Source organism: Talpa europaea (assembly GCF_964194135.1).
Source record: "Talpa europaea genome assembly, chromosome: 2".
NCBI classification, from domain to species: Eukaryota; Metazoa; Chordata; class Mammalia; order Eulipotyphla; family Talpidae; genus Talpa; species Talpa europaea.
This window is the reverse complement of record NC_140068.1, coordinates 36,067,719-36,211,897: the sequence shown is the minus strand read 5'-3', so window position 1 is coordinate 36,211,897 and position 144,179 is coordinate 36,067,719. Positions and strand designations below refer to the sequence as shown.

General features: G+C 38.2%; 3 protein-coding genes across 6 annotated transcripts in view; 2 read left to right on the top strand and 1 right to left on the bottom strand.

Moving 5' to 3' along the window:
- The window catches only part of DCBLD1 (discoidin, CUB and LCCL domain containing 1), a gene marked incomplete at both ends in the record, with an annotated part of 61,283 nt that extends 3,701 nt beyond the window's left edge, over nucleotides 1-57,582 (top strand). Inside the window, 14 exons of one of the 3 annotated variants that reach the window (XM_084256317.1) lie at nucleotides 17,828-18,043; nucleotides 33,060-33,194; nucleotides 34,583-34,634; nucleotides 37,639-37,711; nucleotides 43,308-43,441; nucleotides 48,605-48,645; nucleotides 49,677-49,889; nucleotides 50,214-50,335; nucleotides 50,849-50,996; nucleotides 51,095-51,199; nucleotides 52,910-52,994; nucleotides 53,215-53,264; nucleotides 54,654-54,773; nucleotides 57,056-57,582. In XM_084256317.1, the coding sequence (XP_084112443.1) occupies nucleotides 17,828-18,043; nucleotides 33,060-33,194; nucleotides 34,583-34,634; nucleotides 37,639-37,711; nucleotides 43,308-43,441; nucleotides 48,605-48,645; nucleotides 49,677-49,889; nucleotides 50,214-50,335; nucleotides 50,849-50,996; nucleotides 51,095-51,199; nucleotides 52,910-52,994; nucleotides 53,215-53,264; nucleotides 54,654-54,773; nucleotides 57,056-57,582 (2,021 nt within the window). Of the gene's footprint in view, nucleotides 1-17,827; nucleotides 18,044-33,059; nucleotides 33,195-34,582; nucleotides 34,635-37,638; nucleotides 37,712-43,307; nucleotides 43,442-48,604; nucleotides 48,646-49,676; nucleotides 49,890-50,213; nucleotides 50,336-50,848; nucleotides 51,009-51,094; nucleotides 51,200-52,909; nucleotides 52,995-53,214; nucleotides 53,265-54,653; nucleotides 54,774-57,055 lie in introns of all 3 variants that reach the window. The other 2 variants (XM_084256316.1, XM_084256318.1) reach the window with 2 other exon arrangements.
- A 17,036-nt stretch (nucleotides 57,583-74,618) lies between these two features.
- On the bottom strand, nucleotides 74,619-113,079 carry GOPC (golgi associated PDZ and coiled-coil motif containing; the record flags this gene model as incomplete). 2 transcript variants are annotated; one of them, XM_084227892.1, is made up of 9 exons in its annotated part: nucleotides 74,619-74,749; nucleotides 77,321-77,501; nucleotides 80,621-80,785; nucleotides 82,015-82,110; nucleotides 86,741-86,904; nucleotides 87,904-88,081; nucleotides 90,892-90,915; nucleotides 92,693-92,857; nucleotides 112,792-113,079. In XM_084227892.1, 9 exons carry the CDS (start codon nucleotides 113,077-113,079, stop codon nucleotides 74,619-74,621), a joined length of 1,392 nt encoding a protein of 463 aa, XP_084084018.1. The 2 variants fall into 2 exon arrangements, with proteins under 2 accessions (XP_084084018.1, XP_084084019.1); XM_084227893.1 differs by lacking the exon at nucleotides 90,892-90,915.
- Nucleotides 113,080-123,176: 10,097 nt separating this feature from the next.
- LOC311167519 (nephrocan-like) lies at nucleotides 123,177-136,004 on the top strand (the record flags this gene model as incomplete). Its single annotated transcript, XM_084228574.1, has 3 exons — nucleotides 123,177-123,365; nucleotides 129,337-130,238; nucleotides 135,357-136,004. The coding sequence occupies 3 exons, from the start codon at nucleotides 123,177-123,179 to the stop codon at nucleotides 135,802-135,804; spliced, it is 1,539 nt and encodes a 512-aa protein (XP_084084700.1). The 3' UTR covers nucleotides 135,805-136,004.
- Nucleotides 136,005-144,179: the final 8,175 nt, after the last annotated feature.

Here is a 144,179-nt window from a genome sequence, read left to right as displayed (position 1 = left end):
TCAGAAAGGAAAGCAGTAATGTTAAAGGATTTATTACACAAATCAAAGGATGTTATTAAGGCAGGATTTGAACTCTGAATAGTGTCCCAAACTATATTAACTTTAATTTCATAAGTTGAAACCCTTCAACCTTGTGGTACTGAAACAGAGTTGAAACTCTTATTAAAAACCGCAATATGGAAATAAGTGAGTCATGACATTTGTAAGGAATTTTTGATTAATTTTAAGATGCATGGGGAAGCTTAATTAATTGCAGCTTTTAGTAAATGTTTTAGTCAAGTTAAGATGGGGGAAAGAAACAGCTTGTTATTTCCTATAGTGTTTTGGACTTACTGCTGCGTGTAACCTAAAGTCAATACTATACATAAGAACATGACCATTTTCCATTTCTATTTTTAAAGATTAATTTATTTATGCATATAAGAACTGGGGTACAGGCCAGAAGTATGGGGGTGAGAGGGTTCACCAGAGATGGAGTGGGGAACAGAACAGGTGGATTGACTGAAATACACTGCTGAGGGCAGGAACAGGGCTAGTCAGGAGAGGTCTGCTACACCAGAGAGGCCTGGCAGGGGATCAAACTTGTGCTACAGTGGCTGTGGATAGCTTCATAGTGTTGCTGCTTAACCCTTTGTGCCACCTGGAGGCCCACTTTTTTTCCATTTTTAAAGAGATAACACGCAGGACCTATTTGGAATTGCATTTGGCACATTTGTAAGAGCTCACTAAATGCTGGCTCTCTTACTCTTCATTACTTCATTGCTATTAATTTGACAAATATTGAAGCCTTTTCATTCTGCTCCCCTCACTGCCTCTCAGGCCTCATTCCCTACCATACTCCCAACTATACTGGGTTTATTTATAAAGCAATAGTTGGGCTAAACATGTCACTTTGTTATTTTATTGCTCACGTTTTGATTCCCAACTAGTATCAAACTGTATTTATTAACTTTTCATTTCATAAGTTGAAACTCTTCAACCTTGTGGTACTGAAACAATTGAAAATCAAAAACCACAACTTGGAAATAAAGTGAGTCATGACTTTTCCAAGTTATTAGGCAACTTGCTACTTCAGAGCCTTTGCATGTGCTGTTCTTGATGCCTAGAACAGTTTTACCCAGTATCCCCATGACTCCCTCCTCTTTAGTCTTCAGATGTTACCTTTTCTGAGATAACTCCTCTACCCACCTTTAGCCCTCTTGCTTTGTCCAGAACTCCATATTCTCTATTTTTGCTTTTAGTTTATACCAGAGCACTTTACCATCTTCCAACAGAATGTGTCATTTATACATGTATTTAATTTGTCTGCCTCCCTCTTATTGGAATATAAGCTCCTTAAGGAGTGCCTTCCTGGTGGCACAAGGGATTGAGAGGCAGCACTATGAGGCTACCTGCAGCCACTGCAGCATGAGTTCGATCCCTGCTGGCCAGGGAGCTGACCCACATGGCACAGCAGACCTTTCCTGTCTCTCCTGCTGCTCCCCTTAGCGGTGTGTTTCAGTCAATCTGCCTGTTCTGTTCCCTGCTCTGTCTCTGGTGAATCCTCTCACCCCCTGCACATCTGGCCTGTACCCCAGTTCTTGTATGCATAAAATAAAGAAATCTTTAAAAAAAATCCTTAAGGAATTTCATGCCTTCAATAATACCAGCACGTGATCAGTGCTCAATGGGGGATTGGGTCCTTGGTGGGGAATAGGTGCTCAGGGAGGACAGGCTGAGGGCTCAGTGAAAACTGTTGACAGAACTGATGCTAGTTGGGAATCAAAACCTAAGCAATAAAATAATGAAGTGGCATGTCTAGCCCAACTGTTGCTTTATAAATAAAAAGTCTGCAAATATCCATTTATAATAGAGGAACTCTCTGTGGTATATGAGGAGTCTGGCATTTAGGATGAAAGGGAAAAAACATTGCCAGAGTTTCAGATTGGTTTTCATTAGACTGTGGAGCAATTTTGCCTTTTTGCAACTGAAGAGTCATGTTGATGTCATCTTCCAGATGTTCATTTTCTGCTTTGTGTATAAAAAATTAGTTGTTTGACTTGGGGGTGGGGAGTGGTAGAGACTTAATTGATGGGGGAAAAAAAAAAAAACATGTGGCTATTTCTAACTTGATGTGGAAATACGTTCTGAGGCCTTGTATGCGGAATCCGGAACCAAGTGCCAAACTTGCTGTTCAGTGGTTGTTGAAGAGGATGGTTATTTGGCGGTAGGTGGGAAGGAAAATGGGGATTTCCAATATCCTTAGGAGCAGTAATGAAATGGAGCCTTTTGATTCACCACCAGCCCCTGGTACAGTGCCTCAGATAACCCATTTTCAGAGTCAGTGCTTGAATGCTGTGGTTGAGAGGGTAATAGTCACTAAGTTGTTTTAAATAGAAATTGCATTATTTGACTATTGTGATATCTTAGGAAACACTGTATATATTCAAGAAAACCAAATTCAACTCTAAAAAAGGGTTAGAGATCTCTGAGACCCCGTTACAGGCAACACCAGGAAAGCTGCCGTGAGCGGGGTGCTGGGTGCTTGAAAATAGAAGCACAGGTGGGATGGATACCAGTTTAGACAAGTGGGTCAGTGAGCCCCCCTAAGATCACTGAGGGCACACAGGGGTCTACTTCATCTTGATTATTTACTGCTATTTCTGCTTAATGTATTAATATAGCTTTTATGAGCTATCTCCTTCAGAGCTGTATGTTGTGTGCAAGTACCCAATATTTGTATAAATATCTTGTCTTAAATGTTTGTATAAAGTCACTTTAGATGGAGGTTTTTTTGTTGTTGAAAAAGCTACAAAGAATAACATTGAAACATGGTAATAGCTAAGATTCATTGTTACCTCCTCCCTCCCTTTTTATAAAGCTATACTGGAGTTTTCAGGTACTTTTTAAAAATGATTTTTTTCTTAGGATGAGGCTTTTTTTCCTGACTACATTCCCAAAGATTTTCTCTGATGCTTACATGACAGAACAAAGCAGGGTGTTGATACATAGCCTTATATCCATGTATCATAACTGTGCAAGGAAGATGTGATACAGGGAACTACTAAAGACACTTTTTGGCATACACACGCACACACCCACGCACACACATATATATCCTTGCAACAAATACACATGTGCATTCACATACTTTTATACTGCTTACTATTTGTTCTTATTAATTGGGTAGGCAAAATTATACATACACATACTGTGTGTGTGTGTGTTTGTGTGTGTGTTAGTTATAAAGTACAAGAATAAAATTAATACCTGGATGCTCATTATATTCCCTTGTCTCTACATGCTTTTTATATTCTACTTTTTTTCAACTTAACATTTTATTAAAAGCTTTCACCATAATAATTTAAGTGGGGGATTCTGAGATTATTTTTAGAACTAGTCTTCAGGTGAACTAAGAACTCATTTTCAAGTTGAAAGCTACTGGGGACTATTCAGTGGGAAGGTGGATTTTTCTTAGCTGATATGTATTGGCTGTGAGTCTTGTCAAGAATCTCTCGCTCTTAGTGTGATTCAAATAATTCTTACATGCGAAGCCAGAAGTAATTTGCTTATCCATACTTTGAGAAACGTAAGTTTAACTTTAAAGGTACTAAGTTTCAGAAAGGCAAGCTATATATTTTTGGCCCCTCTTGGATGAAATTCTTAATGTATACATAAATTTTGACAATGAAGAGACTATTTGGAGTTTGTCTTTATTGAAAATCACTTTTGTTTTTATAGTCAGCAGTTTTCAATTTAAATCACAGCTATACATTAAATTGCAACCTCTCTTTTGGCCTTTGTTTTCAATATTCAACATTTTTACATTTTATTAGAAGGAAAAAGAACACAATCTTTCTTTATTCTCATCACAAAATTAAAACCCCTAGAAATTAATACAATATGACTGTATTTCCTGATTGGCTATGTTTAGTGGCTTATGCCTAAGCGTTCATATGTAATGATTTTTATGGGGTATAATAAGTCCTCACTTAGTGTTGCCAATACATTCTTGAAAATTTTAACTTTAAGAAAAATGACATATAACAAAATCAAATTTACCATGCACTGATGTAAACATGAGTTAAATTCTACAACATATTTCTGCTCACAAAATATCTCTTAACTTCTAAATAAACACCCAAAGCATTTTCAATGTTAAACAGTAATTCATTCCTTCAGTCACTTACAACCATGTACTCTAGTTTAGGGTTGTGGCCCAAACCTATCCCAGCTACTCACAGAATAAGCAGGACCCAACTCTAGACAGATCTCTCTCTCTCTCTCTCTCTCTCTCTCTCTCTCTCTCTCTCTCTCTCTCTCTCTCTCTCTCTCTCTCTCTCTCTCAATTTAGACATGGCAATTAACCTACCTTGCACATCTTAGGGATCTAGGAAGAAGCCAGATTGCCCAAAGAAAATTGACATGAAGCATGCAAACTCCACACACTGACCCACATGGAATTGGGCTTTTCCTCATGATATTATCCTGAAACAATATTGAACACAAGTGTTATTTAAGAACCTGCTGTACTCTATTCTTTGGAAAAAGAGGGAAAAAACCCAAAACTAATTTCACTATTATTTTTGACAAAGTATAGCCACGTGGGTATTAAACATTATAAAGCTCAGTTAAATTTGAATTACTAGTGCATAAAATTTCCTAGAGGGAAAATAGCTAAACACCTCTGAGTGTCTCAATTTTTAAATGGATGAGTGAATTTAATTCAGCCTTTTAATTGCTTTTCACAAAAGCAAGTTCACCTCAGATTGAATGTAGTTGACTTCAGCCCAAAGGAGGAAACTTTTGAGACTTAATAGCCCATGCTACCACTGGAACATGAGATCTGTTTATTGAATTGCTTGCACTGCCAGGAGTTTAGATTGGAGGCTGCTTATTTTGAAAATTGTTTGGACCCAGATTTACTCCTCCCTGCCTTCCCCTCTCCCCCCTCCCCTTTCTGTTTCCATTACCCCTTCCCTCTCCCCTCATTTCCTCCCCATCTGCTTTGTGAAGAAACTAGCCCAAAAAGGGTCTAAAATTCTTTGAGATTTTCTTGCCATTCTTTTTTCTTTTCTTTTTATTCTCTTTACCATCACTGTCTTATATTATTATAATCCTAACAGACACTGTTTTTCCCTGAGGTATTTAAAATATGTTGAAGACATGAAGTCTTTTCCTCCTAAGTATTTCATTTACATCTGCAAACATTTTTTTTTGTATCACCATAATGCAAGAGCATACTTAAAACTATTTATAGCAATTTCTTTTTTTTTGTGCTTTGATATACTGCATATTTATTTATTTTTTAAAATAAATTTTATTTTTATATTCCCCATACAATTGCAACCCCCTTATTTTGACCTCAGTCCCTCCCCTCCTCGCCCCCCACCCCCCATAGAGTGTCTCTGGTTCATAGTTGTTTGTTGATTTTGATTTTCACTTTCTTATAGTTATTCATTTTCCTGGTCCCTTATTTAAGTTTTCTAGATTCCTGCTATGAGTGAGACCATCCGGTATTTTTCTTTTTCTTTTTGGCTTATTTCGCTGAGCATGATCCCTTCCAGCGCCATCCATGTTGCTGCAAATTGCATGTGTTTATCTTTTTTGAATGCTGAGTAATATTCCATGGTGTATATGTACCACATCTTCTTGATCCAGTCATCTATTTTTGGGCATTTGGGTTGTTTCCAAAGCTTAGCTATTATAAACAGTGCTGCTATAAACATAGGGGTGCAGGTGTTCTTTGGAATTGATGTTTCTGTGTCCTTTGGGTAAATACCTAGGAGTGGAATTGCTGGATCATATGGAAGCTCTATGTTTAGTAGGTCCAGAAATCTCCACACAGCTCTCCATAGTGGTTGGACCAGTTTATAGCAATTTCTTAATACCAACTAATACTCATTTTGTGTTTAAATTTCCCAGTTAACCAAAGCATGCCTATTTACTTTTAGTGTGTACAAACAAGTACCTAAATAAGTTTTACACATTAAAGTTAGTTATTATGTCTCTTAAGTCATTTTTAACCCACTACTGGTACCCACCCACATATGTTTTAATATTTTCCCCACAAGAAAATCAAGTTCAGCCATACAACTCACATCCTAAAGTAGACTAACTGCTCCCGAGTTGGGTTTCTGTTACTGGAGCACTATTGCTGTATTTCTCTATAAACCTGAAGTTAGACCTACATAACTGAGTTAGATTCAGGCTATGTGTTTTTGTAAAAGCACTTTAAAGGTATTATGCACTGCTCATTGTATTACAAGATGCATATATTATTGGTTATAAATACTGCCCTACTTATAATGGTGCTAAGAACAATCAGTGACTTCAGGAAGTGCCAGCTTCAGCCCTCCAGTATAGACATTCCTTCTCCCCTTATGACCTGCGAGTATCCCCAGCGACCTGTACGATAAGTCCCTATCTCAATAAAACTACTCTTCCTCATCACTATTTCTGTCAGTGGGTCTATTGACCATTGTTGCTTCCCCAATTTTTATGTAAGTAAAATTTTAAAACCCTATCCTCATAAATGTTTTGATTTAGCAAGGTTTTTTTTGTTTTGTTTTTATGCATACAGGAACTGGGGTATAGGCCAGAGGTGCAGGGGGTTGAGAGGATTCACCAGAGACAGAGTGGTGGATTTACTGAACAGAACAGGTGGATTTACTGAAATACACTGCCTAGGAGGACAGCAGGTGAGACAGCAGAGGTCTGCTGTGCCATGTGTGGGTCAGCTCCCTGGCCGGGAAAGAACTCAGGCACCAGTGGCTGGTGATTGGCAATAGCTTGATAGCAGTGGACTTTAACCCCTATGCCACCAGGGAGCCCCAAGCAAGGCTTGTTGTTTGTTTGGTTTTTGCATTTGGGTTTTTTGTTTTGTTTACAGCCAGTTAGTCCCAACAATTCTGAGAACTATTGGGGGAATTGAGAGTCAAAGAGATTGTAGCAGGCATGTGCACTTTGTCCAAAGTGGAATACAGCCACTTGTCTTAAAATTCAAAGGCTGTAGGATAGTTTCTTGCCCTTTATCTGCAAAGGAAATTTGTGTTCAGGGGAGAGCAAGTTAAAGAAAAGATGTGTGAGAGGAACACAATTTCCGGTGGCAATTTATGCAATTTTAAATTAATTGTTTTTGGTTCCTCTAAAAGGTGAGACATTTGCCACAGAAAATCAAGATTTTCCCAAATCCCTTTAGTAACCATATGCTTTTATTGTATTGTGTTAAATTCAGCAGTGCTGAATGCAGAAAGTGATACACAATTGTGAAGACTGCAATGTGGTATGAATTTTATAAGATTTATTTTTTCCTCTCAACTTATATTTCATACCTTGTTACATGTATGATAAGGTGACACCTCTCTCCCAACTGAGATTTGCTATTTTCTGGTCAGTAAACACTGATTGTTTTTCCTTTGTATGTGGTGCACTCACATATGTTCCCACAAACCTTCTTATTTCTTTTTCTATTTTCTACAGTATGCTCAAATGATTCCCAAATTGACACTCTTTTCTAGGTGTCAGAAATGTCATATTGGCTTAAATAGAGGTCCTGAAATGTATTGCTTGTCCTAGACTTAAAAATGAAATCCAGAATGGAAAATTAAGTTTCAGAGAATAGGAACTATAGTTGTGTTCCAATTTTAGGGAAAGATATTGATATATAACTGAACTCAATTTTTTTTTTATTTTAAAAAATCACTACAACATCTCTTTGCTATTCAGAGTGTATCTTCCAGAGACCTGCATAACAGTCATTACCAGGAGTCAAGACCTGCAGGATTTCCAGGCCCTGCATTTTAATAAGATCCCCAGGTGACTGGTATGCACACTGAAGTTTGGAAGCATCTCTTTAGTCTACTGAAACCTTCATATGTAGAGCATCAGTGAGGAGCTAACTTTGTTAAGCAAAGTTGAATGACAGTCATCTCTTTTCCTACTCTTATAATAGACTAGTAAAGAGTGCTTCCTTAAATAGCTAAATAGTTCTTACAAATTTCACAAGAAAGTGAATTAAATATGACTATTTTCCTCAAATTAATTTTGAGACAAAAGGAATATGACTATGAATAACTATAATGTGGACTTTAATAGCAGTCGTGCAAATAATGTGATCTTGGGGAAAGTCTTCAATTGCTCTGCTTCACTTTTCTCATCTCTAAGATGGGTGACTTTGGCAATGCCAGCCTTGCACTTTAGGAGTTAAAATTGTGAATCTTTCTCTCACACATACATTTTTACTCTCACAGATATATTTTTCAAAAAATGAACAAGAATCAAAATGTATTAGAACTGGAAAAAATCATAAAATTAATTATAAACAGGTTCTTACTAATACTTAGCATTTATTATTAATCATTGTACTCTACAATGATTGGAGTCACAGGAAATTTCAGATCCCATTTCAGCCCTCTGGGCTGATTTACTCCACTTCTCAGACCCTCAACTTCTTCACATCTATAACAGTGATACTAGAACGAACAGGTGATGAAGGATGTTACATACTGAAAAAAAATTAATGGAGTGGACATCAGTTGTGCTGCATTGGAAATGTCCTGTCTAAAGGTAGGATGTATGTATTTGGGTGACTGAGATATTAGTCTATATATGTATCACTGTATGCAAGTTTGCATAATATATATAAAAGCTTCCATAATTTTAAAAGTGAACCAACAATGTCTTCCATCAAACATGATCATAACAAAGATCAACTAAGATAATAAAAAGTCCTTAGAAGATACTATATCTATCACTGTTTAATAATAAATGCTATTAGTAAGAACCCTTTTATAATTAATTTTATGTTCCAATAACATTTTGATTCTTGTTGATTTTTTGAAAAATATATATGTGAGAGTAAAAATGTGTGTGTGAAAAAGAAACATTTAAATCTTTAGCCTCCAAAGTACAAATGAACTTTGCCTGTACTAAGTAATATCGGATATTTATTTATTTATTTATATGGGCTCCAGAGGGAAAAGTCAATATCTGGTTATACTTTATCTGCATATTGGCAATATGTATATTTAATGTGAAACTAAAGTAAGAAAATAGAGCATGTTGTAGAGACAGGAAAGCTTTCTTGCATTTTATGTTCATTTCAGCAGTTGCACTTGGACATTCCATCAACATCCTGATGTTATTTGCAAAGATCAGCAGCCAATATTCTTAACTTCCTTGTTCTGAATATATAGTCAATAAAGTTTTCTTAGACTTGGTGTCAGAAATGTCACCCTGGCTTAACACTTACATTTTCTCCTTAAATTTTCATCTGTGAAATTAAGATACTTCTTTCAAGCAATGTGTCCAATTGGTTGCATACCCTCAAAACACTTGTAACTTAATGATAACAGTAGGGAAAGTCTTGTTTTCCACTATCAGAGTCACATTGTTTATTTTCAGTATCATTTTTAGAAGTGTCAAGGCCAAACTCTACTTCCCGGCATCTGGTCTTTAATCCCAGAAACCTGTTACAATGTCTGCATGCCCCATTTCTGAGAAGCTAGCCCAGGAGATTGCCCCTGGATCCCACAGAACATGCTCCCAGGCTGCCCAGTGAGAAACGCGTTCCCCAGGAATATTGCAAACTGTGACCTGTGGTGGAGAAAAAAGTGGGACTCTGCAAGCTCATTTACCTTGTGGGTCTCTTGGAAATGAGGACTTGACCTCGTTGTAAATCACCAAAGGACTCAAGAGTCCACAATGCCCACTTTGGATGATGCTGACCTAGCGGTTAGTGGGCCCTAGATAAATATTGGGGGAAGCATTCTAATTAGACTTTCTGGCTCTCTAGAATTCTTAGCACACATACCCTTACTTATCGTACCACACCCATTGATGGTGTCATTTTAAACAAGAGGAATAATACACACAAAATAGATAAATTTTTGGGCCTCCCTGGTGGCACAAGGGGATATTAAGCACAGCACTGTGAAGCTATCCACAGCCTCTGTAGCATGAGTATGATCCCCAGTCAGTCAGGGAGCTACCCACAGGTGCAGCAGACCTCTCCTGTCTCGCCCACTGCTCCCCTCAACAGTGTATTTCAGTCCGTCTGCCTGTTCTGTTCCCCACTCTGTCTCTGGTGAATCCTCTCACCCCTGCACCTCTGGCCTGTACCCCAGTTGTTGCATTCATGAATAAATAAATCTTTTAAAAAATAGATAACTTTTCAAGATTATAGAGCCATGAATGCTGGAATCTGGAAATCTGCTTATTTAAAGCAATACTCTTGATACTTTAATATCTGTAATATTTTTAAATAAAAATAACAATGAAAGTATATTGACTTTTTACTTTATGCGTGTCCCTGTGTTCAGTACTGGTAAGCATTATCTTACTTTTGCTAGTGATACCTTTGTGTACTGGACACTATCATAATCTCTGTAATAGAGATGGTAAAGTGAAGAGGTAAAAAGGATTGCCCCAAGGCCACACAACTAGCACTGGACAAGGTTATGTGGGAACCCAGAATTATTATAACCATTGTGCTGTGTTACCTCCCAAATATATGGGAATAATTTATAACATTAGAAAAGTGATAGGTATATAAACCCTCTTTCCCCACATCCATAATCTTTAACTTCAGCAGGAATCACAAGACTGGAGTGTGGTGAAGAACTATAGTTCTCACCAATCTATTTATAGTATATTAAAAAATAACATTAAGCTAGATTTTGAGGGTTTTTTTTCTATTGGATATAAATGATGATTTACAGTATTAATGGTTAAATTATTTGTTGTTTGCTTAATGAATTGCTTATAATCAAAAGGTTGAAATAAATAACAAAAACAGTAACACATAGGAACTTTTATCATATTACTTCTTTTGATCTTTATCCAGAATATGATTACTTTTAGATTTTCCCCTATTTTTGTTATGATTCATATATGCAGAGATTTGAGATCTGGCAATTATAACTTTTAAAATGTGTTAATGTTTCAATTATTGATGTCTTTGCACAGTGATAGAAATAGTATCACAAAATATGTGAAGTCATGGATAGGACCTCCTAAATTGATTTGTTACATTTTCATTCATTCAAATAAGTTTCAGTGATTGTTTCAGCTGATAAGAAGCATTGCATTGAGAGTTTACATGGAGAGACTTGGCAATAAGTTCATTGTGTTTCCTTTTATTTTACTTTCAAATGTCTTTCATCCGCCAAGACAAAAGTATTACCATCTTCATGAGATCACTAGTCATCGTTGACATCTATTTTTACGTGTGGTGAGAATAAAGTTTAAGGAGATTCTAAGCCATTTTGCAGAACCAGCTCGTATGCTCCTTCTTAGTCTATAGCTGTGACTTCTTTCAGCAGAGTATTTGTTTTCCTTTCAGGACAACTAAAGATTATGAATAATTATTTTCTTGTATCATCATAATTTCTGTTACATTCTTTTTACTCTCATACAACCACTTAGGTCCTCCTGCCTTTTCCTCTCCTAACAACACAGAGTAAACAGCTAGGCACAGATGGAAAAGAGCAAAGATTCTAAGTATGGCCAACATTGAAATCAGTAATACTTTGGGAAATCTGTTCACCTTACCACCAGACAAAGAACTCTAATAATTGTAAGCTTCCCTTTGTGGTTGAAAGATTACAGTCATCAAGATCTCACTTGATCTTAGACATGGGAAGAAATTTTCTCACACCCACATGGGGATGATTTTCATATGTTCAGACCTGTTGTAACTTGAGTACTAGTACAGCAAGGATACAACTGTAATGAAATCAGATTTCTAGAAATGGTTTCACTTGTGATATTTTAGAGCATTATTTCCCAAATTGCAGATTGTGGCCCATTAATAGACAATAAAGTCAGTTTGGTTGGTATAACCCACATGCTTTTCATTTAAAAGTGAACTTAGAATAGAATGGGAAATATCCGAGTACATTACAAATAATAAAATTACATTAGACTTTTGTTTATTATTTATACATGCACATGCATGTGTGCCTAAGTTGTGATGAAAAAAGTATGTTCTAACCCTAGATCATAATAAAAATTAGAATACTGTTGTCTTATTCTGGATACTAGTTAATAGTCTTAAGAGTGTTTTTGAACTCTTCATTTCACTTGAAACAATTTCCAACAAGTACATTTTGATTTTTTTTAAAGCCTAAATCATGACTTCCAGTATTGCAAAACTTAGACCATACCAGGTATACCTTAATTTCATCCTCTGTAAGTGGAACATGATTACTTATCAAAGGGAAATAGTCTTTTAAGGAAGTTATTGTTTTCCTTTCTTGGTGGGTGGAATTAGAGTAGACTAAATAAACCTTTGTCTCGTGTAGACAAGCATCTAGGGTTTGTTTTAAGCTAATTTAAAAAATACCTTGTCTATCCATATTCCAGAATAGCTGATGTTAAAGGCAGAAAGATAGAGATATATTCATTCATTTCAGGCATTTGAGAACAGATTTTGACCCCATGTCTCTGTTTTTAGAACCTGAACTTTATTTTCAGGGATTACTTGTTCACATGCCTCTCTTTCTCCTTCACTGTGAGTTCCTTGAAGTGGAAACTACGTTTGACTAAATTCCTAGCTATTTGTTGAGTAATTTTTTTTAAAGATTTATTTATTCACGCATACAAGAACTGGGGTACAGGCCAGAGGTTGGGGGGAGGGAGGGGTGAGAGGATTCACCAGAGACAGAGTAGGGAACAGAACAGGCAGATTGACTGAAATACACTGATGAGGGGAGCAGTGGGTGAGACAGGAGAGGTCTGTTGCGCCATGTGGGTTGCTCCCTGGGCAGGAATTGAACTTATGCAGCAGTGGCTGTGGATAGCTTCACAGTGCTGTGTCTTAACCCCTTGTGCCACCGGGGAGACCCCTGTTAAATAAATTTTTTAATGATGTTTTGTGCATGTTGGTTTATAGAGACCTCTTTTATTCTGCCAGTTAAAGTTAATGTTGAAAATAGCCATGAATATTTCAAAGACCATTAGGTGAATTTGACATTTTAAATTATTTTATTTTTCTGATTTTGTATATATTAATGTAGTCATATAAATTCTTTAATTTATATAAATGTATAAATAAAGTGAAAGTCACTTGTAATTCCACACCATAGAAATACTTGAAGACATTTTCCCTCTCATTTCTATGTTTATAGTCTATATTTTGTTTTAAAATTAGTCTTCTAAAATTTGAGTTTAACTTTTACTTAGTATCACACTGCTTAGAGATATCTTGGTTCTACTGTTGTTTCCTAATTTAGATTGCTTCCAAGTGTTCAGAACTTGAACATTTAAATTTTGTGTAGCTGTCACTTAGGAAGTTATAAAACATTAATTGCAGCTTTTTCCAAAATCTAAACTTCATCCATTGTTTTGAGGAAGTTGTACGTCAATCTCACAAACCAGTTATGGCTCCTGGCAAGTCCCAGGATTCAGACACATCCTGGAGGGAGCTGCTTCAGCTATTCTACAGTGGAGGGGAACTTCCAGGCCTAGGAGAGAAAGAAATGATACATAGTTTAGTCATCATGTGTCTTGGTAAATAAATTACAGTTCAAAAGAAGAAAAAGATAAAAACGGTGAGGTAGCCACTTTTAAAGAGTAGACAAATTCCCTGTGGGGATGCTTCCCTCCTCCCTGCTCTTTCTACCTCCCCTCTTTGATGGTGGGTTGGTAGCAGTTTAATCCAACTGTCACTATGTACTTATGCAACACTTAGTTGCACTACCCACCTCCCAATACCATGTGGAGCTTAATCATAAACCAGGGTTGATTTCCCCCCCCTAAAGATTGACCTTTTTTATTTTAACTTTTCAAAATCCTGTAAACCCTCATTACCCAGCTCCAGCAACCATTAACATATTTTCATCTGTTTTTACTTACCCTGATCCCTCTTTTGAACCTAGACAGACTCAATACCCAGTATTTGTAGACAAACATGAGAAACCTGGATAACAAATTTGATACAAAAACATCTAGAATGAAAGTCATGATAAAAATAATTTAAATAGCAGAAACATACAGGATAACAAAATCCAGATAGTTTTGAAAAGTATAAAATAGAAAATAAAGTGAAGGCATTTTCATCCCCAGCCAACCAAACTTATCCAGACTGACAACTTTTCAATTAAACTTTTTATTCTGTAATCATTGTAGATCATATTTAGTTGTTAGAAATAATGCAGAGAGATATAAACCCTTTGCTTAGTTTCCCCCGGTGATAATATCTTGTGAAACTGTATTATAATATCACAAGCAGGATATTAATGTTGATACACAAAATAGGGAGCTTGAACTGACAGTTTTTAAATAACTTGTCTTTTTTCAGTGACTGATAAAGTCTGGCTGTGAGACTGATAAAGTCATGGAGTCCAAGCTTCTGTATTGGCTCCCCTGGGCTTGCATATGCCTTATTCAGTTATGATCCTGGAGGCACTTTCTCTCCTGAGGAATTTTTTGTTTTCCTCTTAGGCATATTTGAAGTCCTTTTTGTCCCCTCCCAGGTTTATGGAGATATAACTGACATATGACAACGTGCAAGCTTAAGGTGTACAATGTGTTGAGTTGATGTCCTGAATATATTGTGAAATTATTACTACTTAGTGTTAGCCAACACCTCCATCACCTCAGATAATTACCATTTCTTTCTTGTGGTGAGAACGTTTAGGATCTACTCTCTCAGCAACTTTCAAGTATATAATAGAGTAGTGTGACTATATCTAGTCCTTTGAAATCATCAAAACTGTGGAAGAATAACAGGGTAAAAATTCCTGATCTAGCTAATACCTGTGGGATTATTTTTTATACTCATGCTTGCCATAGAAAACTAGACTCTCCTACCATAGGCAAGAGTGAAATTATAATTTCTGATGACAAATTGTTTCTCAATAAATTAAGACAGTAATTCCTTTCAATTCTTTGGGCAGAACAAAAAGACTTTCATTCTGATTGTTAATGGAAAAGTAAATATTTTTTCCGAGACATCTCAGATCCTGCGTACAAATGAATGATAGGAGTGTTGAAGACTTAAAGTTGCTTATGTTCTTCCAGTATCACTGGGTCAAATGAGTTTTCTCTTTGGCTTTAGAGTAAGATTAGAAAGAAGTATAATTATAGAGTTGAATAAAAATGACCTCTAGAATTGTCTGATATGGCACTTAAAGACATTTTAGAATGCAATAACCATGTATAGGTTGGCTCACATAATTAATTGCACCTCATTTTATATTTAGCTGTGTTACTGGAACAGGTTTCTTTTATTAAAGCAGAATCTCACAATACTAAGTGAAGTCATTTAAGTGTTTGGTAATATCTTTGTGGCTCAGAGAAAGTTAATTGTATATTGTTTGTACACTACTTACCTTGGGCTGTCCTATCAGTGCTCAAAATGACAAAGACCTGGCAGGGAAGAAGGGCATTTTTTTCCTTTAGAGGGGCAGCCGCCATTCACTCACCCTTTGAGAATGCCTGTTCAGATAGTTGCTATGACTTCCAGTTTTCAAAATAAAATATTGTAAATTGGATTTTTTTTTATTAATGCCGTTAGGGGCAGGCAGATAATTGAGATTCTAATCAAAACTGTGCACTGTGCACAATATGATTCTATGTAGTCTATTTTCATTTAATTCTCAACAGTTTTTGTTCTTGCTGCCTGAAAGCCAAGGAGTATAGCTATCACGTCAGATTTAACAATCACTGTAAAACCTTTGCCTTCAAACCTGATTGTTTTCTGGGTTTCTATTTCTTTTTTTCCTTTTAAGATTTATTTACTTTTGTATACAAGATCTGGAGTGTAGGCCAGAGGTGTGGAGTGGTGAGAGGATTCACCAGAGACAGAGTGGGGAGCAGAACAGGTGGATTCACTGAAACACGCTGAGGGGAGCAGCGGGTGAGACAGGCGAGGTCTGCTGAGCCATGTGAGTGGGGATCAAACTCCATGCTGCAGTGGCTGCAGATAGCTTCATAGTGCTGAGACTTAACCCCTTGCGCCACCAGGGAGGCCCCTGGGTTTCCATTTCTATCTAGATTAGTGTCAGTTTTCCAGTCAGTTGTAGACTCAAAAACTCAGGGTGTTTTTTTTCCCCCTCCTCTTGTCTAGCTAAAACCTGAGTATTAGCTAGCCAAAACCTGAGTCTGGGTTTTTCCTTATGAATTTCCCACATTATTTTCTTTCCCTTACTTCCTATTCCAGCTACTCTATTCCTAGGCCTTACACTGTCCTGATTCAAATTCTTCGCATTCAAGTTTCAAATATCTCTTTCATTATCTCCTTTTCAAAAAACAAGCTCCTCCCCTCACCCTGCACCCCCAGCCCTGGGCCTGTATTGCCCAGCATATAAATTCCACAACTTCAGCGAAAATCTCTAGGTTTCCTAGTAGTTTTATTTTCAGCCGTCTAGCTATATTTCTCCCTAGTATTCTCTAATCCATTACATCTTACAGTCAACTCTCACCCCTACTCCAGCCTCTTCACCAAGGCCGCTGGGAATCTGGTGGGCATTTCTGGATAATAGGTGATTACTTTCTTTAGCCCTTGTTTGCTGAGATGTGTAGATTCTGTGGTTCTCTGCTGCCACTCTTTTTATTTTATTTTTTTTAACCTTTTGGCCTAGACCTTCATAATCATTTAGACAGCAAGTCTCAGGGCAAGAAGGAGGCAGAATAAAGGCAGATCCCAGGTGAATCCTACTCTAGGAAGCAAAGAAGCTGAAGGAGGGGGAAAGCTGCCTTGGCTTCAGGTTCTGATGACTCCCAAGTTGGAGCTTCTCTGTGGGGGATGTAGGGGACAAAAGACTTTCTTTCTCTACCTCAGAGATTTCCTTCTCAAGCAGATTTCTACTTTCCCTCTCTCCAACCAATGCTGGAAGTTCTGCCTAGTTTATGTAAAGCCGTGCTGACCACAGGCATTTTGTAAGCTAAATGGCCTGCATGTTCGTATACCATGCAGCTCACCCCGTGGGCTTGCCATTAGATATTTGTGTGGTTAACTTGGTCACTTTATTCTACAAGAGCCCCTTGTTGGTCATTTGGTAATTTTCCCTATTCAGAAAAGCCTAAAGGATATTTCTTGTTTTAATGAAGTACTGATAATTCACTGAAATAGATTCTTACTTTCCTCTGCACTTGAAGCTTCTGATCCAGCACATAGTGCCTCGCATCATGCGTGATTTGCTGCCACTTTTCCCTGAGTTCTAGGAAGCAATTGTGGCTGCTTTTATGTATCTCCAATGGTTTACTGTCTGCTATGTAGCAAGCAGTCAATACAATAGATTCTTGTTCGCTAATGGTATATTCTGAGTCTGTCAGGAAACTTTAATCTGTGACTATGATTTCTGAGAAATGGATGTCAGTACCCAGCTAAATGACATGCTCTTAGACAAAGTTCTTTCAGCTAAAGCCTCAGATTCTATCAGGACCATTTTGCATACACTGTTTCACTTAATCAGTATAATAATCCTCTGAAGTGAGTAATTTTTTGTAATTGCTATAAGGCATTGGCATTTAGGGGATTGTTTGCCAATGGTAAAACCACAAAAGGCAAATCTATAAATACCAAGAGCCTACTGTGCTATAATGTGGATTGGTAGCTGGATAGGTGATTAGAAAAAGTCATATGATTAAATGATGTGCTTACAACGGGCTTTCCATTCTAATGTATGCAAGATTTTGATGAACAATGTTTAGATGATTAACCTGGGAGTCAAGTTGAAATAACCTGAAACAATGGATGCTCTTTAATAATTTAATCGTTTTTTAAAGTTTTTCCCCATCTCTCCAAAGAATGGATAAAATACATGATTTGCAGATTGTGGTAGACTCTCCAGTCCTTAGTGAGAACTAATTTCACTTATTTACTTTTTACCTTCTTTAACAGGTGATGGCTGTGGGCACATAGTGGCTTATCAGGACAGTGGCACAATGACTTCCAAGAATTATCCAGGGACTTATCCCAATCACACAGTTTGTGAAAAGACTATCACAGTACCAAAGGGGAAGAGATTGATTCTGAAGTTGGGAGATTTGGATATTGAATCCCCGCAGACCTGTGCTTCTGACTATCTTCTCTTCACCAGCTCTTCTAAACAGTATGGTAAGAAAAGAGATCTGGGTTTCTATGAGCATGAGAAACTTGTAATTTGGGGAGGAGGGCAACTCGTGTGTTAATTAGTACTAGAGCCTGGGAAGATTAGAAGAGAAACTTGGTGTTTGTAAACTCTCAGGGTAGCTCACATGGATACATTTACTTCTTAATGACAAAGACATCTAAGTAGATGTTAGTGTTAGCCCTGTGTGAGTCTCAGGAGCTTTGTTTGGGTTTGTGTCTTGCTGGGAATAGAACTGGAGATATATGGCATCTGGCTAAAACATCAAGAGTTCATTCATTTGTGTGACATTTATTTATTGAATAGAGATTCAAGTACTCTGCAAAGAGCTGGATGGGATATAACCACAAAAAAGGCAAAGTTCCTTCTTTCATGGAGCTTACATTGGTGGGGAAGGGAAGTAAAGAAGGAGGGGGGAGAAAAGTAAGCAAATGCATCTATACTATGAGAAGTAATGAGAAAGAAAAATGAGGCACCCGAAAGTATATAGAGGCTGTTTTTTTTTTTTTTTTAACGTGTTTGTACAGCTTCAGCTGCAATGATCAGGAAGACGTTTCCAGTAAGGGGACATTGAGCAGAGCACCAGAATGAGGTGATGGAATGAGCCATGCTCTTATATCTAGGCTCAGAGTTTTCTAGGTAAGGGAACAATTGCAAAGACAGTTTCCAGAATAACCTTGAAATTAAGTTTTTGTGCTTGGGGGGTATATCGTTAGCATATTGGATCCTGAAATTGCCAGCCCTATAATTATAGTCACTCTCCAGGCCTAAATCCAAGGAAAGAACTTGGGTTTAGACAAATTGAAAACAAACACAAAATCTTATACACACATTCTTTTGAGTGTAAAACTCCAAAAAGGATAAAGTTTTTAGATACAATCTGGTCTACCTTCAAGTTCTACAGGCAATTTCTCAAATACATGTGGCATCCAGGCCATCTTTACCTTTGTACCTAAAGTTTAGTCACTGAAGCAGGTGCTTCCTGCCAGTGCTGCTTCCTCCCACCTCAGAAGTTTCCAAAGTAGCCCTGAGGCTGATATGTCCTCCATATTTCTAAAGTTTTGAATTTTTGTTCAGGACCTAGACTCTTCACTTGGAAATGATTTATGAATTACAATTCACTTTTAACAATAAAGCCTTGAAATCTAATTTTTCTCTTTAATTTTTTAAATATCGTCATGTTATTCTTTTAAAAATAGAATATAAACTTATTATAGACATAAACATATTCATTGTCCATTATATCCAGGTATATACTTGGCCCTTTTATAGATTTTCTGGAACCCTTGCTTCATCTTGCAAGGTAAATGTTATATTATCTCCTTTCTACAAATGGGAAAGCAGAGGCACAGTGAGTTTTGAGTAGCATGCCAAAGATCACACAGCTAATTAAGGACTGAAAGGAAGATTTATATCTATGTTTTTTGTGACTCTAAGTCTGTCTGCTTTTCACTCCTGGTCCCACCACCTAAAGAAAACCATAGTGAATTATTACCCTTTGCAGATGAACCAACCCAATATTACATAATACAGCAATTTTCTCTAAAGTGCAGGTGTGGTTAATATTTTTGTTTGGAAATGTTCTTAAGATAAAACATTTAATGATGCTCAGAATTCTTTTGTGGCTGCTTTAGTGATTTTCTTATCAGTCATACTAAGGTAAATCCAGTAGACAAAGATAAATGAAATTATTAAAAAAAAGGTACAAAGAAAGGAAATTGAAATATTTCAATTCTATAAACTTATTTAAAAACAATTAAATGGCTTAGGGTCACATAGAAAATATACACTTACATTTATGATTTATCAGTTTTGTGTCTTTTGTAGTTATAAAATTGTTCTAGGAGGAGCTGCTTGTGTACTTACAATGCTTAATTCAGTGGCTTGAATGTAGTAGAAACTCAGTAAATTTTTTTTTAAAGATTTATTTATGCATACAAGAGCTAGGGTACAGGCCAGAGATGCGGGGGCAGGGGGGGGGGATGAGAGGATTTACCAGAGACAGAGTGGGGAACAGAACAGGCAGATTGACTGATGTACACTGCTGAGGGGAGCAGCGGGCAAGTCAAGAGAGGTGTGCTGCGCGATGTGGGTTGTTCCCTGGCTGGCCAGGGATTGAACTCGTGCTACAGAGGCTGAGAATTGCTTCATAGTGTTGTGCTTAACCCCTTGCACCACCAGGGAGCCCTGAAACTCAGTAAATTAATGTTTGTTTTTTTGTTTTATTTTATATATTTTTTACATCATTTTTCATTTTTGCACAATGTATGCATTTTCATCTTGGTTATATTCCCCATACAATTCCCACCCCCCCTTATTTTGACCCTAATCCTTCCTCCCTTCCCCACTCCCCCGTAGTGTGTCTCTGGTTTACAGTTGCTTGTTGATTTTGGTCTTTATTATAATTAGTCTTTCCTGGTCCCTTATTTAGGTTTTCTAAATTCCTGCTATGATTGAGACCATTTGGTATTTTTCTTTTTCTTTCTGGCTTATTTCACTAAGCATGATCCCTTCTAGCTCCATCCATGTTGCTGCAAATTGCATGAGTTTATCTTTTTTTTTTTAAGGATTTTTTTTATTTATTCATTTACACAAGAACCAGGGTACAGGCCAGATGCACAGGCAGGTGAGAGGATTCACCAGAGACAGAGCGGGGAACAGAACAGGCAGACTGATGAAATACACTGTGAGGGGAGCAGTGGGTATGACAGGAGAGGTCTGCTGTGCCATATGGGACCCTTGTCTGCCGGCTGGGATCAAACCTGCACTGCAGAGGCAGCGGACAGCTTCACAGCGCGGTGCTCAACCGCCTGCACCACCAGGGGAGACCCAAGTTTATCTTTTGTGATTGCTGAATAATATTCCATTGTGTATATATACCACATCTTCTTGATCCAGTCATATATTTTTGGGCATTTGGGTTGTTTCCATAGCTTACCTTTGTATTGTTGTTTTTTTTTTTTTTAAGTGATGGCGATGAGTTCATTGTCAAGGAAACTGTCAAGTAGAATATATTATAGTTGCTTACTTGGAATATTAAACAGCTATTTGTTTAAATGACTATAAACACAGAAAGCTGTTTATGATATTGAGTTAGGTAAGATATAAATATAATGTTATATCAATAGAAAACAAGCCTTTGAACAAAATAAAATGGAACATAAATATAGCAAAATGTTAAAATGGGACTTTAGGTTTGACTATGGGTTTGTTGTGTGTTCTCTCTATGTTCTACTTTTTAAATTTTTTATTTTAAAGATTTATTTATTTATACATGCAAGAACTGGGGTACAGGCCAGAGGTGTGGGGATTGGTGAGAGAATCTACCAGAGACAGAGTGGGGAACAGAACAAGGGATTGACTGAAATACACCGCTGAGCGGAGCAAGCAGGAGAGTCAGGAGAGGTCTGCTGCACCATGTGGGTTAGCTCTTTGGCTGGGGTTCGAACTTGTGCTTCAGTGGCTACAGTTAGCTTCATAGGTTACATCTTAACCCCTTGCGCCACCAGGGAGGCCCTATTCTATTTTTTTAAATAAAAGTATATTTTAATAAAAAACAAATAACTATCTTTTAGACCTGTATTTTAATTTAGTTAAAGTAGTTCCCTGGTCAGTTTGACCTTTCCCCAGGAGTGCAGGCATCTGCAGGAAGGGGTTGGAGACAGAAGTGTTTTGCCTTCCTGTGGCCTATGCTGGGAATGGACAAGTCTGGGGGGCTGTTGCCTGGTCCTGCAGGGTGGGAGCCCCATATGCTGCCAGTGTGGCCATAGGAGCATGACAAGGGCTGGCTCAAGCTCAGGGACCCAGGGGTCTACAGCATGATTGTGTGGGTAGGTGGTAGAGGGGAACACCTGCTGAAGTATAGCAGAGAGGAGTGTATGTTCTGGAATACTCCTGAAAGTCCATCTCTGATGGTGCTAACGATCACATATGTGACATCAACACCTGAGTTATCATCATATATCCAGCTCAATTTTTTTTCATCAACTAATTAATGGATAAAACCCATTGCCAAGAGATTTTAAAGACCAAACACCATCCAACTTTTGAACATGGAGTTAATGTTCTGAGAAAGAATAATGTTTTCTGGCATCAGTGTTGGTCAGCTCTGCCAAGTGTGGATGTACCTAGAGTGTGACTGCATTAACCATCATGAAGATGTTAGGGTTGTATAGTTTGAATCATTATGTGGCTCACTTGGATGGTTGCCCCCCATGCCAATTTTTTTTTTAAATGTTTGGTTCATATTCGGTGTTTAATCATCCACATTTGTGGTAGCAAAATGCACTGTAAACAAGTAGCCAGGCAACATATGCATTTGAGTTCATTGTTGTCAAAAAGCCTGATACAGGTAAGATGGGATCATTCTTCTGTTTGTTTTGCTCTATAATTATCGCCAATATTTTATTTTTTTTTTATAGAGGCATGTTTTTATTTTGTTTTGTTCGTTTGTTTGTTTTGTTTATACATGCACTGGGCACAGTCAGAAGTGCGGGAGGGCGAGAGAATTCACCAGAGCCAGAGCGGGGAGCAGAGCAGGCAGACCGATGAAATACACTGTTGACGGGAGCAGCAGGCGGCAGGAGAGGTCTGCGCGCCATGTGGGACCCTCCTCCCGTGGCTGGGGAGCAGCCGGGGATCGAACCGGCACCGCAGAGGCCGCGGGCAGCTTCGCAACCCAGCGCTCAACCGCTGCGCCACCGGGGAGGCCCCATCGCCAATATTTTAAATTTAAGCATCAGTTAGAAGGATAAACAATAATCTGTGTCTGAAATGAGACCACTTTTCTTTGAAATACCCTGAAATAGCCAGGAAGAAACAAAGTTGATAAAGTACTTACTTTAGAAAATACAGGTTTTTTTTAAGAATAAAATATATAAGATATTTAAACACAAATTTTACTTTTAAACTTATAAACATCTTTGGATATAGGATAGATAAGAGCTTTCAAGGTCATGTGTGCCAATATCCTGACCCTCAAAATGTTTAAGAAGTATCATATTTTGCTTAGTAGAGATTGTTTTCCATCTAAGGGATTGCTGAGTTTTTGTTTTGAGAGACCAAAGTAACTGAGGCTCCTTTCAAAAGAAACACATCTCTTTTTCAGTCTCAGATCTAGTCCAGTATCACAAAACATTTAGTTGGTTTCCCTTCACTGGGGTAGTTCATTATTAGACTCTCATTATTTCTTACACAGTTTTGAAGAGTACTAGCTAATACTTTGGATAATGGCTGTTGATTTGGGTTGATTTGCTATTCCCTCATGATTAAATTTAGATTATGCATTTTTGGCAAGCATAACATTATCCCTTTTTATAGTTAAAGACTTGTTTACAGCGATTTCCAATATTAGAAATTGCAAGTTCACATTTCCCCCCAGGAATAAGAACTAAATCTGCTTTAGGTTGTTTGCCTCCCTTTCACTGCTTTTGTCAGACAGTCTTTTTTTTTTTTTTCTGCAAGACTGCATACCTCTGAATTATTTCAAGGGTCTTCTCCAATTAGTTGTTTGTTGTACAAAGAGGTCAGTATAATAAGAGACTTTAAAATATTAGGTGATACCTCCTTTTCAGAAGACAAGTTGAGAAAAGAAACTCATTTTTTATTTGGGTACCTTAAAACAATGGAAACTTGACTAAGGTAGCCAAAGCTAAACCTTAAGGTTAAACAAATTTACTTTTTTTTTTAAATTCACTTTCAAACTTGGAATTTGAAGAGTCCAACATGGAGTCTTTAAATAATGCATTTAAAATTTTTTAATAGTTGTTTAGTACAGTTCAGTTTGCTGCATTAGTTCTGATTCTCAATCTCCCTTTTATATTCATGATGTAAGATAAATAATATGAGGTTAGTTATATATATAGAACATTAAAATATCTTGAAATTTGGGGGAAAGCTGATGCTGATTCAAACATTGTGTCTTTCAATATGCCTACATTTAAAATATGAAATATTGGGGGGGAGTGGAGGGGAGAAGAAGGACTAAGGGTCAAAATAAGGGGGGGGTGCAATTGTATGGGGAGTATAACCAAGATGAAAATGCATACATTGTGCAAAAATGAAAAATGATGTAAGAATTATATAAAATAAAATATTAAAAAAATAAAATATGAAATATCTAATACTGTTTTATTTATGAAACTGAACTTTTATTTGTGAACTGAAGAGGGAATGCTATGAATTCATAATGAAGATCATTTTTCTCAACTAATTAGTGACCCTGTAACCTTCATTTGCCCTATGGCTAAAATCCACTGATAGTCTTGCTGAACATAAAGGGCCTACAGTTTGAAATATCTGAGAGGCTTGTTTCTGCCATCACACCACTCTTAGGGACCCTGGAGAACTGTCATTTCTGTTTTCCTGATATTTCAAGAAGATTTCCTAGGTCCCAGATTTCCCCTGAAAGTTTATATTCTCCCAATGAGTGGAGTTTAGGGTTTTTGCTGGTGCCCCTGAAGACCACCTGAATAGGTCTTGGTGGGAATCAACTTCTGGTCTCAAAGGACCTTGTTGGGATGGAGTCTTTTGGACTTCTTCAGCTAGGTCACTGTGGATCTATAAAACTAGGCTGGCCTTCAGTGTGGGTTGAGGTTAGCATTTTTTTCTGCCTATACTTAAGACTAGGAACACTGGAGTTGGACTGCCTGGCTCCAGATTCCTGCCTGGCTGCTTATTTTTTAATTTACTGACCTTGAATAAATTACTTACTCTTTCTGTACTACATTTCCTTAACTTGAAAATGGTCAAAATAATAGTATCTGCCACTAATGGGTAATGGATAATAAAGGTACATGCACTTACACAAACACACACACACACACACACACACACACTTTTTTTTTTACAATAAATTTTATTTTTATATTCCCCATACAATTTCAACCCCCCCATTTTGACCCCAATCCCTCCCCTCCCTCCACCCACCCCCCCAAAAGTGTCTCTGGTTCATAGATTTTTGTTGATTTTGATTTTCACTTTCTTATAGTTATTCATTTTCCTGGTCCCTTATTTAAGTTTTCTAGATTCCTGCTATGAGTGAGACCATCCAGTATTTTTCTTTTTCTTTCTGGCTATTTCGCTGAGCATGATCCCTTCCAGCGCCATCCATGTTGCTGCAAATTGCATGTGTTTATCTTTTTTGAATGCTGAGTAATATTCCATGGTATATATGTACCACATCTTCTTGATCCACTCATCTATTTTTGGGCATTTGGGCTGTTTCCAAAGCTTAGCTATTGTAAACAGTGCTGCTATAAACATAGGGGTGCAGGTGTTCTTTGGAATTGATGTTTCTGTGTCCTTTGGGTAAATACCTAGGAGTGGAATTGCTGGATCATATGGAAGCTCTATGTTTAGTAGGTCCAGAAATCTCTACACAGCTCTCCATAGACACACACACTTTTTAAGATGCACACTTATATATCTTGAAAGCATAATGCCTGGCACATGTAAGCACTCAGTAAAAATTAACCATCATCATCACTGCTCTTCCTTATTCCCCTCCCCTTCTCTTTTTCCCCCTTAGTTGTTTCTGAGAGCAGAGAACACACTGATCCCCTCTCAAGATGCTGAGCACAAGGCTGGGCTGCATCAGCACATCCTACCTATTCCTCTGTTGTGTTCTTGGTACATAACATTGCCTAAACTTCAAGTCTGTTGCAGGGGCTTACTTAGCCAAAACTAGCTTCAAGCACAGATTTTTCTCCATCTAGCATTGTCAGATGAGCAGAGAACACAGAGTCTCTAAACCCATAGACTGTTTGGTTTGATTGTTTAGTTTATTTTCCCTGCCACTGTCAATCCATGTCTTTGTGTCTATTTTTTCTTAAAGAATTATTTATTTGTGCATACAAGAACCAGGGTATAGGCCAAAGGTGCTGGGGCAGATGAGAGGATTCACCAGAGGCAGAGTGGGGAGCAGAACAGGCAGACTGACTGAAATACACTGCTGAGGGAAGCAGTAGGGAGACAGGCAAGGTCTGCAGCGCCATGTGGGTAACTCCCTGGCTGGGGTTCAAACTCCTGCTGCAGAGGCTGTGATAGCTTCACAGTGCTGTGATTAACCCCTTGTGCCACCAGGGAGGCCCTTTGTGTCTATTTTTTATGGCGTCTCCTGATTTTCCCCTCTCCTTCTACTAGTCTCCTTCCCCTGTAGCCATCAAAGGTTATCTTGTTAAATGTTGTCTAATAGATTTTCCAGAATTGTTAATTTGCCTCACTCTTTACAGAATCTTGTTAATATGGCATTCAAGGCTCACTCACTCTCTCCCCGACCCATATTTCCAGCCTCATCTCTGAATCTCCCCATCTCCATGCCTTTTCCTAAGCACACCATACATTTTCATGCCCTGGGATATTTGTTATTGTTCCTTCCATCTATAGCCTTTCTCTCTGCTCTTCCTATACTTTTCTTGATCCTTCTAAAACATACACACACACACACACACACAGTAAACACAAACCAAGCCCATTGCTATTTACCCTGAAACGTCCCTGATGTCCAGCAGCTCCAGTCTTTTCCTCTTTTGGGTTCATATTGTTAGAGTTTTTATCTCAGATTGAAATAATTATTTTAGCCTTTGTACTAGATATTGGGTTCCCTGTTCAAGGACTTACATTTTAGTCATCCTTTTAGTATTTCTGGTTGCTTAATAGAGTCTTAAAATTACAAATATTCAGCATACTATTTAATACATCTACTAGCATGTAAGCTTGATTTTTGGCAAAAGTTATATATTTCGAAATCTAGATTTTTAAAAATGATAAACTAGAGTATTCATACTGTAGGAAGATTCACTGTAAGATGTCTTGATCTATAAGTATCCCTTTTATATTTAATAAATTTAAAGGTGTACTTTATATAAATTTTAAAAAATGTTTATTATATAGAAATTTTATTGTACTATAAAATAGTATTCAGGTTACCTGCAATAGAGTTCACCTATGTGCTGTACACTGGGTTTAGTGCTTTAGTTACTAAGTCTTTTAACCCTCATAGTTGCCGGGTGAGAGGGACATTATTAATATACGTACAGAAACTGATGCTCAACGGTGTCAAGTAACTTGCTTACAATCACTTAGCTGGATCTAGGGCTGGTGTCTGGGCATTTGCCTACAAAAAAATCCTGCTCTTAAACTGTGCCATACTGTTCAGTATGCAAAACGCCATCTGATCCTGTAGCTTGTGTGTAAGGAGATCAGTGTTGTGATTCTTGTTTGTCATTGGCTGAAAAAAAAAAATAGAAACATCTCTCTAGATCTCCCATGGGCTATCCTGAGAATAGAATAGAGTGCTAAGAAATCACTCACATACATATACTAGTATAAATTGAAGGTTTATAAAAGGTTTCTTGGTCAAAATGTTTAAGAAAGCATCATAGTTAGTAATAGAAAGATACCTTATTGTAATCAGTTCAGTTAGTTGTGCTCTGCTAAATGATTTGCACTGTAGGAAAACCAGGAAGTTCAAGAATTGTTCTCTCACATTTCCTGCACTTCCACCTCTGCCTCAAATATTTTTTTAACCATTGTCTGACTTGAAAGTATAACGGTGTAAAGTCAGCTGTTGATATTTATATTGCACTAGGATCAAGAGTAATGGGAAAAGTAGGAAATAATACAAAGTGTTTTGACTCATAATTGCAACAAGATTTTTATGATAATATTTTAGAATGATTCATATCTGGCAAGTAAAATAAGATTTAATCATTATGGCTTATCTATTGATTTTATAAAAATCCCAAGTAGGGAGAAATGCAAGAATCATAGTCTTTATTTTGCAAATGGTTTATTTCTCATAGACATATTATGGAGAAAGCAGAATTCCAATGGCTTCTAAAGATAAAAGAAATTTCCAACTTGTCTAAGTTATTTTATGCCACAGACACCCTAAAAATATTAATCTGCCCTATGATTGGAAATACTTTTATGGAAATTCTTGAGAACTTCATTTTGTTTGTTTTTGTTGCCTTTTATGCCAAGACAGAATTCAGAAAGAATCTAAAACTTACAAAGATTATATCAGCCAGACTGTCCCACACAAGATATTTTATTAACATAATCTTTAAGCCTCAATAAGAAGCTATTGGCCTACTGCTCTCCTTCTCCCAAATAGCTCCCAGGAGTTGCACTGTGATTTAGTTTCAGTAATTACTATCTTTTGTTGGGAGCAAAGGAATGGCCTAGGTGGGTCTTGGAGCGCCAGTGTTAAAGCACTTGTTGACCTTGTTGGGTCTCATAGCCCCAAGGAAAGCTGCACCTTTGTTTAGGAATCTACTGGTTCATTTATCATCTGTCACTGATTTTTGTCTGGGAACCAGAGACCAGAACTCTCCAGGGATACCACTTACATTCTTACGTGACTGTGCTTTTAATGTCACAGTCCAGGAATATTTCTTTTTTATGTTAATTTCCCTCCTTTTCAAAGAAAATGGCCCTGAAAGTAATGTCATTCTGCATAATGACCTGATTGCAATTAGCAATCAAGGACCAAGCCTGTCATTTGACTGCAAGAAAAAACAAATGGAAAAGGGACACAAGTCTGGCGTCTGCAGCCTCAGCATCTGGAGAGTGTCTCATCTCTGAGCACTGCTCCCTGGCAGCTGAGTCTGCTGTGGTCCTCACTGGGACCATCATTTAGGCCCCTTGGCATATTCTTCTCTGCCCTGAGAAATTAAATATGTGCTTCAGTAGGTGCTAGATTAATAAAGGTTTTGTGGGGGAAGGTTTGTTAAGTTTAATTTGTGAAACTCTCGCAAGAGTTATATTTTTCCCTCTGTGTTTTTCACCACTGAAAGCATAATTTGGGTGAGGGATGGACGAAAGGGAAGAACTCTTTCTTTTTTTTTAATAGCATGCATACCACTTTTTAAAACATGTCCCTGTCACAGATGAAACAATAACTTAGTTTCATCAATTTCAAGATCACCTGAATGACTTGGAACAGTTGCTAACCAAACTATTAGCGCCTTGTGATATTCAGAGACAGCCCATGGAGAACAGAGCAATACTACTCCTGGCTGCCCATGTCATCAGCTTGCCAGATCAAGGGGGTTCCTGGCTTGGATCTGGCAGACAGTTCATTCTTAGGACAGTTTTCTTTGATTCACACATGGAAAAATAAAGGATTTCCCTCTCAGCTGCTCATGGAACAGTAACTCCAAACAGGGGATGTGTTGAGAGGAACTGGCCTACTGTACTCAAAGAAGGCGGCTCCAGAGGTTCCCGGTGCTTTATCCCTTTTGTCAAAGATATCAATCAGTGCATTGTCTGCTGGGCTTTGCTCTCATGTCTGGTGCCAAATGCCACAAAGCTATTTCAGTAGCTATCACTGATAGCCTACCCCACAACCCAGGGCAACAATTTCACTCAGTAAAGAGTAGAGGTTTTTTTTTTCCCCCTGATTTTTCTGCCTCCTTGATGAATTGGCTTTCTTCTGTGTCCCAGTCTGGTGGGAATGTGTGACTGCGAAGTAAGATGGAGCTTGCCTCGCAGGAGAGAGAGGTGAGGGAAGGTGGGAAGTTCGACAGCAAGTTCAAGTGCTGTGAAACTTACCATACTGCCCGCTGTAAAGCAAAGATCCATGCCAGAGTGTGAGTCTTATTTTTAGGTTGGCTGAAGTTCTTCAGCCACTCAAGAAGTCTGTGAATTGAGACAGGTTTACCCATCCAGGAACACTGCCCAGAATGGTGCATGTGGCCACAGTCACTGAACTCTCGAGTTTCCAATGAAACTGGCTTTGTGAATGTGTACATGCAAGTTGCAGACCCTTTTCAAAAGTCAGGTTGGAGGGTATTCATTTGAGCAGCCATGGATGGAGAGAGGCTTTTGTAAGAAAAGATACCAACCTCCAGGAAGTCTGGCTGAAAATTGAGACCATTGCTTAGGACAGTCTTACAGGAGTTTTCAGTGAGTTCCCATTAATTATTTTTTCCCTCTGCCAGTCACATTTTTCTATTTCATTTCTTTTGCCTTTTAACATGAGAAACACAGTTATTATCTTCCAGTTTGTGAGCCCTTCAGACAGGCAATAATTTGGATGTTTTGCCCTAGGTGATACAGCAGCCAATACTCAACTTCTGTTCCCCACCCTAGACTAAAACTGCCTCCAGCTATTGTGATAGTTGTGACTGCGATGAACCTTTCAAAATAATTTAATAATGGCCTTTATGTAAAGAGGGAATCTCCTATCTCCTTTAGGGTTTAGTTGTATTTTTCTAGCACATCTATAAGAATGTGAGGGAGATTGGTCCTGTGGGTAAGGATGATTAAAGGAGTGTGTTGACATTTTCTTTCTCTGTACTTCCAGAAATTTTTACATGCCTGTCATGAATTTGGAAGGACCCAGACGAGTTAGTTTTCCACATTGACGTGTTTTTGGGAAAGCATATTGATTGCACAACAACATAGTATAATGACGTACTCTTATCTTTTTGTGTAAAAAGCATAAATTGTGCAGGCTTTCTTTTCAGTTGTTCTATAACATCTCTTTTTTTGCCTTTTTGTTATTTTATTTTATTTTAATTAATATTTTATTTTATATAATTCTTACATCATTTTTCATCTTTGCACAATGTATGCATTTTCATTTTGGTTATATTCCCCATACAATTGTACCCCCCCTTATTTTGACCCTAGACCTTCCTCTCCCCTTCCCTCTCTCCCCACCCCCATAGTGTGTCTCTGGTTTATAGTTGCTTGTTGATTTTTATTTTTACTTTGTATTAATTAGTCTTTCATAACATCTTTTAAAAAATTCCAAAGAAATTCTCACAGATAATTTAAACTGCTTACCTTATGATTTTTATTAGAGCTTACTGGAATGCTTTAGTATATATGCTATCATTTCCTCTTAGAAAAGGTAAATGTGGGCCTCCCCGGTGGCGCAGTGGTTGAACGCTGGGTTGCGAAGCTGCCCGCGGCCTCCGCGTCGCCGGTTCGATCCCCGGCTGCTCCCCGGCCACGGGAGGAGGGTCCCACATGGCGCGCAGACCTCTCCTGCCGCCCACTGCTTCCCTCAGCAGCGTACTTCGGTCCTTCTGCCTGCTCTGCTCCCCGCTCTGGCTCTGGTGAATTCTCTCACCCTCCCGCACTTCTGACTATACCCAGTGCATGTATAAAACAAAAAAACAAACAAACAAACAAATAAATAAATTAAAAAAAAATGCCTCTAAAAAAAAAAAAAAAAAGAAAAGAAAAGGTAAATGTGTTCATTCATAGCAACCAGTTACTAGTTATCATTTTTACTTTTGGGCTTACAGTGCAAGTATCTTCACTTATCTGTGCAAAAAATACATTTTTAAAAATTGAGACTCCATTGCAGACACCAAGCACAGTAACATGACTCATTTTAATTTGGCAAAAATGCTTGTTACTCTACTTTGACAAAAATGGATTTAATATAAATTGCCTCCCTATAATGCCTGTGGGCATTACTAGTTCATAAAAATCTATATATCCATTATACTAATGATTACGTTTCCTCTTTTACTTCTTCACACTTCTTCCTGACTTCTTCTATTTTAAAATGATAGGATTAAATATTTTATATATCTTTAAATCAGAATTGGTTTATAAAAACTGACTGTTGCAAAAAGAATATTCAACTTCATTTCAGTCCAAATGAAATTTGGAAGACTGCTGCATGCAGGTGCTTTACAAGCTGCTGGCAATAAAGTGATGGAGGGAAACTTCCTAACCACATGGAACAGTTTAAAAGAAAAACAGGCCTATTTAATATTCTTTGTCTTTTAATTTATTCATTTATTTGATGCTTCTGTACTGCTTACATAGTGCTCATATGCTATGTATTATTGCAAGTAATTTGCAAGTAATTTTATAAGTGGTTCTATAGAGGAAAATGATCATCTTCATTTTCATTTGGATTTTACTATAACAATAGGGAACAACAGAGATTGGGACATAAAGGTAAATATACACTTCTCTCTTTTTCTGTCACATCTTCAGAGGTGAGACCTGGACAGAGCAAAAGAGAAATCTAATCCCTTTTACCAGGAGAGGGGTATTTAGTTCATGATGTCCTGAATCTTTTAACTTTTTGATCCTTATGTTTGTTTTGGCTAGTTGAATTGTCATGGTCTTTTTTTTTTCTCCTCCTCCTTCCTTAACCTGATACTGTCTTTGTTATTGCTCTTGACTGTTGTCATATTACTTTATTTTGGGAGAAGTTAATGAAGAAAACCTCTTTTCAAAATTTGTTTTCTCATTCCATTGTCATAGAAGTTATAATGTCTTGCATACATGACTTTCACGAGGACAATTTACAAACTCAACTTTAAGTTGAGTAGTCTTAAAAAGGTCCTGTTTTCTTTCGCTCCAAATCTTATTTTGTCCTTTAAAAGTTCATTGAACTTCCAATTGTTTCTCAAGTAACTTATTCTATTAAATGCATTAAGCTTTAAATTGCATAATTTATCCTGATGTATTTCAAAATACCTTTCAAAACTATTCTGTTTTTTTTAAACCTCATCTTACAAGTCAAATTGATTATGTAAATTAACCAAAAGTTACCATAAGAGAGAGAAAAGTGTAAACTGCATGAGAATAATAAGAATAATAATTTTTTACCCTATATTTGACAATATTTTAATTCTGGAACTTCCATGAGAAAAAGAAATTTTTTAGTTTCTTTGAACAAATTTAGGAGGCCCCAGAATATCATTTTTGTGATAACTTTCTTTGCTACCTAATGTATTTGACCAGTGTTTTTCGGCCATCTTTTACAAAAACCAAAACATATCTCTTGGGTTCACAAAGAACTAATTTCAGTCATTTTAATCCCTGGAATTGTGTGTATAATCAAGTTCACAGTCAGTCTCTAATTATCAGTGTCAGTGTTAAGCAAAATTTTGGTTGAGTGAAAATGAGAAGCTTACAAATATGTTGTCTGGTAAAAATGACAATTAAGGACAAAAATGCCATATACCAGTTCTTGTGCTAGTTTAAATTTTGAAATGTGCCACACAATTGCTTTGTTCCCAGGTCCCTATTGTGGAAGTATGACCATGCCCTTAGAACTCCAGCTGAACACGAGCGAAGTGACTGTTCGATTTGAGAGTGGATCCCACATTTCTGGGCGGGGTTTTTTGCTGACCTATGCCAGCAGCGACCATCCAGGTATAACTGAAGAATCAACACACCTCTGTAAACCTTTATTTAAGAATTCCTCTTGCAACTTATCATTGTCTCTGGACAGAATTATTACCTCCATTACAGAATTAAGATGTAAGACAAGAGAGGAATATGCTGTTTTGTAAGTAGTTAGGTCTGAACTGAATAAAGTTGACCCTTGAACAACGTGCTTTAAACTTTGGAGTCACTTATGAATTTTTTTCTGTGCACAGTTTCTATATTCCCAAATTCAACCAACCACATATGTACCTTGGTTGAATCTGTAAATGTGGAATCCATGGGTCGGACATGGATTTTACTCGACTGTGGGGGAGTCGGTACCCCAAACTTCCGCTGTTGTTCAAGGTCAACTCTACTTTTATAATAATGTTAGATTGATCAGTTGACTTTTTTATGACAAGGTTGATTTCAGTTTTTCTAAGAATCTGAAGCCCTCTCCTAATCCTTTCCTAGCTCCAGGGATAAGACTTTTAACCAGTGGGGACACACACACACACACGAGTGCACCGGCGTAGGAGACTTGTAGTAGAAGCAGGCTGAGGTCACTATACACAGTTTCCTAACCACAGAGCCAACACATGAGCAGGTGAGAAGGGAAGTGTGAACAATGATGAGAGAGGAAATGTCCAATGTCCTCCCCATCCAGGTCTCCTATACCCCATTGTGATTGTAGTGCAGCTAGTTCACATCTGCCCAGGATCACTAAGATACCCAAAGTTTCTATTCTCAGACAGAAATGATGTGAGAAAGGTGATGGCACCATTTATTTCCCTCTTGGTCAATTAGGTCTGCAATCCTAGCAGTCTTAGAGAAAACTACTGTAGCACGCATGTGACATTTTGGAAAATATGCTAGATTGATCCTAAATGCATCAAAATCCACACTATCTTAGTATCTTTATTATAAATCCTTATACCTGATAGATCAAAGATGATGGGCTATGTTCTCAGTAAACTCCTGAATCTGTGGTCATTCAGATGCCACAGGAGCATTTTTTAAATGTTCCTGAATCTTACTGTGAACCACATTGGACTTTTGAAATTGTTTTCTGCCTGCCAGAGGAGGTTATACACATAATCTTAATCTTTGTAGGCATATAGTAGATAGTTACTAATCAATGTTGGCTTTTTCTGTTGGAAATAGATTCTGTTATCTTTCACTGAACAATTGCAAAAAAAAAAAAAAACCCATCATTGGTGGTAGGGGAAAAAATGAAGGAAACTGATTAAATCCTGGAGAAGATATTTCACTTTTATTTTTTCAACAGAAAAATAAGTGCTTAAAATTCTTTTTATTTCAGAAGAAGTCTTTAGAGTATGAGTGTCCTAACTTCCATTCACCCCACTAATTGCAATTATCTTTATTTATGACAGATTTAATAACATGTTTGGAACGAGCCAACCATTATTTGAAGACAGAATACAGGTAAATAGAGGTGTCCTAGCTGTGCTGCAGTCAATGTACATTTTTTCCTTTATAGTCAACCAGATAAAGTTCCTTATTCTTAATTTTTAAAAATCACCTCAGTTGTAAAACAAGGAATATTTTAAATGGTTTCTTATACAGCAGAGGTGAGCAAACCTTTTCTGTCAAGTATTCAATAGTAAATATTTTAGGTTTGCAGGATAGCCCAGTCTCCCTTGCATCTACTTATATAGTTTCTGTTGCTACTATTGGACAAAGTCAGCTGTAGACAAATGAGCATGCCTGTGTTCTGACAAACTGTATAAAACAAGCACAAGTCTGCATTTGGTCCCTGGGCCAGTTTGCTGATCCCTGAGCTCTATAGTTACATGAACCAAAATGGAGTCTAAGTGGTTTTTATTTTAACCTGGCCAGCATTTAAGAGTAACTTCTCTCATCTTTGAAGGGGGTTCATTTTGTCTTTCCCTAGAGAAACCTAGTAAGAATAAGGAGATGAAATTTTTTCTCCTGGGATGCTACTTAATCCCTCTGATGTATGTTTCCTCATCAATACAGAAAGGGTCCAGAGCTGGATTTCAACTTGACACTACTGAAATGTTGGGGTGGGTGGTTCTTTTTTGTTAAAAGTTGTGCATTATTGGATGGTTAGCAGCATCCCTGGCCTTGAACTTCTACTTGCCAATGGCGATAATCAAAATGTCTCCAGACATTGCCAAATGTCTCCCAATTGCAAAAATCATCCCCCAGTTGAAAACCACTGGTCTGAAGATCATCATCAACAACATCAACAACTGCAACTCTTTAGAGTGCTGCTTTCTTAGTGCCACGTACAGCTCTCTGGACTTAGGATATAAGTGACTAATGTGACTGTTTCAACATGCCAAAGCCAAAATGTTTTTGAAGACACATTTGGTGGCAAGAAACAATTTGACAACAAATTTAGACTAAATTAACAAGTATACATTTAGTCATTCTATGCTTGGCTTGCACTATTCATATATGTGATGCAGAGATATTAAGGTTTTTGTTAATACGTTCAGGTCTCACTGGAGTCTTACACCACAAACATCATTGTCACTGTTTCACTTTTCTAAATTAAAAAAAAAATCTGAATTTTAAATTACATCTGGCTCTGAGTTAGGATAAAGAATTGTAAAACTGTGATAGAATTCCTGTTATTTTTATTCTTAATTCCTTGATTAGTGCTGACTCCAGGAAGTCAATGGGAAAGGATTACGAAACATTTATTTGGGTAGTTTCAATAGTTGGATGTGGCTGCACATCTAATTTGCTAAGTCAGCAGAAGGAAACTAAAAGGAAATGAACTAAAGACAACTGCTATTTTGGAATCTAGACGGCTACATTCTTTTTTAAGCAAACCAAGTAAACATTATTGTAATGTAGTATATATACAAGCCAGAGCATATGGCATTCATCTTCAAAGCTGTCAATGTTCTTATAATATTTTGACTTTCTTTTTAGCCCTTTTTTCATAGAAATATAACTGTCCCTTATTACCTATTTATCTGTTGATGTTTGAAAGAGCTACAGATGAGGAAACTGAATTTAAGGGGAATTTTCTGCAATATTGAAGGTCACAAAGCTAGCTAGGTAATAGCAGAATCAGGGTCACATCATGCAAAACTCCTTCAACTATACCATATTCCATGACATGTTTCTGGAAAATTTCTGAAAAATGACTACTAAGTAAACTGAATCCTAATTTTAAAATAAACCTTTTTTAGCTAAACGCGTAGAAATGAAGAGTAGAAAGTGGTTAGGTGGGGAGGTCGGGGAAATTGGAAGAGGTTGATAAAAGCATGCAGACCTTCAGCTGTAAGGTGAATAAAGTCTGAGAACCTAATGTGTAACATGGTGACTGTAGTTGGCAATAATATATGTAATTAAAATTTGCTGAGAGTAGAATTTACATGTTCTCACCAAATATATATAGGGGTGTGTGTGTGTGTGTAAATATATATGAATGCGTTAACTATTTGAGAGAAAGCCTTTCACAATGTATACATATAAAATCATGATGTACACTTCAAGTATCTTACAATTTTTGTATCTTATACTTTTATTTGTCAATTATACCTCAATAAAGCTGAAAAATACACCTTCTTTTCTAATTGAAAGTAATTCATATCTAATGTACATCATCACTGTCCAACATTAGCCATGTGGCTAACAAGCACTTAAACTGTGGCCAATCCAAGTTGAGTTTTGCTATAAATGCAAAATACACAGCAGAGTTTGGAGATATCAGAAAAAAAGACCGGAAATATGTCATTAATATTTTTTCTGCTCATTACACGTGAAAATAATAAAATTTGAACATATTGGGTTAAGTACAATATATTATAGGTATTAATTTTGCCAATTTCTTTTTACTTTTTAAATTTTAATGTGGTCACTAGACTATTTAAATTTATATGGATAACTTCTCTTATCTTCCTATTGGATTGGTGCTATTAGAGTGAATCTAGATATCACGGAGTAAAATAATGAAGTTCCCCAAAATCCTACTCCTAGAGAGAATTCAGAGATAATTCTTTCTTGTCTTTCTTTAGCCACAAAAAAACATAGTTTTGGGGTATGTTAAGCATTTCTCTTTATAAAGACAAGATCATGCTGTATTTCATGTTTAGTTATGCTGTATTTTATGTTTTATTTTATGCTGTATTTTATGTTATGTTATTTTAATGTTTAGAAACTTATCTTTTCCCTTAAAATATGTCTTAGACATCTTGTAATCAAGTAAGATGCATTAGGGAAACTCATTGGTTAGTAGAGATTATCATGAATCCTTATATAAAACATAATTGTTGTAAAGACTTGCCTTCAGAGTAACATTTTAGATTTCTGTTTTCTGATTTGTTATTAGAACAAAATATCCCCCTATGTTCAAAGCAGGAGAGAAAATACTTTTAAATGTTATGTAATACTTTTGAATTTAAATATAATTTCATTAAATTATAAATATTTTATTTTCTTTTTCTAGCAAATTCTGCCCAGCTGGTTGTAGAGACATAGCAGGAGACATTTCTGGCAATGTGGTGGATGGCTATAGAGATGTAAGTAATTTTATGGTAGGGAGGAAATTAAAAAGAGTAGATACTTGTTGCTTTGCCATAATTCATTACAAAATAAAAATCAATAATATATAAAATTCTTTAGGTAGATAATTGATTCTTATCTGAGAATAAATGAAATAAAGCTGTAAAAACCAAGGTAATTCATGCATTCATTTTTGTATTTTTAGCATTTCCAATCAAGCATATTATAAATGAAATGGTAAATAAAACCCTTTGAACACCTATTCCTGTAATTCCATCTATTTTTTATGACATCATCCTGTTTCTTATAATTGAATCTCTTTATTTTAATGTTCCTCTTGGTTCATGTAAGAGAGCCAAGGTCATGCACATCACATCACAGTAGAGACATGGTTTCTAGGGCCAGTAAAGTCATCTGCCTGTTCTTATATATTATTCCCCTCCCTCCTTGCACCCGAGTTTTTTTATGCTTTATGAGACTCTCTTGGTTATATGTTGTTCCCAGAGGAAAATAAATTCACAAATTGTTTTTATAAAGGATGAGTCTTATTTCCAGATACACAACCCTTCATTTTTTCCCTGTGTATAGATTTCCTGTCCTGAAGTCTAGTATCTGATTTTTTTTTTAATTTATGTAGCTATTTAAAATAGTTGAGTTTACAGCTTATGAAAACTGGCTCGAATTATTAAGAATATGAAAATCTGACTAATGATGGAATTGTAAGAGTTATTGACATGTGTCTTTTTGGGGAAAATAGACATATTCTTGCAGATTGATAATTCATTTCCAGCAATAGGGAAAAACTGAACTTTAGTTTTTACTTTTTAGCATGTCCTGATTCTGGGAGCAGTGGAGTTTGTTATTTTGCTGTTTGTTTCCTTTTTCATGTATTGTCTTTATTTATAAGATTGATACAAGATATTCATATGACTTATAGGTTGATTTATATTACCTCAGCCTGAACATCTACTAGGCTAGACTACGCCTAAATGACTTCAGAAAGTTAACTGAGAGTAATGGAAAGTTCTTACTTACTATTTTCCTGCCCAGTACCAGAAATTTAAGGTTCTATGTAATAAGAGAAATAGCCTGGTGTTCTCTTATTTCAGATGTTTATCTTGCCTCCTCCTGACAGAGCAATCTAACTTGTTGTCATAAGTAAGATGGCTTTCTGCATGATGGATCTGAGTAGTATGATTTGCAACTGCTAACAAACAGGTTTTCTATTTGACACACTAACTGGTTTTGTATGATTTGCTTTTAGAATGATTTTACCTGGAGGGAAAATTTGCATTTTGAAAACTAAACTCTTCAAAGAGGTCTGACTAGTACCTTTCTTGGTATATGTCGATATCATGTGTATATTCAGTGTTATTGCTATGTAACAATATTCCCACATATGCAGAGACTTAAAACAACACATTTAATCATCTTTCATGTTCAGTGGCTCAGGAGCTTGGCAACTCATTAGCATTTTCTGCTTCAGGGTGTCACAAAGTTACCTTCAGGGTGTCACAAGGGGTCACCTGGGGTTGCAGTCACATCTGAGGCTCATCTGGGAAAGGATTTGTTCTTGGTTCACATGATGTTGACAGCATTGAGTTACTTGCAGGTTCAGTAATGGAGGACCTCAGTTTCTCCCTGAGTTTTGGAGGAGTCTTCTCACCTCCCTGCCACGTAGCCTTTCTGATATCACAACTTGCTTCTTGGAAACCAATAATGGGGGGGGGGGGCTTCCTTAGCAAGGGAGTATTCTAGTAAGACAGGTTGCAATAATGTAATAGTACCATGGGTGCGGTGTCTCAGCACCATATTCTGTTTGCTAGAAAAGAAGTCACAGTTGTCACCCAAGCCTAGACAGATTACATAAGGGAGTGCTGGGAGGCAGAGATCATGGGGCTTATCTTAAAGTCTCTTCCCCAGTGCCTTCATCTTAGGAAAAATTGTAGCCAGTCCTTACTAGAAGCGTCTTTGCAATACCAAAATATATCCTCTAAGTTTGTGTGACAAGTTCTGTAAAATAAATTACTAGAGATGTGGTTTCAGAACAAGTGTTTTATCTCAGGGAAGAAATATGTTGTCTTAAAGAAAAAAAATTGGTTCATTCTGTTTAGTTCCAAAAGGCAGAGGTTGAAGCAGTTGATGAAAATCATAGGAAGGCCAATTTGAGCTGCATATAAACAATAACAGAACAGTGCAAAATGGGATCGGGTGTCTCAAGAAATCATGATAACCTAGCCACTGAAGTGTTAAGTGCAGATGTTACAACCATGGTGCATGTGTGGCATGGCCTGAACAAGTGAATTAGTGAGATTTGCCTCACCTAGAAACCAAAAATATGCCTTCAGAACAGATTTTCTCTTGCCATCTTCCACAAAGTCAGCTGCCTATACCATCTGCTTTTAAGTAGTAGACACTGCTTAACCAAACTCTTGAGTAATTTTCTATTCCCCCAAAATACTCTAGGAAATAACCATAAAATACAGAAGGACAGTGCATACCATGTGTTCCTGATTTGGGAGGAGAAGGAGAAAACTAGACCTATTTTGTATACTCACAAAAGACATTGTCTTGGTGAGTGGCTACCTCTGAGTGATGGCAATATAAGTGACAAACTTATTTCTTTGTTTTTTTAACATTTTTATGATTAACTTTTGTAAGAGAATGTTATCACCGTGGCAATTGTGAAGACTCTAGCAACATAGAAACAATTTATATAGTAGAATGCGGAATGTATTTTTACAGTTTAGCATTTAACCATCATGAACATTTTTAAACATGCACCTTATTCATGTTTATTAAATGCAATCAGAAACATTTACTTTTTGTATTAATTTTCTCTCAGTACTTTGTCAATATTTTTTAGGACAAAGTTGATTTTCCCTAAAAAGATGATTTAAGAAAATTCCCCAGTTCTAGAATGGTTTGGTCATTGCCTTGAAAGTTCTTTTAGTCTTAACTCATGCCTAGCTTTTGTGGCTTAATACAGTCAGCCTGCAATTTCATAAATCATCTGAGTGGTATTCTCAATTGCCCATTAGATTCCCTTCCCTGAAGATTTACATTTAAATTATTTGAGCTTAAGGCAGTTCACTAATTAACATAAAACAGTGGTTTGACTTTCATCACTAAAATTTTTAAATATTTGAAATTTTTGCATCTCAATGTGGCTTTAAAATAGCAAGAACATCAAAGTATATACTATTCTTCAAAAGGGAGTTTCTTAGAAAACATATTTAATGAATGTGAAATTTTTAATTTGATACCAAAATGATCCAACTTAAGTGCACAACAATTTTATTATTTAAGTTGGTGGGGTAAGAGAGGGATTTCTTTACAAGGAAATAATCCTGGAAAAGCTTGATAATTTTAACATAATGATGCAATAGCCAGATCTGGTGGTTATTGTTTCAGAGACACATTCTGTGGTCTATATTTAATATGATAGGAAAATGTGAGCTGCAATTAAATAAATTCCTTAAAAGGAGTATATACCATTGGGTCCCTTCAACTCTGGGATTCTGAGAAGATAAGCATATTTTTTGGCCAGTGGTGCTGGTAGGTTCTCTTGCTTGTTGACCTGTGAACCTGACCTCTTGTAGCCAAGGAAGCCCTGGAACATGCTAAGTCTAGAGAGACAGAACAGAGCTCTTGGGATGAAAACCATCACATCTCTGCTCCTACCCCCACCCCCAATGAATTCCAAGGAAGACATGATCCCAGGGGTATAGCTGTCCAGCAGACCACTGCACTGATTTGCTTTTCATTTTAGGTTTGAGAGAGAGGCACAGACGGTGTGGACCCTATAATAGGCACATAGGGTGACCTTTAGAATCACAAGGTGACAGAAAAGGTACTAGCCTTTTCATTGTATGGATGAATTGGGAAACCAGGTGCAGAGCAGTAAGGTGACTGAAGGCAGAGAGATGACAAGCTAAAATTTTTGAACTTGGGCCTTCCTGGTGGCTCAGGGGTTAAGCACCGCACTATGAAGCAATCTGCGGCCTCTGCAGCACGGGTTCAATCCCCGGCCGGCCAGGGAGCAACCCACATGACTTGCCTGCTGCTCCCCTCAGCAGTGTACTTCTGTCAATCTGCCTGTTCTGCTCCCCACTCTGTCTCTGGTGACTCCTCTCACCCCCCTTATCTCTGGCCTGTACCCCAGTTCTTGTATGCAAAATAAATCTTTAAAAAATAATAAAAAAAATAAAATTTTTTAACTTAAATTCAGGACTCAGTCCTATTATGATTGTTTCCTTCATTTTGTACCCCAAGAATCCAAAGTCATGATAAAAAGCTTTGTAATGAATGATAATTCAGGAAAAATCAAAGTGCAATCTGGCTACTTAAAGAGCACTTTTTTTTTTCTCATTTCTTCTCTCCAGTCTCTTTCCAAACCAGGAAGGGTAATGTCTGCATCTGTGTTTCAGAATTGTGGTATTTTTTTCTCTGCCATGAAATCTTCCCCCTTTTTAGCCATGATGGAAGTTACTGCAAAACTGACTCACTTTGCCAAAACTCATCTACTTTGGGAAATATGAACTCTCTAAATTGAAAATCACAGTGTTCTCAATTTTACTAAGGCTGTATAAATTGTGGTTTATTAGGCCGCTTTTCTCTTTTTGACATGAATCATTATGGGCCACTGTAAAAGTATTTAGAAAAAGATCCTTCTCATCCCCCAGTTTCCAGGCTGTCTGCCTAAAACCCTTCCACACCAGTCTGCATTCATAGGAACCCTTGGTCCTGGGCACCTCCTAGAAAAGTTCCAGTTCCTTCTCCAGCCCCACTTCCCAATTGGTCAATTCCAGCAGAACCACACCAGCCAGCAGCTCTGCAGCACAAGTGCTTGCTGGGTGCCGACCCTCTCAGAGGACATCCAGGAAATGAGGTGGATCTTATGGGCCCTGGGTTGTTCATTATCAGTCTAAGATCTACAAAGTTTGGTGTTCTGTAACTGACATTACCATTGTAGCTTTGATACCTTGTTTAATCTCTAAATTCACTGTAAAATGAAGACTCACCTTCTCAAATGATCTTAGAATATAAGAAACTGGTCAGTTATGTATTTCTGCTTAGCATGTACCCTAACACTTAGTGGCTTAAAGTCACAGTCATTTTATTTGCCAATAGGTTTGTGGGTCAACAGCTTGGGCCAATCATTTCTTAAGCACTCCTTGCCTAGAATCACGCCTGAGGCTGCAGTCATTTGATTCACCCTTTGGGGCTTGAAGAATTTAGGTGACTTATCGGACATGTGTTGGTTGGGCCATGTTATCTGCAACAGAACATTGTAAGCTACCTAGGCCAGGTAAGAGTCAGCATGAGGAGGTGACGTCTCAGGGGCATGGCTGTTGGGATGTGTTGTTCATTGGGACCACTACTTGTAAATCACCTCTCTTCCTTGCTAGTGAATAAGCTCCCATGGTAGCATAAATATAGGAGCTCTGATGTCATTTTGAGAGATGATAACTTTTTTCCTTCCCCATAGTTTAGCAATTTTACAGGTCAACCAGGGATCCTGACCACAAGTTATAACAAAATAGAAAACTCGCTCTGTATTTTAAATATGTTCTTTAGTAAGCTAGGAATGATAATGTTGCTGTTTTTCAGACCTCTTTATTGTGCAAAGCTGCCATCCATGCAGGAATAATTGCAGATGAGCTAGGAGGTCAGATCAGCGTGCTTCAGAGCAAAGGGATAAGTCGATATGAAGGAGTCCTGGCGAATGGTGTGCTCTCAAGGGAGTAAGTACTTTAAGCTTTGTTCTGACTGGAAGGAAACTATGAAGGCATGATTAATCAGCTCACAATGTTGAAAGAACATCGGGGGTGTGATACCAAGGGTTTGTCAACTACAAAATTATATGTCAATGCATAGAAAAGCATTTATGGTCATACGTGAAAGATAAATATAGCTATAAAAAAGCTCACTGGTTATGCTGACAACAAATTTTAAAATGGCATACATCTAAAGTCCTAGGGCAGGGGAGTATTTCCACTCTTAGATATTTTAGTGTGAGAGAATAAGGTCTCATCCCTTATTAGTTTTACCAAGCTCTCCCAAAGAACCCTAGAGACAATCTCTTGGATGAATAATAGCTGGGAAATGAAAAAAACAAGACTTTTGTTAACATTGATAACATCTCTCTTTGATGTTATCCTCATGCTCCTAGTTTCAAAAGAAAAAAGTGTATCAATTTCTTTCAACATTTCAACTTTAGCTTTTACTCTTTCTATAGAGGAAAACCAGAGTTGTCAGAACTAAATATAGGCACTTATTTTGGTCCAGATGTCCACACATGAAACAGGCAGCCCGGAGTGGTCTGAGGGAGGCTCCCTTTAGGTGGGTGCCCAGGAGGGGAAAGTGTTCCTCAAGCTATTATACTTCTCACTCCTCTATCTGTCCTGAAAATATCCTCCTGCTATTGCAACTCCTTTTTTTTTTTTTTTAACATGTTGCCACATGATCTTCATTCCAAGGAAATGGCATGGGACAGAGGCTATAGGCGTTTCAGGATCCAAAAGCAGGAAAAACTAGGTCAGGACCTATCTGTCTCTTGAACCACTGGCTAGTGTGTGTGTAGACCTCAGGTCCCTTTCCCCTGCATGTTGCCCTCGGCCTCTCTTGCCTGCAGAAAGAACATGATCATGTTTCACTGTTCCATTCTCACCATGGGTTGTGGATCATGGTGTGTAGTAAAAAATCACATTCTGGGTGGTGGATAGATTTCCAAGTTAGTTAGCATGTCATTTTGAGAAGGTTTCCTCCCCTTTCTCCTTTTTATTTAAATGAATTACAGTTTAGCAATATGGTGAGTCATATTAGAGATCCTGATCACAAGTTATAATCCTTTTATAGGAAAACATTTTAAGTTCCAAAGAAGCAGTTTATGAATGCAAGTGAATTGGGGACTATAGCCCATTTCTGAATCAGGGGTGTTGGCCTAAGCTTACAGGGTTGGGGATTGGGAAGCCATGATTGAGGTTGGAGAAGTTGGTTGGGTCACCTTCACAAAGAGGCAAGGCTTGGATTTGATAAAAGACGGGGACTAGGCTGAGGGGGACACAGAGTTCTAGCTGGAAGGGATCCCACAGGGTTTTGGTGGCTGTGGGCATACCATGCTCACGTTCAGTAGGCTGCCTGGTGGGTGGCTAAGGAGAAGGGCAGAGCCCCCGTCCCCTGGCAGTTCTGAGTTTGGGGTGCAGGTAGAGGTAATGGGAGAGGGTGTTTCAGTCCAACTATTTTATCAGCAATGCAAGTGATGCTGCTGATAAAAGACAGTCACCCACGAGGGCAGAATGTATGCTATACTCGGGCACGTACCTCTCCTCTCTGTATTCCTGAGCTCAGTCTACAATGACCTGCTCATTTACTTCCCCTCTCAATGGGGTTTTTAGCTATGAGAAGTCCCCAAAATGTTCTTCTGTATTAACTGATCATCCAAAGACAAATTTGTCTCAAATTTGTGCCACAGTCTTACATCTAAAACCTTAATAACAAAATGGCTCTAGAAATTAAATTCTCATTCAAATAAATAAAACTTACACCTTATAAATCTTTACTCAAATGAATAAAATACATACCTATACTATAAATATAGTCACATATGTGCATACATGTGTATGCATATATGTATATGCATTGTGAACACACATATGGACGTACTTATTTTTTCAATATGTGTTTACCTCAAACCCCGGAACATTAAATTTTATAACCTGATTTATAGTAAATATGATTGCTTATGCACAGTAAACTTTAAACATCAGCTCAAGCTTGATTTTTGAGGCTTTTTTTCTTTTTTGTTTTTTATTGTTCCTTCTAATGATACTGGGGACTGTTTCAGGAAGCTGTCAGACTGTGGCCTGGATTTACTGGATGCTGCTGTCTCCAGATAGGAACAAACAACTGGCATTTGGCTTGAAATCTTTTTTTTTTTTAATATCTTGCCTAGTTTGTATACCTGTGAATGTTTCTTTTATAGAAAAATAGGATAGGAAAAGGTTCAACTTATGCTACTTGGATTTTATTTTACATCTGAAGAACAATCATCAAAATCGTTGACTAAAAGTATATATTATGCTCTCAATTATTTCTGCTGTATCAACTGGGCTTAATACCTTTGAGGTTGCTTTCTATAATTTGAAATTAAGTTTTGATGTAAAAAGAACAGTGTGGCAGTATAAACCATTCGTGAATTAGAAAACATATTGCTCCACATTCTATGTAGATGTTCGAACAAATTGTCCCATTTTGGGGTTAGTGGGAGTAGCCAGAAAGTCCAGAATTAAGCAAGAGCTCATCTTCCTTCTCTGAATTCCTTTTGTAAATTTCTTGAGCAGAAAAGACTAAACTATGTAAATGCAGTTTCTTCCACTCATTTAGCTTCCCAGAACTTCAGGGACCAGTTGTTTTTAATCTATGTTGTTTTGCTGTTGGGGGACCACTGTACAGGCGGTTGTTGAACTTCTGTTCCCACACACGCTTGTTTGGTGCTCAGGAAAAAACACAGAAGAAAGCGTTACAGCTGAGGAAGGAGTCCCTAAAGTAAATATCCAGGGTTCTTCTGGGATTCATCCCGGGTCAGGTCACTTCCTTGATTTGAGGAGACCAGAATGGAATCAGGAAGAGGGAATGACCTCATAGAGAAAATGATGGCTCAAACCATCAGCCAGAAGGCTTTGCTTTCTGTTTACAGCAGACTATTCTTGATTGCTTCAATGGCTTTCTGGGAAGGCAGATGATTCCTGTAATGGGACTAAAGTGTGAATGCCTGGGAACTCCAAACCTCTGGGGTGTTTTCATTTTTAAAAGACGAGGCTTACTTATGTATAGAATTTTCTAAGTGGTCTATTTAATTAGTTTAACGGAGTGAAATGGAAAAACGTTTTCCAGCTGATACTGGAGGAAAGCCAGACAAAGAACTATTAGAAGCAGAGTCTCCCTGGTGTCTTCTTCTCAGGGTTAACTCCAGAATTATTTTTCCTGTTATAGCTTCTTTTTTTCAACAACAAGATCAGAATAATATTTCATGGCAGTGGAAGGAAGCTTCAGCTCTCAGGGTTGCAGCATTATTATTTGGGCTAAACTTCAAGAATAATACTGCAGGAACATGAGAAAAAATGAAAAAATCAGTGAAAAAGAGGCTGTGAATAAATCTTAATAAAAATTTAATTATGAATGACAACACCTTTCTTTAAGATCAGAGGAACTGAGTAGTCATCTAGCTTTGCCACTGGCTGTGAATTTATGGAAGTCCCAGGGCCCAAATAGGTCTGAGTTTTTTCATGTCTTCAAACCTGAGATTATAATAGAAACTTTATATGGAATGTGAGGACTTAGGAGTCCCTGCCTGAGCAGAGACAAAGATTGTGAAAAATAAAATCCATTTCAGGAAGCATGACTTTAATTATTTGTTATTTCTAAGATTACTCCTCCCTCCGAAAAGCAAAAAAAAAAAAAAAAATTTTTGATGGGAAAGTGTTATATACTCGTCCAGACTATTTTTGAGTTCTCTGTGGATGTCACCATTAAGTATTTTCACCATCTATTATTACCATATATAATTTAGAGTTAAACATTTAAGTAATAAGTTTTCAGGTTGTAAAATAATTGAATATAACAGTGATATCTACCTTTTCATGTTTTCCGCCAGTCTAATGTAATAAGTACTGTGCACATAAGACTCATCTTGAGAATTCCAAATTTTGGATTCTTTCAACATATTGTTGCATCAAGTTGATGAGGGTTTTTAAAAAGATAAATATAGTCTTTTTTTTTAAAGATTTATTTATTTATATATAAGAATTGGGGTACAGGCCAGAGATGCTGGGGGGGTGAGAGGATTCACCAGAGACAAAGTGGGAAACAGAACAGGCAGACGGACCGAAGTACACTGCTGAGGGGAGCAGCGGGCGAGACAGGAGAGGTCTGCGCGCCATGTGGGTTTCTCTCTAGCCGGCCGGGAATCGAACTCGCGCTGCAGTGGCTGCGGATTGCTTCATAGGTTGCATCTTAATCCCTGCGCCACCAGGGAGGCCCCAAAAAAAAGATAAATATGTCTTGGACCTTAAGAATCTCTTCTCCATCAAAAGAGACAACTACAAAACAAAACTGATTTGACCAGTTCACCTATAAGAGCTGTAGACCAGTTCACCTATAAGACAGAGACCGGGGGGTCGATGCCAGGTGAGAGGACTGAGTACCAGTGAGGGCCCAGTTCAGACCAGCTCAGTGAGATGCTGTGAGTTTTCTCCAAGCTGCTCCTCATCATCCACAAGCCAGAGCAGGTTCCTGGCCTGGTGCTGGCTGGTACACTGGGAAGGCATGTGATTGGAGAGGGAGGCTGGGCAGAGGCTATGCCTCAGCAATACTGCTGGCCAGAACCCCCCAAGGAGGAAGTATGAGGTCCATGGAGAAGGTAGCTCGCAAACAACATGCTGGTTTTTCCAAAGATAACCAGATTTCTTCCTTTCTCTCAGTGGTCCTTGATTGTTGACAAGTGGCGACCACTAAAGGCAGTGCCCCTTTCTGCCTCCATCACCTTGTGTTAAATACCTGAGATTTAAGGTTATCCCTGAGACTATACAGGTACATGGCCAATGAAGCAACCCAACCCAATGAAGCATGATGGACAAAGCCCTGGCTATCTTCAAAAGCAGTGATTGTCTCAGAGTCCTGGCCATTTGCTACCTCTAGGAACTTAGAAGCATTGTTCACCTTGAGTGGCCCTGAGTGTCTTGATCTGTAAGGCAGTAGTAATAGCGCAGGCAACACCAGAGGCCTTGCGGGTGCTCTGAGGATCCCTGAGGTGTGGGAAGGCTCTGGCAGCTCTGCTACAGCGCCGTGTCAATCTTTAGGATCCAGTTCAGCCACTCACCTTCTCATGTTTGTGTTTACTATTTCAGTGGTTCCCTGTCGGACAAGCGATTTCTGTTTACGTCCAGTGGTAAGGATCATGCTTTCCTTAAGAACTTGCTATTCAATTGTGTTGCAGGCAATTTGCAGTGAAAATGTTTGAGGGGAAAAAAACTTGTAAAAATGCTTGTAGCAAAGAATGTACTGGGTAAAAAAAAGAACTTGATATTCTAAAATATTTTGTAGTAGTTTATTCTTCCATACACTTCAGATGATATAGTTTAAAAGGATTTCTTCTTTTTTTTCCCCTCAGGTCACATAGCACTAAGTATGCTGTTACTTAAGAGCACATACAACAATGAGCCCAATTAACATTAAAGAGAACTTATTTTTCTTTGTAGTCTAAGTTTTTTAAACTTTTGCCAAGAAGGCAAAATTGAGATGATATTTAAGATAAATTGCTTTATGTTTGGTTTTAACAGGAAAAAACTCATTAATATTGCTATTTGACTTGGGGTTGTTTTGAATAAAGCTATTGAATACAAGCATATAAAATTAAGACTTTTTAACCCCTCTGTCATGGACTATACACTATATAAATATTCTCTCAGCATAAAGTAAAATATTTCAAGGAGAACAATATGAATATGTCTTCTTTGGAAGAAGAGTATGACCTTAATTTGCTTGGACTACTGTAGTTAAGGTCTTAGGGTGATGCTGGGTAAATTTACTGTTTAGAGCACCTGGACATACCTTCTCTTGAAGGATACAAGCATGGGGTCCCCGCTGATCAAGTGAGAAGAGCCTCATTACTTTAAACCTATAATAGACTGGGTGAACTTCAGTTAGAAAGGAAAATCTGTAGTGAAGACATAGCAGTGACACTTATAGGTGACGTGACTTTGATGAGGTAGTGAAAAGAAAAGGAGCAACAATTTTAAGACATCGCAATGTTAATAAATTTAGGCAAATCTCATCATTAAAGAAACTTGTAAATGGTCACTTTGACATCAGGATGAAAATAAATCAACTGAATAATTCTTGGTGAAATGGGATTTTTTTATTTTTTGGCTTTTATTTTGTGTCTATAACTGAAATATTTTCCTGTTCTTTTTTTTCTAGGGTGCAGCAGATCCTTGAGTTTGGAACCTGACAGGCAAATCAGAGCTTCTTCTTCTTGGCAGTGGGTCAATGAGATTGAAGAACAAGTGCATTGGTCTCCTGGCCAAGCCCGACTTCAGGACCAAGGCCCATCGTGGGCTTCAGGGGATAGCAACAAGAACCACAAACGAGAGTGGCTGGAGATTGATTTGGGAGAGAAAAAGAAAATAACAGGTATTGACACAAAATGCAGTTGCACCAATGCAAAATGACTTGCAGTTGAAGTCATGTTTTTAGTTTACAAGAACCTGTGTGCTGGCTGTCAATATAGATGTATGGTGGCTTAGAGAGCTGATAACCTCAATGATGAATACTTTCCATGACACATGTTTTCAGTATGAAAACATTCATCTATGATCATATTTCTAAATGCTAATAAGAAAATTTGGCCTATAAAGTGATTTAAGATTTCAAATGGGGGGGGGGGAGGAGAAAGAAACCTGAAATTATAACACATGTTAAATACATACTAACCTATAAAAAATATTTTCTTACAAGGAATTAGGACCACAGGATCCACACAGTCAGATTTCAACTTTTATGTTAAGAGTTTTGTGATAAACTTCAAAAACAACTCCAAGTGGAAGACCTATAAAGGAATTGTCAATAATGAGGATAAGGTAAGAGAAACCCTGGAGGGAGGAACTGACTAGGAGATCAGACCTCCAAATGTTTTCAACAGTGTATTTACAGAAAACAGATTAGCAACCCCATCTTGCTTAGATGGCTTGACTTTGTTTGCAAAGACTTTTATCTTTATGCATTTTTTAAAGATTTATTTATTCATGCATACAAGAACTGGGGTACAGGCCAGAGTGCTGGGAACGAGAGGACTCACCAGAGACAGAGTGGGGAACAGAACAGGCAGATTGACCGATGTACACTGCGGAGGGGAGCAGCAGGCAAGCCAGGAGAGGTCTGCTGTGTCATGTGGGCAGCTCCCTGTCCAGGGATTGAACTCTTGCTGCAGTGGCTGCAGACAGCCCCATACATTGCATCCCAACCCCTTGAGCCACCAGGGAGGCCCAAAGACTTTTATCTTTAATATCAAGAGTATCTACAAAAATGGAAAGACAGGCTTTATTTTCCTAGCACCAAGTATAACCCTCGGTAAAAGTAACTGCTCTCTACAGGTGTTTCAAGGCAACTCTAATTTTCGGGATCCCGTAAGGAACAATTTCATCCCTCCCATCGTGGCCAGATACGTGCGGGTTGTGCCCCAGACATGGCACCAGAGGATAGCTCTGAAGGTGGAGCTTATCGGTTGCCAGATTACACAAGGTAGGACTCAGGGCAATCCAGTGGTTGTTTGATTCTGATCATTGACTTTCACAAACTGTTGTCACTAATGTGATTTTCCCATCATCACTCTCTCTCAGGCAACGATTCATTGGTGTGGCGCAAAAAAATCCCTAATGTTGGTTCAACTAAAAGAGATGATGAGACAATCACAAAATCCATCCCCCCTGAAGAAATACCCACAGGTGAGCAGTTATTGTTTCGTGGTTTCCTAAAGCATGTGCCTGGGACCCCGTGATATATTCCAGTAGCTTCAACAGTTTTTTTTGTCTGTCACACAAATGTGTGGAGGCAGATGGTCCAGAAGATGTATCTGCACATGTATAAAATGCTTGTCCATAATTATTCCTTGCATAGTTATAAGTAGAAAAGGTAGTGTTTGCCCTTCAAACGCTACATAAACATTTGATATTTTGCACACCCATGCAATAGAATATTCTGTAAAAATGACAAGAATGTGTTAGTAATATAGAAAGCTCCTGACATATACTGACAATTTAATAAGCAAGGTGCAGAACAGGCTGGCTAGCACTCTACCATATGTGTAAAAGAAGAGAGGGGGGAATAAAGAATATATCCATTCCAGTACCTTCAGAAGAATGTCAGGAAACATAATTTGGCTTCCTGTGGAGTTCCAGAGGTAGGAGGAAGGTGTTACATTCAATACCTTTTTAAACTTGAATTTTGAACAAGTAACTGTATAACCTAGTCAAGTAATGAACATTAAACATACATTTATTTTTTTCAGAATATGAAATAATTTGCATATTTTATAAAATTTGGAAAGATTAGAGAACTCTAAAAAGGGAAATAAAAATCAGATATAAATCAACAGCCATAGCTAATTACCTATTTCACTGTATACAGTCAATTGTATTTATATTTATAGCTTTGAGACAAAAGGGTACATGCCATCTATTCTGTTCTGTAGCATATATTTTTACATAAATTGTGTTATGAGCATTTTTAATGTTACTAAATAGTTTAAAAGCACAATCACTAATACCGTCATAGTATTTTTTTGTATAGGCATAACTCCTCTATCATTGAATGTTTTGAGTTGTTAGATTTTCCCTAAATTTCCATTCTCATAAATAACACTGCTATTATTTACATAAGTCTTCTTCCCTTCTAAGGTCTTTATCCTCCTACCATGAACTATACTTTTCCACTCCTGATCACCCCTTCATTTTCTTCCCAGGGATCATAGATAAAAAGGAGTAAAGAACAAATATTTTTCCTTTAGTTTGTATAGTTTCTGTAAGCAAAAGCCTGCCTTAGTGACTATAAAGTGACTTCCTTTTCTAAAACAGAAGGTGTTGTGGAAAGACATGGTCTGTGCTGCATGCAGCAGACTAGAAGTGCTATTTGAGGTCATCAGTCTGTGTTTCCTTTCAGTCCATCGCTCCAAAGCTCTGATAATGGGGAGTCCTGATTCCCTGGGCCTTTGTTATTGTACAGACCCACACCCACCCGCCCTAAGGCAGAGCGTGAGGGTTGATTGTTTGCACCAAACTGAGAGCGCCCCTCTGTGCTTAAATCACTTACCTGTCCCCATAGCTCCTGGCGGGGTAGCCAGCCCTTAAACCTTCCTGCGAAGTTGGCTTCCTGTCCATTCTGTCAGTCTAATAGGGCCCAAGTAGCAAGTTCAGACTAAATGTTAATCCCCAAGGAACACTGGGAGCTGCCTTTAAAAAAAAAAAATTATTTTCCTAAAGTCTAGCCAGGAATTGAATTATCTCTTTTTGCTTTCCAGTTAAAAAATGCCTAGCATGTATTCTTTTTTCCCCACATATTAAACTATTAAAGTCCTTTTCAGTCAATGTTCAGTTTTAGATCATGAAATGTGGTAAGTGTGGTAATGTACTGTAATGAAGGGCTTCTCCCTTTCTTAGGAATAAATATCACAGCTGTTACTATCCCGCTGGGGCTCCTCATCCTGCTGGCTGCTGGAATGGGAATCTTCGCAGTCCTTAAAAAGTATGTGACTTTACATTTTTAAATTCCTTTCCTAATTATGTAAACAATCACAAACCTCAGACATTTAATTGGTGGATGTTCATGTAGCATTTCTTCTGAGATAAAATGTTAGCTTTTATTTTAAAAACAAGTTAGTAGGGGTAGAAAGTATCAAATATTGTTTAATAAGCAATACTTATCATTTAGAAACCTTTTCAGTAGTATTTTTTTGTCTCAATAGGAGAAAGAAGAAGGGAAATCCTTACGCATCAGCTAAGGCTCAGAAAACAGGTTGGTTAAAAATCTAGTTTTACTTTCTAAGGAAGGGATTAAAAGCATTAGTTCTGTTGATTAAAAAGCATTAGTTCTGTTGATTAAAAGCATTAGTTCTGGGCCTCTCCAGTGGCGCAGCGGTTGAGCACTGGGTTGCAAAGCTGCCCGCAGCCTCTGCAGCGCCGGTTCGATCCCCGGCCGCCGGGCGAGGGTCCTACATGGTACGCAGACCTCTACTGCTGTGCCTGCTGCTCCCCTCAGCAGTGTATTTCGTCAGTCTGCCTGTTCTGCTCCCCACTCTGGCTCTGGTGAATTCTCTCACCCTCCCGTGCCCCTGACTGTACCCAGTGCTTGTATAAACAAATAAATAAATCTTTAAAAAAAAAAAGGCATTAGTTCTGTTGTCCATACTTCTATGGCTAAGAAAGAAGAATGTATTGTGTGCTGTCTATTGCAATTCAAAATTTGCTTTGGTTCAACATCATCTCATCATTCATCTACACTCTTCTTTTTTTGGGCAGTGGAGTTTAGGCCTCCACATTACCTGTCATCACAGGTAGAGACACGTCATAAAAGCCCATCTGTAACTGAACCTTGTCTGTGGCTCTTGGCATCTTCGGCTCCCACTGTGTTTTCTACCGTGGAAAAGTGGCCGAAGGATCAGCAGTGCTTATGTCTAGGTATTCTTAGGACGTAGACTTCTTAGGCCGTAGGGTGCCCAAGCAGTGAGTTGAGATAGCAGCAGGTAACACCCTCGAAACTCAAGGACCACTTGGGATCCACCTAAGTCGAACCCCATCTGTGATGGTTCTTTTGAGTCACGAATGCTGTGTCCATACAGAGCATAAAGCCATGCTCAGGAGGCTTAATATAGGATGACCTGAAGCCTGATGAGGACACAAATAGATTTTATTTTAATTTTTTAAAGATTTATTTATTTATGCATACAAGAACTGGGGTGTAGGACAGAGGTGGGGGGGTTGAGAGGATTCATCAGAAAGAATAGGGTGCAGAACAGGCTGACCTAATGAAATACACTGCTGAGGGGAGCAGTGGTCGATACTGGAGAGGTCTGCTGCACCATGTGGGTTGCTGCCTTGCCAGCTGGGAATTGAACTTGTGCTGCAGTGCCTGGCGATAACTTGAAAGCACTGTCTTTAACTCCTGCACCACCAAGGAGGCCCACAAATAGATTTTAAAGGCACAGTGGGAGCATGATTGGGATAGTTTTTACTGTTTAGGGGCAATGACCTCAGCATGCTGGTTCCATCACAGCACTTGAAGAACATGCATCGAGAAGGTCGGCCTGCCAACAGTGGCCTGACTTGTCTCCTGGGAGAGCATATGGTGGGGCATGTGTGCGATGCTTCTGCGATATTATTTTGTTTCATGTTATCTTTCTTCCAGACTGCTGGAAGCAGATTAAATATCCCTTTGCCAGACATCAGTCCACCGAATTCACCATCAGCTATGACAATGAAAAGGAGATGACACAAAAGTTAGATCTCATCACAAGTGATATGGCAGGTGAGTGTCAAGCTTTTGGACAGTGCTGTTGAGTAGGAGGTGCTGCTTGCGGGACACGGGAGAGCGGGAGAGAAGTAAGCCTGAAATCCTTTTCTTTCACTGAGGTCCAATAAGTCAGTTATGTGTGAAGTTTCCTTTCTGTTCATTTACAAACCAACACTGAGATATTTCTCCAAAGTCCCTCAGTTCAGCCAGGGTTCTGCATCCTTCAGTGTAGTCTGCGATGCTCACAGCAGTGACACTGTTTTTCCACTAAAATCTGGAAGCCCTTAGTTAATCTATTTTTGTTACCAAGGTTTTGATTAAGGCACTAGGAAGAGCAGCTAGAAAGAAAAATTAAGGACAGCTGCTGCCCTTGAGGAAGACAGGTTGGAGAATTAGAGATTTGAGTGGCCTTGGTCCAGCATTTGAGTGGCCTTAGTTTCATTGACAAGTCATCATTGAGAGCTGAGCTTCTCAAATTATCTGTGAGGAAAGATCCATTATTTAGTTTTTAGGAAAAAAAATCTAATCCATAAGAGACTAATACTTTTATGAGATGCAGTATAGATCAGTAGTAATAAATGAAAATTTTAATGACATTCAAATAAGAAACTTCTGGGTTTTTTTTATTAGGGTCATGGGCATAAAGTTAGTCTCTTTAAGTTGCTGTCAGTTTCTAAACACTTGCTCTCAATTTGTGTACTTTTCTCTTTGCAGATCTCTCACAAATGGGTCGTAGATACATAGGGGTCTGAGGACCACACTGAGCAGCACTGACTTAGCTCTTTGCTACTCAAAGTATGGTCTGTGGACCAGCTACAGCAACAGCATCTGGGGACTTGCTGGAAATCCGGTCCATGTCCCAGGCTGACTAAACCAGCAGTTCCCAGGAGCTACGTGTGTTTATTATAAGCAGAAGGACATCCATGGCAAGTCTAGTCACTTTAGGGGCAAAGGGAATGTCTCCTCAATCACAGTCTGTCTACTTGCTCCCTGCTCCCAACAATTCTAGGTCTCCTTTGGGACGGAAGCAAGGTGAAGGGAGGACCCTTTGTCTATGCTCCTTTTCCTTTCATTCTCCCTCAGCTTCCCATATGGTCTTTCTCACCTCCTCACCCCTTTCTCGGGCTCCTTATATGTCCCTGGTCCTGCTCTTGCCCACACTTACCCTCAGTCTCTCCTCTGGGCATTCTCACCCTCTCCCTCGCTTCCCCAGAACCTTCCTTGCATACCCATCTGCTCTGCCTACATCCAGACTTCCCTCCTGGTCCCTATTAAGTGGGTCATTCCCACCTGCTGGACATCTCTATCTTCAAGTGTCACCGGTTCCTCATAGCCCCAAACTGCAACTGTTGCCAGCCCTCACTCCACACACACAGTGTACTCCTTCCCACTGAGCCTCCAGGTTTCCTGGGCTGAACATCTGAGAAATTTCCTTGGCTCCCTTCTCTCCTTGCACTCCACATTATTGGTAATAAATTCCTCTGATTCCTGTTCCCAAATGGTAGCCTCTCCAAGGCTGCTGCCCATCTCCTGTTTTGTGACATCTGTTTTACTTCTCTTTGTTTTTTATTTCTTTGTAATCTTTAACTGTGTCAGTCTTTTATTGCGAATCCTTTGCAAGCTTCTCCAGAAGCAAAGCAAACTTCTGAGCAAAGCGCTCAGCACTTCTCACCACTAACGTATGGTGAACAGAACATCTGGGATGGTTTCGAATTCTGGCTTCATTGGCTGCTAGCTGTCTGATCTTCTAAACGTGACTTAATGTCTCTCTGCTTCAGTTTTCCATTTGTAAAATGGAATAATAGCTCCTACCCTCATAGTACTTTTTGAGAATTTAATATCTAATGTCTCAGGGTAGCGCCTGGCACAGAGCAAGGACTCAATAAATGTGAGCTTTATCATTCTCACCCCCTTACTATTAGTCCACAACCTATTATTACCTTTGGCCTTTCTGCCCACCTCACTACTCCACGCCCCTCATACTCATAGCATCAAACTATTTGCATGGTTCTTTTTTTCCCATTCCTCACAGTATGACACCCACATCCAAAACTGGACATTTCTAGAGCCAGTTTAAAAGCTCCATGAAGCATCCCCTCTCCTCCATGTTAAACGTTGTCTCTCCAGTTCCCTTTGGGGCTTCCTAAGCAGGAGTACATCCCCTGGTGTGGTGTCTACCTGCGCCTCTTTCTCGGACAGGACATGAGAGGCGCTCAGCAGGCCTACCTCCCCTGCAAACAGCTGACCGCTGTAGCGCTGTGGTGCAAACGGTGTGTCTTCTGCCCTCTCCATTTCAGATTACCAGCAGCCTCTCATGATCGGCACGGGGACAGTCACCAGGAAGGGTTCCACCTTCCGGCCGATGGACACTGAGGCCCCCGAGGCCCGGGCGAGCGCGGAGGCCCGCGGCCACTACGACTGCCCCCTGCCGGCCGGCCGCCACGAGTACGCCCTGCCCCTGCCCAACCCGGAGCCCGAGTACGCCACGCCCATCGTGGAGCGGCACCTGGCCCGCGCGCACACCTTCTCGGCGCAGAGCGGCTACCGAGTCCCGGGGCCCAGGCCCGCGCACAAACACTCTCTCTCTTCTGGCAGCTTCTCCCCGGCAGCAGGAGGGGGAGCCTCGGGCTACCAAATGCCGCAGAGCCCCGCGCCCGCCGACCCCGGCTATGATCAGCCCAAAGCCAGCGGCTGCTTCACCGCGGAGATGGCAGATTCTGACTATCAGAAGCCACAGATGAACCCTGCAGTGGATGACGCTTACTCAGCCCCCCGAGACTGCCTCAATCCCCTCAACCAGACAGCCATGACTGCTCTTTTGTGAGCACAATGTGAAAGAAACCTGCTGTGGTACTGAGCATCGGGCTGTGTGTGCATGTGTGTGGTGTGTGCGTGTGTGTGGTGTGTGCGTGTGTGTGGTGTGTGTGTGTGTGTGTATGAGAGAGTGAGAGAGAAAGAGAGAGAGAGAGAGAGAGAGAGAGAGAGAGAGAAGAGACTTAATAGGATCCTACGGTGGAATCCTAGAGACCACCTCTCACACTGTTTACAAAATTGTGCAGCTGGTTTTGTTCTGACCCTTGGGGCAAGAATCTCTTGGTTTTTGTTGGGCTAGAAAAATGAAAATTTTCAAATGGCATTTTCATTTCTCTAACTGTGATATTGAGCTGCTTTGGTGTAAAATGTGCAATCTGTACAGAGTTGTATTTAACAAGAATTAAAGTAACTTAAGTTTGCTTTATCAGGTTTTAGTTCTGCACAGAGGTTAAGTGGGAGAATGCAGCTGTTGCAAAAGCATATATAATAGTATGTTCACTTTTTAAATATATTTTATCTGATACTGTATTAGCAGCAGGTTTGTATAAACTTAATCTTGTTGTGGGTCATTTCCTTTCCTTTGATAACTAGAACTAAAAGCATTGTTAACATTCTTCTCCTGGAAGAAATGAAATTACTTGAAGCGTGAAAAGCACACCAGGGTGCTTGTTAGCAATTATGATTGTAGAATTTTTAAAACCTAACAATGGCCTAGGCAGCTGCAGGCTCCTTAGACTCCAGTTCAGCCTGGGATGTGCAGTGGCAGCTGGAGCACACAGGGAGACAAGAGGTCTCTGGCCTGCAGTGGGCCTCACTGACCCCTTCCTAAGTGGTGTGGCCCTGAGGAACCTGTCTTCCAGCCTCACACTTTGCATCTTCCTCACCTTAAGACATAGCACATACTGTTCTGATTTCACATGCAAATCTGCCTTTTCAAACTGTCTGCAAAGCCAAATGCTGGCACGTAACCAAAACTGCCCTCCTAGCAAATCCAACGAGGATGGCACAGCAATTACAGTCTGAATTACCTGGTCAAATGCTTCTGTATCTCTGATTAAAAATATTGCTAGGGGCCTCCCCTGGTCGCACAGCGGTTGAGCACTGGTCTGCGAGGCAGCCTCTGCAGCTCCGGTTCGTTCCCCGGCCACTGGTGAGGGTCCCACACACAAAAAAAATATTGCTAGGTCAGATTCCCATTCTTTTCATGACTTTCTTCAGAAATAGCACATTGGGCTGTGAAGCACAAAAAGGTTATTCAAAGTGTGTTCTTATAATAGTGACCAAGGCCAAATCTGCATAGGGATCTTCTACTGAGATGATTGGGAACCAAACTGATTTTCTAAGAAACAATTTTCCTCTCCAGCATGTCTGTAATTCCTGATTAGCCCAGACCTCAGCCATACCTCATCTTCATGTTCAATTGTTTGCTTTGTGAGTTAACTTGGGGGGAGGGGGGGTGTTGATTTACCCTCTTTTGCCAAAGAGGAAAGTGTGTGTGTTTGTTTTATTAGAAATGTGGACCAAAAAAATCCCTTTCCTAAAAGATGTATTATCCTATTTGTATGATTATAACTTTCTGTGAAATGTATCATTATTAAAATAGTGAGGGTGCTGGAAGGTCATGCAGGCTATCTGTTGGTTATTGTGGAAGATAAACAGTTTACTATGTGGCGTTTACATGGTTTTATACGTTTGCATACTAATTTTAATAAACTATGCCAGATCAAAGTGCCCCTGCCTCTCATTGGTGCCCTGTTTGCTACTATTGAAGGCACTCGAGGCCCCACCTACAGAAAAGGAGTACAGGGAAAGAGAGGTTGGAGTCAGATAGCTCTTGTTGCTGACCCTGATCTGCCATCAATAGCTGAGGTATTTGGGGAAATTAAGATCAACCAAATGGTAATAAGCAATGTGAGTGAGAAAGTGCTATAGCAGGGGAGTCAGCCACCACCACTTGCATTTTGGCAGAGACTCAAAGGCAGCAATGGGTGGAAAGCTTTATGGAAGAGGGAAGGGAAGATTCCAGGTATGCCCTGATTGGAGACTTAGTTGGAGGGAAGGAATAGGACAGATTAACTGGAAGAGGGCCATCCTATGTAATTGGTTGGGGTGATATTTGGCTTTCTCTGATTTGCCCTAAATTGAAAGTTGAGACAAAAACTAGGCAACTGGCTGTTAAACAAATCCCAACCATGTAGGGTAGATTATTATAGAGTTGATTGGCTCCCTGGGTTGTTACCAGAAATAGTATTTGACTTCTTACCCTTGTACTTAGAGTAGACTGGCTTTCTGGACTGTGGGTTGGTCTCCTACCTTTATTGCTGTAGGTTGAAATAATTTTTATACATGAACTAGCCACTATCTGTGTGCATATTCAGCCTGTCAATATATAACCACTAGCTTCAGTGTCCTCATATGTAAAAATGATGTTCACATACCTTCCTCTATGGCTGACCAATAAGAATTATAAGAACAGGACCTTCCTGGTGGCACAGGGGTTAAATTCTCAGCATTATCAAGCTATTCCCAGCATCTGCAGCGTGAGTTCAATCCCCAACCAGGGAGCTGACCCACATGGCACAGCAGATCTCTCCTGTCTCACCTGCTACTCTGCTCAGCAGTGTATTTCAGTGGATCTGCCTGTTCTGCTCCCCACTCTGTCTCTGGTGAATCCTCTCACCACCACCCCCTGACACCTCTGGCCTACACCCCAGTTCTTGGATGTATAAATGTATAAAATAAATCTTTAAAAAAAAAAAAGAATTTTAAGGACCAATTTGGATCTATAGCCCTTCTTTTTTTAATTTATTTTTTACATCATTTTTCATTTTTAAACAATATTTGCCCCCCCCCTCAGGTGTAGTCCCTATAGAATTTCCTTCACCAATGCACCCGTGCACTATCACCACAGTCCCGTTACAGCTCTTTACAAGGAAGCTGTCTTCATACATCACATTTCTTCCCGTACTCATGATCTAATGATGGCAGAATGAAGAGAACAGAAATTTGCTTTGGAACAGCACCTCCTTGGGGTGACCTCACTGTGTAGACAATGGGGTGAGTACAGAGTCTGATAAACTGTAGCTGAGCCTAGAACTGGAGGACAAAGCAGAAAAGTTCTGTCATTGCAGTGGTTTGCAATATTAACACATGGTAGAGTGAGAAAGCAATAATTTTGTTTGGTTTCTTCTGTTATCAAATTTCATTGGGTAGCAGAGAACACATTTCTAGCATTTCAGCTGTGGCTGAAACGTGTGTGCTCTGACAAGATTATACTGACCACAGAGGCTGCTGAAATTGCTCTAGGTGTTGTTACGAGTACCTTTTTATTAATAGTTAAAATCAGCATAGAAAACATCTAGAACAGATATGGAGGTTATTCTATGTTTATTTTATACTGCTTTGGACTCTTAGCAGAAAGTGAAATCACATTGACATTAATGGGTACAACTATAGACATCACAAATAGACTTTTAGAAATATATCACTATAAAACCTAACAAATAATCAGTTCGGCAGCCCAAGGGTTACCACCAGGTTGCCCCCCCCATTCTCAAAATGCTCCTCTTGCATTCGTTCATGTATCAAATTGTGATTTAAGTTCAAGAGCAGTGTTCACCTCTACTTGCTTGAGTTGGGAGGGAGCATATCTAGCCTCTCGTCAGTACTCAAGAGGAGGTGAGTTCTCTAATGAGAGGCTGGGGTTGAGCACCATCCTGCCAGTCCTCCCCAGCAGCCCATGCAGGCACCCAGTGCTCCCCCAGCACACCCACGCCACTGTGATCAAATCTCTCACTGCAGAAATCTCTACTAGCCTCTCCCTGTCCTGGCAATAAATTCCTACTTACCCCAGAGCCTTTAAAGATTTTCACTTCATCTTTGTATTGGTATGTGTTTGGCTGTGGATTCCTTTGTATTCATGTTGACTGCAACTTGCGCTCCTTGAATCTTAGGATTTGTCTTTAGCAATGATGAAAAATTCTCAGCCATCCATTTTCCCAGTACTACTTGCCTCTTTGCTGGGGTTTGTTTTTTTATTTTCATCCACTCCTGGAATTCCTATGAGATGTTCACTGGACCTTCTCATTCTATTTCCTGTGTCATAACCCCTCTTATTTTCCATCTCTTTTCTTTCAATACTGCATTCTTGGTAAATTCCTAAAAGACAATCTGGCAGAGTGATTGAGTACACAGACTTCAGATTGCCTGGATGAGAAATGTAACTTCTCAGTTCCTTTTCCCTTGCTTCTTATGTGGGATAAACACTACTGTCCATCTACCTCTGATTGTTGTGAAGATCAAATGAAGTATTAGCACCGTCCCACGCAAGCACGTATAAAATGACGTATTTTGCTAGCATATACTATCTCCAATTCTGTTACCAGATTAACTCAGTCATTGAGGTTTTAACTTGTTTTATTTTTAATTTCTAGAAGATCTGTTGATTCTTTTTCAAATCTGACATTTTTACACTGTTGGTTTTGGGAGGACAGCGTCAATACCTTCTTTTAATCATATGAAACTAATTTTATATTCTTTCTGATCATTGTCCTACCTTCACCCATTTAAAATAAAGCCTGTTTGCACAATGACTATGAAGCCATCCAATAGAATCTTTCTTTGCAACAGTGGATATAATCTCCAAGATGCTGAACATTGTGGTCACCAGCCATCCCTGACTGCTGATGCTTGAAATGTGGCTGAAAGACTGAGGAATGAATTGTTCATTACATTGAATTTTCATTTGTGTAAGTGTTGGTAGCCACATCTTTATCAACGATGAAATTATGAACTATGTGGCTGATGGTTACTATGTTGGACAGATCTATGATCTGCAGCCAAATCGTTGTCACCTCCCTGACCTTATTTCCTACTTCTCCCCATCTTGTTCACCCCATTCCGGTCACGTGGGCCTTCTAGCTATACCTGAACATATCAGGACTCCCCTCTTCCTGGAGAACTGTCTCCCTAAGTAGATTTGCAGGGCCTCCTACAGGTCCAAACTGTAACATAACCTCTATGAGTGAGGCCAGGGCTGCAGCGCAAGCTGTGGGGCAAGACTGGCTCTTTTCCGCCTGTGCCAGGTGTTGCTGCCTTTGGGCAGCTCCTCCCCCATGCTCAGCCCCAGGAGCTGCTTGTGGGCAGTGCAAATGGCAACTGTAGTGGGCATTTTACCACCCACCACCAGTGGCGCCACTGGACTCAGGCTGCAGGCAGAGGCCAGCAGTGATGGCAGACAGCAGTGGTTCCTGTACCATGCCACCCCAGGGCATGCAGCCCCTGGTTTAGGGCTGCTAGGAGGAGCATGGGGTCCCAGTGCAAGACTGTGGCTCCTTCCAGCTGCAAGCAGTAGAGAAAATGGCGGATTTGGTGCTGGATCAAAGAATGGACTGGTCAGGTGCAAACTATGAGCCAATTGGTAAAAGAGCCAATCAGCCATAGGATTGCAAGTGGTCCACTCAGACTTGTGGGTGGGAGACCCAGAGAGAAAAGATAAGGCAGGGAAGGAGCCAGCTTTGAACTCTCAGACCTTTTGATGGACTCACACTCATTCAGGGAAGGATGCTGTTTCTGACCTCCGATGAAGAAGGGGAAAAAAAAAGGACTAGCCACTGACCTCCAAAGAAAGAGAAGCCAAAAAGCTTTGCAGAGAAGCCAAAGAGCTTTGCAGAGGCCAGGCCTCTCCCTCAGGCCCTGCCTCTGACACCCCCACAGGAGCACCAAAGGCCCTCAGCCTGGCATCTCAAAGAGCTGTTTGTTGTTGGTGTGGAACAGCAATTCACATAGACCTGCTGACATGGTGTTTGTGACTCCTCTACTCCTCATTACCAGAGTTGACCACTGCTGGCCAGCGCCACCCAGCACTGTTGATGATTGCCTGGTGATGTGTCCAGGTAATCTCTGACAGCTGTTCATCACCTGGTACCACCTCCCACTGCTGCTATCTCCATCACTACCTGGTCCAGTGTCCAGTACTGTCCATCTTGAGAGCTATGTTGTGTCATCTCAGTGGCCCTGCCCGTGACCACCTCCAGCTACGATGAATTGGATCCTAGCCTGCTGCTTACTGCTGTGTGATGAGCACTGGGCCCTCCTTGATGGTACAGCACTATCTTGGATGAGGGGCCTTTGGTTTGGGACTTCTGGACACTGTGGACACCATCTGGGGTGAGATAGCTGGCCAATTGTGGCCTTAGAAACTCTTTGTTCCCCACTCTCCCTATTTGTTGTCCCTTGAACTTGAGTGGTCTTGCAATTGTGTGTGGAAGTGAAGAACCCACAGTGACCTGTCCTTAACTGGCCACTGTCCTTGATGTTTAGAGCCCCACGGTAGCCTGGAAGTAGTACTGTTCCCTGAAGACTTGCTTCCTCTCCCTAACAATTTTCTATCTCTTTCCTGCTTTACTTTTCTCCTTATCATTTATAATTGTGGAATACAGCAAGCATTTTCATTTTTTTATTTATTATCTTTCCCTCCCACTAGACTGTAGCCCATCAGGGAAAGGATTTTCATGTGCTTTTACCCCTATGTACCCCCAACACCCAGAACAGTGTTTAGTAAGTATCTGTTCAATAAATGAATTGCCAGAAGTTCTTGCAGTTCTGTCCTGTTTTCATTTCTACTGACTCACTCATGAGCAAGTTCACCAAATGTTCAATAGACTCTTACAAGCTTTAATATATATCAGCTTATCTTTGAATGCTGGTGATTTCTAAACCCAGTTCTTAATCCTGGGACTTACGGAAGTAATTATAAATAGGCTGTTGTGAAGTCTAACTTATAGTATTTTATACATAATAGATATCAATAATAGCTTCATTTATTTCTGCCCAATCTGACCTCTGAAACTGTTCTCCAACTCCATTTCCCTTGGAGACCTTTCCAAGTGGAGACTGCCTTTTCTCTTTTTTATTTTTTATAGAGGCATGATTTATTTATTTTATTTGTTTGTTTGTTTTTTGTTTATACATGCACTGGGTACAGTCAGAAGCGCGGGAGGGTGAGAGAATTCACCAGAGCCAGAGCGGGGAGCAGAGCAGGCAGAAGGACCGAAGTACACTGCTGAGGGGAGCAGCGGGCGGCAGGAGAGGTCTGCGCGCCATGCGGGACCCTCCTCCGGTGGCCGGGGAGCGGCCGGGGATCGAACCGGCGCTGCAGAGGCAGCGGGCAGCTTCGCAACCCAGCGCTCAACCGCTGCGCCACCGGGGAGGCCCCTGCCTTTTCTCTTCAACCACTGTATTCGCTAAGGCCAGGAGGCAAGGCACACCTCCTCCTCGTCCCTTTTCTTCATTCATTCTCACAACTTCACGTCTGTTCAAAACCCTTTATGACTCTCACCTCACCTTTCCTTCTTGCTGCCGCCCCTAATGTCTTTCAAGCCACTTTCCCCATCCACTGAGAACTTTCATCCAGCTCAAGGGGTTAGGGATACAGTGCCCATTGTGTGTGTGTATGTTTTAAAGATTTATTTTTATTATTTGTGCATACAAGAACTGGAGAACAGGCCAGAGGTGTGGGGGATGAGAGGATTCACCAGAGACAGAGTGGGGCACAGAACAAGCAGACTGACTGAAATACACTGCTGAGGGGAGCAGCAGGCGAGACAGGAGCGGTCTGCTGTGCCCTGTGGGTCACCTCCCTGGCTGGAGATAGAACTCATGCTGCAGTGGCTGTGGATACCTTCATAGTGCTGAGATTTGAACACCTGCACCACCAGGAAGGCCCTCTTATGTGTTTTTTTGACTTCTACTCTAATGACCTTTGCTCCATTGAAACCACACATCCCCACACACACGTGCACACTCTTGTTATCAGCAAGAATTCCAGCTCTGAAATCTTAGTAATTATCTCTGGAGAACCATCAAGTCCTCTAATTCCTCACCTTTCCTCCTATTTGCTCACTGAACTCACTAAGATAGTGCCTGGATCCCACCATTTTCCTCTAGTTAAGCTTTTTACGTTGCTTTTCTTCCCCTACCCCTCTTTGGAATATTTTGTCTCAGCATTTTCACTCCCTTGTCTTTCCAGGAACCCACATTTTGAGGGCCCTTCAGGATGCCATGTCCACAGCTCCATCCGGCAGCAGGTGAGTGCTGCCTAACTTCACACTGGGGCTTGTACAAATTGCTGGCTTCCAATTTACCTGGAGCCTCTTGCTCCTCATCCTTTTCACTTGTCTTTGATGTTTTCTTTCCCCATCTCCCTCAACAATTATTTCAAAGCACTGACATTTTCCATGTTCTTCCTTTACTCTGGGATCTTGCTACCGCCTTCATTTAAAAATGTCATTAAAATCAGAGCCTGCAGCTCCCTGCCTGTCCTCTTCCCACAGAGGGGTGGGCGTGGCCTCCCTTCCAGCACTTCCCTCCCTCAATGGGAACTGCCACCTGAGATCTAATTTCCATTGCCTCCTCCATTGTCTCAGATGCTCCTTGGAAAAGGAAATTAGCTTCCATTCTCCCTCTCAACTGATAACTTCCTTTCATCCTACAAACGTGTTTAAGTCTCTCCCAAGTGTAAAGAATTCTCCTGTAATATTCCAACCCTTTCAATTAGTCATGCAGTTGCTTAACAATGAGGGTACATTCCAAGAAATGTCTCTAAGGCATTTTTGTCCTTCTGTGAATGTCACGGAATGTACTTGATGGTCTGGCCTACTACACCCCTGGGCTATATTTAACACCACCTTCATCTATGTATCCATCCTTGGCCAAAACGCAGTTATACAGCACAAGACTATCTGTCTTCTCTCTTCCAAGACTGATCCAGCAAGGCTTGGAATTTTCATTTGCCTTATCGCCCATTCATTCTTTTATCTCTATCATGTATCAGTTAAACACATACACAAAATACACTATCCCTTCCCATTTTCTCCAGTCTTCTTTTGCATTCTATCAGGGTGGTTAAAACGGTTCTCAAATAAGTACTGCACTTCTTTGGCTTATGATTAGATGTTTTTGTTGTTGCAATTGTACATATTCTCATTTACCTTTTCATATATCAAGAAGCAGTAAGGCCTAGTGAAAAAAGCAAAAATCCTTGGTTCCAATTCTGCTCTAGTTGTGTGACTAAGAAGGAATTACTTGCTCTCTCTCTTTCTGATTCCATTTCCTGATGTATAAACGAGGATAATAATAGCACAAACCTTATGGGCTTTGGGGACAAGGGGTTACTAACTGTAAAACCCTAAGAACAGCACTTGACCATGGCAAACACCTTGTTGGTATTTGCTATTATTCTGTTCTGTTTGGTTGCTGGGAATGAAAAACGTGCTGCTCCTTTACTAACTTTGGTGTTTCAAGTAATTTTTAGTTGATTCTTAATTCTTTTGGGAAAATGACCGTGTCTGAAAATAGTGTAACATTATAATATTTTATATTTAGATGCTCCCAGCATCTCCATACTAAACATGATGCTGGCTTTGGGGCATAGATTTATTATGTTTCGCTACCTGTGATTGTTATTAAAGCACCCATGTATTCCCTTTTATTGGTCTCATAAACAGTGGGTGTTGAATTTTGACTGAATTCTTTTCAGTGTCCATAAAATTAAAAGCAAATGATTTTCTCCCCTAGGGCTCACCTCTAGACAGGCATATGATCAATTGCATCATTAGAACAGACATTTGGCTGTGATGCTGAGGAATTCGTACTGATAACATTTTATTCAGAATTTTCCCATTGATTTTTTTTTTTGCAATGTAGGCCTTTCCATTGTCTCCCTTTGTGTCAATTTTTGTCGGGTTTTTAAAGTTTTTGTCTCTCTCCTGCTAGGCATTGAATTACCTGCTCAAGGTAATTGGATAAGGTTGGATAGCATGGTCCTATGAAACTATATATTCTGCTAATTGGTAGAGATGGTGAGGAAGATCACTCTGAAGACTTTTGTCTGTTTTTTTGCCTGCAGAAATAGTTATATTTTAAAGACTCTGGATTCAGTTTCGGTAAATTACATTTTCTTAGAAAAATTGTCAAATGTATTCATAGGGAATTGAACAGTCTTAATATTTTTAGTTTCATCTGCCCTTATAGCTACTTCTCCCTTATTATTTTGTGCACTTGCTTTTACTTTTTTTCCTATTGATTAGGTTAATCACTGGTTTATCTATTTTTTTCCTCCTGAAAAAAATCAGCTTTTGATTTTTTGAAACTTCTACTACTTTTCTGCTCCAGAGAAGGCAATTTTTTACAGCCCTAAGCAAAAGTACAGTAGGCCCTCAACTATGCTGACAGTAGGCAGGCATCTGTGAAAATGACACGTTTCTGAATGTCACAGATATTATTTCCTGAAGACTATGGGGCAGTACACACACATGAAGAGGTTTTGTGTATGTGTGTGTGTGTGTGTGTAGGGGGGATGTTATAGTCTCAAGGTCTAGAGCCTACAATGTAAATTTAGAAATTCTTACATTCTAGGAAGTTTTTCAATGACAGAAAAACTAGTAGTTTTTAGTTGATCTCTTATTTCTAGTGAAATTTCAATGCAGCTGAAGTGTTTTTTAAAAATTAAAACTATATCAATCCTAGGCCCCACCAAACCTTACAACACTGAGGAAAAAAATAACTATTGGGGCCAGAGAAGACTGTATTTTCCTTTTACCTCTGAACCAAGCCTATTAAAATAGAATCAGGAGTGGGATTTGATCCCTAATGCTGACACTTACTGTAAGATCCTGGAAAAATGGTGTAACTTTTCTAGTCCTCAATTCATCCTAATAATAAGAGCATTTTATTTGTTAGATTTCCAAAAGCCTACCAGGCTCTGATAGACAGTAGTAGAATTATCATATTTGGAACCTGTTGCCCCCTGCTGGTACTTTGTCAAATTGCAAATTCTTCCTTTCCAGATTACAGAATTCAGGTCTAGGTCTGTTTTACGTTTAGTGTATCCAATTTTCCTGCTTATAACTCATTAACCCATCTGCCTAATTTTAATCCAGAGCACTGTATTTTACAAACAAATATTGTTATTGAATTTGAGAACAATCTCACTACTTACACTGTTCAAATATTTCCTGATTTGTTTTCACTATTATGATGGATTTTTTAAGTTTTCTTAAATCTTTTTTAGCTTTATATATTTTGAGGCTATTTTAAATTGGCATATACAAGAGTAATATTATTTTAACTTTGTGGCCCATTTAGAATTTTAAGTAACTTTCTCTATTTCTGTTTTTATGAAGTCTATTTTTTCCAATGTGGACATAGCTCTCAGCTTTCTTTAGAATCTATTTTCTGTGTATCATTTTTATTGCTACATTTTCATTTCTGTGTCCTTATGTTTTAGGTGTATTCCTTGTAAATAACTTGTTGCTGTATAAATTTTTTCTATTGGAACTCTTAACTGGAGTTAAGTCTTTGATCAATCAAGCACTCTCAAAATCCCAGTATATGCTAGCAAATTCTTACATTTTTGGTATCTAGTCTCTTTTCACCCTTCCAGACATATGCTAGCAAATTCTTACATTTTTGGTGTCTAGTTTGTTTTTTTTTTTTTTTTCACCCTTCTAGACCCAGTACATTCACAGGCAGGCATTGCCAGGATTAACCCTGGTTATAATTATAGCCCTGGATCTGAGAGTTGACAGGGGCAGCTCTTGTTTAAGAGAGGCAAAAGGGTGATAGGGGTTAGCAGCCTCTCTGGTATCTTCTGGTGTAGGGAAGAAGACAGGGTGGCGCCTCTGCAAGACCAGCGGGTACAGTAGGGACTCTACAGCACCAACATCCTCAGACTATCCATACATACGCCCAGATGTTATGTTTCAGAGGTCCATGTTTTCTCCACCAGGGTCCCTGACTTTCACCAGACAGACAGATCTTAACCAAATATTCAATTCTCTGAAGCTCTATGACGGTAACAATTAGATGTTTAGCCTGAACCTCGGCCTTTCCATCCCAGAAGAAAAGGCCTCTTTGTAAGTTATCCTGAGATCCTCTGGCTGCATTTCAGCAGCAACAGCTTGGTAACAGCTGTCTCATTATCCTTCCATAGGTCATTGATACCACCTAGCAGTGACCGGCCAACTCTGTTCTTGTAAACATTGTTCTCATTTTTTTTTTCAAATGTATGCATCATTGAGCCTTCAGAGAATTCCACTCCATGGAGACACTTTTCCAAGTTACTACCTAAGTCTGGGGTCTCCAAGACCTTTAGGCTGAGTGACTTGCTATAAGAACCCATAAGAGTAAGTAGACCTGTAACTTATGAGTAACAGGTAAATTATGATTTATTAACTTGTAAATAATTATTACAGAGAAAGAACACCAAGCAGATTCAACAAAGGAAAAAGGCACATGGGCAAAGACTGGAGGAAACCAGGTGTAGACTCCAAGAGTCTTCCAGTAGAATCATACCAGACTAGTAAAGATGAATAGAGTATTATCAGGAAAGCTTGCCTGAGCAGGGTCTTTAATTGGGGTCAGACATGTAGCCCTAGCATGTACCTAAATTCCAACTACCTGAAGGAAAGTAGGAGTCTGACATAAACCTTTATATTTATACAAACATTTTGGTAGACCACACTTAACTGCTGGAAAATAGTGGAAACACTCCCAAAATACAAATTGCTGGACACTACTCAAGGGTGAACCTTGAAGCAGGTCTTTCTACAGATAACAGGTTTGGGCCTGCTCTGTAAAATATTTAGAACCGAGCTATGAACTGCACTACATGTATGCCAGTCACCAACCGCGAAGTCATCTCTTTCACCTCTGAGTGCGAGGTGAGCCAGTACCCGTTAACCTGTTTCTTCAGATCTCACTGCTGGTCCACTTGTGTTAGTGTGGGCCTCCCAAGAAGCAGATATCACAACATCAGTTGTACAATAGGTTTATTAGGGGAATGCTGGTGAGGAATAGGGAGGGAGTTGGGGTTGACGGAAGGCTAGGAGGCAACCAGTCCCCAAAACAGGTATGACCCAGAGTAAAAGAGAAAGGAAGGTTGGGTGAAAGCAACTTAGACAATACCATCAGGGAGTCCTCAAGTCAAAGTCCAGGAGTTATAATATCCCTGGGGTGCTCAGCCACTGGTGGCCACAGTGCATGAGAAGCACAGCCTCTGCATGAACACAGGGCTGGATTTCAGAGCTCAGCAGACAGGACTCAGTTGTGCTCCCTCTTGCTGTAGATCTGAGAGATGTATTCTTGAGACTGTCAGAACAGTGTTTAGAATTCTCAAAATACACCTGGAAAAAAATGTATTATCAAAGAAATATTTAGCACCAATAGCACATGGTAATTTGCAATCAATACCTTTTAGTTTAAAAAAAAGATATAAAACACCTAAAATAGAACACTGATGCAACAACAAAAATGCAAATAATCTTTCACATTTCACAAATTGAGCAATATCCTGTGCAGACGAATTCAGGGAAAAGATTTTTCCCCCAAATTGCTTGGTAAACTGAAAGTTTAAAATGATACAAAAGATAGCATATGTTAATACTAGGACTAAATCAAGGTTAGTCATTGACCAACAAAAAACCCTATTTTTAAATGTTCACAACTAGTAATTTTCTGAAATAACTTACAATAATGTTTAGAGTAAACTAACATTTGTAAGTTTATTTCCTGACTGACCTCAAATATCCTTGGCAAAGAAAAGTCATGCCTGTACAATTTTACACATTTTAATCCTTAGGTTTACTAGAAGTGACTGTATGTAAAACTTCTGAAGCCAAGAAACTGAAGTGTTTACAAATGTTTCTAAAAATTATATTGTACATTATTTGGAAACTATAAATTATATATGCTTAGATGAGAAAATGAAAGTATATCCTTTTACACATTATCTAACAGGTTTTCTAATTTTTATATATAAATGTTATCCCCATTGGTAACATTGGCTATTGACATTACAACATAAAACTAAGCCAAGGAGAGTTGAGATTTTGTCATCCACTAAGTTTCAACATAGAATTGGCCCCAATGTTGCTCTGGCAGTTCCTTCCAACCAATATGCTTTTAACTAAGTCTGATTAAATAGTTATGATTCAAGATCAAGCAGTTAATTCCTAATTCTCCCAAAAGTCGTTTCACAATTGTAACTAGGTTCAGCCATTGCGTGGACTTTATGACATGTTGGCACAAATGATAGAAGCTACTAGAAATAAATAATAAGCCAAAATAATGTGAAACAGAGAATATTTTTTAAATCAGATCAATATCATTTTAATGTAGAAGATTATTTACAGGTTACTTAAAAATTATTAACTAGATATAATACATTTGTCATAAATCCTATAGAATGTAGCTGACCTTAAGTGTAAGACTGAGTAGGTGGAATAGTGAATTACATAATAAGGATGTCGAATAATGTATAATTTAGGCGGACAAATCATGAACCATATATTTTGTTTTTAAACTTGAAAAAAAAAGTCCAGTGTGGGAGGAATAAAGTTAGCACCAAGGACAAGCTGTGGTAATGTTTGCAACTCTTCAGTTATAATGACCAAGACTTCAAAATTTTTACTCCTAAAGATCCACTGGACAAATCTCATAACCTAAATGTTGCTTTTCCATCATATTCACAAGAAAGCTAATGTAGAAGAGAATTTGAGGTTAAAATGTAAATATAATTAATAAACATACAACCCTCATACTTCTACTGAAAATTTTTTCTTGTTTTGCTGTGTAGCTGTATATATATTTTGTCCTTTTTAATTATAATGACTTTGCAACAGTCTCTTCTTCTGTTTGGTTTTGTCCTAGAAATTCCAGTGTCATGAGTTTCTTTCCTATTTATGTGCAAATATAAAAGCTGCTTCTCCTTCAGTCCTTTGAAAAAAGTTTGCAATTCCTAGTTCATCCCCCAAGGAGCATGTAGTCCAAAAATAAGTTCTAGCTCGGTACTTTATAAACACCAGACAGGAAACTCACAGTAGCATCAGAGCAACAGTGTTCTCAGGTAGGCTTGAAAACCAAGGTGAACCAGGAATGAAAAGGGAACTGACATATGTGATTTTAAACTACCTGCAAAAATTTTATTCCCCATGAGAGGAATTTATATAACTATCTCATACCATCCTTATGACATAGACTGCTAATTTAAGATGAAGAAAATACTTCATGCTTATTAGACACTTCTTAAAAAGCAAAAGCTTTTAGCTAATATTTACTAAAGATCCAGTCATAATAAAATTCTATGAAAAAAAAATGCCATGGTCATCCCATCCCAGGCTTAATAGGATAAGAACAACATGGTTTCAAGTCGCAGCAAAAAGTTTTTCAGATATGCTACAATGGGAATTTTTTTTTAACAGTTTAAAATGATAGGTTTATTAGGAAAAGGAGAAGGAAAAAGAGCATAGTCACAAGTGGGCAGGAGGGCTGGGAATTTTTTTGACCAAATGAATATACAGGCTAAAATCCAGTTCGCAGATTTCATGTCATGTATGGGAATATGTGTTTGGAGTAGAAAAACATAAAAGACTTTTTCTTTTAAAGACCTAGCCTGTCAGGAGCAAACAATATCATGTAGATTGCCTATTCAGTTGTACAATTAAATACTAGCTTTGAGAGTCAACATTATGTTACAAGGTATTTTAATATCAGTAACAATAAGCCATGAAGTGCATTTCTATTACAAAAAAACATGGTGATATATAGTGAACGAAACTGCCCAAAACAAACTATAAATGAACAATGGTTAAAACACAAAACTTATAAATAGCAAAATCACCAAATAAAGTATATACATTTTATAGATTTACCTATGAACAAAAATATAGTGCATCTAGGAAAGACAATGTTTTTTATATTACAGAATATCTGAATAAGAAATGAAGAGACTGATAATATGCATAAAGCCTATTGGCTTTCCCCCACTTAATATTCCCTCAAATGAAGATCCTTTAAAACAAAACTTTAAGTGCAGCGTTTTACTATCCCCAACAGGGTACAGAGGCCTGCACATGGGTAAGTAAGAGAGCAGGTATTCCATGCTTAATCCTGGGAGAAAGACAACAACTCTTTAGTTTGCATATAAAAAGTCCTCTAGTCAGACATACAATGACATGAAAAGTCAACCAAAACAATTACTGTATTAAAATGTCTTTACCTCATCTTGTCCACCAGGCACCTCAGTTTTTAAGATGAGTGACAAATCAGCCACTTGGAAAGAAAACTGCTGTTTGAATGCAGTATTTTTCATGACATAGTAATAAATTTGAGCTTTTACTGCCAGAAAAATTTATCTTTAAGTGCCAGGAATATTACAAGACAAACTTTATGAATAACTCAAAATGTATAAAATTATCTTTGTGGTTCACAAACTGTTGAGACTAAACAATAATGCAATGCTCTAATACCATGCACAAAGATCAACATAATTGAGAACAGGCATTTTATACTCGTCTGCATTTCTTTTAAAAACATAAAAATACAACAACAATAACTTTTCAGAAACTTTCAAGCGCAGCACGATTAAGAATAGCTTAAAGAAAATTATTTTGAACTGCATTGAATAAAGCTGAAATACAAACTTACTACGATAAATGATCATTAAGGACTGATTTTGATATCAGGATACACAATAAATTTAAAAAAAAAATAAAACCATTCTTCAAAAGAAAAAAATATTAAGTCAAGCCTGCATTTCTGCAATTCATTGAGTCAAGTTCTGTCCTTTGAAATACCACACTAACATCCTGGAACATATAATATGAATACATTTATTCTCTTGTACTTAAAGGCTATTTCTTATAAAATTCTGGTTAGCACTGTCCTTCCACTAAATGGAGTAGAAACCAAATACAACAGTAGTGCTTCATTCGGTACTTAAGAACCTAGTGATATCCCTGTGGGAAACACATGCTTTGGTGCTTTACAGTTTTAAGAAAATCACAATTGCTTTACATGCAATAGCTAATTATACCACAGAAAACAGGGAGTTTATGCATTTAGAATTTTCACATGAAGCCCTGAGGTACCCGCCTTTCATTTAGGCAACAAATAGCCTCCCTTGATCTTGTATAGTCTTTGTCACTCTTCCCTAGTGCCCCAAATTCAGAATAGTTTAATTAACAATCTTGTCTGCAGACAGTCAATTTAATAAGATTTTTTATGATACAGACTGTGCAGATCATCTAATTTTGAAGCACTGTCTTCTAGTGGAGTTTCACTTGATGTTCCTAGGTCTCCATTTTCATGTCCATCAGTTACTGCTTTCTTATTAAACCCTGGAACAAAGACAGAAAAAAGCAGATACTTTCTAATTTAAAGATGAAAAAAAAAAAGCTCATAATTTTACTGAGACAAAACTAATAGATAGCTACTGTAATTAATAATAATGAAGCAGGGCCTCCCCAGTGGCGCAGTGGTTGAGTGCTGGGTTGCAAAGCTGCCCGCAGCCTCTGCAGCGCCGGTTCAATCCCCAGCTGCTCCCCGGCTACCGGAGGACGGTCCCACATGGCGCACAGACCTCTCCTACCACCCACTGCTCCCCTCAGCAGTGTACTTCGGTCCTTCTGCCTGCTCTGCTCCCCGCTCTGGCTCTGGTGAATTCTCTCACCCTCCCTGCGCTTCTGACTGTACCCAGTGCTTGTATAAATAAATAAATAAATAAATAAATAAATAAATAAATAAATAAATAAATAGAATCTTAAAAAAAAATAATGAAGCAATGTAACAGGGCCCTAGATCAATCAAGTTAACAATTCCTAAATAAAAGAATTCTTCTTTCTTATAACAGATATCAAATACTATATATATATATAATATCCAGCTGAAAGATTAAAACTAATTTTGGCTAATCTACAAAACAAGTAGACTTGCAAAAAAATGAGGCTATGTCATCAATTTAGTGAGATGTGACATGTGCTAAATAAGAACAAATGGATATACTTTTTGTGATTTGAGTCAGTTAATAGTGATATGTTTTAGGGGCTTATATATTTTTGGTTATTTAAGATATATTTTAAGTGGTATACAATTTACATAGACAAAAGAGAAGTTTTTTTAGTCTTGTATGCAAAAAAGGGGCAAGTTTTCTTACAATGACAGAAAATATAAAAGATAATGAACTCATAGGCAGAGCTGCTACATAAGCTTTCAATAAACTGCCACAAAGGTTTTGTTCAAAATGCATGGGAAAACAGTAATTGCCACTGCTGTCTTTGTGTAGATGACACAGCTTTACCAAATATAGCTTTACCAAAAGGGCAAGAGTTCATCAGTTCACAATAAAACTCTATGCCAGAAGTTTGTAAACTTTTGGTCTCAGGATGCCTTTATATGCCAAAAAAAGCTCCAAAGAGCTTTTGTTTATGTGGGTTATTAATGTTATGTGAATTACTAGCATTTATCATGTTAGTAATTGGAAGTGAGAAATCTAAAAAACTTAACTTTGTTAAAACTGACAATGTTAACAAATAACTATGTGTTCAGTGAAATAACTATTTTTCAAAAATATTTAGTCCAAAAAAGTAGCATCATTTTACAGTTTTGCAGCTCTCTTTAATGCCTGGCTTTATAAAAAAATAACTGGATTCTCAGGCTTCCCTCATTGCCTAGGGGTTAAGTCTCAGCGCTATCATTCTAGAACTGCTGAGACCTGAGTTTAAACTCTGGCCAGAGAGCTGACCCACATGGCGCAGCAGACCTTTCCTGCCTCTCCTGCTGCTCCCCTCAGCAGTGTATTTCAGTAGATCTGCCTGTTCTGCTCCCCACTCTGTTTCTGGTGAATCCTCTCAACCCCCACACCTCTTGCCTATACTCCAGTTCTTTTATGCATAAGTAAATAAATCTTTAAAAAAAAATTAGCTGGATTCTCATATTTCCTTCTGCTTAATCTGTTACAAGTATATGAAAAAAGATTGCCCTTAAATTTAGTTGGAAAAGAGAAGTGTACTTTTAATAGTTTTTTTTTTCAGATAACTGTCAATATTCTTCTTTGATATTGAGCCAAAATTTGACAATATGGAATTTGAAATCATATCAATTTTTTCCACTCAGTTTATGTACCTTGTACTGTGAGTGGCTCTTCTTTGATTTAGGTAAGAGCAAAATCTATAGAGAAGTTTAATAAGATGATGCAAACCTTCCTGTATGCAATGGGAGAGACCCAGCACCATTGAATAGCTCACCCATGTGGCTTTTTTTTTTAAAGCACTTTTTTTCTTAAAAGATTTATTTATTTATTTATGCAAGCACTGGGTACAGTCAGAAGCGTGGGAGGGTGAGAGAATTCACCAGAGCCAGAGTGGGGAACAGAACAGGCAGACAGATGAAATACACTGCTGAGGGGAGCAGCGGGCGCGGCAGGAGAGGTCTGTCGCACCATGTGGGACCCTTGCCAGAGGCCAGGGATTGAACTGGCGCTGCAGAAGCTGTGGGGCAGCTTCGCAGCCCAGGGCTCAACCACTGCGCCACCAGGGGAGGCCCTCACCCATGTGGCTTTAATTGTCACATGGTGCTTAGCCAGGATAAGGGAGGATGGGGGAAGAGAGAAATCACTGAAGGCATTAACTGGGGAAAACAAAGGTACTTCTAACGTCTTCATTGAGAAGATTAAGTCTTGGGTTGTGTGGGGGAAGCCAACCCTTACAGAAAACAGCTTATATTTAACATTAAAAGCAAATTCTACCCAGCCGTCAGAGCCCCTCCCATGGAATAAAACTACAACCAAGGAAAAGTTATTCATTCTACTAATGATGGTTTCCCCATCATAAGAAAATACTGCTAAATATCTGAAGTGTCCATTTAAAAAGTTTATTAATAATAAATATAATAGCCTTTAGGGTGATTTTTACCTTGTAACGCTTTGATTTCCCCACTGGTGTCCTTGCAACTAGCACCAGAATTACTACCTCCCTCTAATTCATCAAGGTACAAACGATAGCGATGTCCACTCTCATCTTCATATTCTACATTTTCGTCATCAGAATCCACTTCAGGAGCCACATAAACTACTTCAAATTCGATCTCTCCTCTCTAAAATGGAGGAAAATGAGAAAGTTAAGTTGTTGTAATCATAACCTAAAGAAGATTTCCAAGTTCTTTGTGGTGAGGGATATAGAGCTGAGGAATAGTCAGACCTCTCAGAAGTAGTTCCTTTCAAAACAAGAGATAATGAAATTCTACAATCTCAAGAGGTAAAAGAGGTTTTAAAGGCCACCATTTTCAAATCAATCCCATGAATCTTCTCCACAAGTAATTTCCTTTTAATATTACAGTAGCCCTTTCTACTGATGAAAGTTTTGCTAATAGACCTGAAATTAAAAAGGATGCTTAAGTTTTTACAATTTACAGAATTCTGCAACAAATGTTCAGTTTAAATGTTATTTTGCCATTTTGTACTTTTCATGGCAATTCAGCAGCTCCATCTAAATAGTCAGATATTAATGCTGCACATAAGTGCATCAGACAAACATTTTTTTGACTAATTCAAGAAACCTCTACACATGATTTGTTTCTTACTGAACAGCAGGTCTTGAAACTGTTAAATTTCCTGAGTACCAGACATAGTGTTAATCAAGATAGTCAGTAATAACAGTAATTGTCATTTACTATTACTATCTTTATTGCACAAAAAATTAAATCCTTCAATCCGGAGAATAACATTTGAGTGAGTTCTGGAGAGAGCAGACAACTCTGGAGAGAGCAGATAACTCTCCATAATGATGAACAAGAAAAACAGAAAAATTGAATTTTGACTCCACAGTCCTTGCTCTTTCTACTAAATGTATATTTTTAATAACAACTTAGTGTTCAAGTAAAAAAAATTACAATTTTTTCATACATCCTTGACTTGTTCTTCCTCCCCTCCTTTCTCTTAATCTCAAAAGTCTCCATTTATCACTGTCCATTGCTTTTATTATTTTTTTAAAGATTTATTTTATTTATACAAGAACCAGGGTACAGGCCAGATACACGGGAGGGTGAGAGGATTCGCCAGAGACAGAGCGGGGAACAGAACAGGCAGACTGACGAAATACACTGCTGAGGGGAGCAGCGGGCGAGACAGGAGAGGTCTGTCACACCATGTGGGTTGCTCCAAGGCTGGCAGGATTGAACAGGCACTGCAAAGGCTGCAGACAGCTTCACAGCGCTGAGTCGAACCGCCTGCGCTACCAGGGAGGCACCCATGCTTTTTATAACAGTATTTTACTTTGTTGAATCACCTATTATGTAAACTTCCAATATTTGTTTTTGTCATTTTGATTTGCTTTATTACATATAACTCCCTCAAATTCCTTTCATTTTACTGTAAATGTAGTTCTTTTTATTCTTATGCTCTGTCTAGTTTTGGTATTACAATAATACTGACATCAAAAAAAAAAGTATTAGGAAGCAGTCCTTGGGTTTTTAGAAACAATTTGAGCAGGATGGGCATAATAAATTCTTCTTTAAAAGTTTGATAGTGGGGTCTCCCTGGTGGTGCAAGGGGTTAAGCACAGCATTATGAAGCTGTATGCAGCCTATGCAGCACGAGTTTGATCCCCAGCCCGCCAGGGAGCAACCCACAGGGCGCAGCAGACCTCTCCTGTCTCGCCTACTGCTCCCCACAGCAGTGTATTTCAGTCAGCCTGCCTGTTCTGTTCCCCACTCTGTCTCTGGTGAATCCTCTCACCCCCCGCATCTCTGGCCTGTGCCCCAGCTCTTGTATGCATAAATAAATCAATCTTAAAAAAATAAATAAAAATTTGATAGTGGACTTCCCTGGTGGTCTAGGGGTTAAATCTCAGTGCTATCACCACTAAGGCCTGAGTTCGTACCCAGTCAGGAAGACTTAACCCACATACAGCACAGCAGATGTCTCCAGTCTCACCCGCTGCTCCCCTTAGCAGAGTATTTCAGTAAATCCACCTATTCTGCTCTCCACTGTCTCTGGTGAATCCTCTCACTCCTGCACCTCTGACCTATACCCCAGTTCTTCTATGCAAAAATTAAAAAAAATGAGAGTTTGATAGAATTCACTAATAAAGCTGTCCCTGAGCTTTCGCTTTGAGGGAAATATTTGATTACTGATACAATTTTCATGATTGTGATTTGTATCTTCTAATCTTCTGTTTCTTCCTAGTTTAATCTTAATAAGCTCATTATTCTAGAAATATGTCCATCTCTTCAGGATTATCAAATTTATATAGTTTTTCATAGTAATATTTTATGATCCTTACATTTTATGCTATCTGTAGTTAATTTCTCATCCTTCATTTCTCATTCTGTTTATTCATGTTTTCTCTCTTTTTTGTTAGCCAAGAGAGAGGCCTGTCAATTTTGTTTAGCTTCTTGGAAAAGCAACACTTAGTTTCACTGATCTTTTGTATATACTTTCTAATTTCTATTTTATTTATTTGTTCTTTTTTTTTTTTTTTTTTTGTGGGACCCTCACCGTGGCCGGGGATCAAACTGGTGCTGCAGAGGCTGCCGGCAGCCTCGCAACCGAGCACTCAACCGCTGCGCCACCAGGAGAGGCCCCTATTTGTTCTCATAATATTTATTTTTTCTAACTTTGGGTTTTGTCTTTTCCTGTTTTTCAAGTTGCTTTGGGTGTAATATTTAGTTGAGTTGTTTCAGATTTTTCTTGTTTCTTAATATGGTCCTATATTTCAATTATCACCTGTCTTAAGACCTCTTTTGTTGCATTCACAAATTCTAATGGGTTTAGCCTTGTTTTCATTAGTCTCAAGTATTTTTTGATTTCCACTTTAATTTCCTCTTTCATGCAACAGCTATGAACAACATGTTGTTTAGACTTCAGGTATTTAAGGCTTTTTCCAGTTTTTTTTTATAGCTGATTTCTAGCTTTATGTGTTTTACTCATTAATGATATTTTGCTTCCTAAATATGAGCTCCTGCTATGAGCACTTTTTGTGTATATGTACTTAATTCTCACAGCTCCCAGATGAGGACTGTAGCACAGAAGACTGAAGTAACACACTCAAAGTTATATAGTTGTGAAAAGAACAAATAAGAATTTTGGTCTGTGTATCTGGCCACATATCTTCTATAAAAACCCCAAATCAAAGGAAGCTAGTATCTAAATATATAAACACTTGACTACTTGAGAAAGCTCCTAAGGGAAATATAAGTACAGAAAGGGAATTTACCTGCTGAGAAAGAATGGTTACAGCTTCTTTATGCTTTGTGTCTCTTAGATTTACTCCATTAACAGCCAGAATAGCATCTCCAACATGGAGACCTCCACATCTATCAGCAGGTTGTCCTGGGTGGATCTCAGAAATGAGAATTGGAACACCATGTTCTTTCCCACCCTAACAATAACAAAACAGTAAATTAGTTTACTCTGTGTATAGTTACAGACTCTTCTAGCAATAAAAGGATCTTTTAATAAGCACCTCTACTGTATGAATACTGAGTAAAATGTTACTTGCCACTTAGCAAAAAATATAATAATTTCTACATTAATGGCAGATAAATTATGACTATCATTAACTCTGAGTAAAATGATTAATAACATACATGTACCTTTCTAAAATATTCCAGAAGGGGAAAACAAAACAACAAACTATATCAACCAATCTCTTTTAAACATAAATGAAAATGTTTATTAGTAGTCCACACCATTAGGTTTCATCTTATCTAAATCACTATGAATGACAGAGCACACCATTATCTTATGGACCACAAAAATAAATGTAAGATTATAAAATGAATCTCAATTTCAGAGATTAAAATGTTAAAAAATGTGCAAGGAAAAAGTGATAAAATGTAGTATTTCATTCCTACTGCTTTTTATGTCCTATATATGCACACACACATATTTCTCCTACCAAAATGAATGCTCTTTGAAGGCAGCACATAATAAAAGGTAGATAGATATTCAATAAATACCCACTGGATAAGCTTTTTATTACAAGAAACATTCTTACATTAAACAATACCAGAAAGCAACTGAACTGATACAGTGCCTAATTATTAATAAATGAATATTAAAGTCAGCTTATCCATTCATGAGGAATAAAGCATTAAGCAATAGCCAAACGACTTCAAATATGCACTTTTTAATAGATTGCTCTCAGGAATGTTGCTCAAGACTGAACTACTGCTTGCAAAGCTATCAAAGTTTAAAAGGAAGGCTAGCTCAATCCCAGAAGAGGCAGTAAAGTATGACAGCAAAGAAATGAGACAAAAGAAAGATAACACATACTCTAGAAAAAGAACATACAATTTGGAGTTATTTAACATAGAAGAAAACAGTCAAATTCATTTTCCAAAGGCTCTTGGAGGCATCACTGGATGTGGTACTAAACTACTACTTGAGTCATAATGAAAGAATTAAAAATTATTGTCACTAAAGGCATACTTAATAGTTACTAGGAAGATTCACATTTAACAAAGCTTATACAGAAATGTTGGTGCTCATGAGGAAAATTTATTTATTTAGAAAATATATCCAGAATACTTTGTTTCCCAATAATGTCCAACAAAGAAGCATGATTATACTATAATTGTAGAAAAGACTGGAAGCACTACTTCTTACTGTAATTGAAATCCCAAGGCCTTCATGATCTTCCTTAAGGAGGAGCACTTTTCTAATTGGACCAACACCTTGGCTTTTCTTTAAAGAGTCTTGATCCTTTTCGTATGGGGGAAAAGGAGGGAAAATTATTATTACTTAAATAATACAGTAAATGGAATAAGCCTGTCCTATAAAACTTGCTTATAGAAATCTTTATTATTTTCATCAAATAGATACATAGTATAGGTAATAGATAAAAATGGAAAAGTGAAGTTATCTGTCAAAGTTGTGAAATGTGTAGTTGATTTTTCTCCCTCTTTTGTCAATTTCCTAATATTGATACATCTTTTTTTTTTAAACTATAGGACTTTAGAAAAGAAATTACTGCCAAGAATTAATTGATGAACAAATATTTTCAATAAAAATGGGTAACTGCTTATGTTCACTGGAAAATATCTTAAAGATGGACATTTTCACAAACTTATAGAATTGAGAAACAAATGGACAACTGGATCATTGATTAATTTTTGATGCCTTTGGGCTCTGGAGTCTACAAGACCTTACTCCATTAGTAATTCTTTCTCTGGTACCTTTACTCATTTCCTCTCAGCTTCTTGCCTATTCAACTTATAAAGTCTAAGTCTCTTCCAGCTTTAAAATGTTGAAAAATGTATAAACATAAAACAAAATTAAAAACTTTAATTACCTACTATCTTCTTTAGTTACTATCCTACTCTATCTTTCCTTAAGCTCCACACACATTTAATCCTCACCATTTAACTACACTTCCATGTCTCTAATAATGCTAATAACATTAATTATTCTAATAACTATAATTAGGGTTTTACCCCTATGTAATCCATGGAAATTATATTCTCTACAGTCACTGGTAACCAATATGGCTACATCCAATAAACACTTCAGTCACTACTTGAACCTTGCATAAGAAGTTGATAATGTTCACCTCTCTCCCTTGTTGAAACCCTCTTTTTTCCTTGTTTTCTAATACACTGCTGTTCTAGATGGCTTATCCCTGATATATGTACAGGCTCCTTCCTTTGCCTATTCATCTCCTCCTATCATTCCATAAAAATTCCTTTCCATCCATGACCTCCTTCTATTTTCTTTTTTTAATTCAGGGAACATTGGTTGTGTTTTAGGAGTATAGGATCTCCTTCTTCAGGTGTTATACCACACCCAACCAAAAGACCCACAGAATCTACCACTCAGCATAATCCATTGTGCTTCTTCTCCACTTCTTTCTCACCCCCACCCAACTGTGGTAGCCTCAGTTCTATTGTCACATCGGTAGGGACTGTTATTCATTTGGCTTTATCTGACTTGATTCTCTATATCCCACATATAAGTGATACTGTATGGTATCTGTCTTTCTCATTTTGACTTATTTTGCATAAACCCCTTCAGCTCCATCAATATTGTTACAAGTAGCTAGTGTATATTTTTGATAGCTGAGTAGTATTCCATTATGTATATTACCACATCTTTCTGATCCGTTCATCTGTTTTTGGACACCTAGGTAGTCTCCATAATTCGGTTATTGTAAATAGTGCTGCAATGAACAGAGGAGTGTATATTTCTTTTCAAATTTGTGTTTTCATATTCTTCTACTTAGGAGTAGAATTACTGGCACATATGAAACATCCACTTTTAGCCTTTTGAGAAACCTCCATGCTATTTTCCACAGGGGCTGGGCCAGTCTACATTCCCACCAACAGTGTAAAAGGGATCCTTTTTCTCCACATCCTTACCAACACCTGCCTCTGCTCTTTTTGATATGGATCACTTTCATGAATGTGAAATGGTATTTCAGTGTGGGTTTTATTTGCATTTTCCTGATGATAAGTATTGATGAGGATTTTTTCATGTCTATTAGCCCTTTGTATGTCTTCTTACTGTTCCAGCTCATTGGTTTCACATAGGAAGGCAACTGCTTTCTGTGTATTGTGTACTGATTTTGTATCCCACCAATTTGCTGAAGTGATTTATTGTTCCAATTTGTTTTTCAGTAGCATCTTTAAGGTTCTTTATGTATATTTTCATGTCATCTGCAAATAAAAGTAGTCTTACCTCTCTCTCAATTTGTATTCCTTTTGTATCTTTCTCTTGCTTAATAGCTCTAGCTAGGACTTCCAATACTATGTTGAAGAGCAGTGGTGAAAGTAGACCCTTGTATTGGTGGAAATCTTAGTGGAAGAGCTTTCAGATTTTCACTACTGAGAATGATGTTAACTGTGGTTCCGTCATATAAATGGTCTTTTTTATGTTGAGCTATGTTCCATCTATCCCAGTTCTTTGAGCGTTTTCATAATTGGATGTTGAATCGCCCTTGGCATCCATTGATACGATCATCTAATTTTTATTTTTTCTTTTATTTTATGTGGTGAATGATGTTGATTATTTTCAGATGTAAACCATCTTTGTGCACCTAAGGTAAATCCCACTGAGTCATGATTATAATCCTTTCAATGCACTGTTGGATTTGGTATGTTAAGATTTTGTTGAAGATTTTTGCATCTATGTTCATTAGGGAAACTGGTTTGAAGTTTTCTTTTTGTGTTTTTTTTTTTTTGTCTGGTTTTGGTATTCAGGTAATGTTAGCCCTATAAAAAGTCTTTCTCAACTTTTCAGAAGAGTTTGAGGAGGATAGATATTAGCTCATCTTCAAGATTTGGTATAACTTGTGAAACTGGTCCTGGACTTGTGTTTTTTGGGAAACTTGATTACTGTTTTAATTTCCTTACTTATAATTAATTGGTCTGTTCAGGTTTTCTATTTCTTCCCTACTCAGTCTTGCATGGTTGTATATTTTCTAATTTTTCCATCTCTTTCAGGATATTCAACTTACTAGCATATAAATGCTTATAGTAGTCTCTTATGATCCGTTGAATTTCTGAGATGTGCTGTAATTTCTTTGGCTTCATTTCTGACCGTATTTATTTGAGTTTTGTCTCTTATTTTCTTTGTGACTAGCTAGAGGTTTGTCTATTTTGTTGATTTTTTTCCAAAGAATCAGCTTTTGGTCTCATTAATCTTTTGGACTATCTTTTTATTTCAATTTCATTTATTTCTGCTCTAAGTTTTTATTATTTCCGTCCTTTTACTGGCTTTTGGTTTTGTTTATTCTTTTTTCTAATTCCTTAGGCAAGAGATAAAACTATTTACTTAAGTTCTTTTTTTCTTTCTTGATGTGGGCCTATATAGCAATATACTTTCCTCTCTGTGCTGCTTCTGCTATGTCTCATAAGTACAGAAAGGTTGTGTCCTCATTATCATTTGTTTCGAGGTATTTTTTTATTTCTTCTCTGATTTCTTCCTTAACCCAATAGTCATCAGTAGTTTGTTGTTCCGTCTCCATATATTAAGGCCTTTCTTGCTATCTTTTAGTGGTGGATTTCTAGTTTGATATGAGCCTTGTATCCTTTTTACTCTCTACATATTTTCCCTGGGTCAATGAATCAATGCCATTGTTTCAACTGTAACAGATGGATGATTTCCCTAATAATTTTTCAAGTGAAACTACTCTTCTGAATTCCAGAATCATATATCCAACTGGAAATATCCTGACTGTCCCACTGGGTACCGCAAACACTACAGTCTAAAACCGATCTTAATCATCTTTCTCCTAAAACCAGCCTTTTCCTCTATATGTTTATCAGTCAGTACCATCATCTTACTCATTTCTAAACCAAATACTCAGACTCTTTTTCATTTACCTACTCCAACAAAAGTTTGATTCTAATGCTCTCAAACTTGCCCTTCCTCTCAAATAACTTCTGCTATCATAGCTTTCCTCTTGAATTCCTAGAGTATCTTTCCAATGTATCTCCTTGAATCCAACTAGGTCCTCTTTTAAGACATACTCTTCACTATTCCAAAGTGACTGTCAAAGTGTTAAATCTTATTAAATCCATTATTTTATTTAAAAATTCCATGGTTATCAGGTTAGAAGTTCAAAGTAATTTAGCATAAAATAACTTTTGTCATCAGGTCACTACCAGATGGTAGTGGGAAACACCAGTGACCAGAGAAGACAACAGTGTGTGTGTTTATTGCAATCCCTACTTCTCTCTCTGACATACCATTCATATATGTTGATTCTTCTTAAATAATCTTCATATGGTATTAGGAAATATGAACTACTGGGTAAGGGTCTGACATGCTTTTATTATATTAACATTTGTATCATTAGGCAGCTGTTGTGTTGAAATTTAATAAAGATCTGTCCCGATAGAAAGAAAAGTTTCCTTTATAATGGTAGCTTAAGCAGAAGACAACTGGGCAGAACTCAAATTTCATCTTAATTCAAGACCAAACAGGTGTAATTATTAGTTCAGAAACTACATTTGAATTTAGTTCAATTCCCTAAAGAATTGCCCAGAAATATTAGCCGAATTATCAACATGACCACCCCCACACTCCCCGCTAAGCTTAAAAAAAATTCAAATCTACCTAATCGTGATGCAGAAAATTTAAAAATATGGCCCAATATAATATAAATGTACATTTGCTAACAATAGTTTACTACCTTCATTGATATCACTTTCAGGGCAGGTCAGTTTGTTAAAAGCTACAGATTGCTGAAACTTTAAATATGTTATCTGTTTTAAATAAGTTAGATCCCTTTTCACTTATTAAATAAAGTTTTACAAACTATTAGAATGAAGAAAATAAAATGACCCTCTGATTATAGGAAAAAAGAGACTAAGCGAGAAATAGCAAAACATACATGGCCTGGTGGTGCTTGCATTGGTCGTTTCAGGTCATTACGTCCTCTGCAGGCTCTGATAACAGTTTTGTGACGATGCAAATGTATTTCAGCTTCCAGTTGGTTCCAAAGCTTATCATGAGCAGGTCCCTTCATATCACGTCCTAGTAACTGTATTTGCTGGACTCTTAATATTGGGGACAGGGTTAATTTGGTGAATTTTTCATTGTGTATAATATAGAGAGAATTCAGAAGAATTACTAAAAATAAGTACATATATCTTTCTACAAAAATCTGTTAGTAATAAAATTAATTCTCATAAACCTCCTGTCTCTCAGAATTATAAAGATAAATCTGTCCTCTGAAAAGGACAGGTGTCATCACGGCAAAACCAGTTTAAAAAAAATGAATGAGAACTTCTTTAGTCATATTCTTAAATCATATATCTAAAAACAATTCAGGACACCAATGTCAATTAACATGTGCTTCATGTCTTGCTGCAATCAAGACAGGTCATAGAAATCAAATACTGAATGCCTGTCTTTAGATGAGGCTAACTGTACAAAGACATTTCTTCTAATGAGAATTTCTTTTTACAAAGTGATTATTTTACCTGTGGTAGAAGTGGTTAGAAAATGTGCTCCTTAATATAAAATTTTACAGGTTCTACATTAGTTCTTAATGTGACATTACAAATAATGAACAGAAAATTATTTCATATTAATCACCAAAGTTTGTAAGTCATTGCAAAAAAATTAATACAAGCAGAACTCTGTATTATTATGATAAAATCATTGTCATTCCACAGGGTTTCTGAGAGGCAACTGAGTTTCAGTGATCACAGAAAGAATTCTTCATGGAAGCTGTGGATATATGTGAAAATCATTTGTTATGGAGTCAAGGCAGGAAGTAGGTAAAAGTTCAGTTTTAAAGCTGTTAGCAATTCAGAGAGAGAGAGAGAAAGTAAAGCAGAATAGTTACTTAGTATGACTAAATAAATCTGCAATATATAGTGCTGTAAATACTAAGGAGCATGTCATACCCAATTATAAAATTGCTTAGGGTAAAGACAGTTCCACTTCCCACAAAAGATAGGCATCAACTTCACTAAATATCCAATTTGTCACCAAAGACCACAGGGTGTTTAAAAAACAATGGGTATCCTTTTTTTTTTTTTTCTACACACCTTCCTGCTAGTTCCTTATCCAAGTACTTGGCAGCCAGTCTTGCCCCATAAACTTCAGCCTGGAGAACAGCTATATGTCTACGAAGGGCTTCATTCTCTTTTCTCAATAACTTCACTTCAGCTTCAAGTTGAGCTTCTTTCATTTTTTCTTTTTTATTTGCTTCAAGCTCTCTCTCCTATTGTAATTTTTAAAAAATACATAGTGTAATGAAAATACCTTTAAGATCCTTTAGCAATATACTTTGTTCCTTAAAATACACAAAAGCACACAATTTATGATACCAACAATGAAAGCAGATGATAAATATTATCACTTCCTTTCTGTAAAAATGGAAGACAAAGATTTGGATCTAGTTCTTCTTAACTAGTATCAGAAGATAAGAGCAATTTAGGACCTTGATACTTCTAAAAGAAATAGTGTCTTTAAGCTCATGTTATCACATACTAATCGAAGTAGTTTCAATGGGTCACTGAATAGTCCTTTCTAAAAATTATCCAAGAAACTAGACAAAATAAAAATAATTGCTTTGGTGGCTGTGCCCAAACAGTTCATTAATGTTAAAGCCACAATTCTATAAAGCAAGTCAAAATCATTCAGTTATATTGACATTACATGTTATAGATAATTTATCTGGTTATTAGAAATTTACAATGCTTAAGTTAGAACAGATATTCTAATTTTTAGAAAAATATTTGATACCATGGAAAAATGTTGATAACAACTGCATTAAAACATGTATGCATTAAAGATTTTCTATAAGCGTAAGCATATCTGTAAAGTAGATGATCACTGAATTTTGAGATCTGGCTCATTATCTGCCCATACATTACAGTGAATGAAGATCTGTTTCCTCAGGAATATACTGGCTTCACTTGCCTACTATGAGGTAGCGTGGACATCCACTTTCATGTCCATAAAAGGATGCCTGAGTATGCTCCAATTGGTAGAATCCACATATGTAAATTTATAGGTGCTAGTCAGAGAATATAACATTAAGATCCTTGAAATCAAACTTTTAGATTACGTTCACATGTGAGAAATAATGTTCTATTTACTTTTTAAAAGTATAAATTATAGTACATCTGTTCCTCTAAATGCAAGGTTACATGCAATGCCTTCAAAATCCAAGCACAGAACAGATTGGTGAATATAAGACAAAGTGAAATAGAAAACAGCACAAAATCCTGCCAAAGGCCATCTCCCCTCACCCCCCCCCCACATAAACACACACACACACAAGCTGTCTGCTAATCACAACCTTCTGAGAATTAAATATGGCCTCTGATAGTGTTATTTTTGGATCTGGAAAACCACATACACTGTATTTATCCTAAGTAAAACTTTTTCCTAACACATTAATTTATAAAACCTATAAATTCTGTGAAATACAGTTATATTTGTTGACAACATATGTAAGACACTGTTCCTTAAACAACCATATTTCTTTTATGAGACTTAAGATCTACCTTAGTACCAGGAAAAATTATTTCTCTTGAGAAAGGTGGTAATGATTCTGTTTCTATTGTATGGGTACTGTTTATTGTAATTATTTCCTTTTTTATTCTGGATATTAAAATGCCAAGAAACAAATTTAAGCCAATTTCTAGTGATTTATGGAATATGTCTACTGTGGTCTACACTGCTTTGACAACAGTGTATGTAAACATCATGACAAGATGCATTCAAGTACTAGGAAATGAGTACCATAATCTTAAAAATAAAAAATAATATACAAGCCGAAATGGACAACTATACCAAATGTTGGCTATATTTATCACTTCTTTGAATAAAAACATTTGCTATGTATGTCATTAAAAAAAGAAAGATTAGCTAGCAGGCTTTTTCAACTTCTGTAAAAGAAAATAACCACTAAAACATAGTTTCTAGGTATGGTTTTTAAAAAATATGAGGAAATAATAACCCAGAAACCTCCTTTGATAACAACTTAGGACTTATTAAAATTTCAGAACCTATTTCCTAAAAAGGCAGGTGTTTATTTCAAAAGAAACCAGTTTGGATAACATAAAATGTTTTATTATGACATTAATTGAAGTTAATGTTGTTTATTTCAAAGTTCCTAAAAGAATAAGAATTCTTTAGTTTATAAGCCAAACAAACTTTATCTTGAAAATTATCTACTACAATTATTTTAATGAGCAATTTGTACAATATTTATGAAATCTGAAAAACATATTATGCCATCACTTTAATTGTTTAAACCCCAGGCATGACAAACTCCCAGGCATGAAATTCAAAGATGCAAGCAAGAATAGGGCTAAGAATAGTGAAGTTAATCACTTTTAAGGAAAGTTTTCTTTTGCTTCTTTTAGTTAATTGTTTTTTTATTAGGTAACAACTAAGAAGTTTATTTGGTACTTGGATATTTAAATAGTCTATATTTTTTCAAGAAGTAAAACCATGTGACAAACTGCAACCTGATTAGGTTGGGGCAGTCGGGAAAATATTAAGAATTTACATAGTACTGTTATTTTCTAAAATTAAGTTCTGGTAAAGGATTTCAAATTTTAGTAGTTTCAAGGGCCACACAATTATTCTCAAAACTGTTGAAAAGTTACAACACAGCACTGGATGACTAAGAAACCAACATGCATATTCTTTCTCTAGAAATAAATTCAAACAAAAAAATAGAAAAAAAATTAGGCTTGTTTAATATTTCTTCAAAACACTCAAGTGGAAAAACCAATTGCCCTTTTGAAGTAGAGGTTTGAGGAAGTTGTAACATTCAGAAGTTGTCAAAAATTGATGGGCTTTGCAAATAATGGCTATAAATCATAAACCAAAGGAAAATCTTTAACATGTAGTAAAAAAAAGGCAATGGACTTCCCACTCAGCTTTTCAGGTGTTGACATATTTAAAAAAGCCATCATTATCACTTTCAAACACAAAATGACAACATGTGAAATGCAAATAAACAAGAACACTTGTGTATGACAAACTAAATCAAAACAGAAACAGCACACTTACCAATTCTTCCACAGAGGGGACAGACTTAAGGTATAAGAACAAAGTTTTATCATTAGGAAAAAAAAAGATGAATTTATCTAGTGATACAATCATTACAAGGAGAATTCCCATGTTTAATACCAATTGGGTAACGTTCATTGGAAATATATTTGAAAATCTGTAAGAAATATTAACTATATAGTACTAGATTAAAAACTTTTGTTTGATCGAAATTAGTCAAAGTCTAGTCAAAGGCAGGTTTAATGTCTTTCCACTATATTATTCTGTTTGAAACACAATGCTAAAACTTTAGGTAAATTCTTTTCTAGTAAAAATGTATAATGTATCTCAATGTTAATATCAAATATTAAAGCAGCAGTTATGAATCTGACTCATTTCTGTTACAGAACAATACTACTGAGATACACTGAATTTTAGACTTGATGGAACTGTAAATATTCATTTAATTAAATTTTAACATACCATTATTATAAACAAATTAATCAATCAAATGGAATTAACTGAAAATAAATAAAACTTTAAAATGTCACTACTCTCATTATCAACACCACTTCATCTCCTGTCTCCCTCACAGTATCTGTCTTACTTATTGAGGTGCTCCCTATATTTAACAAAGTGTCTGGCATATAGTACATACTCTACATGAGGTTAAACTGAAATAAAATATAATTTTTTTCTATGTAAACAACCTATATTAATTAAGGGGAAATAATTATGTGAAACTTATACAATGAAATATTATATAAACATTACAAAATGTTCAGTATTGGGAAAATGGTTATAACATATTAAGAGGCAAAGAAAAAAATGTGCCACTGGTTGGCACCCAATTGCATTTTCCCCTTTTTCCTTATTAACAAAACTCCAACTTTACTTAAGTGGTGGCTATGTAACCAAGACTGACGGATGCTAGGACTGCAAGAGAGATCTCCAAATTCACCAGCAAAAATTCTTGAGGATTTCAGTTAAAATTCTTTAAAGTAAACTAATGTATCTGGGAAACAAATTTTTACCCTTTCCTAGTGCCTGGAATATAGACAAGAAGAAATAAGAGGAAAGCAACCATGAGGATGGTAGAACCTGGACCTATTATCTTATGGAACTGTCATATCACTTCCGGATAGTGTGTCTTCCGGAGGTGAGATAAAACAGTTTATACTAGTCAACAATAACCCCAGTGTTACTTGGAATTTCTGTTGTATGTAGCTGAACAAATTCTACCTGATACAGTATACCAAAAGGTTGTTTATTATGTTCTAATCATAAACATCTCTTAAATATATTTATACAGATATTTTTACATAGAAAAAATTCTGAAGTATCATCTGGTGATTAATGTTCTCACCTCTTGTTAATGAGATCACAGATGATCACGAGGATCATTTGTACATTTCCTGTATTTTCTAAATTTCCCACAGTGCACGTATTACCTTTTAAAATTAAAAGGCCTCATTAGGGGCCTCCTTGGTGGCGCAAGGGGTTAAAGTACAGCACTGGGAAGCTATCCGCAGACTCTGCAGCATGAGTTCAATCCCCAGCGAGGGAGCCACCCACATGGTACAGCAGACCTCTCCTGTCTCACCCCCTACTCTCCCCTCAGCAGTGTATTTCAATAGATGTGTCTGTTCTGCTCCCCACTGTCTCTGGTGAATTCTCTCACCCTCCGGCACCTCTGGCCTGTACCCCAGTTCTTGTATGCATAAATAAATCTTTAAAAAATAAATTAAATGGCATCATTAAAGAGTGTCCTCTGTATGCTCTAAAATAAATGTTAGTATATGGTACTCTCCAAACTACTTACCAATTTTGCCTTAATGGTACCAGAGTCAACACTCTGGCCAGTTTTCGCATGAAGCTGAAGCTGAATAGAATGCAACTGTAAAAGCTGATCGTGCACTTCTTTCTCCAGTACAACTTTCTCTGCTTGGGTCTCTGTCAGTTCAGATTTCAGATCCACCAACTGTGCCTTATAAAACAACAACAAAATACATTAAGTATGCTTAATATTCTTTATTTAGTATTTATCATTCAAAAAAGATTAGAGAGGCTATCTCTGAAATGAATAAACACTAGAAGAGCATTACCTGACTGAGATAGAGGACATCCATCCAAACTGACATAAAATCAGTAATAAAAGGAAAATATTTCAGTAACAAGAAAACTCCACTATAAACATTTAACTTCTAGTAACACAGAATGCTACTCCACTGAATTCTTTCTTCACTGTTTTATCTTTATATGTTTATGAAAACACACAGAGGGGATTTTACACCAAACTGTAAAAATATGTTATAGTGGTCCACTAACATTAGTAGTATATTAGAAGAGAAACCAATAAGTAGTGCTCTGTCTTCATCCCAGGGAATACTAAACCATATCAGTATAACCACTATCTAATAAAGTTATTTTAGGTGCTAACGCATGTGCTACTGAGGCTACAGTGGGCCTAAAGATCAGAGTTAATTGTAAACTACAGTTAATTGTTACACCATAAAACAACTCATCAAAACCATTTATTCATTCAATTTGAAGTTTCTCATTTTTCAGAACAGATCCATTGCTTTATAATTGTGCACAGGATGTGTCCCCCATATGTGTTTGGTGTTACTAACTAGCCAGCAGATTAAAGTTCAAGGCAAGGTCTTGGCTTTCTATTCAATTCAATGTAATTTTACTAAGCATCTAAGAGCCCAGAGCTATGCCAGCATAGAAACAAAAAAGTGTGGGAAATACTTTGAAATTATATTTTGAGAGACTTTCATATCAATTAAAATGATAAATATGCATTCCAACCAACTAAAGAAAAATGTGGCAAATTAAAGTTATATTTATAATTGGTCCAGGCCCACGGCGCAGAGATGCCAGAGGACTGGAATGTATTTCTAGATTCCAACAGCATTAATTAGTGCCTAGTAGATAAAAGATACTCAATAATTCTATTCAAGTTGAAATGAATTTTAATAGCTGTGGTTCCAGATAAATCACTGTCTCAAGTTTTCTCACTTATGAAACAGGGGTAATTTCTAAGGTTTTGACTATTTTCTGTAGACTATTAATCTGATATACAAAGCAATTTACCCATTTGCTAGTCTATTAGAGTTCTCAGAAAGGTCTCATAACAATATTTCTTGATTTCTGGCATGTTCTTGACTATTTATTTGTAGTCTTATACCTGAAGTCAGTTTGGCTGAATACAAAATCGTTAGCTCCTATTTTCTTTCTTTGAGTATTTTATATATGTTGCTCCACTGCTTTCTGGTACAAAATTCTGACTGCTATTGAGATGTCCAGTCCCAACCTTTTCTTCTCTTATAAATGAGTTGGTCTTTGCTTTATTTTTAAATCCCAGTATTTTACTAAAATATATCTTGGTGTTAATCATTCTAGGTCCATGTATACTCTTTCAATATACAGATTCCATCTTGTTTTATTTCAGAAATTTTTGTTGGTAAGATTTTTTGAGTGAGTGAACTGATTAGTAATTTTTGTCATTAAGGTAAAATTCCCAAGATATGAGATAATGAAAATATTTTGGAACTAGATGCAGGTGGTGGTTTGAATATTATAAATCCCACCAAATATTAATATTAATCATTTTAAAGCGAACAATTCTAGTTCACCTGCATCTAGTTCCAAAATATTTTCATACCTATGAAAGTAGTCACAACTCATTCTCCCTATGCCTAGCTTCTGGGACCACCAATCTGTACGTTTCTATGGACTTACCTATTTTAAATATTTCAGCAAGTGGAAGCATAAAATCTGTGATCTTGCGTGTCTGGCTTCTTTCATTTAGCATAGTATTTTCAAGGTTCATCCATGTTATAGCTTATACCAACACTTTATTCCTTTTTATGGCTGAACAACATTATACCATGTATATACCCCCACTTGTGAGTATATGCCACAATGTGTTGATCATCCACTGGTAGAGATTTCGGCTGTTTCACCTTTTGGTGATAATGCACAGTGCGGCTATGAACATGTGTGTATGTATATTCGCGTGTGTTTTCAGTTCGTCTGGGGATATGTGTAGAAATCCTGGATCATATAATACTTCTGTTTAACTTTATAAGAAACTGTAAAACTTTCATAGTCACTAAACCATTTTACAGCAAATAAGGATTTATTGATAATAATTTTATTTATATTTTTATTTTTAAAAACTTTTTTTTTAAAGATTTATTTATTTATTTATACAGGCACTGGGTACAGTGAGAGGTGTGGGAGGGTGAGAGAATTCACCAGAGCGGAGAGTAGAACAGGCAGAGTGACGAAGTACACTGCTGAGGGGAGCAGTGGGCGGCAGAAGAGGTCTGTGCGCCATGTGGGACCCTCGCCCGGCGGCCAGGGATCAAACCAGAGCTGCAGAAGCTGCGGGCAGCTCAGTGCTCAACCGCTGCGCCACCGGGGAGGCCCTATTGATAATAATTTTAAACATCTGCTTTCAAGTTTCCTCAGGGAATCCAATTATACTAACATTAATTACACTTCTTTCTTCCATATTTGTAATTTTTTCCCAAATCTTTTTTCTTGTAATTTTTTTTCCTTGCTATTCTTACTAAATTGTATATTTCCTTCTAACTTATTTTTCATTCTTGACTTTTCCCCTAAGTCTCTACAAGTATTTGTTTTGGTTTTTTAAATGATTATACTTCCAAGTTTTCCTACATCTGAATTTTACTGCTTTATTGATAGTTGAATATTAATTTCCTTTAGTTGATTTTATAGCAGTTTTCAGTTTCATCTACTTTGTGGCCATATATTTCTGATACAGCTTGATTGTATAGTGTTATATTATTCTATTAGTTTTCATTATTTTTGATTATAGCCCCTCTTATTGGGACTCATTATTCTCAATTCATGTTTAAATAAAATGCATTTTCACGTACATATAAAAGAAGACCTCCAATATAGGGGGTTAATAATGCACAGGTAATACTCCTAGCTTCACAGCTGGCAGACACCCTCTTCTAGCCTTAAAGTGAACTATTTAAAACCATGGCTTCTTATGTAGCCATAACCACTGTTTTGAAAGCATCCTTCCCTACCCTGATTATAACATTCTCTTCCCTTCAAACTTAAATTTCTGCTCTGCTCAACTTGGATTCTACTTCTGGCAGCATTTCTTTACATTTACACTCTATCCCAAAGCAGTTTTTGTTAGAAATTCCAGAGATTCAGAAAGTGCTTTCTAATCTTCCTGAAGAGTCAACCTGGAGGCAAGTTTGCCAATTTTATCAGGTTTGTTTGCTCAAGTTAGTGAGCAAAGTAGTCTGTGATGATTTCCATCCAAATGTCATCTTCTTTTGGTGATTTCAGTGTTTCTGGGCTCTCCTGCCATATAGGAGCTCCTCCACATGAGATCTGTGTGGGTTCTGCTATCCTAACCTACCACATTCTGGGACTTGTAAGGACAACACATTCTGGGGCTAGTTTTGCTAAAGAGGCTATCACTGCTTTTCTTCTGTGATTCCTGTTTGCATGTAACCGGAAGAGTATGTAACAGTATTTATACATCTGTCACAAATACTCTTAACTGAAAAAACTTAGAAAAAACTGTAAATGTATCATAAAAATGCTTTATAGGTTTTTTGCCCATTTAACAAGTTGCCCACCAAAAATAAACATTTAAAATCAAATATTAATGAACAATAATCAGAGTACTTTGAAAATTTCACTGCTAAAGTAAACCTGGTCTAGAAAGTCCTTCTTAAGTCTTTGGTTCGTCTTGGTCTTTGAAACAGTAATAATCACAAAAGAGGGCCTCTCCGGTGGCGCAGTGGTTGAGCGTTGGGTTGCGAAGCTGCCCGCAGCCTCTGCAGTGCCAGTTCGATCCCCGGCTGCTCCCCGGCCACAGGAGGAGGGTCCCACATGGTGCACAGACCTCTCCTGCCACCCGCTGCTCCCCTCAGCAGTGTACTTCGGTCCTTCTGCCTGCTCTGCTCCCCGCTCTGGCTCTGGTGAATTCTCTCACCCTCCTGTGTTTCTGACTATACCCAGTGCTTGTATAAATAAATAAAAAAATCTTAAAAAAAAAATCACAAAAGAAAAATATTTGAATAGAACGCACACTTCTTGAGTGATATGTAGCTTATGCTAAAGTCAGCATACTCAGAAACAGTTTAAAACAAGTCATTAAGTTTATAACAATCCCTAATTCTTTCTTTCATCACATTGACTTTCATTCTGTATTTATATTACTGTTTTGTGGTATTGTCTAATATATTCCTCTATTCCTTACATTTCCTATAAACTGAAGTTAGATCTAAAGGTTTAATTAAATTCATTTAAAACCTTTTTGGTAAAACACAACACAATTATACTATGTTTCATCAACATGCATATAGCATCTGGTTGTCCCCCTCTATGATTTAGCTTCCAAATTAAAAAAAAAAAAATCACATGATCTATTAAAAAATGAGTAAAACTTCTGAAATTAAGAAGTTAAAGAAGTATAAGTGATAATTCTTAATGTGGCAGACCAACAGTCACATCAGAATTAATGTACTCTAAAAGGACAAGGGAAACAGGACAGTACGTAAACATGGACTCTTCATTTAGTGAAATAAATGCTCAAATGTTATTCAACCTTTATCTTTTTTTTTTTTAGAACAAGTGTTTTAAATTTACTCTAAATTTAACAATAATTAAGTGACTCTTCTCTGTGATATAAGCATTTCAGCTTTTAGGAAAAGGTAATCACTGATAAACTATGTCAAGATTAGAAAGAAACTTCCACATTTTATTTAATGGTAACCTTCCTAATATCACAGAATTTTCAAATTCAAAGGAGCTTAGCGAACATAAAATTAAGATTACAAGGGCCTCCCTGGTGATGCAGGGGTTAAAGACAGTGCTGTAAAGCTGTCCCCAGGCAGTGCAGCACAAGTTCAATTGCTCGGGTGGCTAGGGAGATGACCCACATGGCACAGTGCACCTCTCCAGTCTCACCCGTTGCCCCCTTCAGCAATGTGTTTCAGTGGATCCACCCATACTGCTCCCCACTCTGTCTCCAGTGAATCTTCTCCCCCCCTCACCTCTGGCCTGCGCCCCAGATCTTGTGTGCATAGATAGATAAATCTTTTTAAAAAATTATAATATTAATATATAGATAGGAGGGCCTCCCTGGTGGCACAAGGGGTTAAGACGCAACCTACAAAGCTATCCACAGCCACTGCAGCATGAGTTCGATCCCCGGCCAGGGAACTACCCACATGGTGCAGCAGACCTCTCCTGACTTGCCCGCTGCTCCCCTCAGCAGTGTATTTCAGTCAGCCTGCCTGTTCTGCTCCCAACTCTGTCTCTGGTGAATCTTCTTACTCCCCACACCTCTGGCCTATACCCCAGTTCTTGTATGCATAAATAAATAAATCTTTAACAATACAGAAAGACAGATATATAGGAAACCAAAATCCATCAAGGCTGCTTTTATTTCGAGGACTACACAACTGGTTAATGGCAAAGCAGTACTTTGAACCCAATTCTTACTGCTAGGGTAATGTAGTGGAAGTGTTATCATGCAGGTAGCTATAAAGAAAAATGTGTTTCTATAGCAACAACGTGTATTTAACTTACAAATAACATTCACAGCTACCACAAAACCAGCATCTACCTACCATATGTCAGGCATACACATTCTATACATTATCTCTAATTTTTTTTTTTATTATTATTTGTATGCATCCAAGAACTGGGGTATAGGCCAGAGGTGTAGGCGGTGAGAAAAGTCACCAGAGACAAGAGTGGAGAGCAAAACAGGTAGATCTACTGAATTATACTGCTGAGGGGAGCAGCAGGCGAGACAGGAGAGGTCTGCTGTGCCATATGTGGGCCAGCTCCCTGGCCAGGACTGAACTCGTGCCTCAGTGGCTGGTGATAGATAGCTTGACAGCACTGAGACTTTAACCGCACCACCAGGGAGGCCCCCTTATCTCTAATTCTTATCACATTCCCAACTTTTTTTTTAATAGTTAAGCAACTTGCTCATGATCACACATTTAGTAAGTATTAGACCTAAAATTAGCATGACCATAAAAAAAGCCTGAGCCTCTTTTACCATGGTCATAACATAAGGGGGGCCAGACAGGGGTGTGTGTGTGTGAAAGAGGATTCACCAGAGACAGAGTGGGGAACAGAATAGGCAGACTGACTGAAATACAGTGCTGAGGGGAGTAGCAGGTAAGGCAGGAGAGGTCTGCTGTACCATGTGGGTTGCTCCCTGGCAGGCCAGGAATTGAACTCGTGCTGCAGAGGCTGAGGATAGCTTTACAGTGCTGTGCTTAACTCCTTGCACCACCAGGGAGGCCCCATCACTCTTTATTTGTATTTAATGTGGTTATTACTACCCTATTTCTCATCTCATGCACTTTTAAAATATCCAAACTTTTCCATCAAGATAATTCCTTTTTAATTCCCATACTCAAACACATGCATATGCAACAGAACTCATATTTATGCACAGACGTGAACATACACAGACACATGCAGGCACAGACGTGCATGCACACAAAAGCCCACATTCCCCACATTTTTTATGAACTGTAAAAATACTTGACTCCAAATAGCAGGTTTACCATAATGAATCAAAGCACAGAAGTATAATTAACATAAAACACTTCCTCACATCTACCACCTAAATGCTTCCACACTTTGTTTTTAAAGTCTGTATGCAAAAAAGTAATCATTTCAATAAAAGAGAAATAATTATGTTTTGAAATATCTATAGTTTGTTTGAAATGTGATAAAGAAATACAGATTGGAATTTAAATCTAGCAATAATAAGTCATTTAATGCCAATATCTCAAATTTATTGTCTATACCCACCTACTTCCCAAAAAGGCATTAAAACTCTTAAAGCCAATAAAACAAATGTGAAAAATACAAATCATATAGAGATGGCAGGATATCAATATAAAAACATACCATCTTATTATAGTTTAAGCATTAAATTTAATACTGAGTTTTCTATTAGTAAGAAAACACGTACAGATTATATAATTCTCACATGTCTCATTTAGAAGAAGCTATGCTATTTGATCTAGTGAGATCTCCTTTTTCCTGGAACTAAACTTTGTGAAAGAATGCATTACAGAAATTCTTTTTTTTTCACTAAGGATTTCTTTATTGATGCATACAAGAGCTGGGGTACAGGCCAGAGATGCAGAGGGTGAGAGGATTCACCAGAGACAGAGTAGGGAACAGAACAGACAGATTGACCAAAGTACACTGCCGAGGGGAGGAGCAGGCAAGTCAGGAGAGGTCTGCTGTGCCATGCGGGTTGCTCCCTGGCAGGCCGGGGATCAAATTCAGGCTGGGGATTGCTTCATAGTGCAGTGCTTAACCCCTTGCATCACCAGAGGTGCCCCATTACAGAAATTCTTATACAAAGTAACGGGGGCACAAGTTAAAGGTATAATATATCTAAAGAAAACTGTTTGATCCATTCTTTCTTTTCTTCTACCCCTTCAAAATAGCTGAACAAAGTTTGAGATCGCTTAATTCAACCACTGCTTTTATAAAAAATCTTACTTTATTTTTTCTTTTCTCCCTGTGCCTGAGGTGGTTAGCATTGCTCCAACAATCTAAGATTACAGAAAGTTTATGAGTTCTTTTCTAAAACAAACACTGTGACCATGCAGGAAATTATCTGTAGGTCAAATATGAAAACCTCTACTCTCCCTTAAGATAGGAAATATTCCTTTTTATTACAATCCAGCTCCTGAAACTCTGCGCTTGGTTTACTATGGTTCTATGAGAAAACTCCATCTACTCACCCCAATTTCCTCTGTCAAGCTTTACAACCAAACTTCATTATTTCTCCTCAAGCTGTTCTGCAGGTTAAGACAAGTAAACATTTTTATTTTTTGTCCCCCATATCAGTACTACTTATTAAGTATTTATTAAACACAACTATATGGCAAGCACAGGTAGAAAAAACAAATGTGGATCCTGCTATGCAAAACTTAAAAATGACCTGCTACAGGAGGCAGCTTACAAAAAAAAAAAAAAAGGACATATAATAATAGCATTCACTCTGTGCCAGTCACTGTTTTTAACATATTTGTATTTTAATTATCTTAATCCTTACAATAATCCTCTGAAGACAAACATTTTGTAGAAAAAGGAAACTGAATTACAGAAAGGTTACTTTACAAAACAGTAAACTACATATTAAGAAAGAAACTCAAAGAAGAGAAGTAGTGTAATGGAAATGTATGGCTATCCTTTTGGGAAATGTTTCAGTTATTATCAGAGCAGCCATTCTCAAAGGTCTGTGGGGTCTTTTAGGGGATCCACAAGGTCAAAAGCATTTTCATAGTAATTAAACATTATTTGCCTTTCTCACTATGTTCACATTAGTACTGAAAGTGCGAAAGTAATGATGAGCAAACTGCTACAAGTTGATGCAGTGACACCAACTTCTTTACTTCACCAACTGCACTTGCAGTTTAAAAAAGTTCATTTCAGAACATCCTGATGAAGCAGTTAAAATTCACTTAAAGCCTGAGTTTTAAAAGCTCAACTCTTGAGTACATGTGTTTTTAATACTGTGTGATGAAATAGGAAGTATGTGCGAAGTATTTCTGCTGCATATCAAGCTATGCTGCCTCAAGGAAAAGCACTTACACAATTGCTTGAATTGTATAAGTTGCAATGCAGAAATTTTGTAGAACATTATTATCTGAAAGAACAAATTATGGCTATTTGGATTAATATATTTGGTAGACATATTTAGAATAAATAGAATTTGTTATTTCAAGGGGAAAAAAACCTGATAGCTTTTGTTACCAATGATAAAAATTTGTGCTATCAAGTGAAAACTAAAATTTTGGAGCACTCAAATCCATTACCATGTGCTAGGCAGCTTCCCAACACTTCAAAGATTTTCTGATAAGACTGGCAATATTAATAAATATGCTTACTTAATGTATTTTGAGATGTGCCAAGATTTGGAAGATTTACATAATTCAGCAAACCAGTATTTTCAAAATTACCAATGGATGATATTAAAATCATGACTCACATCCAAAGATGACACAGACCAATGTTTCCAAAGAAAAGTTCACTGATTTTCAGACTCCACATTGTAACTAACCTTTAAGAAACTTTTACTATAAAAGAAGAAAGTCCACAATTATCTGAAAAGCAACTAAAATATTTTTCCCTTATCCAACTATAAACCTGTCAGGTTAAATTTATTTCTTATAATACAACCAAAGCAATATATCACAACTGGCTGAATGCAGAAGCAGATGTGAGAATCCAGTTGTCTTCCTTTAAACGTTAAACTTCGAAGAAATGTAAAGCAATGCTACTTTTCTAATGAAATTGTTTGGAGTTATATTTTATTTAAAATGATATTTATATTAATATGTAATGGGCTTATTGTTACTATTTACAATTGATATAAAAGTATATTAAGTTTTCTCAACTTTAATTTCTGATGCACAGTAGAATACACAAGTAGATACAATCCACAGGGGAAAAAAAAGTGAGAACGGGCCATATCAAAAAGACTAGAAGCAACACATGTAGGTGAGGATATGGAGAAAAAGGAATCTTCCTACACCCTGCTGGTGGGAATGTAGACTGGTCCAACCCCTATGGAAAACAGTATGGATATTTCTCAAAATATAAAAAATAGATCTATCATACAATCCAGCAATTCCACTCCTGGATATCTACCCAAAGAATACAAAACACTAATCCAAAGGGATGCACGCACTCCTACGTACAGTGCAACACTATTTACAATAGCTAAGTTAAGGAAACAAGTGAATTAGGAAGATGAGGTTTATCTATACAATGGAATATATAAATATTAAACTATTAAAAAAAATCTTGTCATTTGTAATTACATGAACGGAGCTAGAGATTATATTAAGCAAAATTAAGTAATGTTAAAGATAAATACCAGATGGTGTCACATGTATGTGGAATACAGAAACAAAACCAAGGATCAGATAAAATGAAACCAATAACAAACCCTAGAAATCTAACTGTAGAATTGAGGCTACCAAAGGGGATGGGGAGAGTAGAGTAGGAAGGGGATAGAATGGACTATGGTGAGGACTATGAGTACCTTGGTGCTGGATGTGATGTGGTAACACACCTGAAGGGGGTGATCCTACACCTCTAAATCATATACAGCATTATAAACCAATGTTGCCTAAATTAAAAAAAAAAATGACAAAATGTCTTCAAGAATCTCACCACTTGTAGAGTATAAAGGAGTCCTGAGACCAAAAGGTTTGAGAACTTTGCATTAGAATTTCTGAAGGGACTCCCATGTGGTTGGATCATATAGAATAATAGGAAAGAGTAGCACTATATGTTACCGGAAAGACAACCAGAGTTCAGATTAAACAGAGGTTGTCATTCATAATAAGGAGTTTGAAATTTATCAAAGTGCAATTAAACAATTTAAAGCAGAACAACATGAATGAACTTATGCTTTCATAAAGGAAGCTTGGTATGAGAGAAATGAATTAACTAAGGTTGGGGGATTTGAAATGGAGACAAGTAGATAAATCTATGATTATTTTTGAAAGCACTTTGCTGTAAACCTCAAAAGGAAGTTGCAAACAATATAAAATATTTCCCATTTCCATTTTAATGTTAAGAACTCAGTTGTTCTATGATAAAACTAGAGGTGGGATGAAGAGAATCAAACTACCCTACAAAGGTCACAAGTATACTAAATCCACACTAAATATTCTTATATAATGTATAAAGCTATTTTCAGTCAGTTTTTAATTTTCACTAAAATGAACTATTAGCTCACAATTTATATCCCTTTGATATGAGAGAAAACAAAATTAAGAAAGTAATTCCATTCACAATGATTTCAAAAGGAATCAAATACCTTGAATTAACCAAAGAAATGAAGAATCTATACAATGAGAACTACAAGATGACATTAAAGGAATTCGTGACATAAGGAGATGGAAAGACACCCCATGCCCATGGATGAGGCGAATCAATATATTCAAGACTACTATCCTACCTAAAGCAGCATATAAATTTAATACAACCCCCACGAAAATACCAATAATAAATATCCTTTAAGAAATCAAACAAAAAATTATCTGGCTTTATGCTATGAAGGAACAGTACTAAAATCAATATGGTATTGGGGGCATAAAAATATAAAAGGGGGTGATCCTACACCTCTAAATCATATACAGCATTATAAACCAATGTTGCCTAAATTAAAAAAAAAAAATGACAAAATGTCTTCAAGAATCTCACCACTTGTAGAGTATAAAGGAGTCCTGAAACCAAAAGGTATAAAAATATACCCATGGATCAGTGGGACAGATAAAGTCCAGAAATAAATCCATGTACATATTAATTCTTAACTTGTGATAAAGTAACACAACCATACAACAGAGAAGTCTCCTTACTAAATGGTACTGGGAATACTGGAAGGTAGTAAAAAATGTAAAATAAATGAAGTTGGATCACTTTAACTTTATGCACAAAAACGAATTGCAAATGGATTAAAAATCTAGATCTAGGGCCTCCCTGGTGGCGCAGCGGTTGAGCGCTGGGTTGCGAAGCTGCCCACAGCCTCTGCAGTGCCGGTTCGATCCCTGGCTGCTCCCCAGCCACCGGAGGAGGGTCCCACATGGTGCGCAGATCTCTCCTGCCACCCGCTGCTCCCCTCAGCAGTGTACTTCGGTCCTTCTGCCTGCTCTGCTCCCTGCTCTGGCTCTGATAAATTCTCTCACCCTCCCACACATCTGGCCTGTACCCAGTGCTTGTATAAATAAATAAATAAATAAATCAAAAAAAAAAAAAAAGTTTGGATGTCACCATTCTTAAAAAAAAAAAAAATCTAGATCTAGGGCCTCCCCGGTGGCTCAGCGGTTGAGCACTGGGTTGCGAAGCTGCCCGCGGCTTCTGCGGTGCCGGTTCGATCCCTGGCTGCTCCCCAGCCACCGGAGGAGGGTCCCACATGGCGCGCAGACCTCTCCTGCCGCCCGCTGCTCCCCTCAGCAGTGTACTTCGGTCCTTCTGCCTGCTCTGCTCCCAGCTCTGGGTCTGGTGGATTCTCTCACCCTCCCGTGCTTCTGACTGTACCCAGTGCTTGTATAAACAAACAAACAAACAAAACAAACAAACAAACAAACAAATAAATAAATCTAGATCTATAATCTGCAACAATAAAACATACAGAAGAAAATATTGGTGGCATATTTCATGACATTAATGATAAAGACGTCTTTGGACACTCAAACCCTATGGCAAGGAAAATAAAAGCAAAAAATAAACAATTAGGATTACCTCAAATTAAAAAGTTTTTACACAGTTAAAGAAAATAAGCAGATTAAAAGGACATCCTGCCAAATGGGAGAAAGTATTTATACATGACATAACTGACAAGGGGTTGGTTCCAAATTATGTTTAAAAAGTACAGAACTCAACAATAGAAAAACAACCCAACTATCAATGGGCAGCAGATCTAAAAAGACAAAAAAGGACATCCAAAAAGCCAACAGCTACATGGAAATAATATTCATCATTGTTTCCAATAAAAGAGGTTATTAAAACCACAATGAGATATCATCTCACGCCTGTGAAAATGGCACACATTAAAAAGACCCCCAACAAATGCTGGAAAGGATTTGTGAAAAAAGGAACCCTATTGTACTGTTGGGGCAGATGTAAACTGGTACAGCTATTATAGAACGTGATCTGGATGTACCTTAAAAAACTAAAATGTAAATACTGTATGACCCAGCAATTCCCCTCTTGGGCATCTATCGGAAGAACATAAAACCATCAAACAAAAAAACTAGATGCTCTACAATGTTTTTAACAGCACTAGTTTTACTGAGGCAAAAGCAACTAAGAAGGGGTGAGCAAGATAACCATAGACAGACTGGGCACTAATCACCATACTACATTTTGATATTATTTAACTAATAAGTATAAAAAGAGGGACAGAGTCAAAGTTACCTTTTTAGAGATAAACCAAAAAAATGAATCATTTTAGAATTGTTTGGGGAACAAAAGGATGGCTTGGAGTAGGTAAGAAGCAAGTGGAAAGTTAAGTTAGGAATTTGCAAGAAAGGATAAGGACATGAACTCTGTATAATCTTCTAAACTCAACTCACCTTTCCTACCAAACCTGCTTGTTGTGATTTCCTTCAGTGAACTGTACAAGACTCCTAAAGCTGTCATAAATTTTCACAAACTTGGTGACTTAAAAGAACAGAAACATACTCTCTCTCACAGAGTTCAGGATTCCAGGAATCTGATATCAGGTGTTGGCAGGATTAGTTCCTTCTGGTGACCCTAAGGAAGACATTGCCCCAAGCCTCTGGTTTTTGGTGGTTGTATTTCTTGCTTATTGCCATATTGGCCCAATCTCTGCTTCATTTTCATGTAACTTTCTCTGCATCTCTTTGTGTCATCTGAGTGTCTCTTAATCAGGTACCTCACTGCAATAGAGTACACTGTAGTCCACTATGATCTTATCTCTACCTTACATTAATTAGGGTATTTCCAAATAAAGTCATCCTCTGAGGGAGTGAGTGGGTTAGACAAGAATTTTGAGAGGACACTATTTTACCCACCACAGGTATCAACCAATACATTTCCCAAACAGAAACATGATGTCACCCCAACCCTTCCTCTCCTTCATCCTCTGCATCTACGTAAAAGCCAGATTCTGTTTTTCACTAGTCTATTTACCTCCTTTTCTTTACCTCATTGCCAACTTCATTTCAATATCACATGTGTATGTAGCAAACTCCTTGTTACAGCACTGAATGCACTCTCATTACCGTGCCGATTACTAAACAAGTACACACTGCTGGGGAAAGTCACACAGCAGGGCTGACTGGTTGTGCTATGAATTTATGATAACTAGTTTCAAATAAGTGCTCGACATTACTTGGCAGTCCTATTTCCTTGGCCAAGTGGCTCTCCATTCTTCCGTAACTATTTCAAATCTTTTTCACTCACTCCAAGCTCTTACTCTCACTTACTTTCAGTGGTTGTCCCAAGTTCCTGCTTTACAGAGAAGAAGCCACGACACAAAAATTCCCTCAATCCCTCACATTCTGCTCTCATCTCTCCTTCCCCTCTAATTATAAAAGCTGTCCTTTTCAATAGAGTCATTCTTTCTGCATCTATTTTCCATTTTATCTTCATTCAGAATCCTTATCCCTCTCTTTCTCTACTATTCAGCTTTCCCATCAAGTAGATGCTTTTCATTGGCTTATAAACATGTTCAAGTTTATTTTTTGATTTGAAAAGAGGAAAAAAAATCCCTTAAATCTGACACTCCCCCTTTTCAGCTATCACCCAGTCACACTAATTTTTTCTGGTTATGTTTCTCTCTACCACCTCCTTCCCCACCAGACCTAAGTGTGGACTAGGATAATGGAGATGGAAGAAATTGCTTAGAACAAGGGAACCCTGAAGCAAAAACCAACAAAATCTAGCTGTGGATTGCAATGGAGGGATGAGAGAATTCAGACTGCCTCCAAGATGTCACTCTTGTGCATCTAGTTACTCTAGTTCTGTTACTCTAGTTCTGCAGTCCCGGGTCCCTTACCTAATCCCTGTAAAAGGGGAATAACAACACCAAACCTGCCTCACAGAACTGTTGTGAGAATCAGATAAATCAATACTGCTTTCCCTCAATATAAAATGAGTTACATTCCAATAAATTTATCATTTAAGTTGAAAATATTATTAAGTAAAAAATGCATTTAATGTATTCAAAAAACACTGGCAACACAGACCACTATATCTACTTTTGCTTGCTTCATCTAGTGGCTGACTGGGAGCTGCAGCTTGCTGCCACTGCCCAGCCTCACAAGACAGCATCATATCTCATACTGATAAAAGCCCCATTCCTACTGAATATACACTGTTTTCTCACCATCATAAATGTGAAACATCTGTATATGGAAAAGATTTAAGACAGAGCCAGAATAATACATGACCAAGGTTAGCAATATAGTTATTTCTAATAATACCTTACATCCATCAATCTATCCAGTCAGCTGCACAAGAATGCCATCTTGGAGACATCCTGAATTCCCTTATCCCTCCCTTGCAACCCACAGCTAGATCTTGTTGATTTTTGTTTCAGGTTTTTCTTGTTCTAAACAATTTCTTCCATCTCCATTATCCTAGTCTACATTATCTTCATTTCACATGGATCACGATAAGAGTTCCCTAAATGATTTACTGCATTCATTCCTGTCATTCACACAAATTCTCTACATACATATACACATAAAAACATACATACAGGGCATCCCCGGTGGCGCAGCAGTTGAGCGCTGGGTTGCGAAGCTGCCAGCAGCCTCTGCAGTGCCGGCTCGATCCCCGGCTGCTCCCCGGCCACCGGAGGAGGGTCCCACATGGCACGTAGACCTCTCCTGCCGCCCGCCGCTCCCCTCAGCAGTGTACCTCGGTCCTTCTGCCTGCTCTGCTCCCAGCTCTGGCTCTGGTGAATTCTCTCACCCTCCTGCGCTTCTGACTGTACCCAGTGCTTATATAAATAAGTAATAAATAAATCTTTAAAAAATAAATATATTAAAAAAATACATACATACATATGTACATGCACACGTACAAACTCCCTGTTTAGCCAGAATGAGTTATTCTATCTGAGGTTACTAACTATCTAGTTTAAAATACTTGCCATTGTTAGGATAATATCCCCCACATCTATTTATTTTGTAGTCTATAAAATCATGTAGATATGGACCCTACCAACCTACTCAAACTTATTTTACATCTCATTTCTTTTGTCCTCTGCTCTCATAACACAATCCAACTTCATCTCACATGAATTATGCACTTGCTCATTACAAGTGTTTTCCACTTCCTGTTCCCTATTGGTATGCTGAATGATATTTCTATTTCTCTTAGCCTAATTAATTCCTTCTCATCTTCATGTCTCAATTCTTCTTCCTAAACTCAATGGCCACTTCCTCAAGGAAGCCTCAACTTGCTTTTCTCTCAAAAAGGCCTTTAAAACTCTATCTGCCTTTCATAACACTCATCAAAGTTGTAATTTTACATTATTGTGATTATTCCCCTAACAATTTATGCCAATAGAATCCAAACTCCATTAACAGTGACGATTATTTCTGTTTCTTTACCATCATATCCCACTGGCACGTACTTTGTGCTCAATAAATATATAGTAGATCAATATTAAACTTCCAGTTCAATGATGCAAAATGGACTCACTGATGATTTAAGAACAGAATAGTTTTATAGCAATACAAGGAGAGTAAATTATCAGTTCATTATGAACATGGCTCTAGACAAAAGTTAAAAAGTTTGTCGACTGACCATTGCAAATACATCACTTTAAAAAGAGAGCATGGAGGGCCTCCCCGGCGGCGCAGCAGGTTGAGCGCAGCGCTGGGAAGCTGTCTGCAGCCTCTGCAGTGTGGGTTTGATTCCCAGCAGGCCAGGGAGATTCCCACATGGCGTGGCAGACCTCTGCTGTTGTGCCCGCTGCTCCCCTCAGCAGTGTATTTCGGTCGTCTTTCTGTTCTGCTCCCCACTGTGTCTCTGGTGAATCCTCTCACCCTTCCACACCTCTGGCCTGTACCCCAGTTCTTCTATAAAAATAAATAAATCTTTTTTTCCCCCTAAGACTTATTTATTTATTTATTTATACAAGCACTGGGTACAGTCAGAAGCGCAGGAGGGTGAGAGAATTCACCAGAGCCAGAGCGGGGAGCAGAGGGCGGCAGGAGAGGTCTGCGCACCATGTGGGACCCTCGTCCAGCGGCCAGGGAGCAGCCGGGAATCTAACTGGTACTGCAGAGGCTGCGGGCAGCTTCGCAACCCAGGGCTCAACCGCTGCGCCACCGGGGAGGCCCAAAAATAATCAAATCTTAAAAAAAAAGAGGGAGAGAGAGTGGGGCTCCCCTGGTGGCACAAGGGGTTAAGACACAGCACTATGAAGCAATCCACAGCCACTGCAGCAAAAGTTTGATCCCTGGTCAGGGAGGTAACCCACATGGCGCAGCAGACGTCTCCAGTCTTGCCCACTGCTCCCCTCAGCAGTGTATTTCAGTCAATCTGCACGTTTTGTTCCCCACTCTGTCTCTGGTGAATCCTCTCACTCCCCACACCTCTGGCTATACCCCAGTTATTGTATGCATAAATAAATAAATCTTTAAAAAAAAAGTGATTCAGAGATCTTGCTGAGTGAAATGCTGAGGGAAAGAAGGTTATAAAATGTGTAATGTTCTGCTATTCTTTTCAAAGGTTGAAGTGGCAGATAACTGTATTTCTGATAAGAGGTGAGTTTTTCTAAAGTAGTCTTAATTTTTATTCTACTCCAACACACCTACTCCTACTCCTACTATTACAATAACTACTTTAACTATCCCAAATAGTATCTGTAACTCCAGCATAGCAGTCACCAAGTGGCTCACCATAGCTGGAATTCTCAAGCAAGTGGAAAGTGTAAGAGAGATATGAGTAATCTGAAACAGCATTATCTCCAAGAATTCTTATATTGTCTGCCTTCCGTTTCCCCTTCTAGATATCCCTCTTTCTAAATATAACATACATAGAAGTAGTCACAAGGATGTCATTTCTACTTAATTTTATGATGTAAGCTATGATTTTTCTTTGCAGTAAAACTGTCTTCCTAACTACTACATTTATATTAAACATGGCGTTATCTAAAAACAATTGACTAGATGGAAGGGGCAATTTGGAAGGATATTCAAGACCAATGTGAATATATTATAGATTACCCATAATGGAAGTACCTATGTCTTGACAATAAAAAATATTTTTATGGTAATATGGTTTAGGGTATTGATCTCTAAAACCACTGAACTTCACACACCTTTGTTACATCAGACCATAAATGACCTCAAATATGTCTAAATGTCCATATCCTTAAAACAAGAGAACGTAGTCAATCTACTTAGGAAAACCTAAAATAGGGCAACAAGGAATGGAACTCTTTTCTAATATTTCAAAATCTCAGAAGAAAGATAACTGTATGTGGAACAGCTTTTTAAACTCTACACAACAGTAGATCTGTTTTGAAAGGCACTGACAATGACCTTCTCTCCTCAGCAATACATAACATGAAAACTGCAGAAACTGCCAAATATGGAAGGATTAACCCCACAGGCAGATAATTCAACTGTAACTAAAAAAACACACAAACCAAAAAACTAAAGACAGTCTCTTCCCTCCACATTTTTTATCTTTAAATCAAGGACTTCAAGCATGTTTGTGATGTACTATGTCAACCATTCTTATTTTGAGAAATAACACCTCCTAAGTCAGGACATGGAGTCAAGACTAGGTAATCATAATTTCCAGGAAAAAAAAAGACATGTATAATTTATTATAACTCTTAATACTCTTCTAAAATATTTAAAGGTGGAAAAAAATTGAGCACCTCCTACTCACAGAATGATCCTTTCTCCAAAATTAGAATTTATATCTCACATCAAAATTACTGTTTAAAGTTCAAGTCACTTAAAAAATGAATTACATATTATTTTTCAAAGGCTGTTTATCCTCAATAGATACTTCCAGTTGTAAATGATACAAAGTTCCTTTTGGCAAAAGCTACCCTTACTCAGTTCTTCAAAACTAAAGCACTTTTTCTAAAAACCATCAACTGCAATTTCACTACCTGGAAAAAAAAAAACCTACCTTCTAGAAATTACCACTAATTAAAAAAATCAAGAGCTGTTTTCATACACCTAGAATAATATACAATTACCTTCATATCAGCATTCTATTTCAAATTTTTCAAAAAAGAGCAAGAAATTAACAATCAGCGAAGTTACTCAACTCGAGCATGCAAATTTATGCTAATTAAGTCTAGCCACCTTTTTCGTGGCTGACAGGAAATAGAAAGATAGTAATCACTAAGCTAGGAAAGATAAATATTTGACATTCATTCTGATATGGAGTCAATGGATACTTTAAATTATTACAACTGATGAGCAATGATGATTTCTTAGGACTGCTAACATTTAAAAGCTTTGCATATCACTGTACTATTTTTATCTACTTTTAAATGAAAACTTCATTTTCTTATTTATCTAGTTAGAAAATGCTCTTTTTGCAATAGTGTTAATCTGTCTTTTCTAAATACTATAATAATGCAATCATTTAATTTTCTGCACAATGTAGACTTGTTTTTTTGAAGAAACACCACTACCCCATTGATACCTGCACTCAAGATTAGAGACTTGGGTGCAAATGACATTCTTTACACAATTCTCAAAAATAAACCCTAACTCCGGGAAACGCAGTGAAGTACAAACAAGCTAAGTTAGAAGTCATTTGAATAATTGTTGGGAGCCCTGTAATATAAAGACCAACTGTAAACCGAGACAGACACAGATACTATGTGTTTATCCCACTAAATTTTCCTAAGAGCGTTGATCAAATTCCTCTAAATCATGCATGCAGGGGAATAGTATGTGTGCAACGACAGACACTGATGTTTAATAATTAAAAATAATGATTGTATCTGTCTGGCATATACGAACTAGTTTATCCAGTTACCTACAAAATGTTAATAGGTGGATTAAATTTGTCTTATGACAGAATTTTTGCGCCTAAGTCCTGGGTCTGTTAATGTAATATGCTCCTATAGGCTAGTGTAACTAATTTTTCTTTCCTCCTCATAAACATACAAGGAAGATGTATGACAGGACCCCGGAGACCTACTCGTCAATTTACACTCGTTTCCACTCCTTTCCTTCACACACATGCACAAGTGTTCCCCAGCCACATCTGAAGCCCAGGCTCCCCAAAGAGCAGTTTTCTAGGGTCGTTTCACTGATACGTTCCAAGGGATCTCATGCCATCGGAGCTGCTTGGGGTTGAAAGCCACCCCCTTCAACATACACAGCTCACCTCTAGCTTGTGGTTGATTTGGGACACAGTCTGAGCTTTGTGGCAAAGCTGTGCAAAGCAGGAGCTCAAGCTGGTCATCTTTTGTCGCCCCTCATAAGTGATGTCCGCCTGATCCGGATCGATCTCGCCCAGGAGCAGATCCACATCTACGAAGGCCTTGTCGAACTCCTTCTCCAGCACCTCCAGCCACCGGAACATGGATACTCCGCCAGGGGAGACCCCCACGGCGCAGGAGGCACCCCCGGGGCCCCCTCCGGCTCCTGCCGGGCACTGACCGCCCGCCGACATGGCGCCGTCTAGGGCCTCTCCCGACTGCTGCTGAACCCCGCCGCCCCACCCGGCGCGAGAGGAACTGCTGGGACTGCGGGGACCCCCGCGCGCGCGCCCCTGCAGCGCTCTCCCTACAGCCCGCGCGGGTAACGCCGGCACTGCAGGCACCGAGTGGCAGGAGCCGCGAGGCTAAGGCGACAGCCGTGGCACACGGAAGACTCGGGCCGTCCCATCTCCCGGCCCGCCCCCGCTGCGCCTGCGCACGGGAGACGGCGGCCGCGGCCGGGAGGGACGGGGTGGGCGGGGCTAGGATGAGACCCGACCTATGAGAGGCCTCTGCTTGGGGCCGTCCTGTCAGCGGCCATATTGACAACTGGCAAACTCCAACTTGAACCCCCGAGAAACGGGACGCAAGGTGTCGGCTTCCTAGTTGGAAAAGTCTGCCGCAAAAAAAAGGCGTCCACGTTGCAGAGAGAACGGCTTCCGCCCGTTTGACTTCACAGTGGGCGGGAGCCGTTCTAAAGTGGCCCGGAAAAGTTGCTGCTGTCGCAGCCAGGGACGGAGAAGGGAGCGCAAAGCCGGGTGGTGTGGGCATGCGCAGTAGCCACTTTTTCCCTCTTCCATTCTAGTTCCTGGTGAGGGTGAGGTGGGTGGGGGGAACGGCCACGCTGGCTCATCTTCGCCAACCTGGCCCTAAATTACGGGTGGAAACTGACTAGAGCTGCAAGTTGAAGTGCAGCGACTGACTCGGTTTTGTTGTGTTGACAAGAGACCTTTTGCCTTGTGATTAAGAACCTGGCAGGCCTGGGTTCAAGTGTTACACCCTGACACATTTCTCAATTTAGTGGTATTATTTATTTAATCTCGAAGCCAGTTTTCAAATTTTACTTGGCTCAATCATAAGGTAAAATGCTTAGTTTTGGTGCTTGGCAACTGGTATTCCTTATTATACTATAGGTCATACATTTTGAAAGTAAAAGTGTTTGCTGGGTTATATCAAAAACTGGTAGTGTTTTCATACATGACATCTTAGAAAAACAAAAGATCCAAATACCCCTAACTATTGATTGCAGAGCCCTTTTGAGGATTCAGTGACATAAAAAAATGAAATATGTCCACTGGAGCAGAGTTCATAGGCTAATGAGTCTAACCATTGTAACTACAATTTTAATTTTGCTATACCTTTAGGAATGTTTAGCAACTCCTCTTTACCATTCTGCACATTCACTCTCAGCCACCTTTCAAGAGTAGCCCAGTCTGTAGAAAGAGGAGAAACCAGTCTGATTAGACTAGGCTGATAGGAACAGTCTCTCCTGCATTGCCTGGAGGCTTAATTTACTGGATATCACAGATTCTTATGCATTCAGTTAATGGAACAGACTCTTCTAATTAATTGCCACACAATACAAAATTTGTATTGTGTGCCCTTCACCAAAGCAATGCCAATGAAGATTGAGAAATCGCAGCTTTAGTTTGCTCTCTGGGTACTGCAGGGCAGACAGGTTAGCATCAGTTTTTTTTTTTTTTTTTAAAGATTTATTTATTTATACAAGCACTGGGTACAGTCAGAAGTGTGGGAGGGTGAGAGAATTCACCAGAGCCAGAGGGGAGAGCAGAGCAGGCAGACTGACGAAGTACACTGCTGAGGGGAGCAGCAGGCGGCAGGAGAATTCTGCGAGCCATGTGGGACTCTCACCCAGCGGCCTGGGATCGAACCGGCGCTGGGCAGCTTCGCAACCCAGCACTCAACTGCTGCGCCACCGGGGAGGCCCAGGTTAGCATCAGTTTTAATAAAGCTCTTTGACTTTAGCCAACTTAGCCTAGCAAAACTAACCATGAGAGCCTTGCCTTTTGAGCTTAAATAGGTGCTTTCATACAAGTTTTCATACACAATAGACAATATAAAACTAAAATTTGCATCTTCATTTCCTTCCAAATTGACTTTCTTTTCTCCTTTTTTAAAGATTTTTTTTATTTATTTATGCATACAAGAACTGGGGTATAGGCCAGAGGTGTGGAGGGTGAGAGGATTCACCGGAGACAGAGTTGGGAACAGAACAGACAGATTGACTGAAATAGACTGCCAAGGGGAGCAGCAGGCGAGTCAGGAGAGGTCTGCTGCGCAATGTGGGTAGCTCCCTGGCCAGGGATGGAACTCGTGCTGCAGTGGCTGCAGATAGCTTCATAGGTTGTGTCTTAACCCCTTGCACCACCAGGGAGGCCCCAAATTGACTTTATTTTATCTGCAATATTTGCAAGAACATTATTCTACACCTATCAAATTCCCAACCACTTTCTGTACATGATATAGTTAGCAATGCATCCCCAGGAACTTGAAGTAAATAATTTAAAATTGAGAGCTAGAGGGAAAGACAAACAAAAAACACCAGTGAGAATGGCCTATATCAAAATCCCCGGCTGCTCCCTGGCCACAGGAGAAGGGTCCCACAAGGCGCGCATACCTCTCCTGCCGCCCGCTGCTCCCCTCAGCAGTGTACTTCGGTCCTTCTGCCTGCTCTGCTCCCTGCTCTGGCTCTGGCGAATTCTCTCACCCTCCCATGCTTCTGACTGTACCCAGTGCTTCTATAAACAAATAAACAAATAAATAAATAAATAAATAAATATTTAAAAACAAAAAGAATTAGAAAATCTACATTTAAAAAAAAAAAAGACCAGAGACAAGTATTAGCAAGGATGTAAAGTGAAAAGAAGACTTGTACACTGCTAGTGGGACTGATCCAGTCCCTCTATAGAGGTTTTTCAAAATATTAATAACAGTTCTACCATATATCTGGAAATCCCACTCATAAGTACCCAATGAATGCAAAAAACACTAATTCAAAGAGATACATGCACTCCTGTGTTCATGTGCAGCCCTATTTATAGCAATCAAGTTGTGGAAACATTCTAAGGATCCAAGGACAGAACAGTGAATTAGAAATGTGTTGTATACATTATACAATGGAATGCTATTCAACTATAAGGTGAGGTCTTACCATTTGCAACAACATGGATGGACTGGAGAGGATAATACTAAGTGAAATAAGTCAGAAGGAGAAAGAAAAATATCAGCTGGTTTTACTCATATGAAATATAGAAAAAAAATTAGATAAAATAAACCGTTAACAAACCCTAAAAATCTGACTGTGGAAGGAAAAGGGAGATACAAAAAAAGGGAGGGAGCAGCAAAGATTATGGTGAGGGGTTGAGGGTACTTGATGGTGGCTGTGGTGTGGTGATATACATCTGAGGAAGTGTGAATCTATGCCTATGAATCACATACAGTGTTGTAAACCAATGTTAGCACAATAAAAATGGAGTGAAATTGGGAGCTGGGCACTTAGATACAATCAGGATAGCAATAGCTTTCAGTTGTTTGTGTACATACTTTATGTTAACCAGTGTGCAGTTTACGTCTATCAGTACCCCCCCACCCACCACCCCACAAAATCCTCTGAGGTAGTTATTTTCACCTTTTTGTAGATTAGTCATCCAGAGCTTAAATGAACTGGTAAAGAAAAATAGCTAAAAATTGAGGGAGGTGAGATTTCAATCTAGATGGCTTTCTCCCCAAATTTTTAGCTGTTAACAATGGAGTAAAAAATATCAAGGAATCCATTTCTTTTTGTAAAAGTTACCAATATAATACATTGAAAAATAGTCCAAAGGTTTTTTTTTTAATAATTTCTCCCACGTATATGCGAATTGATTACCACATAAGAATTATTACCCCAAAAATCTTTGTAATACTTATTTTTTTTTTTTATAGAGGCATGGTTATTTATTTATTTGTTTGTTTGTTTTTTGTTTATACATGCACTGGGTATAGTCAGAAGCGCGGGAGGGTTGAGAGAATTCACCAGAGCCAGAGCGGGGAGCAGAGCAGGCAGAAGGACCGAAGGACACTGCTGAGGGGAGCAGCGGGTGGCAGGAGAGGTCTGCGCGCCATGTGGGACCCTCCTCCGGTGGCCGGGGAGCAGCCGGGGATCGAACCGGTGACCCAGTGCCCCAGAGGCCACGGGCAGCTTCGCAACCCAGCGCTCAACCGCTGCGCCACCGGGGAGGCCCTTTGTAATACTTATGTTCCATTAATCATACTTCAGTTTATATGAACTACTCTTGGAAGTAAATTTCATTTCTTAAAAAAAAAAAAATTCAACTTCTTTCTCTATTGTATGGGTATGGTTGAAATGCATTTTTAGTGTTTTTTTTTTTCCGATGATCTGATCCTTTGTGAATACTCACCTGTTTTCAAGACAGTAGAAACCAACTCCATTTCTATTTACAACTCTTAATAATGCCAACAAGTCACACCCTCTGTCTCAGAATATTGCTATCTCATATTGTTTCTTCTCATCACTACAGTATGCAGCAGCTGCCATATCCTTATCTACTTGCCACCTGGGTTCTACTTCAAATGCTGATTAGGTGCCCTATTTGTACATCTTTGTAGATATCATCTTTTTGCTGACTTTGATTGGGATTTTGCACTCCTGCAAGTCGCGTCCTTACAGGAACTTAAAAAGCAGAGATGGATGTTCAAATGCTGCCATCTGTTGTCAGTGTGCTCCACCTACAGTCACTGCCTTATCTACCCTCTCTGGAATTTGGAATTTTAAGTAATCTGAATACTTGTGCAATTTACTTTCCTAAAGATAATAAAATCATTACATTTCTATTTGAAATTTCATTGGAAGAAACTTAAAATAACTACATCATGGATCAAGCTAATGTGATTATAAACTTGTAATGTAACTTGTATACATGACAGTCTTGTTTAAGGAACCTACACCTACAGATTTTTACCACTCTAAATAAGGTAAATTTTTACTACTCAAAATATTTACCACTTAAATAATAATGAAACTAGATAAAAACAGAAAATTTAAAAAATGTATTTGGTAGCAACATGTTATTGTTGTGAGGTTACTGTATAGTACAAACATTTATTAAAGCATCATTAATTGGAATAGCACAGTAGTGAATGTCCATTGAGGATCCACCTTGGATTGGAAAAGGAAACTACCAGTACTAAGCTTCACTTGTTTCTTTTAATCTCCATTAGTGGTATGATGAATAAAGCCAAGAAAAATTCATACCATTTTACTTGAGCATTGTGGGGGAAATTGTAGACTATCATATTCGTAAGTATTATTTATCATTTACACTTACCAACAATTTGAACATTTGAGATAAACCTAGAAGAAGTAAATTTGTGCATTCCAAATGATTTATTAGCCTCATTATCTTCATCATTTATTTTATATATACATATGAAATAACTATTCTCATTCTTACAACATGAAAATTTTGGAGCTATGTATTCCATGCTTGCTTAGTTTTCTGTAAATACCTGCTATGGTACTTATTTATACCTGACTCCTTGGCAGCAATAACTGTATCTTGCTTAACTTTGCATCCCAGGAATCTAACACAGGGCCTAATGCTGAAAATATCTGTGGAATCAGTTCAATAATTAAGATATTACAGTAGTCACCCTAGGAGATTCTGAACACTGTCACTTTTCAAGACATCTTTAAGAACTACTAACCAGGGCCTCCCCTGGTGGCGCAGCGGTTGAGCACTGGGTTTCGAAGCTGCCTGCAGCCTCTGCAGCGCCGGTTCAATCCCCGGCCTCCGATTCAATCCCCGGCCTCCGGCGAGGGTACCACATGGCACGCAGACCTCCCCTGCCGCTCCCACTGCTCCTTTCAGCAGTGTGCTTTGTCAGTCTGCCTGTTCTGTTCCCCACTCTGGCTCTGGTGAATTCTCTCACCCTCCCGTGCTTCTGACTGTACCCAGTGCATGTATAAATAAATAAATAAATCTTAAAAAAAAAAAAAAAAAGCTTTAAAAAAAAAAAAAGAACTACTAACCAGCAGAGCTAAACATATTTTTATATTTCCTCAGGAGTTAGGAAATACCTGTTACTTTTTAAAATCCAAGGACTATTTTTCCCAGCCTGAGAGAAAAGTTAATTTAACATGATCTGGTTGATTTCATTTAAAAATAAGTATAATTTAGGCTTTAAAATTATTTTACCTCTCCCTTACTAAACATTTATGAGATAGTCTATTTTGTACAATATTACCCAAACTTAAAAACAAAATATAACAAAAGCAATTTTTATAATCCCTGCTACTATAATTCCTTTGCACTCTCAGACTGACTATCACTCCTTTTAGTGTTACCTGATCTACATTCTTCACTTACCCTTTCCCACAACTCCAGGTTTGATCCAGTTTTATCTACAACCACTATTTATCAATGGTATCAGTTTATTAATCATTGATTCTTCCTTTTTCATCCACTGTCAACTCTCTGTTTATTTTTCAGATTGCCAGACTTCACAGATCAAACATAGACTCCCCCTCATCAGCCTGTATCACTTGTGTTTCTTACAGATTGCTTCTAAAAAGAGTCCAAGCAATTGCATTCCAAATACCCTTCAACATTAATTACCTTTTTTGGCATTTATATTACAAGGTATGCAAATACTTTAAGTACTTACAATTTTTAGTCTTCTAAACGAACAAGTCCGAAAAGTATAGTAAAACAATCACACCAAAAACCATGTCACAGTGGTTGTTAGGAATAGAATTTATGTGGTTCTCAGTTGATTGTAACTTACTCAAAAATCATTCCGCATTTGTGGCTTTGGTGAGCAGAGGGAGTAGGGTGAAAAGACTTCTATAGTGGACATTTGTCACTACAAGTTGGGGACTGTTCATATTTGAACCAAGGAAGGCCAACATCCATGACATAAAGGCACATATTTGTGTTTAATGCAGGGTATTCTAGCAATGACACTACTAGCATATTGGGCTGAATAACTCTTTGTTGTGGGTCTGTCTTGTGCCTTGTAGAGTGTTGAGTAGTATCCTTGGCCATTGCCCTCTGAGGCCAGTGAACTGTCATCACTTTATTGTACTAAAAAATGTTTCCAACTTGACGGAGTGAAGAACCACTGAATTATAGGAATGAAGAAGAGAGGAAGTGAGGAAAGAAGGGAGAGAGGCAGGAAGAATAGGGGTGGGTAGAGTTAAGAAAGCAAGTGAAGGAGGACCCAGGCTCCAGTATCAACAAATCATACAGAATTCAAACTCAGGGCCTCCTCTGGTGGCTCACTGTGAAGCTGTCTGCAGCCTCTGCAGCTCGGATTCTATCCCTGCCGGCGAGAATCCCTCATGGCAAGCAGACCTTTCCTGTCTCGCCTGCTGCTCCCCTCAACAGTGTATTTCAGTCAGTCTGCCTGTTCTGTTCCCCACACTGTCTCTGGTGAATCCTCTTACCCTCCTGCACATCTGGCCTGTGCCCCAGTTCGTGTATAAATAAATAAATCTTTTTTTATTTTTTATTTTTTTTAAATTTTTTTTTATAGAGTCATGCTTTTATTTATTTATTTATTTATTTGTTTGTTTGTTTGTTTTTGTTTATACATGCACTGGGTACAGTCTGAAGCGCGGGAGGGTGAGAGAATTCACCAGAGCCAGAGCAGGGAGCAGAACAGGCAGAAGGACCGAAGTACACTGCTGAGGGGAGCAGCGGGTGGCAGGAGAGGTCTGCGCGCCATGTGGGACCCTCCTCCGGTGGCCGGGGAGCAGCCGGGGATCGCACCGGAGCCGCAGAGGCTGCGGGCAGCTTCGCAACCCAGAGCTCAACCGCTGCGCCACCGGGGAGGCCCATAAATAAATAAATCTTAAAAAAAAAAAAAAAAGAAGGGCCTCCCTGGTGGCATGGCGGTTGAGCGCTGAGTTGTGAGGCTGCCCGTGGCCTCTGCGACGCCGGTTCAATCCCCGGCTGCTCCCCGGCCACCGAAGGAGGGTCCCGCATGGCGCGCAGACCTCTCCTGCCGCCTGCTGCTCCCCTCAGCAGTGTACTTCGGTCCTTCTGCCTGCTCTGCTCCCTGCTCTGGCTCTGGTGAATTCTCTCACCCTCCCGCGCTTCTGACTATACCCAGTGCATGTATAAGCAAAACAAACAAATAAATAAAACATGCCTCTATAAAAAAAAAAAAGAATTCAAACCAAATTCATTCAAACCAAATTCAGTTTTCATACTTTTACTAGGTTTCTCCTCACCCAAAGAAGTAAAATATAGCAAGTCCTCATTTAATGTCTAGATAGGTTCTTGGGACTTTAAGCAAAACAATGTATAGTGAAACCAATTTTAACAAAGCTAATTAATGTAAACGAGAGTCGAGCTCCTGACATATATCTGGTTACGAAAGTATCATCAAACTTCTAAATGAAGACCCAAGATACTTCTCATATTTGACGAAAATTTGTATTCATTCCTGGAATAAGGTGGCCTCAGACCACCCAGCAGCTCAGAGAGTAAAGCAGGAAACTGTACTGGACAGAACGCCTTTCCATCTCAGGAGGCACCAGCACCCACAGTCACACTCAGACTGGGATGATTTAGACACACTTACGAACATAATGTGCACATTTGGGGGATGTGGGAGGAAGCCACTGTACCTAGAGAAAATCCGCAGGACCATGGGAAGAACATGCAAACTACACACTGGCAGAGCTTCTGGCCATTGTTTTTTTTTCCCTCATGGATGTTGTAATGAAACAATGTTGAACAAAATGACTTTATTTCAAGGATCTGCTGTAATGATGATCAGAAAATGTGTTAAGTCCTTTTTAGAGAAAAGAACAGTATGTTTCGCATTTAGGCTTATGGTAACTAAATATGAATTTGCTTTTTAGTAATATGGTACTTGGGGAGTGGGGGCACTGCACAATGACAATTCCTCTTTGCTTTTTAAAAGCCTAGGCAGAGAAAAGAAACTGGAAATATGATTTGGGGACAAGGCTACAGGTGATTTTTTTTTTCTCTGTATTTTTTCAAAATTGTCTTTTATTGTTCATTACTTTGATATTTGAAAATTCTAAAAACTAAAATTATTTTATTACTAGATAAGAGACATAAATAATAAAGTTAGTTGAGCGTCTGGATGTTGACAGAAAAGAAATATCTTACCATTCCTTGTCTCTGATAGTAAAGGAAAACAGGAGACACAATGAGAAAAGGGAAGTAGAAAAGTCTTTTGGGAAAAACACAAAAATCCTCACTCTGGAAATGAATTGGTAATTACAATAGATCAAGGAAACTTGGTTTCAAAATGAAAATTGTAGCAAAGAGATGGTAAGGTTGAAGAGGAGATCAGAGAGGCTTTTCAATATTTGAAAGGTTTCTTTAGAGCCATCTTCTGATCAGAACAGCTTGAGAAAGCTTAGGTATCTGGCTTTCGGGGAAAGATGTTCTTGATATAATCTTTCACTTAAAATGCTTTGAAGTTTCTCGGCAGGGATGAACTTAGCAAGACAAAGGTCACAACAAAGGCACAGCCAGGACAAGTGAAGTTTTTCCTCTTTATCAGGTTTCACAACAGACAAATTCTTCTGAAGAAACTAGAGGGTTTTTTCTCCATTCTTACAAATAGATGAATAAAACAGACCCATTTTGATGTCTTATTCTCTATAAACTAACAATATTTTTGAATGTCAAAAATATTTTCTAAAACAGTTGCATGGATCAAGTGATTAGTGATTTAAACAAGTTATCTCTAGTCTAAATATCCCTCCTTTGCACCCCATTGTTTTTCTAGCAATAAAATGTTACTCAAACAAAGTAAGTAGAAGATCTGCCAATATCCCCTTACTAGTTAATATGAGAAGAAAACACCTGCCCGAAGTCTTACCCAAAAAAAATTGTTTTAATATAGGGTCACAGAAAATTCAAAGGTTTTACAGCCCACTATAAAACAACACTTTTATCTTTTCCCACTCATTCCCTAGTGTCACATTTAACAAAACAAGGAAACTACAGATAATAAAGGTGTTTGCTGATCAGCCTTCTAAGCCATAAATAACATAGGGTTTTGCTCACCTAGAGATATTCAAGCAGCTTATCAATGTTTAAGCCCCTTCTTCTTTGTAATGGTTGCTAATATTTTAACCTAGGCAAATGGAGAATTTTTCTTCCCTGTCTTCTTACACTGACAGAGTACACATTCATAAGATTCTATTATCAGATTTCATAGTATAAAGAGTGAGCTATCACAGAAACACTCGCCTGCTAGTGCAGAGGCACTGTTTTAGAAGATGTATCTGCTTTATCCTTTCCTTGTTTTGCTCTCTCTTAGCAGGGCTTTCAACTCTGACTGCCCTAGAAGATGCAGTTGCGATTCAGCACGGTGGGTGCAATGCTACAGGCTAACAGAGCTGCCATCAGGGATTCCTGCCACCACCAAGAGTCTCTACATCAGTCACAGCAAAATTCAACACCTCCAGGTAACTACTGATTCTACACTCAATTTTATTTTGTGAAGCAGGAGAGGGGCAAGTGTGAGGTTGTTAAATTTGATCTAAATCATCAAAATTTAAAAGTGATGCTAATCAGGTTTGGAAAGTAGCACCAGTTACCTGGCTGCTTTATTGACAAGGGTAGATGCCTCTGATATATTTAATGAAAATATTTTATTTCAGTTTTTATTCCAAAAGTTTTAATTACATTTTGTAAAGTAAAAATAAAGAAATGGCTCCTTCCTAATAAAAAGAGTTTGAGAGCATATACGCACTTTATGTCATCAGGAATAAGGCCAGGGGGAGAGGGATCTAACCACAGAGGACAGGTGATACTGGGGCTTTTAATAAAGTTGATCAAGATGAACCAGGAATGGGGGAATGACTGAGTCCCATAAAGCTGCGTACCAGCCAGGCACCAGTAGTGTGTTTGTGGAACCCTACGCTGAGGAAGCCGGTGTTTGTTGTCATGTTTCTGCAGTTCTCCTTCTACATGCTTTGAATCTTGACTTTTATCTTTATGCTGATCTATTCAGAGGGCACTGGAAAGAATGCTGCACAGTTGTTTGACATTTTTATTTTATTATTTTATTTTTTTAACAGATCACAGTCCTGATCTTATTTATTTGTTTGTTTGTTTGTTTGTTTATACAAGCACTGGGTACAGTCAGAAGCACGGGAGGGTGAGAGAATTCACCAGAGCCAGAGGGGAGGGCAGAACAGGCAGACTGACGAAACACACTGCTGAGGGGAGCAGCAAGGTCTGCGCACCAAGGTCTCGCCAGGCGGCGGGAGATGGAACCTCTGCAAGAGGCTGCGGGCAGCTTCGCAACCCAGCGCTCAACAGCTGCGCCACCAGGGAGGCCCTATTTGACATTTTTATAACATGAGGAACTTTTCTTGGCTTTTGGTATTTTGAAAGGTATCAAGAGACTGGGCTGTCTTCTGATTTTCTAACTAGAGATGTGACCATGTCAGGCAAGCAGTTAAAAAAAATTCTGGGCTTTTGGGGCTCGGAAACTGAGCTGCCCTGGGTTCCCTGCCCCCAAAAAGCGCCTGCGCGCATGCAGAGGTCCTGCCATTCAGGGAGGAAAAGCAGTAGGGCGGAAACATCCAGTAAATATTTGTCTTTTGGTAAACGTTTGCTGAATGCTTTATTAAACAATTTTTAAAAATTTGGGGGGGTTCACTTTTTGTGAAATAAGAAGGATGGGTCCGATAGGCAATCCTGGGACCTTTCAATTAGACAATTCTTTTGGTGCTTTGATTTTCCCTTCTCAGGTGACTGCTTCTCCCCCATTGACCCAACTCTAAACTAAGGAAAAACCGTTCTGCCATCCAGGTGCAAAGAGGCGAGGAGTGAATGTACTTTCCCTTCAGTAAACACCCCCCCCCCATTTGGTTAAGAATTTTAATGTAGGTGTTCCATATGCACAGGATTTAAAATATGTGACCGGCTATTTATCTCGAGATTCAACAAACACAATTGCCTAGGATTCATCTGTTTACTTTGCTCTTCTAAACCAGTAGTGCCAGAGAGCAAGTCTGACCCCATCAGGTCTCAGCATTCAAGTGAGACGCCTGGTTAAAGGGCAAGAGGCTTGAATATTTGTTCTGAGGACTTGAGATGCACTCACTGGACTGTCAACTAGGCCTGGTCATGATCCCAATAAGTTGAAATTATGCCTCTCATCAAATTCAATTACTGAATGAGCTTATTTGTCATTGGTGTAGGCTCATGGCTTCCCTGATTTTGCCCAGTTAATTGTCTTTCTGAAGGAGAGGTCCCAGCAGAAAGATGGATGGAAACAGGATTATTTTGTGAGGAAAATAAAAGGCTCTGAGCAAAAAGATTTCTCTTTTAAAAACCCTAAGTTTAAAGGACTGTATTTTACTTGCATTTGATAAATACAATGTATATTCTGCTTATTTAGTTTGAAGTACAGAATTAGGCACCTATATTTAAAGAAAAATGTTGTTTATATATTATATATTTATAGGATAATTTGTAATGTATAAAAATGCACACATGCACACATATGCTTGCATACACAGGTACATATACAACACTACCCACGTTCTTCCTGATAGTCTGTTCATTTCTTGTCTGTCTTCTTTTCCTACTCTTTTCCATTTTGCATCCCATAGTTTATTGTCTCAACACCTATTCAATAAAAACTTTTTTTACCTTAGGGTGATCCTTCCTTTATTTCTCCTCTACCTAGAGAGCTAGGTGCTGCTGGAAAGGATCACACAGCCTCTCCAGATATGTGTGTATATATGTGTGTGGTTTGGTACAACCAATATTTGGGGAACCACTACAAACTAGAGGTCTCCAGCCTTATCTGGATCTTCATTGTCACCCATCTATCTCTCAGGTCTTGGCTAGTTTCTCCCTACCTTCGCACAATACTTTCCAAAATTTCAGTACAGTTTTGAATTGCCTTCCTAATCCCTGCCCTCCCCACTCTTAACGAATGGCTGGACTATCATTTTATTGACACATGGTGATAAAACTGAGGCCATTACTCTGTATCTGTCTCAATTCCTCCTCACTGTGTACTAACTTGTCTCCATCTAATTCTGCAAACTCTTGCCTCCAGACAGAGGATGAGATGTCCCTCTTTCTATTCAAAGCAACCTGCCTCCAATGCTTTTAATTCTATCTTTCTCACCATTCCCCTGTTCTTGCTCCTTCATTCTCCCATCATGTCTTAAATTGCTCTTTGTTTTCTAGAGCCCTATGATAGCTTAGAAACTTTGCTCCTTTCATTACAATAAAAATAAAATTATTTTAATTCGGTGTCTCTTTTTGCTCCTGTCTCCTTTTATTTTTTCTCTCCTCTATGAAAGAGGAGCCTGCACTTACTATCTCTCTTTCCTAACCTCCTGTCTAATCCTTAACTCATAACTATCTGGTTATAAGATATTTACTCATCCATATTTTCTTGAAATTCCACATTCATGCCCTTCATGACACCATATTTTTATGCCCTTTTTTTATTACTCTCTGGTAGATCTTTTATGTAGCCTTCCTTTCCTCCACTGTTCCTTATTTTCTTGGCTTTGGTGGGAGTCTCAATTCTTAGCAATTCCTTTTTTTTACTACACACATTCTTCTTAGGTGACTTCACTTTAAGTGATGATGGCTCCCATAACTGAGTATCTCAGTTTTTCCCCCATGTTTCAGATTTATTCAGCAATCCACCAGATCTCTTCATAGACAGATAGTTTGATGGGGTAATATGTCTTTTTTTAATTTAATTTTTATTTGTGATTACATTTTTGGTCTACCACATGTATACATGTTCTCCTCACCCTCCAAACCATCCTTGACAATACCCACTTAGACTCCCAGCCCCATACTCTCTGCCCTCCTCATCCCCCCTTTCATATGTTAACTAATAAATTATTTCATTAAGTCAAAGACTGATTCCTGATGTACTTTGCCTATGGTTGATTTCTTTCTTTCTTCCTCTTCTTTTTTTTTTGGGGGGGGTATTTATTTTCCCCCAATCAGTAAATCTAGCCAGTATCTATCTTTCACTTTCTGAATTATTCACTTAACATAATCACCTTGAAGTCCATCTATTTTGTCCCGAAAGTCACTACTTCATCTCTTTTTACATCTGTGTAGTAGTCCATTGAGTATATATTCTACAGCTTCAATATCCATTCTTCTGTTGAAGGGTGCTTAGTTTGATTCCATAACCTGTCAATTGAGGACAGTGCTGCTATGTACCCAGGCATGCATTCATCTTTTGATATTGGAGCTCCATGTTTTTAGCAACATTTAAAACTTTATAAGCCACATTGAAATGACTGCCAGAAGCCCGGAAGTTTAGCTGGAGGGCAAAGCATGACTTTCCACCTCTGCTTAGGTCATGGAAAGTAAAAACCAGCCTGATAGAATTTTCCCCCCTGAATCAGCCCTGCAAACAACTGAGAAGCTGAGAATCAGTGGGTGTTTCCTCACTGTTGGTGGCATCAAAACTCTATATTCTTCAGCTAAATGCATTTATCACAGTAAAGTTAAAAATATATGTATTTGAACAAGATAAACCTGGGTTGGAAGCTCAGTTTTTCCAAATGCTAGCAAGATACACTTAGAGAGGTTACTTCACTTTCTTGCACTTCAGTTTCCCTTTATGAAAGGGGGATAAATATGCTTATATATACAGCTTTGTAAAGATTAAACATAGTTAATACATAGAAAATTTTAGTTATTTTAATTAATAATAATCAAAGGTACTATGCAATGACTATGACAAAAAGAAAATGTTTTTCATGCTTAATAAGACAATGCTCCATTGGATTCAGTTAAGAATATGAACCATATATATTATTTACAAAATTTCATATACTTTACAAATAGAAATAAAGACACATTGAAGGTCTGACACCAGACTTTTTCTAGGTCTGTATCATCTCCAACACTTGCTACACAAACAGAAATCTTAGGGTTTGTCATCACTCAGAAGCGGAAGCATTAGTGACACCAAGTTCTTCTGGGAGATCAATAGTTCAAGAAGTGAAGATCTACCTGTAGAATCATTTCAGACTTTAGAAAAGGACACTTCAGAATGGAAAGGAGCATCAAGAACACTGAGTCTTAGATGGGCCCTTTTTTTTTGACCCGAAATTCTTTATCCCTAAAGTGAGAGATTTGGATTAATTAAACTCTAAAATCACTGCTTCTCTAAAAGCATGATCTATGTTCAAATCTTGACTCTTTTTTAAGAAGCATTATATACCCAAAACAATAGAAAATGGTAAACTAAGGAAGAAAGGGTTTTGTAGTCCAATAGACTTTATTTAAATTCTCAGTTTTCAGCTTAATCATAAAAACATTTTTCCGGGTTACTAGAATAATTAATGATAACATATAAAAAAGCACTTGACCCTTATAGATACTAAAAAAAGCTCAAGGAAAAAAAATGCTATTATTATTGGGATTAGGACTAATCAATACAAGTGACTAATCATTAAGAAAATATCAAATGTTAACTGTAACATAAAATCCAACTGATAACTGACAAAACTGTTATGATTAAAAAATTTGTTTATGAAAATTTTAACATTAAATTCTTCTAATAGAATATCATATTAGGAGATACTTTAAAATATACTATTATTCATATCACAAGTCCTCCCTGAATTTAAGTACCTATAAAAAATACGTGATGTAAAATTAACCTACTTTGAAAATGTTAATCATGCACTGATATTATAAAATGTCTCAGTGTATAATTAAACCAAACATTTAGAAAACTGTAGGTAAGGACTCCTTCCTTTTCAGAGATAGGACACACATGTATGCTGTTCTTTTCTTCATAGATCCACTTCATTAACCAAGTGAAAATTGGGGAGTAGAGAGAATAGTTTTCCAAAATATAAGATAACTGACAATATTTCTCTGAAAAGCCCATCCTATTTGAGCAATGTCTAGAACACTTAAATTGTTTTAACCCTTTTAACAAAAATTTAAAATGTAATTTATAAGCTTAAAAAAAATGTCTAGTGAAAATCTGTTGTAATCTTATACCTGAGAGTTAGTAACTGTTTCTAGTTTGGCGACAGATTTCCAGATGGTTTCAATTTTTGTCTATCATGAGATGATGCAACAATAAACATTCCATTGCAAATATCATTGTGCAATTTGTAAGTATTTCTGTATAGAAATGAACTCGCTGAGTCAGAGAACATCCAGCCAAAGTAGGCCAATATTGTATGTCTACTAATAGTGTGTGAAAGTGCTTAAAATATTTTTGATACCTAACACTCAGTATTCAGGAATAAAGATAGTCACAACCTGAGCTTCCTCCCTTTTCCATGAGAAATTTTTAAATAGATCTTGAAGGAAAAGAAGTATCATTGATTTGAATGGTAGTATAGATGAACTTTTTCTCGCAACAGTTTCAATTTACTGATTTTCTCCTCACCTACTTCTTATTTGTAGCTCTCTAACTTCACCGGAATATTGGCTCTAGAAGATTTTATTCTGCTGGCCAGTGGAACAGAGTCTGTAGAAAATGACACCTTCAAAACTCTGAGTACCTTGAAGACCTTGGAACTCTGGAAAAATAAGTTAAGACAAGTCCCCAGTACTCTCCCTGCTAGTCTTGAAGTATTAAAACTAAATGATAATTCTATATACGTCCTACGTGAATCTGATTTTGAAGGACTGAAGGAATTAAAAATTCTTGAACTTAAAAATAACCTAATCTCTTCCCTTGCTCCCAGCACACTCTCCTCCCTTGTCAGTTTGCAAAGTTTGATATTGGATGACAATAACATTGAGTCTATGGCAGGACCACTGACACTTCCCCATCTGACACGTATGAGCATGGAGAATAATAAACTACATCTAATACCAGCTAGCTTCTTTGCTTCTCTTCAGTCTTTGCAATTTCTCAGTTTCAGTGGTAACTTTCTGACTAAAATCCCCAATAATCTGCCCAAGTCCTTGCTCTCTTTAAAGATGGAAAGAAACCAGCTCAAAGTGGTAAGATTTCGAGACATGAAACACTTGGAGAATCTTTCCCATCTTTATCTGTCAAAAAATGCACTTTCTTCCATTGATGGGGCACAACTCCTTGCCAATTTAACTACTCTTGAGTTATCCCAAAACCAGCTTCAAATGTTGCCCCTCAGACTGCCAACAAGGCTACAAAAACTTGATATCAGTAATAATCTGATTCAGAGAGTTACAGCGCAAGACTTCCAGGACCTCCGAGACCTAAAACACTTGTTTCTGGACAACAACATTGTCAGCGTGTTTGAAGCGGGAGCCCTGCAGAGGTGTTCTCAGCTCTCCAACCTGGCCCTGGAGCAGAACCTGCTGCTGTCCATTCCTCTGAGGTGGGTGAGCGGTATCATTTATTATAGTTATTATAAAATTGTCCCAGGTTGGGACAATTGGCACAATATATCAATTCAAGAAAACTAGCTAGAGCAAACACAAATGGGCAGATTATGGTTATGCAAGGGTTTAGGGGCAGAAGTTTTAAATAGGGGTTTGCAATCGCAGCCTCAAGCTGAACTCTGCTATAACTTAATTTATCTTGTCTGTGGGACAAGGCAACAAGAAGTGAGATTTAGATTTGAAAATATGCACGACAGCTTTTGGAAATATGCTAACAAACATAGTGTGGGGCTAATACTTGTAAAAAGTATGCATTGGTTTCTAAGTCTATGGCCTGGATGAACCAACAGGCAGACTAAGCACATGCTTAGCCACTAAAAAAGCAGACATGAGGGAAAATGAGGGAGAAATGTAAGAGATTTATATTTTTAAAAGCATTGAAATCATAGTTATGGAAACAACCTTATAATATTACATCTATCTTGAATTACATATTTGGGAAACTCATATTTTTCTCAGTGCTGTGACCATTTTTTCCCCATTTTTAAATTTTTAAAAAAATTTTATATTTTATTTTATATATTTTTTACATCATTTTCCATTTTTGCACAATGTATGCTTTTTCATCTTAGTTATAGTCCCCATAAATTCCCACCTCCCTTATTTTGACTCTAATCCCACCTCCTCACACACACCCCCCCCCCATAGTGTGTCTCTGGTTTATAGTTGCTTGTTGATATTGATTTTTATTTTATTACAATTAGTCTTTCTCCTGGTCTTTTATTTAGGTTTTCTAAATTTCAGTCCCATCCATGTTGCTGCAAATTGCATGAGTTTATCTTTTTTGATTGTTGAGTAATATTTCATTGTGTATATGTACCACATCTTCTTGATCCAGTCATCTATTTTTGGGCATTTGGGTTGTTTCCATAGCTTAGCTATTGTAAATAGTGCTGCTATAAACATAGGGGTGCAGGTGCCCTTTTGAATTAAAGTGCTGTGACCTTTTAAGGACTTAGCTAGCCCTTATTTCTCTGTGTGTCTGTATATGAGTATATTAGTTCCATCCGTGTCAGTCTTATCATCTGTTTCTCTCTCTCTCTTTCACACACACATACACACACACACACACACACTCGCTCATTCATACTCCAACACATAACTTCTCTCAAATATTCCTCCCTTTATACCCAACCCACTGTAGCTTTCTTTATGTCATAATCTATAATGTATGTGTTTATGTTAATGAATCCCATTTATTTGTTACTCCATGATCTACATTTAAATTAGAACTTAAAAAACAGAAGAATAAAACACTATTATTCTCTTTAAAAAGAAAATGTGTTGTTTATACTATGTAGCTATCAGAGATTTTTCCTTTAAATACTTTATGGGAAAAATGTTTTCTTGCCCTCTTATTATCGTTAAATTTCTTTTAAGATTTATTTCTATTTATTTTTGTATGCATACAAGAACTGGGGTGTAGGCCAGAGGTGCAGGGAGTGAAAGGACCCACCAGAGACAGAGTGGGATCTACTGAAATACACTGCTGAGGGGAGTAGGGGGTGAGACAGGAGAGGTCCCCTGTGCTATGTGGGCTTGCTCCCTGGCTGGGAATCGAACTATTGCCCTATTGGCCAGGGATAGCTTGATAGGGCTGAGACTTTAAACCTTTGCACCAACAGGGAGGTCCTCATTAAATTTCTTATAATGAATATACCAATTTCTCCTGGTTTCTGGAGAATCTTACTTATTTCCTTATTAAATGAGAGAGGGAAGTTATCCTTAATATGTACACATGTTCATTTTTTTCTAGTTGAAAAAAGGATTTTTTATTATACAGTATGGTAACTATATCCCAAAAGAGTTTTTTTCAACTGAAATTTTCAACTGAAAAAATATATATATTAAAAGTGGCTTAAAAGTAATCAGTTTCTACAAATGCATAAGCATGTGCATGTAATTGATTTAATTCAACAAATATATTTTGAGCACTTATCATGTATCAGGTACTTTATCGGACACTGGGGATACATCAGTGTAATTAAAGAGAAAAAACTTCTTATTCTGTATATATTCTAGAGAAAGAGTGACAATTAAAACAATATATAAGTAGGGCCTCCCCGGTGGCGCAGTGGTTGAGCGCTTGGTTGCGAGGCTGCCCGCAGCCTCTGCAGCACCGGTTCGATCTCCGGCTGCTCCCCGGCCACCGGAGGAGAGTCCCACATGGCGCGCAGACCTCTCCTGCCGCCCGCTTCTCCCCTCAGCAGTGTACTTCAGTCCTTCTGCCTGCTCTGCTCCCCGCTCTGGCTCTGGTGAATTCTCTCGCCCTCCCGCACTTCTGACTGTACCCAGTGCATGTATAAACAAACAAACAAACAAACAAATAAATAAAGCATGCCGCTATAAAAAAAAAAAATCTTAAAAAAAAAAAGAAAAAAAAACAATATATAAGTAAATTCTGTAATACTTAGGTGCTGTTGGGTGTATAGTTAACCATAACAAAAAAGGACAGGATTACCAGACTCAGGACTCTATGGGAGGTAGGGGTAGGTGATTTTAAATAGGGCAAGCCCTATTACTCTCCTGAAAGAGTTGGCTCTGACTAAAGACTGGAAGGAGGTGAAGGATTTAGCTATAGGGGGTAAATGTTCTTGACCAAACAGCCTGTTCAAAGGCCCTCAGGCAAGAACATGTCTGCAGTGTTGCAAGACTCCTAAAACCTTGTTATTTAAGTAAATTCTCTACAGTGGTTTAAGCCTTATTTTCTATGGCTGCAAGCTCCTACTGGATAAAATACAGTGGATAAAATACAAACTCATACAAAAGGCAGGCCATCACATATGGATTCTCAGGAGACCATGACAACAATGGGCAAAACTGTGAACTTGGTGGAGTTTTTTCTCAGGTGACTTTTAGAAAGCATATGGTTAAGTAATCCTGCTAAGTTTAATGATTAAAAAATAGCTTAATTATTTACTCCTGGCAGGGTATTAGTGTTTTAATAGGTGACTACAGAAAGCACAGTGCTTTACCCAGTAGAGTGTATAATGGAATTGCAAGCCTGAGCTAGCAACAATTTTCAAATCTGACTTCACATTAGAATCATCTGGAGACCTTTTAAAAATCATACTCATGCTCAGACCTCACTACAAACCAATTTAATTAGACACCCCAGGGGTGGGGCCTAGGCATTTCTATTTTTAAAGCTCTCCAGATGAGTTTAAGTGAGTAGGAGTGAGCACCACAATGGGGCAGTAAAATGAGGTGGAAGTGGGTTTTCCCTATGAGGTTTAAACTAAGTCATGCAACTGAGTGCTCTGTCAGAGACCTTGGTAAGCTCTGAGAGTGACTTTGAACTCCCTATCACCAACAATCCCCTACCTTTTCTTTGAATTAGAAAGTGGAAAAAAAAAAGTTTCTTGTGTTTTCCTCCCAAAAGGAATTAAAACACAATAAAATCTATTCCTTATATTTTACTTTTCAGACTTTCATTAATGAGCTTTAAACAGTACACCTTTCCATTTTATTTTCATCCTTTTTATTCATACAGAAAACTGTATTTTAAAATTCAGGTTTCTATAACTGAAAACACAGGCAACCTACTCCTATCACAAACTGTTTTCACAAATCCCTCCTTTGTCCACCCTCCTTCATTGTACATTTATCAAGACAATAATGGTGTATTATTGTCTTGTTTTTCCATGTATTTAAATATCTACCACATTTACCTCAATATGCTAATCAAGATAGAAAATAATACTGAATATTTATATATATAATTTTTTATTGCAGTAACATTGGTTTACAACACGGTATATGATTTAGCAATACAGGTTCACACCTCTTCAGATGTATGTTACCACAACACACCCACCACCAATGCACCCATGGTCCTCCTCTGTAGTCCACTGGGCCCCTCTATATTCTGCTCCCCATTTTCCCGCCTGCTCTGGTAGCCTCAATTCTACAGTCAGATTTCTAGGATTCACTTTTGTTGAATACTTAATACTTAGCAAATGCTTACCAAGACCAGCAGTGAACTTACATACATGTGTTATTCCCTGTAAACTTCTTAGAGCAATCCTGTGAAAGCATATATATTGGTTACATTGTTTGTCCTATTAGTTTACAGATTGGGACTAAAAGGTGTTAAGAAATTTGCTCAAAGTTACCTGCACAGTAAGTGGTAGAATCAGGATTTACTGCTTAGCATTTCACCAAGTCTGCAGAGAAGTGAACAAATATAAGTTCCATCATCTCTTCTTTATCCACTTTGGATAATTCAAATCCAGAATAGCTGTCCACCACCTAACAGAGGCAGTTCGCATTTTATTTTAACTCTCAAGTGCCATCTGCTGGCAAAATGGAGAGTCTCTCTGCTTACCCTAGAAGCAACGACTACCCACAGAAAATATAACATTTGTAGTAATACGTTTTGTTTTAAAATCAGAGTTACCTTTTTATATAAATCAGATTTTTTTAAAAAAGTACTCCTAAGAGCAGCTACAATTTTTAGATACCTACTCCAGAACTGAATATTTGTCTAAAAGACAAATTAGCTAACATATTATGTGACTTCCGTGTACTAAGCACTTCTACCTGTGGGGTAGAAAATCAGAAATCTTAAGAAGCTAAGTAACTAACTTAAACTCACATACTAGTCAGTAGAATGGGGAAAGTTGAAGCTTGGCTCCTAATGCATAGACTTGGCTCTTTGGTTTACTCTATCCTTTCTTTCCCCAGTTTCACTTTATATGTATATATGCATTCTTATTTCTATTTGTCCCTGAGAAACTAGCATATCATATGTATATGATTGGGAATTTAGTGTTTTTCCTATGAATATGCTTACAAGGTCCACTTGAACAAGAAAAATTTAGAGTTTTCTGACTAAAAACCGGAAAAATCAAAGGATTACTTACCTGTAAGTAAGGATTTAAGACCTATAGATAAACCTGAGACTTGCATTTATAATTAATTTTTCAAAACACGTCTGTTCAGAAAAAACAGAAATGGATGTCTAGAAAAGGTGAGTGATGCTCAGTCTGAGTTGTCTTGGCAGTTATGGATGGTCACACCTCCTCTCCTGTCTTGCTTCCATGCTTCTGCAGGCTTCCAGGAACCTTAGCCAGGCTGGACCTCAAAGGCAATGCCATTCAAGATATAGCTGAGAGGGAGCTCAAGGATCTAAAGCAGCTTCAAGTTCTAAACCTTAGGAACAACAAGATCTCTGCCTTAGACCTCAAAGCCTTGGAGGGGCTGCCTCGCCTCAGGCACCTGTATCTGGATGGAAACCCATGGAATTGCACATGCAGTCTTCTACAAGCAAGGGAGGTCTTGAAGGCCAAAGGCACAGATGTGAGGGGAGGACAATGTGCAGCGCCAGCTGAGCAACAGGGAGAGAACTGGATGTCTTCCAAGAAGATCATGAGGCATTGTGAGCATCACTTACTTCTGACCGAGAAAAGCAAAGAGATCAAAAAGAAATCAAAGCCAGAGGAGTCCTCCAGCATCAGAGTTAACGTGGATGATGATTACTATGATTATGAAATAGACTAAATATGAACTTTTTTTGCTTTTTAGAAATAGTTTTTCCTTTCTTTTTTGTGAAATAGACTGCATTTTTAGATCAGTTTTAGATTCACAGCACCATTGAGAAGAAGGCACAGGGTTTCTCATATATCCCTCACCCCCACACATGCATCGTCTCTCCCACTATCAATATTCCCCGCTTTCTACAATGAGCCCACACTAAACATGTAGTGACACCTAAGTCCACAGGTTACATTAGGCTTCACTCTCAGCATTGATGCAAATGTATGACACATATTTAACATTATGGTAACATGCAGAATAGTTTTACTGCCCTAAAAATCCTTTGTGCTATGGAAAAAAATGTTTAATCTCTTTAGCATAAATTTACAATACATTTTGATAGGTAAGATTCTTTTTTGTAAGTTTTCCTTTTTCTTTTTTTAAAGAATGAAATGAGGGTTAAGATAAGTTGAAATGGGGAGAGGAAAGTAGAAAAGGAACAATGGTAAGAAGATATAGATTCCTTCCATTTTAAAAGTAATTTGTATGTGCCTTATACTGAAGCCTGGACAAATAACAATGTCCAATAAAACTGCCATCTGGCTAACTTCCTGCAAATTGAGTAGTTCATTTTATCAAATAAAAAGGTGATTATTTTTGCATGTGAAATGCTGTGGGCCTAGAACTACTGGTTTTTGACTGCAAGCAATAAAAAAAACTGATTCTGAGTCAAGCAAGAAAGAATGGATTATAAAGATTGGGCATTGCTCACAGAATCAAAGGAAAAGCTGAAGAATGTGGAAAGTATGGGAATCAGAACTGCTCCAGGGCCCCAGGCAGAAAGCACCCTGGAGAAACCCTCAGCTTCTTCAGTGTTCCCCTGGCAGAATGTAGCAATCCTGTGAGGATCAATGTCAGCTTCCCTCCCCTCAAGAGTCATGTCCTTAGAAGGAGAGTCTAACTGGCCTTACTTGAGTTACATGTTTACCTCTGACTAAAGAACAGTGGGTCTTGCTTGACAATTTTACAAAAACCAAAGGAAAACCAAAAAGGGAAATGTAACTGGTACCTTAAATAACACAAGATGACCTTACAACAGCTTTCTGAAAAGAGTTGTGCTTTGAGTTAGATTCAGGTTTCCCTGAGTTGACCACAATTCCCACACTGCCTTCTTTTTGACAGTTGCCTACTTCTTCTTTTTTTTTTTTGTGGGACCCTTGCCGGCCGCCAGGGTGCCGGCAGCCTTGCAGCCCAGCAGCGCTCAACCACTGCGCCACCGGGGGAGGCCCAACAGTTGCCTACTTTTGAAAGTTGTCTGTCTAGGGCTAGATGTGTGGCAGTAGGATAATTTTATCCTCTTTCTCAATCTACTTATGAGCACCAGACACTTGCAAATAAATCTGAAACCCTATCCAAATTAGTTCCTGTCTAATTGGTAAGATTTATCTGTTGTAGCATTTTATAAGGTTTTCCATCAAAATACCCCCAGGAGCAGAGAGTAACAGTAGAGATCAAGTTAATGGGCAGACATGCTCACTAGAACTTCTCTAGTGTCATGTTTTAACAAAATGTTATGCAAATTTTATGTTACTGCTTTATGTCCATATTTCTTCCAAAATTTGGAAGAAAATTGACACTCCCTGTGGGTGGAGGGGATGATAAGGAAGTGACACACTGACAAGAATCCCAAGTACATAAAGCACAGAAATAGAGAAATAAGAGAATTCTTACATGATTTTCCTTGTTACCATATGGGACTTCAATATTTACAATGCATTAGACCTACAGTGCCAAGACTAAAGATTTGCAATATTTAATAATTTGTACCCACTGAGTTTGCATGGATATTAGCCATTAGAATTTCCAAGCTGTGAGGACCTTGAGTAAGAATTTTTTTTTTAGTACGTCAGCTATACTTCTTCCTACTATAGCATTCACAACTGTATAAGATCCAATTGATACATTCCATTCATAACATCTAGAATAGGAACATGTTCAGTAAAGTATCATTTGTCTGCCTGCACAGTCATAAAAAAGTACCACGATTTATTCTCTCACAGTTCTGAAGTAAACAGTAAATGTTGAAAGATGTTTCTCCCTAGTTTGTAGATGACCGCCTTCTCGCTGTGCCCTCATGTGGACTGTTCTCTGTGCTCACACACATGGAAAGAGATAGCAATGGCTGGTGTCTCATCTTATAAGGACATAAGTCCTATGGGATTAGGGCCCAATCCTTATGACCTCATATTAAATAAATTACCACCCTGAAGTTTTTTATCTCTAAACAGTTAGATTGGGAGGTTATGTCTTCAATATATGAATGTTGCAGTCCACAATTCAGTCCATAAAAGTATGTGTGTGTATCTATCATCTGCCTACCAATCTATTACATATTTTCTGGCTTTTGGTTAATTTTATTGATGGAAAAGATAAAAGCAGGGGAGGGGAGAACAAAGTATAAAAGGACTTAAAAATGTTAAAGCCTAATTATAATACATTTATACTTTATAGAGAGATTTTTAAAAATCAGATACTTATTAATCTGGAAAACAGCTAGATACCAGGATCTAGATACAGAGCAGATGAAATTTGAAAGTAATGAAATATGGAATATGAGATAATGCTTCAACCTGATGGGGCATGCATGCAGGTTGAAAGTAATTAGAGCTAGAGAAGGGGCAGCCATCTTGGACACAAGGGTGCATTTAATGACTGAAAAATAAAAGGATTACTTAAAGGCAGATAAGGAAAAGGGGAGATAGAGTTTCTGAAATCAGTTTTTCCGTATTACCTTTCAGTTCCTGTTTTCTCATCAGTAAAACGTGGATTATAGTACTACCTCTTAGAGTTAATTCTTTTGAATGATACCTATATGAAAGAAAAACATTTTCTGAACCACCCCCACACTTGCAAATTTGTCTCTCTCTCTAGATGAAGACATTATACCCTATATGCTAATCACTTGGTGGTGTGTGTAAATGGCACCCTCCACAGGGTGTGCACACTGAAAACTCGCCTCGTCCTCCCTAGGTGTCCCAAACATTTTATTTGTTTGTTTGTTTGTTTGTTTGTTTGTTTATTTTTAGATTTTTACTTTTTTATTTATTTTTGCAAGAAGAACTGTGTGTAGGCCAGAGGTGTGGGGGGTGGGGAGGGCTGAGAGGATTCACCAGAGACAGAGTGGGAAGCAGAACAATGGATCTACTGAAATACATGGCTGAGGGGAGCAGCAGACAAGAAAGGAGAGGTCTGCTGTGTCATGTGGGCTAGCTCGAACTCAGACCACTTTGCTGAGGTAGGGCAGGCACAGTGGTAGCACTGAGACTTAACTCCTAAGCCACCAGGGAGGGCTTCCCCCAACATTTTAAATCATGCCTACTTAGACCTGTCAAGTGTCTGAACTAAACCACTGTCTGTTCATACTCCTCCTGCTGGCCACTGATTTGGTAATATAAATTCTGGTGGAAACCTATAAAATGTCCCCTGTAGGGGTTTGATTGTTCTTAGATGAAAAACTAGACAGCCATTCAGCTTTGGGAAAAGGTAAGAATTTCATCCAGGCTTGGATCCCCAGAAGGAATAAGTGAAATGAATGTACTGAATGGAAGCACTTTTGGTCCATACACATATGGTCACAGGAGAACATACTGCTTTTACCAGCCCGGATATTTCTGTTCTTAAGTAGCATTCTTAAGAATTTCTACCCGGGGCCTACCTGGTGGCGCGAGGGGTTAAGCACAGCACTATGAAGCTATCCGCAGCCTCTGCAACACTAGTTCAATCCCTGGCCAGGGAGCTACCCACATGGCACAGCAGACCTCTCCTGCCTCACCCACTGCTCCTCTCCACAGTGTATTTTAGTCAATCTGCCTGTTTTGTTCCCCACTCTGTCTCTGGTGGGTCCTCTCACCTCCTCCCTGCACCTCTGGCCTGTGTCACTTCTTATATGCATAAATAAATAAATCTTTAAGAAAAAAAGAATTTCTACCTGGAGCTGCTCTGAGTACAGTTTCATAAAGACAACTTTTCAAATTTGTAAGAGTTTTTCCTCACAGACTTTTAACTTTCTGCTGTATAATATATGCAGCAGCAGGAAACAGATTTTCTTTGTTGATGTGCAAGCATTCTGCTAATGACTTTGCAAAGGGGCTCACAAGTCTTCTCAAAATCTCTCCTCTGGTGCACTTATGAATTCCCTCCCCTATTTCAGAGGGAGGTTCATGGATGTCCTGATTTTAGATAGGAAAGACGCCTTCCAGGCTGATGTTCAGAAAACTCTCTTTCCTCTGAAGGAATCCCTCTTCTCAGTACTGTTTCACCATGTCCCCTCATTAAGTAATGCTTGGTATGAGGCTGTGGCCAAATAATTTGGCCTCCTCATTATAAAACAACCACTGGTGTGTGTGTGTGTGTTAGTGTGGGTGTGTGTTGGGAAGTTGTTTGTTGACATTAAACTTTTTCATACGTTTGTATAAATGGATTATATGGCTTTTACCACCCCTGAAAATGCTGAACAATAATTATTTTTTCTTTAAATTTGTACTTTCCCAGGGGCCATGGCTTAGTTATATCACTCATCATTTAGTTAATTCAGTATTTTGCTCATAGCTAAATTTGCTTAAAGTATGTATAAATGAAATCACTATTATCTTTATAAGTCAATCAGAAACTCATTTTTTACAGTTGTTGTGTAACGAATGTTAAAAATTGTCACCTTATCAACCTGAAACCTCAGGGAATGGCAAAAGTCCCCAGAAGCACAGTTTTCTGAGAATAAACTTCATGAACTGGTGTCATCTCAGTAATAACAATGGATTATCTTAATAGTTTGATTCAGGAACATTATTACCACTATCTCTGAACACTAGGATTGCCTTTTTCTTCTAGATGATATCTGTTTTTGAGCTGGTATGATGGATTTTCCCTATCTTTTTTCTCTCTAAGGCAAGATATTGTCCCAATAATCTTTGTAAGCATGCACAAAACACTATCTTTAGGAACCTAATATAGGACATTGATTTCATAGCCATTACTCAACTTTCAAAACTGTCTTTGGAGTGTTCTTATCACAATTTATCTTCGTCTCAGGAAAATATATATAGGCTTTTGTCTCACCTAATTCTCTTCACAAAACACAACTCCTCCCAAAACACCCGTACCCCCACTGTTGGTTCATTTTTATTCAGGTTTGTAGTACTCATTTCTACTTTAGGATGTATCAACCACTTTTTAAAAAATAACAAATGTCACTGAAAATAATAGACAATAAATGTTAATGCATTACATGAAAAGCAACTAATAAAAATTCTTCTTTTTCTAAAAATTTATTTATTTATTTATTTATGCATACAAGAACTGGGGTGTAGGCCAGAGGTGTGGGGGGTAAGAGGATTCATCAGAGACAGAGTGGGGAGAACAGGCAGATATACTGAAATACACTTCTGAGGGGAGCCACAGGCGAGATAGGAGAGGTCTGCTGTGCCAGATTTCACCGGGTCAGCTCCCTGGCTGGGGATTGAACTCAGGTCATAGTGGTGATAGCGCTAAGACTTAACCCCTAGGCCACCAGGGAGGCCCCTGAAAATTATTTTTTGGAAATGTAATAAAATATCAAAATGGGATATTATGTTAAAGGTTATGTCTATTTTTAATTATTAGTGATCCTGCCGCATCATTCTACAATGACATTTCCACCAATTGTAGCAACTCATCAGCAATGTTTGTAGATATCTTTGTTTCTACATAGTCATCAGCATTTACAATCAATCTTTATTTTTCCAGTCTGATAGATGAGAAAAAAGTATCTCATTTTGATTTTCACTTTTCTTTCTTTCTTTTTTTTTTTTAATAGAAGCATGTTATTTATTTATTTATTTTGTTTTGTTTGTTTACACATGCACTGGGTACAGTCAGAAGCACCGGAGGGTGAGAGAATTCACCAGAGCCAGAGTGGGGAGCAGAACAGGCAGAAGGACCGAAGTACACTGCTGAGGGGAGCAGCGGGCAGCAGGAGAGGTCTGCGCGCCATGTGGGACCCTCCTCCTGTGGCCAGGGAGCAGCCGGGGATCGAACCGGCACCGCAGAGGCCACGGACAGCTTCGCAACCCAGCGCTCAACCGCTGCACCACCAGGGAGGCCTGATTTTCACTTTTCTAACTGCCAGTGATGTTAAGCATGTTTGTTAATTTTGCATTTCCTCTTCTGTTAATGACCTGTTCATATACTCTGCCCATTAAAAACATTTAGTTTTTGTGTTTGCTATCAATCAAGCTATAAGATTTCATTTAATAGTAGGCTTACTATTGAGAGTTTGTCAGCTATATTACTAATATTTTCTCCCAAGTCATCATTTTCCTTGTGGTTTAGTTTATGTCTTTTGTCTTGCAGAAAGTTTTAAGCTTTACATAGATTAGTCAATCTATTATATGTAAAGTATATGTTATACACATATATATTCACTAAGATGTTTTAGTGTGTATCTATGTGTGTGTTTAACATATGTACACATGTGCATTTATATGTATAGTGTGAACTATGGCTTTTTGAGTATTCTGTGTTATTTAGAAGTTTTCTACATAACTCAACAATTTATTACTCAGATTTAATATGATTTCCAGCTGTTAAATTTCAGGATGATCTTGGAGTTCTCTTTAAAGACACACTAAAGATCATAATTTATTTTGACATAAAAAGTTCACCATAATTTATATAGTTCTAAATTGTTGAACTTAGGAGTAAGCTATACTAATTTCAGACAGAGCATATTCCTTTTTATTTTAAAGATTTATTTATTTATGCATACAAGAGCTGGGGGACAGGCAAGAGGTGAGAGGTATGAGAGGATTCACCAGAGACAGACTAGGGAACAGAACAGGTAGATCCACTGAAATACAGGGGAGCAGCGGGCAAGTCAGGAGAGGTCTGCTGTGCCATATGGGTAGCTCCCTGGCCAAGGATTGAACTCGTGCTGCAGTGGCTGTGGATTGCTTCACAGGTTGCATCTTAACCACTTGGACCACTAGGGAGGCCCAGTTAGAGCATATTTCGAAGCAAGGAAAGAAAGCTATCACATTACATAATAATCAGGGGTCAAATCTTCAAGAAGACATATTAATCCTAAATTTAATATAATTACAAAGAAAAAATAGATAAATCTGGTATCATAGCTGGAGACTTCAACACCTCTTGATCAGAAATGGACAGATCCAGCAGGCAGAAAATCAGTAAGGACACAATTGAAATCAAGAATGCCACAAATCAAATAGAGGTAATTGTCATGTATAGAGTTTTTCAATCAACAACAGTAGGATACACATTCTTCTCAAGCTCACAGGGAACATTCACAAAGATATACCACATTCTGGCCCATAAAACACACTTTAACAATTTAAAAGAATAGAAATCATATAAAATCTGCTCTCAGACTACAACTGATTTCTGTACTCAGAAATCAATAACGAAAAGGTAACTGAAATGTCCCCAAATATGTGAAGATTTAACAAGACACTTCAAAGTAACACATGGGTAAAAAAGTCTCAAGAGAAATAAAAAAAAATTTCGAATTAAATGAAAATGAAAAATCAGCTTTTCAAAGTTTGTGAGGTGCAGTGAAAGCAGTATTTAGGGGAATATTTATTGCATTGAATGTATCCATTAAAAAGAAAGAAAGATAAAATAATAAAGGAAACTAGTAAAGAAGAGCAAACTAGATCTAAAGTAAGTTGAAGAAAAGAAAATAATATGAGAAAACCAAAACGGCCAACAAGAAAAACGGACGCAGCAAGTGGGACTGTGAGTGGAAAGGAACTATTTCAGCCACCACACCCCGTGAACGGGAGCTGAGGCGAACCCTGCAGGACCCGCCGCGGAGGTGAGCTCCAGCCGCCATTAAAGAGAGCCCCGCCCACCAGGAGGAGACCAGCACCAGCACACAGCCCCGGCCGCCCGGTAAGCTTGCGCGAAAGCAGCACTCGGATTGCAGCTGCCCAGGGCCCTGCGCCTGCGACCTAGGCTTGCGGGGAGACGGCGGAGGCCCTCCCTGAGTGAGCAGGAACAAGGCACCCAGGCAGGGGAGCGGGATTCAAAAGGCGCCATTCCCGCGCCACTGATCTGGGCTACAGCCCGCGTCCTGGAACTGAGGGCTTTGGAACTGAGACCCGGGGCACGAAATTAGGGGCGTGGGTTCCCCACGACGGTGGGGCACAAGGCAGACACAGCACCCCAAAGCCGTTGAGGTGTACCCTACCATCCCCGCTCTGCTCCCTGTCCCACGGGGTGGAAAATCAGCTCCCCAAGGGCTCTAGGAGAGATCTCTGGTGCCACCTAGTGACTTGACCCCAGCACAGGCTACTGAAGGAGCTAGTGGCCAGCTGGGGAGTTAGCCCACACCGGGCCCCTTC